We start from the raw sequence: 132,345 nt of genomic DNA on the forward strand, positions 1-132,345 counted from the left end.
AACGAAAAAGCACTTCTTCAGCCCACCCACAAAAACGTTGGTCTTGGGACCCCCACAGGGCGATAAGCCAAACTTCCGGGGGATTCGCCCCCAGACCCTACAGTTGGGTGGATATTTCACCTGTACTTGTGATCACATCTATTCTTCTCAGCGTAAGCAGAGAGTTAACGTAAATGATCACGCCAATGGCGAAAATTTTTGATCATACACAACCGAAGCGGTTTTCTCGCGGCCGAATTTTTGGTCCACCTTTCGGAGTCCCATGTTAACCTAAGCTTCATTATGTGTTGGTGCGTCGTGACGCGGTATTGGCTGACGCCGAAATCCCTATAAATCATGCGTATTTCTCGGAGAAGGGCACCTAATAAGCAAGACATTTAGGCACACTAATTCGTGCAAAGCGCGAAAAGAAATTGAAAAATGCTGGAAAAAGTTTCAAATAAATACGCTGATTTATGTTCATTGGCGAAATGATTTTGGGCCCTTTTCAAGCTCGGCCCGTCTCCAATTAAGCGGTTTGGGGTGTCCCAGCTACGTTCCCTCACAAAATGAATGAATCGAAAACCAATGATCAAATTGCGCTATTTAGCGATGAGGGAGCTCGTATCTGTTCTGTATTTGTCGCTCGCATGTCGTAAAATGAAATGTCTTGAACTTTAAGTCAAATCGAACATGTTTCCAGCACTAATGTTACCTCACAAAGTTATGAATCAGTTTAGAAATTGATGTTTTATTCATTTTATCAATGGACCAGCCTTCAACATTGCATCTTGAAATTAAAGTATAAAATTGTAATTTACCTGGCGGACCGGCAGGAATGTCGTCGCGGACCGGCACCGGTCCGCGGACCGGCGGTTGAGAACCACTGCTCTAGATCAGTGGTTCTCAACCTTTGTAACGTCGCGGACCGGTAAAATTTCAAAAAATGTCTGGCGGACCGGTGAACTTTCAAAATTGAAATGAAACCAAAATGGTGCTAGAGTGTGGCATTTAGAGGCTTTTGATCGTAATTAATTATCTTCATGAAGGCATCTACGGGATTTTATGGTAGTGAGTCTGCTGAGTCCAGGTAAAATGGCCTTGTCCAGATAAACGTGCTACCGCCGAGAGTCGTTTACAGTCTTTCGCGCCGATGGCCGCGGGTTTAACCGACCACGCCAACACGAATAATATTCTTCTATTTGACAACATTGAGAGCAGAAGCGTTTCGGAGTAAAACCAAGCACATTGTCGTGCTACCTTTCTCATTGCCCACTGCCATCAGACGCAGTCTACTCTGGAAACTATGAATACAATGCGTGCCGCAAGACAACACCTTACAGCAGCTGTACCGGCCATGCGCAACCCGGGCCCAAAATTACTTCGTTAGCTCACCCCAAAACGCTGGAATTGGGCCCCCATAGGGCGATAAAAGCCAAACTTAGTCCATACAGTTGGGTGGATGTTATCACCTGTATTTGTGAGCGCAATCATTCTACTCAGTGTAAGCAGAAAGTTTATGTAGATTAATCGCGCCAATAGCGAAAATTTCCGATCATTCATGTGAATCGGTATTCTCGCTGCCGGAATTTTGGCACAACTTTCGGAGTCCCGTGTTAGCCTGAACTTGTGTTGGTACGTCGCGGCGCGGTAATGGCTGACGCCGAAATGCCTGTTTATATAAATCATGCGTATTTCTCGGAAAAGGGAACCTATAAGCATGGCATTTAGTGACACTAAATCTCGCAAAGCGCGGAAAAAAGTTGAAGAATGTTGAAAAAAGTTTCAAATGATTACGCTATGATTTATGTTCATTTTCAAAATAATTTTGGGCCCGTTTCAAGCTCGGCCCCTCTCTAATTGGCCCCAGTTACGGTCCTGTCAGAAATGAATGAATCGAAAACGAATGATCGCGCAAACTGCGCTGTTTAGCGATGAGTCAGCTCGTATCTGTTCTGAATACTTGTCGCCTTCAACATTGCATTTTGAAATTAAGGTATAAAATTGTAATATACCTGGCGGACCGGCAGGAATGTCGTCGCGGACCGGCACCGGTCCGCGGACCGGCGGTTGAGAACCACTGCTCTAGATTACTATAGATAACTAACCTACGGGTGGATTCAGTGACGTGCGGTGAGGTTCATGACTGGTGAGGCACGCCCCCCTCAAACATACAAGCACACACCCAAACACGTACGCACGTAACAATGGCAGCGGGCATAGATAGCATTTCTGTGCACACCAATAGCCGTCGCAATTCCATATTTTACAATACATGTAGGACTGGTCGCTATTTTGCTAAATGGGCAAGTTTAGACGGATAGTAGTTATTATCTCTTCAAGTACCGGTACAAATTATTCGAAGCGCGTGAAAATAGCATCCTCAGTTACAAATTTGTTCAGTAAAAAAACACTATTTGCCGAATTTCGAAGGAAAATGTACTAGGCCAAGTCAAAATACACTAGATCTAGTCTAGTGTAAAAACAGTAGGAGTGGCACCACTGACCAAACAACGACAACGCAGGCTATGTAAGTGTAGCTATCATATACCACAATTGGGGGTTATAGGTATTGCAGTCGAACACAGCTTAAAGGACACAAACAACGACAATTTAGCTTATGCAAGGAGCTATCACATACCACAATTTAACGTAGCTATGGATGTAAAATATCCAATTTAACGTAGCTATGGATGTAAAATATATAACAGCTACACAAGTAAAGCAAAGTATTGGCTCCGAATTGCGTGTTGGACGTCGCTACTATATAATTCCTAGTTACAAGACTGTTAGTTGGATTCCGGCATCGATAGCGCGTTTCACTGCGCTTCGACTGTCCAATTGTTAGCGAATAGTGCATGAATCAGATTCGTTTGTGCCTCACCTGGCCATTGTTTCTCTGCGATGACATTGTCTGTAATAAAGCCGAATGTCACCTTCATTGGCGATTTTGAGGGGGTTCTGGTGCTCTGACACTGTTGATATTTGGATTTTCGGGATCAGTGTGACGATAGCCTTTGATTGATACCAATTATTACGAATTCCGGGCTATTTGTGATGAATTGCATCGTCGCAGGTGAGGCACGACCCGTCCATTTATCAACGAGGATTATAGTTTCGATACTATTTTCCACTGTGGAAGCCTTGAAACATTGATTTGCCGTACCGCAGCATACAAAACATGTAGTTCAAAGTTATAAAGTTTACTGGAAATACCACATTTCAGAAGTCATGATCATCCCTCAACATTGTCACAAAATGCAATGAAATCAGTATGGTCGAAAAAATACCAAAGTATGTTTAATGTGATGTATAACAGGCATTATATTCTTTGTGGTGGCATAAAAGGTACATATTTGAACTGTGACATATGGCAATCTGTTTTGTTAATGAGTGATACACGAATACTCGACTCGAAGCATAATAAGTGATTCCAAATCGAATCACTCAGGTACTCGATTTTGCCCAGCCCTAATCGTAACCCAGAGTATAAGATCACTAACCTACGGATAGATGGGCAACTTAGTTGTCACACTTGAATACCCACTACCCAGACACTACTGATGAGACAGGTAAAAGCAGCATAATTGGCCATGGTCATCCTATAGTTGGCCAGGCCCTCCGTGCGGTCAAATTTAACAATACTGATCTTAATGGGGTGGGCAAACTTTTGAGCTTGCGGGCCGCATTCAACATTCGAATCCATTCGCGGGCCGCACTATATAAAATTGGGATTTTAGTCCAAAATGCAATATTGGTATTTGATTATATAGTGAGGACAAGGAGATAATATATATGCTTAAAGCAAACCAGATTGCTTTGATGATATTGTACACGCGCCATAAACAGTGGCGAGATTTCATAGGCTGATCGACCTCAATAACCAATTTGCCAAAACTAGAGATGAAAGTCGGCTGTCCTGATCTAATTAGAACAGGATTGAAATTTAAATCTGTGAGCAGCGATCTGTTCATAGATTTACTAATTCCACTTTTGGTTCAGTTCCAGGACACACAATGCTGACAGCATCATAACCATGTTAGCTTCAAACATCGCTTCCACTATGTGTAGATAAAATATAAATATCCTAATTCTACGCGTACAGAAAACGAATTTACCTAAGATACACGCGAATCGTTGCATCCCTGAAATAATTGAAACTGGATTGGCCTATCCGAAATCCCAGTCGTGATCCGAAACATGTCAATGTCGCTTAGGATTCTGTGATGCTTAGCTGTTGAGCCCCAAACTGCGTGGGCCTTGAGATCGGGCTGCCGCGCCAAAAATAGAACTATTGAAGTATTTACCTTAGAACAGTGGTCCTCAAACTTTGTAAGACCCCCCCCCCCCCCCCCCATATGATGGTGAAAGACTTCGCGCCCCCTTAGCTAGCAAACCTAACGGATAGTTTAATGGCGTGGAAGGTTACGACTGTGGATTAGAAATACTTAAATATGAAATTGAGACTAAATAACGAGCAATAAGTGAAAATAGGCTTAAAATCGCGCAAAGCGCGAAAAATCTTTTCATTCGAGCACAGCTACGCACCCCCTTCAGATGCCTTCACGCCCCCCCCAGTTTGAGAACCACTGCTTTAGAATTATCATGGTGAAATGTACTAAGAATTCGATTTTTAGTACGCATTTCATCAAGTTTCTTTAGACTCTCGCGGGCCGCACAGAACGGTGTTGCGGGCCGTAGTTTGCCCGCCCCTGTCTTAATCGAAAGCTATGGTTGCCCTGATTCCGGAAATACAATTTAAATGCTGGTCTGAAAATCGGCAATTTCCCAATAATCGCTCGATATAATTTCCATTAGCATGGTCGATTGGTCATTGTGTTGCGGCGCTCCGCGATTGTTAGGAGCAATCGGCCTTGACGGCTATTTTGGAGTGGTTCCATTGTCATGTTAACATATTCGAAATCAGCGCGACACTAGCTTTCGATTGAGACCAGTCTGAACAAATATTAGCGCACGGGACGCCAGCTATGGACTACCAATTACGCTGCTTTTATCCGACTGCATATGTACACTGTGCACTGTGTAGCCTCATTCTGCCGCCCCCTTGGAACCTGCCGCCCCTGGCGCAGCGCCAGAACCGCCAAGTGGCTGCTACGCCACTGTCATCGAGGGTTTTCACGATTTTCACTTAATCACCCAGACGACAGGTGAGGCACTGCCTCATTGGACCGCACGTCACTGGGTAGATTAGTATAATCTATATATACCCAGAATGGCCAACCTTTTCGGCTAAAGGGGCACATGCAATTGACGAACGAGTGCGCGGTCCACTAGCCACGCCAAGCGGGTAAAATTTTCTAAGTTTATAAATAAACAAGGTCAATAATATTATTACTTGAGTATTGCGGGTCTATTGTATACCACCCGCTAGGCTCAGTTTGCAAGGACACGACTATTCGGCGTCTGGCCACATCGATATCGAAAGCCTCCGATAATATGAGACAATCATTTTGTGCCTACATTTCACCGTCGACGATCTTTATGCGAGCGCAAACGCGAAAAGACTTTCTCCCGTAATTGCGAATACAGTTAGACTCAATCGGGTAAATTAGGCGTTTTTTTTAATTTTCAGTAGGGGTAGGCTACCAAGCAAGAAATCGTGTGACAATTAAACTATAGATAACTAACCTACGGTAGGTTAGTTATCTATAATTAAACACGCGAAGCGTGAAGAAAAATTTCACTACTATTTTAGTTTATTGTAATGTACGACGATTTACTGAAAATGTGACTGGACCCTGGATCTGCCAATGCGTCGGAACTGATATTTTAGTCATCAACATCCCAAGTGTCGCAACCAGAATTGTAATTTTTGGTTGGCATTGCAAGTTCATAATCTGAGCAATTCATTTTCGATAATATAATAGGAAATTAGCTCGCGGGTCACGCAAAACCCTCCCTCTGGCCACATTTGGCCCACGGGTTGGCCACCCCTGATATAGACAGGCCCATTCGATAATTTCAGAGCCGGAGCCGGAGCAGTGGTAATAATGCGGCTCCGGAACTGGAGCCGGAGCTAATGTATGATAGATGAGAGCTCCGGAGCCGGAGCAGTTTAAATTTACGGCTGCTCCAAAGCCCTGATTAAACAGCGTTGCCTATTTTTATCACGATATTGAAGTCATACGGCGCGCGACCTCTACGAATTTTGAAAAGTGGCCCGCGACCCGTTTTGAGTTGGCGACCCCTGGGCTACCCGTTACTCCCGTCATTTACCCGTACCTATGTTGAATTACCATACTTTGACTTTCATAGCACTATCGGTAGGTAGAGTTTCTGCTCCTTATAAAAAAATATAACTCTGAGTGTCACAGTCTACAAATTTAGAAACGCAGGATGCTACGAACTGAATTTGTTCTTTTTCCACTATCAAATTTTCCAGGACAAGAGTATTTCAACGGCCTCGAGCAATGCTCTTCGAAGTGCGAATACAGCTAGATTTATTTCTGTAAAATTATGTGCATTTTTTCGGTAGTGGGAATAGGGACAATACAGTAAAGCGCGAATCGCAGTAAAGCGTGACTCAAATTTAAAATGGAAAAATTCTGTGTCAGAATGTTGATTAACGAAACCATCGATTTTGGTTTTAAAATAAGTTGCCGACATTTTTTTTATATTCCGAAAATTTTCTGAATATAGTTTGAAATTTTTGGAACGTGCTTCGCGGTCCTAAAAAAATGTCTCGCGATCGCCAGTTTGAGAACCACTGCTCTATAATGTAATGGGGCTAACACATTGTCGGTCAAAGTAATCATTAAAGCAGTAGCGGATCCGCGGATTATCTACGAAAAACTCCAACAAGTCGGTTTCTACTAGTTGGAATTGAGTCAAATTTGTTTTGCATCGTCTCTGAAGACAGCTCAACAATTTCATGGGGCTGACGGAAAAATTTGAAATATTTTTTTAATTTTTCATTTTAAATAAAAATTTTTAATTGGATCCGCGGAGCCTTATACTTAATAGAATTGAACCAAATTTGGTGCGTGCACAGCGTTTTTTTAGGGTAACCTGACAATTTAATGACTGAATGGTTGGAATCCAGAAAAAAAAATTTTTTTGAACAGCCCGAATGTATATAGTCTCTGTGGCTGTAGAACAGACCACAGTTATGTGATAATTTTGTTTTATTTGCGACTGAACGCGACTCTTCCAGGACATGTTCGAGTTCAGTAAAATTCCGAGGTATTCCGCATTTTCCGGGTTGGAAATAGAATGACAACCGACCAGCGATGTTAACGGTTAAGTTTTTTTCGGAGTTTATGGCCAATAATTGGGATTTCGCGGCGTAGACGCACTTTCATGTCTTGAACTTTGGGGAAAACAAGCTTATAAGTGGTATTGAAGTTGCTGCAGCAGAGAAAGGATTTTCATTGGAAGCACGTATGTCAACACTAACCTTGCGGATAACTAAGTCAACTTCTGGTATTGATGCCTGATCAATGATCATGATAGCCCCCTATAATAACTATTCAGTCTTGTTTCGGGGAGTCAGCAGAGTCTCTGGTTGGTCAGTCGATAGCAGAGTCATATCAGTAACAATGACGCAACTGACCATGCAAACACAAATAGACCATGGAAAACTGAATGTTTTCCATGAATAGACTGTTATGTATACTCAAGCATAAATAGGCAGGATTAATAAGCTGCTTCTGTTCAGCAACGGCTTTTTTAATTAGGAAGATCATTGTAAAAAGAATTTTGGATCACGAAAATATATTCACGGTATTTAATTGCCAATTTCGTGTTTATTCCAACACATACAGGTTTCATATGCCACAATGTACTTTTTAAACGTGATATGCCATTCGAACGTTCGCGCATGAGAGAACCACGGCGCTATATCCTATAATAGATACGACGCGAAAATGGTATTCTTTCTCGGGCAATCATATATTTTATATACATACCACTGTAGCGCTTCATGCTCTCGGGCGACGTCACTATATTTCCGCATCTCCGCGAGATAGCTAGTTCCCGTGTACGGGCGTATATATATTTGAAGGCGTATTTAAATATTAGCCACGGATTATCATTATGTGTGGGGCAAATGATGTGATTGCGGGCCTAGTAAGCATACCTGAATAACTAGCAACGACACTAATACGCACTCGCAGTGACGTAATCAAGTTTCGTATGTATAGCTGAGGAGAAATTCGTCTTCGTTCGAAGGTATAAGAACCCAGGTCATGGGTTTTGCAGTCGATCAAAATATATGCTGTAGTAGTAGCGTCTTTCTGGTGGTCTAAATATCCATTAGGTAACTATACTCATACCTACTGCTATGGAGGATAGAACGGAGTTCCTCCGTTCTGGAAATCTCGAAGGCAAAACCGTGATTATCACGGGAGCTAACCGGGGAATCGGCTTCGAATCTGCATTGGCTTTGGCTAAACAAGGAGCAAGACTTATTTTGGCATGTCGAGACCGTGATAGAGCAGAATTATCAAAGGAGTTGGTAAGTGCATGGAGCAAGGGACTTCAGTAAAACGTGACGGGGACGGACGGTCGTCCCATCGATCGTTACTTGTCAAATATTTACGAATACCGGAAGGTCTATATAACTCAGTGCAGGGATCAGGGTTGTAACCAAATAACGAGGTTCCGAGTCACAATAAATAACTCTCTGACAGAGGAGGTCAAAGTATAGTCAGCGATATTGGTACTCATCTAGAAGTAGAAGTAAAAGCAAAAATTTCTACTTTATTACAAATTGCTATTTCCAAGACCTGTCGAAACTACTTCACATCGAAGTAGAAAATGAAGGTGTGAGGTGTGGCATACTTCTAGCACAATATTTCTTAACCGTTGTTCCGCGGGACACTGTATAGGGGTTCCACGATCCAGTCTAGGGGCTCCGTGGTTGTCAAGCATAAGACACACTCAACTCATAAATATGATTTGTTATGATACACCCGTCTTGGCCATCATCGGTTGCAGGCAATTAAGCCCAATCAGCAGGCGATATTGTGCGTATGCAGGGGTTGGGGATCGAAATCGAAAGCCAGACATTCTGAAATGCCAATTCCATCTCCAATATATAGAAGCTCATTTAGAATTAAGCAATTGCGGGTATCACGCTGTTGCGTTTCGACCTGACAATACGATGTCACTTTCTATGGTGAAGCCTCGCATTTCTGAACTGGTATCTGAATGGGAACAGCATATAAGTAACGTCGAGTTTCTATGACTATTCATTATTATGTTTTCGTTTTGTGTGAATATTCTTTTTACACACTGTTGATTCACATTATATTTTGTGCGCCAGTAATCATTGTAATGTCTAGCTAGATAGATGTGTGTGTATTGTGGTAGTGGTAGAGATCTTCATTATTATGACTCGGCGAAAATCTGGGGTCCCACGAAGGCCTGCGTAAGTGTTCCACCGGTTAGTAAAGGTTAAATACCACTGATCTAGCAGTTACTTCCGAAATTGTACTAACGAAAAATGCCTATGACAATGAAAATTGGTGAATCCATAAATTGTAGCGAGAGAAAGAGACACCTAAAAAAGGCCAACAAAATAAATATGGGGCCTATATACTTGAATGAAGTCATATATTACATGACTCAATCAGGCTCAATAAGTCGAGTCAATCCGAAGTGACTCAAGCCAAGTCGAGTCATTTTCCATCTTCAAGAAAACGACTTGAGTCACGAGAATATTGCGACTCGAGTAATTACAACCCCGGCAGCTACTTTTCCGTATAGCGGCCTGCAGCTTATTTGTAAATAAGTTTAAGTAAATTCATGTTAATTATCTAGATTGAGCAAGAAGCGAAAAACAGTAACATAGCGGTGAAACAGCTAGACTTGGCTTCCTTCGAATCTATACGGCAATTTGCTCATGAGATATGCGAATCTGAAGATAGACTGGACATTCTCATCAATAATGCAGGTTTGTGTAATATGTCAATCGTACGTTTAGGAGTTCATAAACAATTCCATATCGTTTTCTGGATTCTAAAACGTCTTGTGACTATGGCTGAATGAGCAAAACTTACATCATTTGCGGTATTGCAGATGCAGAGTTCCTGCACGAGCTCGGTATTATGCCCAAGGCTTCTTATCATATAAGATGTGGAATTCAAGTTAAATTGCATGTTTGGTGGCATTCCTATAAATAACTTCTTATGATCGATAGTTTCGTACACTTTGTGCAATCAATTTATCTTAATCAACAGGGATTTTGGCGAATACTTACAGGACAACGGAAGATGGATATGAGTTGCACTTCGGAATAAATTATCTCGGACATTTCTTGCTCACGAATCTATTACTGGATTTACTGAAAGTAATTCTTAGAAATGGTCTCCACTAGAGCCCATTATTTGATTTTCGCATAGCATTCAAAGAACGCACGGATAATGTTATCCACATAAAACGTTTCTAACGAAGGCATTCGTATTAGCCTATATATCCCAACTCGGCATAATATGCTGATGCGAACTGACGCATAACACGCATGATCGTCCAAACGGACAATATACCATTGTAATATCGATAATAAAGCTTTTTTTTTCAACAGAAAAGTGCACCCAGTCGTATTATACATGTATCCTCCATTGGACATAAATACGGAAAAGTCAATTGGGAGGATCTAAATATGCAGAGCTGCTTCAATGGAGTCCACGCATATAGTCAAAGCAAATTAATGAATATTTTGTTTTCATTGGAGCTCCATAAGAGGCTATCAGGTAAATATAAAATTGATGACGGTTCTCTATTCTCAATTAGCAGGCCAAGTCGGCCACCAGCCTTTCCGAGCTAGTGCGCAAATTGGATATATTATGTCATGCACGTAGAGTAAGTTCTATGATCATAATTACATTACTTTCAGGGAGTGGGGTGACGTCAAATAGCTTGCATCCCGGGGCTATAAATACAGACATATACCGCGAATCTAATGGATGTTGCAAGCTGGCAGGTTGCATCGGCTTCTGGATTTCGTTGGTCGCAATGATGAGGCGGTGTATGAAACCACCAAATAAAGGCGCGGAGACTGTTGTCTATTGCGCAACTGAACCCGAATTAGAGTCAATTTCCGGACGGTACTTCAGGTATTTAATTACGAATTATACTGTGAGCAACACGTTCTGCTTAGATCTGCCGTCCTCGAGTGGTGTGCCGTCCCAAGAAGTTGTATTTCAGAAAATATACGACTTACTGGGTGGTGCAATTGTGCAGTGCATATAGCAAAGGCACGACAGGTAAGGGCGATGCCCGATGCGGAATCCGTATATTGGTGCGAGCTAAACCAACCATAAACACGAGTGGTTCTATTCGTACAAGATACACAATGTAGCGTACAATGCAACAGAAAAGGCACGATGCGATTCAAAGAACAGATAGGAAGATGTCGAAACGACTAATACGTGCGGTCCATCAATCTAACATCCACCTTTGGTATACTCAAGATGTATCATGTCCGATTCAGCGGTGTAATTGGTGGTGTTTATGATCAATGTCCATTTTACGCTTCCTCTTTCCTTATATGTGTCCTTCGCCGTGTCTTTTTATGGGGTTTATTTGAAAAATGCCACTAGAACAGCGACACATGGGACGAGAAGCCAAACGTGTTTCGGCAGGTCGGGTCGGATAAGGCATACGTTCGCCACACGTCAGCACAGCCCCATTATAATGTTGATTTTTTTTTCAGCAATTGTCGATTAAAGAGAGAAGCAAATCGGGCCAAGGATGACAATGCAGCTGCGAAATTATGGAAGCTTAGCGAAGAACTCACGGGATTGTAATATTCGCATGGCGCTTCCAATAATATCAATAATAGCGGGATCGCACACTGCAGATATTGATCCCTGCGCAACGAACACTATGTACAGTACACTTGCACACCACAGTCGCGGCGACTCACGATCATCATTCGCCAACACATCAGTGCGATACAGAATTGCGTCAATTAGATATGATATATTTGAGGTTATGCATCTATGTACGATATGGGTTTACCGTTCTCTTGAAAGTCCGTTTGTTCTATGCAAGTTTTCGTTATTATATCAGGGAAAGTAATAGGCTAGCTAAGGCTCAGCCATGCCATGCCATGAAATATGCATAACATATGTAGCTTTGCTGTTATGGTTTCGTGTCCTAACTTGCACTGTGCACAATGGAGAGTTCACTCACGTCACAAACGCTTGGTTGCTATCACGTTCGTTAGAAACGTTTGGTAATGCAAAAATACATGTTACTAAATGTGCTATATGCCATGGTAGTGACAAATATATTTCATTTAGACGGTGCTAACACTGAGGCCGCGTGGCCTATTTAAGCAAGAATAGATATTACTGCTGGTTGCGCTAATTTAGGTGTATTAAGCTGAAATCTCTCCTCATAATCAAAATTACAATATTCTTCTTTATTGTTATCTAGGATTAAGTAACATTGTGGCGGTTTTCACAAAACATTTTGGCAATTAACACGTCGTCTGTTTACTTAATCCAGCGTTTTGCACCTGGGGTACAAGAAGGTTGATTAATTGGTAAGGATGCAAAATGGAGTGGGAAGCTGCAACCTAAATTCCATGCATTTTTAACCATGGATGCCGTGACGCAGTAATTGGCTACTCTTGTCAATGCTTAGTCGGTTTGCTATGAAGTTTGCATTCAGTTATGCTGTTTCTGGGAAATAATCGTCGGAAAAATGAACATGGAATCACGATTATGCTTAGTATACGACTTCGCGTCTGTAACGGAGAATATGGTACACAACACTCCTATGGCCCACTGCAGCACAATGTTTGCAGACACAAGTTTACAACTGGCGAAGCCCGATGAATACTTTATAAACGTACATTACGGCTCCTAGTAAATGGGTGTAGTGTAGGTCTAGGCCACTAACTAAGAATAAGGACATCGATGGACCACATGCTGCCCTCCCCGACTATTTTAATCTGTGAGATGCATGACTTTCCTGTCTGCATCACATAATAAAAGAATACAATGCTAATTTACACATACGTACATAATACTTTTACCTCAGAGAGGCTGCGAAAGCTGATTCATTATTTCAAAGGGATGCGATCAGGGAAAAGGTTGAAACTATACTGGTCCTCATCTGTCACTCGGGCAACATGTGGGCTCATTTTCTTGGACTAGAGATGGGTTGTAGGTTTCCCAGACAAATGCATATTGAAGAAAATTTGCCTGAAGTCTAGTAGTAAATATCATTATAGATGCGCGGAAAATACACCAATATTAAATGGTTACGGTTGTGACTATAACTGCATGCAGGGCCGTAACAGCACTTCGTCAGGCCCCCCCCAAAACTTTGGTCTTGGGCCCCCCATAGGGTTATAGACCGAACTTCTGGGGGGCTTCGCCCCCCAGACCCCCCCTCCGGCGATACACTGTTTACCACTATTCATCTTAAACTTTGGGACTTTGTTTAGTGAATCAGTTTTTGTCGCCTAAGCGCGCGAAGCGCGGAAAATTTATGATTTCATCAGTCAGTATGATCGGGAATTGCGTATTTGTTATCAATTTTTATCTTCTCTCTGCTCACGTAATCAGATTTGCCGGTAGAGCTGAGTGAGGTGTGTTTGAAAAGGTAGGACCACTCAATAATAATTAAACAGCACCTCGTCAGGCACCCATCACGTTGTTCGCGTTTGTCACGAAATTATCTGTACTGTATTGTGAGCCGAGCGTTAGCGAGGCGCGAAAATTTTCGATAACTTATGATAAAATCGGTCAATCAGATCGGTGATTGCATATATATTATGCTATCAATTTATTGTCCTCTCTACTCACTTAATTAGATTTACCGTGTTGAGCTGAGTGAAGTGTCTTGAAAACGGGAGGGCCCGTAAATATTGATTAAACATCTTCGGGCGGGCGGACCCGTTGATATGACTTCGTTATGGTGTTACTTCGTGACTTCCAGTCTGCTATATCAAAAAATATAGAATCGCCCAAACGTAGGCTTCTAAACTAAGAGACGCACACGATTTCAAATTGGTATTTCTTCACTGGCATAAAATTTTCCCCAGCGGGATGGTAATTGTCTCGTGAGGTTCAGATTGCAAAGACAGGAACATTCGGCGCCAGTCATTCAGGAGCCTATGGACAATTAAACCTATATGTATTTTGTGTAGCCTATATAACGAAGTTTTCGGTCTGCATAAGGGCATAGACCTTTTCGGCCAAGCTTTTCTCGCTACCGACCGTTCTGGCACACTTCTTGGAGTCGCATGTTATATGGCCTAAAACTTGATTGTATGTCTCGGTGGGCCGTGGCGCGGTAATGGCCCAATATCCAATAATATAGAAAAATGGCTGCTTGAATTCGCGCGCAGCGCGAAAAAATTTTGAAAAATTTGCATCAATTTTCAGAAAATACGCTGTGATTTATGCTAATTCACGAAATAATTTTGGGCCCCCTTCGAGCTCGGGCCCCCCCCAATTGGGGGGTTTGGGGTGCGGCAGTTACGGTGCTGACTGCATGCGCTTTTATGGTCGTCGTAGAGTAGGGTTGCCATACGTCCGGAATTTCCCGGACATGTCCGGAATTTCACTGAAAAATCTGCGTCCGGGAGGAATTTCTAAAATATGCCTAAATGTCCGGAATTTTGAAGGCTTCAAGCAGTCTCAATTTTTTTTTCGTAAATCAACATAAACAGTATTATTTTCAAGCAGATTTACGCTATTCAAAATTTTTATTCGCGCTGCGCGCGAGTTAATGCAACGTATAATGATATTGGTATGGGCACCTGGCACTACTCTCGCCGAAAATGCAATCAAAATAAATATAAATAACCATCATTTACTGAAATAAGTCTGATTGTAACCACAATTATAAGATATAACGGTATATTCCTAGAGTTGGTTAAGGTCGATTGGATGCATCATCATCATCATCATCATCATTGGTTTATTAGCAATTTTATCAGTTCAATACACCACAAAAATGCGATACAATGAAAGAAAGGAAGATGTCGAAGCGACTAGTTTGTCTATGGAATCTGACACCCACCTTGGCCAAGGCGATGTAAAGAGGAGGCATGCACACTGAATGAAGGTAAAGAAGATAGTATAGAAAAAGAATGCGACAAGAAATAGGGCGGCATGTCATGGGAAGCGAGATCGATAGGTCAGTCGTGGTCCGGTAATCTTGAGGATGGACTGTATTTATTTAGTAGTAATTGCTTGTATTTCGACTTGAATGTGGACATGCTCGTCGACTGTCGGATGGCCGGCGGGATACTGTTCCATACATCAGGTCACAGACAGGGGTTCCAAATCTTGCGGTCGTTCGCCTTTATCTGATGTTGGACGTAATCGGCTTCCTAGGCCGTTAGATAAGTTTGGGCAAGCTGAATTTTTTAGTAATCCGCTTATCAAGTCTTGAGCTTTGCCACGGAACATTTTCAAATGGGAAATGAGGTCGCGACCATAAAAGGCTGGAAATCACCGGATGTGCAACCTGTTGGTGCATTTTACAATGGCCTAATATACGGAAGAATCAATGTTATTGAGAGATTTCATACATAAAATTTAACAGCCAAATGCATATAGTAAGTGCCCAACAAGTAACATCGACTACCCTATGGTGGCCCCAAGATCAGTGCTTTTTTGGACGGAAGGGGGAGGGGAGTAAAAATGTTCTTTCGGACCTGATTAAAACACTTAAACAGATAACCGCACCAACCGCAGGGCTCTCAAACTCAATCCTGACAGGCCAGACACGGCCCGCCTGTGATATCATCCGGCCCGTATAGGAATCTATTGTAGACCCTAGCAAGTATAGCAATCACCAGATCTCACATTACAGATGGCCCAATGTTCCACTCCATTCCTGTATAGTGTATACAGTCGATGGGCAATGGTTTGCTATTGTGACGTCATATTGACGGACAATGTGGCACATCTCAAAAAATCCGCTAGTGGGCGCTAGAGAGTGTCCGGAATTTGCTTCACAAAAATATGGTAGCCCTATCGTAGAGTTGTGACCCAATGATTCGTAATGTTATTTACTTCATAACGTCCCGTTACCTTAGTTATGTTTTAAGAAGAACTGCTTATTCGATATCGACTTTGAATTATTTTTTAGTATAAAGTACTGATGTAGGATTGGTTTGCCTCCCATCTATGAATGTAATTTAAAGGTGTGGTCAAAGTATAGTCGGCATTGCTACTCAAGTAGAAGCAGTGATTTTTTCTAACATATATACATACACAGACTACTTTAGGCAGAATATGAACGGTCTGAAAAGTACTCGAGAAGTACTTTCAAAAAGAAGGTGTGTCGAGCACTGGCGTAGCAGCAAGTGCTGCCGCCCCTGGCTCTCGCTTAAAATGCCGCCCCCCCCCCTTCAAGTAGACCGCAGCAAATTTCGACGTAGATTCATGTTCAAGCAATATTGTCAATAAAAAGAATTACAAATAATATGCCGCGTCTCAGCCTCACCGTATCAACGTTAACGTTAAGGCCAAAAATAATAAAGACGAGTGTATTGTGCAAATAGAAAATCAATAGCCGCCTTAAAGCAAAATCAGCGATAATATCCTCAAATTCAAGTTTTTGAAAGTAGTTTCTTTCTATAGACAGATGGATAGAGCTGATAGCCGATCATCATTCATGGCAGAACGTAAATAAGTCTTAATCAGTTTGAGCTTTGAGAAGCTCCTCACATAGCTCGCAATTGAAACACCAATGGTCAGATAAAGTTTCAGACACGAGCATAAATATGATGTCGAATCAAGTAGCTTTGCATTAACTAACTGTAAAACATCAAACGCTGTTGCACTATACGATCAAACGTGGTTTCGCTGCTCCGCAGCTCCGCACCAGCCTCTTAACCCTTTTAAAATCTCAAGTTGAACAACTTCATATGATCATATCTTAATTTGTGTTCGTCCTAGAGGCCTCATATTGGTTTGGACGAAAAGCTAGCAACCTTCTGATTTATATGATCCCTAATTCGAAGATATAAGGCAGTGGTTCTCAACCTATGGAGGGCGCGCCCCCTTGGAGGAGGGGGGGTTAAAGCATCTGAAGGGGGCGCGAAGAAGCGGTCAACTGACTTGTTTTCGCGCTCTGCGCGATTTACCTCCGATTCACGCGTGTTTCTCTATATATTAGGGTTGTCCAAAATTTGGAAAATCTTACAAATCCCCCGTTGTAATGTCTTATTCTATAGATTATTGTTAAAAAACGACACTCGGCCTAAAAGAAGCTCACAGGAAGGCCGTTAAGATTTCGTGCAAAGCGTATGAAAGTAGCTGCAAAAGAATGGGCGTGCCACCGACCATCGAACGGCGAGAAGACTAGTAATCACGAAACCACGGCTCTTGATTGGCTGATCGGCTATGCTTCAATGACCACGGCAGCAGCAGCTTGCTGATTATGTGATCAAGGAGTCTGCTACCGGCGGCGATTTTGAAAGCGCATTGTATGTAGGTTGACAGTTAATGATTTAGGATTGATTCAGGGTATGTTGAGGTACGAAATACATGATGAACAAACAACAGCTGCTTCACAAAAACGTCTAAAGCATGACCGCTAGGGTTGTCCAAAATTTGGAAAATCTTACAAATCCTCCGTTGTAATGTCTTATTTTATAGATTATTGATAAAAAACGACAATGGGCCTAAAAGAAACTCACAGGAAGGCCGTTAAGATTTCGTGCAAAGCGTTTGAAAGTAGCTGCCTAAGAATGGGCGTGCCACCGACCATAGAACGGCGTGAAGACTAGTAATCACGAAATCACGGCTCTTGATTTGCTAATCGGTTATGCTTCAATGGCCACGAGAGCAGCAGCTTGTTGATTAGGTGATCAAGAAGTCTGCTACCGGCGGCGATTGTGAAAGCGCATTGCATGTAGGTTGGCAGATAATGGTTTAGGATTGATTCAGGGTATGTTGAGGTACGAAATACATGAAGAACAAACAACAGCTGCTTCACAAAAACGTTCAAAGCATGACCGCTTTATTGTGAAGGAAACCGCCGCAGCCTATATGCCTTGTTTTTTTTTTGTTTTTTTTTTTTTTTTGCGGCTCGCCGAAAACCCAGACCATCGTAGTCCCCTCTCCACATCTGTTTTAGGGGCGTCCTCCGGTCTGGGGGTTTTGTGTTCGTCTTGTTTTTTTTTTCAACTTGCAACGGATATGTTTTTTTTTTTTTAGGCACTCGCTGGGCCCGATGGTAATCTGTTTTGGAGGTCTTTCAAGTCCTGTGGTATATCGTTTCGGTGTGCAAGTCGTTTCCTTATTGAGTTGCAAGTTTTGTTGTAAATTTCTTTTATCATATATTCCTCGTTTGTCTCATTGATGTTTTCGTGGTCTAATTTAATTCTGTGGTGTATCATGTTTTGTTTATATACGGCGAGTATTATTTTGGCTTGATTTTTATTTTCTTCAGTTTCACTCACTTTTACAACATTCTCCATTGTGAAGATTGTATGTTTTTGGTTTTTCTTGGTTGTGAGGCGCTCGAGTCTTTCTAAAATCTTTTTTGCTGTTGGGCAATCAAAGACGATGTGTTTTGATGTTTCTGTGTTGTTTCCACATTGTCTACAGTTTGTTAGCGCTTTTTGCCCTGGCTTCATGTCGAGTAGACCCGTTTCTTTTCTTTTTGCGCCAAAGAGATAGCCCTCGTTTGCTATTCTGTAGCTCGCTATTTTCTCTTTGTTTGTGATTGTCCCGTTCACGTAGATGTTATCTCGGTGTATGTTCAGCCAGTTCGCTTCGGCTTTGGGTTTTTTGTATGTTTCCTCGTACTTTTTCTTTATGTCTATATATATTTGCTTCAATGTGCTTTCCGCCCACTGTTGTTTTGTCCACTCGAGTTTTTTATCGATATTTATTAGTATTTTCCAATCTTTGGTGAGTGTGATTCTGTGTGGCATGCTGTTGGTGAAGAGAGCTTGGTTCCATCTTTTAATTGTTGGTCCCAGTTTGTATAGGTCGTGGTGGTGCCATAGTTCCACCGGCTCTTCCAGCATGGTGAGTATTTTTATCTTTTCAATTTGGCTTGCTCTGATTTTGCTTTCTATGTGGGGAACGTCCATGCCCCCAGTTTTCTTGCTTTGGATGAGTTTTAGTCTTGCCATTATTTCAATTTTTTCTGGATGCCAGAGGAAGTCATAAAAAAGTTTGTTGAGCGTTTTTACAGTGTCTCTCTTTGGCGAGAGGGTTCTTGCTTGGTAGATTATTTTAGGGGTTATGATCGTGTTTAGGATGAGTTGTTTCCCGTACCACGTGAGATATCGTTTGGAGTGTTGGAACAGTTTCTTTCTGATGGACTGTATTGTTTTACTCCACATTTCTTCACTTTGGTTTTCCCCTATGAGTTGACCCAGGATTTTTATTCTCGGCTTTATTTGGCTTTCAAAGGATTTTTCCACGATGCAATGTTTTGTTTTGTTGATGATAAGTATTTCGGTTTTATTTTCATTTAGTTCTTGTCCCGTTGCCTGCTTTAGTAAATTGAATTCTTCTAGGATATATTTTATTGATGTAAGATCTTTTGTCATTGTAGTGACATCGTCTGCGAATTGTTGGACTTTGGTTTCATGTTTTCCTAATCTGACTCCTTGGATGTTTCTGTTGTTTTTAATTCTCTCCGCTATGGGTTCTCCTGTGAGGATGTACAGATATGCGCTGAGGGGACATCCTTGCCGGATTCCCCTTTGCATTTTGATGTTTTCTGTTTGTGTCCCGTTTACGGAGATTCTGTTGAAGGAGTTGCTGTATATCGTGTTTATTAGTTTTATCGTGTTTGGCCCGAATTTCATTTTCTCCATTATGGCAAAGAGGTAGTTGTGGGATACTAGGTCAAATGCCTTTCTTTGGTCAAAGTTAGCGATGACGACGGTTGTTCTTCGGTCTTCTGCTAGTTCTTTGGCGGCCATGACGTTTCGTAGAACGTCTGTGATTTGTCGGCCTGGGACGGAGCACTTTTGTGTGTGTCCCACAACGTCTCCAATATTTTGCTTTATTCTATTGGCGATGATTTTTGCCAGTATTTTATAGTCTACATTGGAGAGTGAGATCGGTCTCCAATTTTCTAGGAGTGCCGGGTCTTCCTTTTTGTGTATCAGTGTCACTAGGGTTTGGCCCCACGATTTAGCTATTTTTGCGAAGCAAATAGCATTGCTGTAAAGCTGTAGAAGGTCTTCCTTGATGAGTGAGTAGAAGCTTTTATAAAATTCACTGGATAATCCATCAGGCCCTGGTGTACTGTGTGTTGGTTGTGCACCTATCGCCTCTTTGATTTCGTCTAGGGTTATTAGCGCATCTTGCATGTCACTTTGTTCTTGTGTGAGTTGTTTCTTCACACAGGCAATTAGTTCTTTTGTTTTTTGTGTTGGGTCGTTGTGTGCCCGTCCCCACAATTTGTGGTAGAAGTTCCACACTGTGCCCAGTATTTGTCTTTCATTTTCGGATGTTTCTCCACTTTCGTTTGCTACTCTGTTCAGAGTTTTGTGGTTTTTGTTGGTTTTCAACTCGGAGTAGAACTGGTGAGTTGGTTTCTCCTGGTGTTCCAGTGTTTCTCTGTAGTGTAATTTCATGAGAAACTCTGTTTTCTCCTTTTCGAGTTGTTTGAGCTCCTTTATTAGGAGTTTTTTTTCTTCAGGTGTTGTGTTCGGATCTTCTATTTTTTTTTCTTGTTTGTTTGTGTTTGATTTCGTGTTTTTGATTCTTCAACCCCGTATGCGATTGAGGCATCTTTTATTTTTTGTTTGAAGGCATCCCACCATTCGTCCAGGCTTTGGTATTTTGCCTTCTGTAGGTCGTGTTCGCTGTATATGTTTTCAACGTACGCTCTATATTTATCATGCTGGAAGTGTGATGTGTTGTTTTTCCAGCTTCCCGGTCCCCATTTGCGATCTTTCTTGGGTTTAATAGTGAGCACCATGTAGTAGTTGTGGTCGGCTAGATAGTTGATTTTATACTCGCATTTTGTTACGTCCATCGCAAGGTTTTTGGACAGGTATACCCTGTCTATTCGTCTAGAGTTGAGGGGTTTCGTGGAGGTGTATATTTTGGGGTGTGGTTGTCTAGATCTAAATATGTCGACGTAATTGTTTATATAGGTATAGTTTTTCCATATGACTGCTGCTTGTGTTGGTTTCGAGTTGCTTTTTCTCATGGCATCAATTTCGGCGGTGATCATGTTAAAATCTCCGGCGATAATTGTTGCTTCTTCCTCACTGTTCATCTCCTGTGTGAGTTTGTTGTAGAACGCTGTTTGCGTTGATTTGCTTGGTGGTGCGTAAAGGTTCCAGATGTTAAGTTTTGTCGAATTACCCGAAACGATGCTTATTTGATGAGCCCTGTGGGGTGTTTGAATGAAATGTCTTATGTTTGTGTTTTCTGGTATCCAATCTTCCTTGACTAAAATTAGTGTTCCCTGGTAGTAGAATTTTGTTTTATCGCACCATTCGTCAGATTTATTAAGATGGTTGCTGTATACTTTGTAATTGTTGTCGCTGGCCCAACCACGAAGTCAACCTACATACAATGCGCTTTCAGAATCGCCGCCGGTAGCAGACTCCTTGATCACCTAATCAGCAAGCTGCTGCTGTCGTGGTCATTGAAGCATAGCAGATTAGCCAATCAAGAGCCGTGGTTTCGTGATTACAAGTCTTCTCGCCGTTCTATGGTCGGTGGCACGCCCATTCTTTGGCAGCTACTTTCAAACGCTCTGCACGAAATCTTAACGGCCTTCCTGTGAGATTCTTTAAGGCCCAGTGTCGTTTTTTATCAATAATCTATAGAATAAGACATTACTACGGAGGATTTGTAAGATTTTCCCAATTTTGGACAACCCTACTATATATAGACCAAATTTCATTATTTTGAATTCTCTCATCAACAGTCATGACCTTCCGTGCCATCAAACAATCTGTTGGGGTTGCCAACATCCCGGTTGGATTTGTGATATGAAGATAAGGGGACGCAAAATTTTTCACTATCATAAAGGGGGCGTGTCTAAAAAAAGGTTGAGAACCACTGGTATAAGGCAGGTAACGCAGGTAACTCCAAAAAGTCCACCTCGTCGTCATAAGTGCTTCTAAAAGCGCTGGTGAATAAATTGTGACTTTCGCTTTGCAGCAGCGCGTGGGAATTCAAAAATCCAAACATATCATTTAAGTGGTGTATGCCGGTAAACCTAGTTTCAGCTTCAAGTTTAAATCTGTCCAAAGCTTGAAACATGCATCGTCTAACTTCTTCAACAACACTGAGGCCACTATCTTCTGATTGTTCACCAGGCATTCTCCTTTTTCTGCGAGCTCTCCGAACAATCGGCCTTGACGGCTATTTCGGAGCGGTTCCATCGCCATGTTAACATATTAATTCGTGTTTTCGGAATCATCGCGGTCGTGGGTTCGATCCCCGGGTCAGACCGAATACTCGAAAACGGGTATCCGCGGTTATCCCGCTAGGTGCTCAGCAATCACGGAAGAGAAAAAAAACGGGGATGCAGACTAGATGACCTAACTATAAAGTCCGTATCGCCTCTCCGTCGTCAAAGCATCGATCGATAGTGCAGGCGAAAAAGAATACCATATCTCACTCTCTCTCTCTCTCTCTCTTACTGTGCAGCCTCATTTTGCCGCCCCCTTGGAACCTGCCGCCCCTGGCGCAGAGCCAGAACCGCCAGGTGGCTGCTACGCCACTGGTGTCGAGGCATCACATACCTTTACGTCAGGGGTTCCAAAACGGGGATACTCGTACCCCATGGGGGCACAAGATTGAATATCACGGGGTACGAAGGTCCTTGAGTCAAAGAGCAGCTTTTAAAACAGATTTCACAGTTTTAGAATTGTAAATGATATTATGTCATTACGGTATTTGCTTTAAAACAATTATAAGGAAATACTTGTTATTTAGTAAGGAGCCTCGTCATCGTCTCATAACAATGCGTTTTTTTGTTGCTGCCAGTAAAAAATGAAAGGGGTTTCCTTTTCAAATTCACCGATATAGTATCAATTTATTAGAGTTAAGTACATGCGTAATGCCGATTATTCAATTATGATGTTGCCTTATCAACTTGACACACATGTGACATATCACATAGTCCCGCGGTTTACAAACCTACAATCAAGAACTATATGCGCTATGATTACTAAGTAAACAGAGCTCAAAACACCGCATGACTGGCAAGTACACACCGCATGACTTGTTGGCAAGTAAACACCGCATGACTTGTTGGCAAGTAAACACACCGCCTGCGGCGATAGTATAGGCCTACGCCAAGAACAATTTCATAGTCAAAACGCATACCAGCAAAGCCATGGGTAAAAGTAGGAGCGCTACGAATGGATGGGTGGATCCAGACATTAAGATGAACGGCAAGACAGTTTTAATCACAGGAGGAAACACGGGAATTGGACTAGAAAGTGCAACGGATTTGGCCAACCGTGGGGCAAGGATTATACTCGCTTGTCGAAACACGGTAAAAGCCGAAGATGCAAAGTACCGGGTTGGTACTCTTCCTGGACTGCTAGGAGTCTAGACTAGCACATTAGTGTAGCATTCCTTGGTTCTTTCGGATAAGTATGGTAATGAGTAATAATAATTATACTATAATAAGTTAGAACTTCTATGAATATATCTTCCGCAATCACATATCGTTGAGGCATCATATTGACTTTATTATAATGACGTCTTCACAATGTTAAAATCGAATTTCTATAGATATAGATACTATACATTGAAATCAGTCTTGTTAACTCCAACTAGATTGTCCAGAGTACGGGGCACACTGATGTGACCGTGAAAAAACTAGATCTCGCCTCTATGCAGTCTATCCGAAGTTTCGCAGGAAATATAGTTGAAACGGAAGAACGACTGGACGTCCTCGTTAATAACGCGGGTAAGAGTTGGATGAATGTTCATAGTTCAGGATAGCACATCTCTTTCATAAATGAACTAGAATCTATAAATTTTATCTTATCTGTACGTCATTACGATCCGTTATCTACTTCAAATAAACTTATTCCTGTTCAAAACTACAGTTCCGAATCCAAGTAGAAATCAGTAACCTTCATTTATTTCAAAACAATATAGGTACAAAATCGTTACTTTCTTTAGGTCTGCTAGTAAATTCGTATCGTGAGACAAGCGACGGATTCGAAACAACTTTCGGAGTGAATCATCTGGGTCCTTTCTTACTTACCAATCTGTTACTTGATTTATTGAAGGTAATTATCACTACAGACGAGCCTATATCCCTGGTGAGATTCATAGAACGGGAGAGCTGGGTTTAACAAGTTCCCGGGTCCGTCAAAGCCGATACATCAGACTATGGTATTTTGTGCTATAACTATGGGGCCACTAGGGAATTAATCGACGATGCGGGCAGCTAGGGCCGAATGATTTGGATGGAGAGCATCTACAGCTACAGCTACACCTACACCATATCCGAAGGTGGATTATATCTACCATACATGGGGTAAAACGCGAACCACCACATATCGAATGCAGTCACATATTTTTAATAACCGTGTATAGTATACCGAAGTGCGGAAGATGTTGATCGTCACGTGCAAAAATATCGATCACTAATAGTAGTGTTAAGTTTATGTTGAATTGAGTATAGAGTTGATGAAATTCAATTATAACACGAAATATCCAGATAAACAGGTATTCTATATAACAGATGACGTGTATCATGATTCCCATATATTCTTATTTATAATATCTTCACAGCGCAGCGCACCGAGTCGAATTGTTACTGTTTCGTCAAGCGCCCATCAAATTGCGAGTATACATTGGGATGACATCAATTTAACCAGATCCTTCAATGGAATGACCGCATATAGCCAGAGCAAGCTAATGAACATTCTCTTCACACGACAATTGAGCAAAATGCTGGAAGGTGGGCCACTGAATTTCGAGAGCGATTATTGTCCAAGATACTGGGTCATTCGAGTCCAAATATTTGATTAGAGGTGACAGCGGGACGACTCTTGCGCATCTGTTTTATTGTTCCATTCAACACCAAACTGCTACACATTCGATGCATAGCATGTACGTTAAATAACTTTCCATCTATGCGAAATATGTGCGGAATTGAAACACCATATCAGCAGAATAATAATAATGAGTTTAGACATAGGGCGACGCCTTGCCTGTGCGATTCATTTCTACATTCTCGTCATCGAAACTCACACTCCGTCCTTCTCAAATCGCCATTATATTACCAATGAGGGATGATAAGAAATTTTCATATCTATAGAATGGTGTCTTGTATCAGGGATATCTAGATATGCATGTTTTGTATAAATTGGTTTTCGCAAATTGCATTTACGTTTAATAGGGTCAGGAGTCACAGCGAATTGTTTACACCCCGGCATCGTGGAAACAGAAGTTTTCCGAGAATTCGATGACTGTTGCCAATTTGGGTTCTTCGGGTGCATAACCTATATGATCACTCAAATCTGTACTTGCAAGATGGTTACTCCGGAGAAAGGCGCCCAGACATCCATATACTGTGCGGTAGCACCAGAGCTGAAAACGGTATCTGGTGAATACTTGGAGTAAGTGTGGATTTTTACGAAGAACTAGTATAGAATATTCATGATCTGGTGGACTAAGGAGAAAATATCAACAGGAGTACTTCTACGGTATACTGAATCAAATGCATACAATTATATTCTGAAATCCATGATTATAACTACAATTACTCTCTAAAATTCACAATCCAAACACTTTTCATTTCACATTTCGTGGTCAGGGATATCTATATATAGATAACTATTCCCGTTAACGGTTCCGGTGTTCATTTTATTGGTCCAACAATGACTTCAAGTCAACCGTGATCCTAGCAATTGCGTGACAGGCGCATATTTTCGGCGACGGACATGACTTCAGTTAGAAAGCGACTGTTCATTGATTTTCTCTTCTCCATCAATTAAAAAATATCCGAAATCTACTAGTTCCCAATCACGAGAACCGGATACTAGAGCAGTGGTTCTCGACCTTTTTGTCTTTGCGGACCCCTTTTGGACCGTCAAGGACCCCCGTGGACCCCACACGGTCAATTATCATGCAATCGTCATCTGTCTACTAGTGCAAATGACATCTATAGGCTAGTAATAAACAGAAACTTTTCTTGAAAACAACATCATATTATTTATGTAGAAATTGGGCTGACTTTTATTATTTGAAAGGGAATTTTGCAACGGCATTTCTTGAAATACGTTTGATACTAACGAGTGCCGAAAATGTGAACAACGCGTAACGCTCCTAACAACACATTTGGGTTATGATCGTAACAAATATGGCACTAAAATTAACAAACAATTTTTTAATGAACATATTACGCCAAGCCTGGTCATTTCCATCTAGCAGCTCATATTGAAGTTATTACAGGAAATGGTTATGAAAATCACAGGAGATAATGGATCTTTGTAAACATTTTGAAGTCACCGTGATTGACCTTACTAATCCAACTTTTTATTTTTTTTCACAATCCCCAACAAAATATCTCTACACAGTAAAATATATGTATCGGTAGACAATTCGTAATTTAGCAATTAAAATGTGTCTGCACAGATGGATCTCTGACGGCCATTCTGTCGATGTGAGTTCTGGAGTTTTACTGGTAAGGAAGCGGAACTGCCTCGTGATTTTCCTAATAAAAAAATAAAAATTAGGTTATGTAATTTTAGAGGCTTCGCGGACCCCCTGAAAATGCTTCGCGGACCCCCTGTTGAGAACCACTGTACTAGAGCATTATATTAGAGATAAATCATATCAAATAGAATTGCTTAAAATATTAACGTGATATTCAACCACAACTATCCGGATGTTGGATTCACATGCACGTTTAACGGTGGCGGCTGTACTAAGGATGATACATAGCGACGGCGATGACACTTGCATATCAGAAGCTGACGCGTGTCGAGGCTAAAAGTGTAGCATAGTTACTAAGAATCATTCATTTATCATCGATTCAATTTATTTGCAGAAATTGCAAGGTAGCCGGAGTGACAAGAGCAGCAAGAAATGACGCAAGCGCCGAAAGATTGTGGCAAATTAGCGCCGATTACACTGGGATATAGTACGAAAATAGGCCAATTGCATACGGATAGCCTACTCGTCGCCCAAGAGAAATAACCTAGTTTGTACTACGTTTTGGGCACCAGATATAATAGGGGGGGATAAATAGAGCTTAAATTCCCGAGGTCACGAAATTATTGTTTGTTGTGACATGTCTCGCTTTTTTCGGTTATCCTCCCACTCAATACATATGCCAATCATAGGATGAGGTCATTTCAAGGTAAATGCATCTTAGACTTGGTGACCCGACGGTTCGTACCACTGCATGTAATGAATATGTGTTCTCACTGTGAGCATTTCTGACGAGCCTGGCTGTCAAACGACACGACCTCGCAATATTGGTCCTAAGGCTGTAGCCTATGTTTCACATTGTTCCAACGATGCACTGGAAACATTCAAACTATGCAAGACGATAGTGGTCTGTAACGATTTCTAAACTCGATTGTAATTTACATTTTACAACACGCGCAGTCGCGCACTGCTGGTGACCTACACTTTCGTTTGCTGCTAGAATTCATGCATTGCCGCGCGTAGCAAAATTTTGCGGTCTTGTCATGCGAGCACAGCACAAACAAATGCAGCAGAATCGATTCGAGCCGGCTTGCCCAGTTCGTGCCGATCCAAACCTTCAACATGTATTTACTCATAGCTCGCCCGTTTACATATGATTGGCTTTGGTCTGCGCTCGAGATTACCGGACCATGCCCAGAAAATACCCGGTGAAGGATGAATGAATGCAAAGAGCAAGGAAACGGGTGCAACAGAAGGATAGGTAAAATGTCAAAAACAAACCCTTCAACATCGAGCATCAGGCCGATATGGTGCTATAGGGTCATTTCGACATCCTGTTTGTTCATTACATCGCATTGTGTCTTGTGTTATTGTGTATCCCGTGTCGCATGGTACTTCGTGTATCTCCAGTGGATAAAACATTAGAACAGCCGACAACATTTCTGCCGCGATGCTATCGACATTGCTAGGCCGGTTGTGTGCGTTCGCTTCGCAGACGCTCGTAGCCGCAATTTCTCTTGAGTATCGCAATCTTGTGATATTATTGTGAAAATTATCAATGGAATGGTGCGTTCGGCAGCGACTGGAACGATGACGCTCTGCGATTCGCACAGTCTTCAGTGAGTAGGCAGTAGGCACGCGGGAGTGGCGAGTAGCGCAGAGGCCGTGGAGGTTTATTCAGGCTCCACAAGAATAGGGTGATCGAAATAAAGTAATACACTAATGATGACCAAACACTAGGGATGGTGTGAACCTGTTACCTTTTTGAAAAGTTCAGTGTGAACGCGAACGTGAACCTCATGACGTGACGTCATGTTGCTAATTCCAACCCTACATTTCAGTGAATTGATAGCCTGTATTAATGTACACGATATCTAGCGACGACTCGGGCAACATAATGCCACAGTACTGAAGTATATATTGACGTTTTAAACGCCGCCAAATGTATTAACTGGAGCAATCGAATGATATAATAATCCCATAAATCAATATCTTTCGTCGCTCTATTGCCGCCAATTTCGACGAGGACATGCAATGGGAATATAAGCTTACGCCTTAACGGTCTATTCAGCGCCTGAATATTGCTACGTTGATATTGAGCAGAGTGTAAAACGGGTTTCAATTCTTTGCTACCGATATTACCCATCAACAAGTTATACAGTAGTAGCCAACACCCCAATTGCACGGATTTGGTTTTTATGATACAATAAACAATCAAGATGAACCCGTACGCCTGCTAGATTTTTCACATCAGACGACGATATCAATTTCATTGATTGGCTGAATAAGCATCATTCGCTGACTACCTACATGTAGTGCAGTGGTTCCCAACCTTTTTTGACTCATCGCCCCCCTTTCAAGCTCAACGCCGATCATCACCCCCCAGATTTTGCGAACCGAAAAATCGGTATACAATCTGTAATCATCGGCGGGTTGACTAAAAAAAAAGTCAACTTATCGGCTCGCTGTCGAATTTTACACTTTTGCAACTAAATTTCCGTGGGTTGACTAAAAAAAAAAGCTCATTCCGACGACTTGACTCCAATATAGCCGTTTTAACGCGTCATCGCCCCCCTATCGCCCCCTTGGGGGCGATATCGCCCACGTTGGGAACCACTGATGTAGTGTATTACGTTCTTGATGTTGTGTGATTGCAGGTCATCAAGTTCACAGCAGATAGTCACTAAATATTCACAAACGGAAGCTAGATATTTCGAGCGAAATTTTGTAACAAAACAAGTAAAATTTTTGAGATTTTCGAGGTGCATGCTCGTTTAGTGTTGATTTTTCAATGCTGCCAGCGCCATGCATAGAGTGGCCCGCAGTTGAAGTGCGATAAATTTCAACGAAAGATGATACAATGAGGTGAAAATTGCCATATATGAGAAAGGTTCACAGTGCAGAACCTACCAAGGTTCGTTTGCGAACGTGAACCTTTGCATTTCTGAGTAGGGATGGTGTGAACCTATGAAAGGTTCAGGTTCGTGTGAACACGAATCTTTTTGAAAGGTTCTGTGTGAACGCGAACCTCATGACGTCATATTGCTAATTCCAACCCTATCTTTCAATAAAGTGATAGCCTATATTAATGTACACGATACCTAGCGACTATACTCGGGCCACATAATGACACAATACTGAAGTACATATTGGCGTTAAGGTTCTGTGTGAACGCGAACGTGAACCTCATGACGTCATATTGCTAATTCCAACCCTATCTTTCAATGAAGTGATAGCCTATAATAATGTACAGTTGTACACGATACCTAGCGACTATACTCGGGCCACATAATGACACAATGCTGAAGTACATATTGGCGTTTTAAACGTCGCTAAATGTATCATCTGAGGCAATCAAAGGATATAATACTCCCACATAATCAATATCTTCCGTCGCTTTGCCAACAATTTCGACGAGGACTTACCAGGGAATATAAGCTTACGCCTTAACGGTCTCGGCCAGACCGAACAATGTGTTCGGCGTATGAGTATTTGCTACATAGATATTGAGCAGAGTGTAAAACGGGTTTCTACACTTGCTACCGATACTACCCAATTAACAAGTTATACAGCAGTAGCAAACACCTCAATCGCACGGATTTGGTGTTAACGATGCATTAATGATATGAAGTCAAGATTGACCCCGTACGCCTGCTAAATATTTTACATCACAAAACGATATCAATCTCATTGATTGGTTGAATTAGCATCATTCGCTGCCTACGTATTTCGCTCGTGATGTTGTGTGATTGCGAGTCAAGCTCGCAGCAGAAAGTCACTAAATATTCACAAACGGAAAGCTGGATATTTCGAGCAAACTTTTGTAACAAAATAAGTAAAACTTTTGAGATTGTCAAGGTGCATGCTCGCAGTTGAGATGCAATAAATGTCAACCAAAGATGTTATAATCAAGTGGAAGTTGTAATATATGAAAAAAGTTCACAGTGCAGAACCTACCAAGGTTCTGTTGTGAACGCGAACCTCTAAATTTCCGAGGTTCACACACAGAACGCGAACGTGAACCTCACGTTCACACCATCCCTACCAAACACCATACAGATATACTGAACTAAACAACAGCAACTATACTGCAGGGGCGGGCAACTTCTCCAGTCGGCGGGCCGGATATAGGGAAATTGAGAACTTGGCGGGCAGGATTCCTGAATCGATACATTATTCGCCCGTTTATCCACATTTACAAGGAATAAGTCGTATTTAATGAATGTATTTCAACGACAGCAATGTAACTTCAACGCCATTTCTCGCCAATAATGACGAAGACAATGTGGATTTGAGAACAGCATTGCCATACCGGCACCACCACCACCATGTATGCTTCTCTCTGATCAATCGACACACGGTGCAATTCTTAATTAAGATTTCAAGGCGTTCGATAAGCCCGGTACCCCAAGTTTACCAAGATATCAATTCATTTGGGTCTAGTCGGTGACGAGATAGCGTGGTTGTTCAACTATGTGGCCTATTTTATCTCAATATTGAATTCATGCGGCCCGCGGCCTCCACGAAATTTGAAAGTGGCCCCCGACCCGTTTTGAGTTGGCGACCCCTGGCATAAGCGGTGTCTTACACAAGCCTAGAAGTGTGCCGTGCTACAAGTCGACGGTTACGGAATCAAAAATAAGAAATACCGGCCAGGTGTAAATGACCATTGTAGTCGACAAACACCATTATGATTACCACAAATGACATCAGGGTTGAGTACATCGTAAATGCCGATAATAATGCAATAAGTCTTCTCGCTTCGACGAATTTACGCGTAAGCTCCACCCCCGCTCGCTGCCCAAGTGCGCATATACATGTGTATTATGACATACAGTCAATAAAATTTGACGTATGTGAGGAATTAGTGGGGAATCTCGGATGACTGGGGCCGCGGGCCACATTATCATGTAAGACGGAAAACTATCCGCGGGCCGTATGTTGCTCGCCCCTGAAAAATTCATGGAAAATTCCGAATGACAGAGCGAAATGGTACTTGACCACTGACCAGTGATCACATCCAATCTCTCGCCACCTTTATATACAAATACAACATACATATTCTGGGGTTACCATACGTCCTCTTTTAAGAGGATTTGTCCTCTTTTTTGAAGGTGTTCTCTGGGAGGACGCCCAAATGTCCTCTTTTTGAAATTTCGTCCTCGTTTTTGAGAATTTCGGTGAAATATTGGGTAAAATTAGACTGAGATTCAGTAAACCAGAACTGAAGTAACGCTCCGGTGGCTATTTCGGGAGCCGAGCCGGAAAGTTGACCTTTTTTTATAGTCAACCAACGAAATATGTGAAAGAAAAACTGTATTTCGGGAGTTGAGCCGGAAAGTTGACCTTTTTTTTAGTCAACCAACCACAAAGTCGGGAAAAATTTATCCTTTTTCCGGATTTCAAACCAGAATTGTAAGTCTGGAAATTTTGAAAAAAGTGTCTTTTTTCAGATTTCCAAAATATGGTAATCCTACATATTCTGAATATTTCTCGACTGCAAGTCTTCAATGTTTTACAGGAGTGGTCATTTCCACAACACACCTACCTATCCTGGACTGATTTTTATATCAGAATGACCCCAGATACCCTGAACTAAAACTAATACGCAGCCTGTTCGATCTCCCGTGAAATAATATTAAATCGCGATATGTTAATATGCGTTAGCATCATACGTTTGTTAACAATAAAAATATTCAACTCAGAAAATATTATTTACATCTATGCATGATACAATACTTTGCTATAATTGCTATTCAAAATAATGGCGAGGTAAATCAATCCGGTCAGGTACGGGGAGCATATCCTTGATCAGATAAAATGAGGTGGTACCATGTTTCACACGATTAAATTCCTTGGAATCCAGATTAAGCGCAGGACTATATGTAACGAGGTTAGCGATCACGGCATCGATCGATCAATGCAAACATCCATAAATATTATCGGAAACGGCTACCGGAAAGTGGCTTTGATTTTCGCAGCCAGATAGGGAAGGGAAAAATACTTCGCTGTTTTATATTTTTGAACTGAAATAGTATCGCGAAATACAGATTAAAATCGCGTACAAATCCAAGTAATAGGGACTTGAACGAAAATACAAGATAATACAAACTTCCAAATCCTTATATATTGGAATATCTCACAATATCGAGCCTTTAATTCTGTTAAATTTGATGTTGACTATCATGGTGAATATCAGGTAAGCGTTTCGTGGATATTTCAGTAAAGTGGTTGCGGATGGCAGTAAAGTAAAACCACAACTTCTAAAGGCAACTAAAATTCAGTTAACTCTTTCCTTGACAACTCATACCTTTCCAGGGCTTTGAACTGGCATTACATACAATGTATTACGATAAAGGTTTCTCGCGTTGTGGATCGATTGGGATAGTTTGAGACTGACAAATCGAATTAAGATCACGGAATATAGTTCGGATATTCCACATATTTGTAGCAACTGTTTTGCATATGATCCACAACTTGATAGAAATGCCAGTATGTATTACTGGATATGCATTCCATAAATACATATCCAGTAATCACCGTGACATTACATTGCGCATATCTAGGTTTACCTAAACAAACAGACTGCCGTAATCCGCAATGATCTTTCCTATAATCCGCTTATCGAAATCCAGAATTTGCCGTTCCTGTTCACTGTCCGGTGGTTCTTCATTCAGAATCCGATGTAAACTCAGGCCAATATCACGGCACCGATGGCGATTGTCGGAGTATTCGGTGTTCGTGAGAATATTCAGTAACAACTCAAGATACTCTGTGCGCACCTACAATGTAGCAAAAATCAATTGAAAATCAACGACATATAACAGTGCCCCTATAACTAGGCTTATCATTGTAGGATTCGTCTAGTGGCAAAACTTACTAAAGTAGTTGTTTTATATTAGTTCCACCAAGAGTTTTGAGCAAAACTACCTACTTTTTACACATTGTATTTTGTGAAGTTGAAAGTAATTTTACCATGTTTGCAGCGCTGTGGAATTGTCATGAAAATTGTCCGAAATAACCCCTATATCACCGCAACTGAAGATATTTTCGGAAATTGCATGCATTTACATCGTCGTTAGTCATTTTGTGTTAGTCATGAAGATGCATCTTGCTATCACGAAAGTACGCAACCAACCTTTAAAGAATTTTACGTTTTGAAATTACTTGTTAACTTCTAAGACCTTAATTTTCTACTTCAACTTGGAGAAGTTTTGACATTTTTGGAAACCGCTTTTACTTGAAATTGAAACCGCTTTTACTTGAAATTGAGTAGAAATTTACAGCGTCATTTCTACTGATACTTGAGTACCTTCGACTAAAAACAACTAGGCCACTAGTGCTGCTAGATGGGGCGCTGAAGAATACTTCACACGACGCGATCTCGGAGCTATATGGATGTGTCAATAAGACTACACTGTACCAGCAAGATTTTGGACACCAGGAAAACAAATCTGACATTGTTTCATAACTATCCACTAATCTGGTAATATAGTCTCTCCTAATAAACCAATTCAATGTCGTTATCAACAACAAAACTTCCAAGCTATCAAAGTGTGTTGCAATGAAAAATTGATTTCTGATCTCTGCAAGATGCATGCCACAGAGGACTAGTCCCCCCCGTAACATTACCAGCACATTGAAGAAAAGCGAGTCCTACAAGGTCAAAGTTAGTGATTGCATTTACCTTACTCCCAGATGAGAGATCGGTAAGATTTCTGGCGGTGATGTCAAGCAGAACATTCATGTCATTAGTGTAGAGAAAAGTGGAGGTGCTTCGCTGTGCATATACATCTTGTAAAAACTTGATTACAGACGGAGGTGGCCTTTCCCCTTCATCATCAAATATATTATTCGTCTCCTCACTACCATTCCAATGCTCTTCTATTGCAACGGGATCATCTGTGCAAAATTCAGAATCTATTCACGATGGTACCGCTAAAATTTGCATCATTTTCACAAACCTCCCCTATTTAGAAGCATCATTATTTTTTCTCCGAGTTGAGTGCACGTCTCTCGTTCCGCTATTACTTGCAAGATGATATTCTTGGAGTGCACTGGAAAATGTTGTGACTTTAAAAAGAAAACCATTTGGGCGAGATGTGGGAAGCAAAATGAGTACATGTTCACTTCAAAAAAATCCAAGTATTAGGGATAAGAAATTGTGATGTTCTATACAAACTGAAGGGTTTTCTTATAAACGGCAGAGGTGTTTTAATTAGTATGTAATGTTGTGGGATTTGTAGTTGATGATCCAGAATTGGAAAAGTGCTTGAGTACATAGATTTAAAAAGGAGTCTGTGATGAGTACTATGCACACAATAGCATATGACAACAGTCAAAACAATACAACTGATTAGTGATTTTGCGATACAGGATAGGGATTATTATCAGTGCTACAAAGAGGGAGAGGTAATTTGGAGCTACTGTATGTATATTGCTACAGAGGCTATATTATTGCCTGGTGGTTTTCAAAACTTCAATCAGAGAAATTAATCTATGTCAGTGGTTCCCAACCTTTTTGTCTTTGTTCCCCACTTCAGATTTATTCCTAGTCTTCATTCCCCACTACCCAAACCTATCGTCGTATCTACCTTTTAACTTTTGTCATTACGGAGCAGCTATTTGCTTGTTTGAATGCGCAAGACACACAACCACACCAGTACGCAAGACAATCGCCTTGATATTTGAGAAGTAATGTCCTTCTGCTGTAGAATTTTTATAATAAAAGCTCAAGCAGTCAGGTATCTTAGTCACCTGTGCTCAGGCAAGCATACTCAACTCATACAGAAATTTAGAAGAAAACACAATGCGTACCCACTTACCCAGCATATGGAGATTGAAGGACAAAAGGACATTCACGAACATATCCACGATTTGCTCGTCTTGCGCCACCTCTTCGACTTCACCTTCTATGCATTTTATAAGGAATTGCACAAAGGATTTATCGAGCCTATCTGAAAAGAATTTCACATGGTCACAACTTGACTGAATACAAATTTTCCATGTTCATTGTAACAATAGATTTACACAGTTTACCGCATCTAAAAACACACACTCTAGTGAAAATTAAATTTTATTGAGCACCAAATTTCACAATATATCCAATCTTGTTGTACTCGCCTTCAGTCGAAGAATCAATATTAAACGGACCACATGGACATTAGACAGTCACTAAAGAGAGATTGGGATTTCAAAATGGATTTATTTACATAACAATCATACGTATTCATATTGGCATGGATAGTATTCTAATATAGAGCTATTATCCATGACTGACCAGAGTGGCCACTAGCCATACTACTATGAACACAAAAGTACAAAACATATATAGCTACCGTAATGGCTGAAGGGTATCGACTCCGCTGTAGAAAATAGCATGCTCATTACCAATGCTGAATAGCAAGTCCTCTGACTCTCTGTGTAAAAATGTACATTGGAAAATAGTAAAAGCTTGCCATGAAGGTTGATTTTTGGATTTTTGTACCTTCGACATGTGTCATCATGTCTCTTGCGAGTTCTAGCGGAAGTACTGAAAACAACAGCGTCGACACGACCGATCTTGACAAGGAGCACATCACCCCGAATATTTGCAAAATCACCAAACGTAGGGCGACTCTAGTTTCCATTTGGTGATATTCGACCAGAGTGATGATGGGCCGGTTACGGTCGTATGTTAATGCGGCGATGCTAATCTCTTTGTCTATCGTTGTCTGCGAAAGAAAGAAAGACTATGAGCGATGCTGGACTAACATTTTGCAATTACTAGTGCTGTGCACCAGTGATCAACAGATTTCAACGGTAGCCTACTTAAAGTGGCGAGGAAAGGCATGCCCAGGGGAAGCTTTTCATGCAATCCCTGCCAAGTGTTGTCAGTTTGTAGACGCAAATCACATCACTTTTGGTTATTGATTGCAGCTGATATTGGCGATCAAATTACCTACCCAGGGATATTGCGAAGTGAAAATTATTGATTTTATTATGATTTGGTCAAGTTCAAACGGCCAGAATCATAATTCCACAGGGTGTTGCTTTATTTGTCAATGCCTGTAGGAGTAAAAATCAAACTAATAGGCGAACTGAAATAACACATATTCTGACCGAATCGCCACTAAACCCTAATTTATGTTCATTCTGTGTAACCAGTGGCACTTTATTGAAAACAGGAAACCACACAGATGGCGTACGTACCAACTCTGACAATATCTCGTTTAGAATTTCCATTATTTTATCCTCGTCATCTTCAATTGCCCAATTCCTTTGCTGAGCGTCATCCTTTATTTCCCGGATATTTTCAAGTGCAAGAGATAACTTATCCGATTTCTGGTCGGTCTGGAACTACCGAAATACACAACAGGTTACCTATCACAATAAAAAAATCTATAAACACATGCACAATGACAAAGGCCGATCAATTATTCCGGTCATTGGTTCTATGTACAAATAACTTCTAAATATTGCACCTAATCCACGCACCTGAGCTTCAGGTATGGTGTCTAATATCCCATCAAACAGCGTACAGTGAGATGGAAAATTATTCTTCAAAGTGGAAATGATAGATAATAATGCATCTCTGCAACAATCACAAGATGTAGAAGACTGTTAAACAGTAAAATCTATTAAGAGTCACATACCGACATTTCTCCTCGTTCGGGTTCAGAGATGTTTTCAGTATATCGAGTAAATTAGAGCCTACATCGTCCGGAATATGAAATGGTGCGCTTTCGGCGGGAGTTTGACCGGGTACATCTTCACAGGCAAGTGACACTTTGTTGTTTTTTTCCTCTTCGGGATTCAATAGCAAATCATGAAACTGTGCTTCATATGATTGGTCAGATGAGACTTGTTGAGACTTATAAGTTGCAGATCTTTCTGGTACAGGAGGTGGACCAACACCACGAGGTCCTGTGGAATGGAATAAACATTGAGCCGTACCAAGCAGCGACCGTACAGAGTAGATGTAATGTACAAAAGGTGATTTTACAAGAAGTGTGATAAGTGATCGAAAGCCAGCATGAAAAGTAAGAACTACAAGTCTCAGTTTACAACTGTATCAAGTTTTTGACCAAACACAATTGACCAAATTTTCTTGTGCTGCTATAAACAGAAGTGGTCGAAACAGTCATTGTCAGTAAAATTGAAGTAATGCAATAAATTTATATTATCAATTACAATTGGATGCGTGTCCAACTGTCCATGTCCAGTAGGCACATGAAATCATTTATGGACCATGTTATTAGATTGTCAAGTCTTAATCAATTGCCTGTACCATACGAATTATTATACATCCATGATCAAGTGCTACTGTACAGTGTATTGAACGTTATATTGTGGTAATTGATATCACAAAGCAGTGATCACAAAAATTTCTGAATTACAATGACACGGTTTTAACTCAAAGAATTGATAGCACTCGTCAACACATATTTTTAGGCAGATAAAGTAAGAGTGGTTTGGGGGTTCTGAAGGTCACTGATTCCGAATATGACCTTAGTTTTTTCAAATTGGCTCGTGTTGTGGAAATAACCAATGGGGCTATTTTGACCAAATATCAGCCAGTAATCAGCAACCTCAAAAACCCCAGAAACGGCTTTCAGATGTTCTGCATAAATTTTTTTTCTTCATTTTGTTGACCAGTGTAATAGAAGAATGCATTTATTGTCAGAGAAAACTTGGTTCTGGCATTGGAATATGCGATGGCAGATTGGCAGCATTTTCGGGACTATTTAGCATACCCGAATGAGTTGATTCCATGTCTGCAGTTGGGGGTGGAGGAGCACGTCTCTTGCTAGATCCGGATTTGGACTTCTTGGTGGCAGTGCTTAGGGTTTCTTTGTGGGCAATTAGTTTTCTGAAGGCACACAATTGAAAAACAAGTCAAAAGATGCACATAAAAGGACTGTACTTCAAAACAGCTTGCTGCTGAGGTGGAAGGTTCCCTGCCGGAGAAGAAGCTAGAATTTCTTCTATTGCATTGTTAACGGATTGCAAAGCCACATTTGCATCATCCTGCAATTAAAATATATTCATTTGTAAGTGACAGAGAAAGTACAAAAACATTCGGCGCAATTATGTAAATGGCTGCAAAATTGACAAAAATAGGCTACCTCAGTAAGACGGGCTAACCTGGCGACATAGATAAACTGAAAACTACAAATGATTGCACATTTAGAGAGCTTCTTGAAGGTACAGAACTTCAATACGCAATTGAATAGAATACGGTATTCATATTGAAATGAACCCGAATAGTTTCGGCTGACCCTCGTCAGGGGTAATCGTCAGCAACTAGTAGAGAATTGGAAAGACTATTGTATATCAACAATTGTATCTTGAAATATGACGAGTGACTAGATACTAGAGAATTCACATGTAGGCCTATTGTTCGATATAATGGTATATATAATATAATGGTAATGTACAGATGTGGTCAATGAAGAAGCAGGCCTACTTCTACTTGTGTGAAGCACTCAAGTTTTACTACTCACACTACTTCTTCAAATGGTTATGATTCTAGACTTCCACTTCATAGTTTTAGTTTTTTTTAGGCAAAACAGGCCTTGAATACCTAGGCCTACTTTTGGCAATTGCTACTTCTAATTTCACTTGATTACGATAGGGACTTCTGATAATATGTCGCATCCTGACATTAAAAACAAGAATTACCTTTTCCTCCACCACATAATTTATGGGTATGTAGCCAACCCTTCCTTCAGCGTTAGATGCAAGCCACCAGCTTTCGTTGCTCTTCTCTAATACACATAACCCTTCTCCTTTGGAGAATGACAAAATATGGTCTGCCGTAGAATCGAAAGCATGCGTCGCCTTATACATCGTAAACTGGGCTCAATGTTATTGATAAATCAGCGCTAGATCGGAATCCCTCACGTCATACGATCCCAGCATGTGCAATCCCCGATTTTTTGGTTCACCAGATGCTGCGAAAGTACAAATACCTGTCGACTCTTCACCACAACAATAACAAACACTCGAACTATAGGGTTGCCAGTAAACTCGCCCCAAAGTAAATTCGGCCCAGGCAAATTCGGCCATTACATCAGTAAATTCGGCCCACCGAGAATATTGTATTAAAATGTATTACCAACCGTTAACATGAATTAATTACATAATTATACTATTATTAAGTGATTTGGATGTCAGGGTATGCGTAGATCGCGTAATCACGGGAGATAGCGCGGATATTCACGGGGACCGAATTTACCGACGGCCGAATTCACCGGTCAATTCACTGGTTACTCGGTCAATTCTGCCCTCGGAGAATTTTTTATGAAAATGTATTACCAACTATTAATGTGAATTAATTTCATAATTATATTATTATCAAGTGATTTGGAGAACAGGGTATGCGTATAAATACATATATGTATATATTTATGCCAATGTTTATGGGGCCGAATTTACCGACAGCCGACTTCAATCGGTATATTCGGCCCTCGGAGAACATTGTGTGAAATTGTATTACGAACTAATAATGTCATCATCATCATCATTGGTTTATTAGCAATTTTATCAGTTCAATACACCACAAAAATGCGATACAATGAAAGAAAGGAAGATGTCGAAGCGACTAGGTTGTCTATGGAATCTGACACCCACCTTGGCCTAGGCGATGTAAAGAGGAGGCATGCACACTGAATGAAGGTAAAGAAGATAGTATAGAAAAAGAATGCGACAAGAAATAGGGCGGCATGTCATGGGAAGCGAGATCGATAGGTCAGTCGTGGTCCGGTAATCTTGAGGAAGGACTGTATTTATTTAGTAGTAATTGCTTGTATTTCGACTTGAATGTGGACATGCTCGTCGACTGTCGGATGGCCGGCGGGATACTGTTCCATACATCAGGTCCGGCATATTTGATGGAGCGATGTGTATTATATTACATAATTATAATATTATCTAACCTGAACCCTAACACTAATCCTAACCCTAATTCTAACCTAACCCTAATCCTAACCTAACCTAACCCTAATCCTAACCTAACCCTAACCTAACCCTAATCCTAAACCGAATCCTAACCTAACCCTAATCCTAACCTAACCTAACGTAACCCTAACCTAATCCTAACCCTAACGCTAATCCTAACCCTAAACCTACTAATAACTAATAACTAATAATGTGTATTATATTACATAATTATAATATTATCAAGTGATTTGGAGGTTAGGGGTTAGGTTTAGGGTTAGGATTAGGGTTAGGTTAGGGTTAGGATTAGGGTTAGGTTAGGTTAGGATTAGGGTTAGGTTAGGATTAGGGTTAGGTTAAGATTAGGGTTAGGATTAGGGTTAGGTTAGGATTAGGGTTAGGTTAGGATTAGAGTTAGGTTAGGATTAGGGTTAGGATTCAGGTTAGGTAATGGTATTGTAACTGTTATTGTTACTCTGGCCCTGGCCGAATTTGCCGAGGGCCGAATTTACGGAGGGCCGAATTCACCGACGGCCAAAGTGACCGAGGGCCGAATTCGACGGGCCGAATTTACTTTGGGGCGAGTTTACTGGCAACCAACTATAGATAGTTTACATTCTATACTCGAACAATACGTACTTTTCAAAGCTTAGGACAGTGGAGTATTTATTCCTCGTCTCTATTTCCCCCCCTAGGGGTATCTTTTACTGTGACCGAGCATATTGTACGAAACTATTCACTGTTTCAAGATAACTGCAGTCTAGGTAAATAAAAACTTCTTAAAATTTAATTATGCGAAATATTTTCTAATTGCCGGCTAGTAATAAAATACAAAGCCTTCATCGGATTATACTGTAGTGTAGGATTATGATGATGATGATGATCGCATCGTCACGTGCATCCGAAATAAACAGTGAAGTCCATGTATTTGAGCTTGCTGCCATTGCGCCGATTGCAGAGAGAGAGACAGTTTTTATTGAGCAAAAAAAATACATTCAAAAACAAAATACATGTTGCAGCGATACGGTTCCTTAGGGACCATCTAGTCAGCTGCAGCGATGGAGTACAAAAATCGTCTTTTAATAGAGTCTCGCGTCAAGAATAAATTAAAAACAGGTAGAACAGTGGTAAGTTGGAACAACAACAGAGTAACAGGCAACAATAATTAAGAAGTAAACTAAAGAATGAAATGCAATGAAAACAACAAATAAATAGAAGATGGATAAATGTACAGAGTTGTCAGTTCAAATTCTAAAAAAGAAACAATTTGGCAACGTATGATTATCAAATCCAATAAACGGCAATTACAATGCAAATCTAACTAACTTCAATATGACAAGAGTAAATGAGATTTAAATTCGCGACAAAAGGCTGAAAAAGACATTTCCCTCAGGGCTAAAGGAATGTCATTCCATATTTTTGGTCCATGATATATGATTGATCTGCGGCACTTACTATTCGTCACACGAGATAAAAATAATTTTTTTGAAGTCGAAGACCGAGTACGGTGTGTATGTACGACACTAGATGGCGTGAACATATCACTAAACAAACTTGGGAGATCACCTCGATCATACTTATACATCAATTTAGCAACCTCTAGAGTGCAAAGGTCCTTTACTTTCAAGATGTTCAGGGATTTATATTTGGGGGAGAGTCGTTCCCGTTCTTTCATACCACTGATGTATTTAATTGCCAAATTTTGAAGTACTTCGATTTTCGAATAGTACGTTATGCAGCTAAGTCCCCAGAAGACTATGCCATAACTGAGTTGACTATGAAAGAGTGAGAAATATAAATTTCTAAGCACAGGTCTTGGGAGACTGTGTCTTAGACGAGAAAAAATCCCTACAACCCTGGAAAGTTTAGTAGTAATTTTATCGATATGGGATTTCCATGATAAATTATCGTCAATGTGAATTCCAAGGTACTTCACACAGGAGATGGGGTTCACATTTGTATTATTCAGATTCAAAAATGGAGAGAAGAATGTAACAGGACTAGGCTTTTGGTTAATGATTAGAATTTGTGTTTTAGACGGATTTATGAGTAGCTTATTCGCATTCATCCAGGAACTTATTCGATGCATTTGGGTGTGAACTAATTCTTGCAAGATTGGAAGAGAGGAAGCCGAGACATACAAGCATGTGTCATCCGCAAAAAGTGTCGTGTGAAAAGGAGAGCATGCGATCAAGTCGTTCAAGTATATATTGAACAGTAACGGTCCAAGGACCGATCCTTGTGGGATGCCACAGGTAACTAACGATGAAGCAGACTTGACAGAAGATAGATCATCAACATATTGCATGCGGTTTGATAGATAAGATTTTATTAGATTGTGCTGAGAGCCTCTCACCCCATATCGAAATAGTTTATCGAGTAAAAGACTGTGGTTTACTGTGTCAAAAGCTTTTTGAAGGTCCAGAAAAATACTACAGCCAATTTCATTTTTAGATATTGTTGAATAATATTGAAGAAGAAGGTTGAGTACTGCTTGGTTAGTATTGCAGTTGGTACGAAAGCCAAATTGGTTAGGGTACAGTAGAGGTTCAAAGTACTTATTTAGACGTGTATGGATGAGCTTCTCAAACACTATAGCCATGCAAGATAAGATGGATATAGGCCTATAGTTAGACATATCACTTTTGTCCCCTTTTTTATAAACTGGAACCACCCTTGCAATTTTAAGTGAGTTAGGGAAAATTCCATTTTCTACACACTGATTGAAGAAGTGGCAAATGTATGGTGCAATAGCTGGTGTTATTACTTTGAGCAGCTCAACTGGTAACTTATCGTAACCCTCTGCCTTCCCACCCTTCATATTTCTAATTATATCATGAATTTCTGGTTCATTGGCAGGCACCATGAACATGCTGTTAGCATTGCTCTGGAATGGAGGCAAGATGCATCTGTTGTGCGAATTTTTACACTTCAAAGCAAGATTTGGACCAATTGATGTAAAATATTTGTTGAAAGTGCATGCTATTGATGCAGGATCAGATATCACCAGCCCATTTTCATCGATAATTTGGGATGGTTTGGTTGATTTATGTGAGCAAGGATTGATGAGATTCTTTATCCCACGCCACATCTGTTTTTGATTTGAGCTATGTTGATTGAAATATTTGTGAAAGTATGATTTTTTTGCCTTGAATTTGATCTGGTTTAATTTATTTGCATATGTTTTATACTTGATTCGGTCTAATTCAATACCATTTGTGATCCATATACGATGAAGTTTATTCCTTTTCTTAATGGAGCGCAGAATACCTGGAGTGATCCAGGGTTTGAGATGTAACTTGCGTTGTCTACGTGTAAGGCGCTGGATAGGAATGTGTTTATTGACTAGGTCAGTGATCTGAGATAGAAAGCTCTCAAACTGAGCATCAAGATTTTCTTTGGTGAGCGGCTGTAGATCATTACCAGGAAAATAGTCGAATGATTCAACTAATAATGAAGTCTTGGACTCCATTGTAGGTAGTCTTTTATAAACATAACTACTTTTAAATGGTGGAGATTTGGTAACAACATCGGCCAAAACTGGATAATGGTCTGTGAGATCATTCCGGATAACCAAAGGATGAATAGGGCACGCAGTTAAGTTGGTGTATATGTGATCAAGTAGTGTTGCAGAGTGATGAGTTACTCGAGTCGGTAGAGTGATAAGAGGAGCCGTACCGTGAGAGTTCAAAATATTCAAATGGTCAAGAGTTCCCGTTGTTGCGGCATTTCAGATTTATTCCGTGCAGGAAAGCGCCCGCTCCGTTCCGGGCAAAGAATTCTTTGGTTCCGGGTACACTAGAGTCGGTGCGACTGAGCGTATAATAATAATGACAGTGCGTGCGGAATAAAAACAATAGGAACGACAGTACATCTACGCCGATCTACCTAAGCTTTAAAATGAACCAAGTAGGCACCCTTTACTTGTATTCATTGTATGATATTATATTCACACTGCTAAATTCAATTTATTTCTACAATTTCCACCATTTCAATGCAATACCAGTACACCACGAGACTGTAATACAATGAAAGATGAGAAGTTGTCGGAACGACTTGGAGTAGTGTCCGAGATCAGACACAGTATAGATCTAATTACTCTATATAGCATACCGTAGACTCGATGAGATGATATTATATTTTCATATTAACAAGTCACACACAACACAATGTACAATGCGATAAGACACAATGCATTGTAATGATATAACAGATATAGGAGGATGCCGAACGACCAGTTGCGGTCTCTTGAACTGGCATCCACCCCAGCCTACTGTGCCTGATGTCACAGTTTCTTTTTGGATATTAGTCTCTACTCCGCCGCTCCTTCTTGCTCTTTCCATCCTTGGTGAGTGCGTTCTTCCATCCGGTCTTTGATTTAAATTGAATGTTTGAATTTTTGTGACATCAAATAATTTATTTTTTCATCTTACTTCATATTCCTTATACATCACAATTTTTTCATCGAATTTTATGTGACACTGCATTCAATCAATCTTTCTGTGACCAAAAATATTAATTGAACTTTTGTGACGAATAATTTCTCTCCCTCTACTTACCCTAGTGGTTATGTTTTAGACTACTTCATTCTTATCTATCTCTTCAGACTTCTGGAGTATTTTCATACTGTTAATTTTGTATTTAAAGTAATCTTTACATGCCTTAAAATTGGTACTTCCATTTGTGATTGAGTAGAAATTAAAAGGCTAACTTCTGCTTGTACTTGAGTATAATCAAATATATTTCAACCACCTCTGAAGGACGCTATGTGAAAAATTCGGCTCCAGTTCCGATTCGGAATGTCATGTCATACAAAAGAATAGAGTTGGACTGATCGAAATTAGTCACACTACTGGAGTAGAAATTGTGCAATAATGTATGTAGATTTGATGGCCGGTGGACTTAATGATAAGCAAGTGCTATAGTGTTTTATTTCATGCACAGCATACGAATAAATAAGGACAATATATGCAATATTTTAACAGTCATTTCAACATTGGTATATTATTTTTGTTATGTTTCCTATCATTTATTGATTCCCTACTTGTCTCTCTGTAAAAATCAGGACCAGTGAGCTTTAATTGGGGTATTGCCGTTAGTATTTCTATGCTGGTTATAAATAGGTTTTAGTGTAGTCTTCTATTCAAGTTTGATACTACACTAAATTAATATAAAATTAATAATATATTTACAATGGTCTAAATGTGTAACTTATCGGTGGATAAAACCATGGCCCATCAATGTTTCACATTCAATAGAAACCCATTTGCCTCCAGCTTTATATTGGTTGGTAATGAGTATTTTTTCAGTTCCAATACTTTATAGAAATCACGCTATAAATACCAGTTGTAGGTCAATAAAATTTGGTAGTCTGTAACTTAATTTGATTGGAAACTCAGTGCCAGGAAGCCAGTAGTTTCGATAATCTAATAACTGTGATGTAATGCTCACTGACATAACCTTCCTTTGAATTTGCAGTTTATCGAACTTTTGCACTAATATCAAGTCATTGGATGTTGGAATAATGACATCGCAAGTTCAACATCTACGCCAGGCTTTTCTGTCCGGTAAAACGAAGCCAATATCGTGGAGGAGGAATCAATTGAAAGCATTAATACGTTTGCTCGATGACAACACAGAAAAATTATGCAATGCTTTGTGGGAAGATTTGCATAAAAATCGAGTCGAAGCCGAAATGATGGAAGTAGCCCAAGTCAGAAATGAAGCTGTCTTAATGTTGGATCGCCTGGAAGAATTAACTGGCGACAAAAAGTCCAAAAAAGGTATAGCTTCAATCTTGAACAATGTAAAAGTCATAAAAGAAGCTTATGGTGTCGTTTTGATAATGAGTCCTTGGAATTATCCATTGTCTTTGGTTCTGCAACCTCTAGTCGGCGCAATAGCTGCTGGAAATTGTGTGATGCTGAAACCTTCGGAAATTTCTGCGTCGACTGGAAGATTAATTGAGGAACTTATTCCTCAGTATCTCGATAATGATTGCTATACTGTGGTTGTCTGTGACGCGAAAGGATCCAGTGATTTATTAGCTAACAATCGCTTTGATATGATCATGTTCACTGGGGGAACGAATATCGCCAAAATTGTAATGCAGGCGGCAGCGAAACATTTAACTCCAGTTACGTTGGAGTTGGGAGGGAAAAATCCATGCTACGTTGATGCCAGCTGTGATTTAGAATCTACTGCAAATTGCTTGACTTGGGGTAAATGGACCAACGCCGGACAGATATGCATCTCGCCAGATTTTGTCCTTTGCGCTGAAAACATGAAAGCCTCTTTGATTTCAGCGCTGAAGAAATGTATCATCAAGTATTATGGTGAGGACCAACAAAAGTCGTCAAGTTATGGTAGAATTATCAATGAGAGACATGTAAAACGTTTAAAATCATTGCTCGACGGTGTTGACATTGTGTATGGTGGCGTGGTTGATGAAGAAGAACGATATTTTTCCCCGACTATTGTAACAAATGTAAGACATGGTGCAAGGATTCTTGAGGAAGAAATATTCGGACCGATTTTACCCATTATCACCGTGAAGAATGTGGATGAAGCCATTGAATTTATGAATACTGGCGAAAAGTCTCTCCAGCTCTCAATATTTGCCAAAAATCGATCGGTGATTGAGAAAATTATCAACGAGACCTCCAGTGGTGGTGTAACTGTGAACGAATTGTTGATGCAGAACAACGAAATTGATCTTCCATTCGGTGGCGTGGGGCAGAGTGGAATGGGCTGTGTACACGGTGACTATTCATACCACTGCTTTTCCCATGAGAGAGGTTACTTTGAAAGCAAAACTCCGGAATTTGCCTTGAAGAATCGGTACCCTCCTTGCTCTGCCAAGAAATTGAGCATGCTGAAGCCGCTACTTTACAAAAGACAGAAAATGTTTAACATATCTACCGAGGGAAAAAGAATTATATTTGCTGCGTTATTTGGACTGCTCATTGCATATTTTACGTATTTCTCGAAATAGAGTATACTTTATGTAATCTGTGTTGTATAGAATCTGTATTCACGCTGTTAATAACAAATCACCATCATACTTGTGTTGTGATCGTATATACCTGTGGAATGTGGTATGCATGTGTAATGTCTTGGACATATTCTACTCACCTTCTCTACTGACTAGCATACACAATATCATTTTTATTGTTCATTTCTTTGAAATCTTGAATTTTGGAATTTGTGTCTACTAGCGTTTTGTGTTTTTGTATCCAATCAATTATTATTTCCAGTGATTTGAAAACCGTTTGCTGTGTCTGTTAACAGGTTTGATACATCTTTATCAGGTCCCAATCATAAATTGATAATGATGTCAACACCGCATATGCTATGGACCCTATCATATAGCTAGCTACAGTACGCCTTCATGAACTCGAGCCTGGAATGCTGGGTTGAAAATATATCTTTCACAATCGTTAGTTAGAATATCGCTTAGTCATGTGCGGGCCTCCATTGAGCAGGCCAATTCTCAAATCTGTCGATAATCATAATAGACTTTGTACTGTAGTAACAAGATTATATGTCCAAATGAAAAGGCAATCATGTGACCAATTATGACGGTATATGTTCAGATCGCGTAATTTATCTCTGAATTTTGCAATCTACTTGATGGTTTATTACTGGGCCGGCGGCTTTCATTCACAATACAGTGATCCCATATCCTGTTATATGCATTCATTCAACTGTTGGCCTATTATACTGGTACTGATATCAAAGCAAACTTACTGCGGAGAATGGTTGTGCTTCCTGTTTCGTCACCACCTGCATTAAAAATATGATTGTAGACGTGAAGTTGCCTTATTGCATTTATGGCTGTCTTATCAGATCAATACACCATCTCGAATGTATTGTATGGGTTTATATCGTGAAATGGCCGACCCTAATATTGCATTTTGAATATCTATTCTACACTATTTACAGTCGGCAGATATGTTTTCCGCTGAGTTGGAAAGGCTTAGAAATTCGTATAACAGTCACAAAACAAAATCGATATCATGGAGAAGAGATCAGGTCCGCGCAATGATGCGCATGATCAACGAAAACAGAGACGCCATCGGTGACGCCCTGAAGAAAGATCTTAACAAAAGCCAAATGGACATGGAGCTTATGGAGCTCATGTGCGTGCATAACGATATCATCGATACGCTGGACAATTTGGAGGAGAGGATGAAACCGGACAAGTGCCGAAAAAGCTTGTTATCCGTCATGAACACGGTGGAGGTTCGCAAGGAGCCTTTCGGTGTGGTTCTAGTGATTGGTGCGTGGAATTTTCCTTTTATGCTCACGCTGCAGCCCTTGGTCGGTGCGATAGCGGCTGGGAATTGCGCCGTGATCAAGCCGTCGGAATTGGCGCCGGAAAGCGGCGCGCTTATCAAGCAGCTCGTAGAGAAATATTTGGATCCGGATTGCTTTTCCGTGATTATTGCCGGGCCAAAAGAATCCAGCGATCTCATAAACAACCATCGTTTCGATTTGATATTCTACACGGGCGGTTCGTTTGTTGGGAAACTGATCATGCAGGCGGCTGCCAAGCATCTGACGCCAGTTATTTTGGAATTGGGTGGCAAAAATCCTTGTTACGTCGACAAAAGCTGCGATTTGGATTGCACGGCGAAGCGTATCGCGTGGGGAAAGTGGAGCAATGCCGGTCAAGCGTGTGTAGCGCCGGATTTTATTCTTTGTGAGCAAGCTATTAGGGAGCCGTTGATAGAAAAAATCAAGGAAAAGGTACGCGAAATGTACGGCGATGATCCGAAAAATTCGGAAAGTTACGGCCGCATCGTCAATGAACGTCACGTTAAAAGATTGCGGGCCCTGCTGGAAGGTGTGGAAATTGTGTACGGCGGAGATATTGACGAAAGTGACCGATATTTTGCCCCTACCATCGTTACCAACGTGAAAGAAGACGCTGCCATTAAAAACGAGGAGATCTTCGGACCAATATTGCCAATATATATCGTGAAAGATATCGACGAAGCGATAAGTATTATGAACGATGGCGAAAAGTCCCTTCAACTATCGGTTTTTGCCAGAGATCGTAAAGTTATTGACAAGGTAACGGCGAAGACATCAAGCGGCGGAATTACCGTTAACGATCTTCTGATTCAACACGGTGAGCTGGATCTGCCGTTCGGCGGTGTCGGAGACAGCGGAATCGGTAATTACCATGGAAAGTATACCTTCGACACTTTTTCACAAAAAAGAAGCGTCTACGAATCTTTTACCCCAGAATTGATGAACGTGGTGCGTTACCCACCTTACTCGCAGCGGCAGTTATCTGTTCTTAGGCCATTGGTCTTTAAAAGCGGTCCGATTCCCAAGCCCATTTGGTTCTTTTTGAAATTAGCTGTCATCGCAAGTGCCGGCGTCTTGATGGCGTATTTGTATAAGATTGTAACGGAATCTAAAAAATTCTCTTAATTTATCCTGGGCTATGTATAAAATATATGTGTGTTGACTGCCATTCCTTCCATGTACACTTACAGTTATCTGAGATACATTTTGTGAATCTTGGATGTTGCGGATGTAACTGAATTAATTTGAAGTTTTGCTTACAAGCTGTGGAAATTTTTTGATGATTTATTTATACATTTGTTGTCTAATTGTGTCTGTCATATTGGGCTTAACTTTGATTAACCAACCGTTGTTCCTATTATTTGTTTATATATTGCATCAAAAATGTTGATGTCCTTTTTCTGCTATTGGTAAATTGTTGTATAATGAATTTATGCAGTCTTTATAATTTACCATACTGTAAATGATTTTCCTGACTTCAATGTCTTAAAGTGATGGCTGCAGCTTCTACTGGTACACAAAGTTTGAACGACGGTATTCTTGCCTTATTGAGGCCAGCAGTCGAAAAAGTGGATGGTCAAGTGCATAGAGTTAGGGAAAGTCAGGTAATGATATGAATTTAATTTGATAATTTTGTACCAACCGGTCCATCGTAGGTAGCAAGTCAGCGCATCAGCGTTGCTTCTTGGTTTCGTCTTCTTGATGATGTGATACACAATTTTTGACGATAGTTTCATGCAAAGATGATTATCATTAATTAGTCAAACTGACCAGTCTTTTAATGCTATATATACTCATTGACTTAACGGCTTCCACTTTACTACATGTAATGGCATAACTTGCTGGTTATGACCCAGCGAAGTTGGTGGCATTACAGCTTGTATTGATGACCTTACCATGCAGGTTATACCCCAATTGATCCCGCTGTGTGCTACCACAGTTTCAGTGAAGTTTATTGGAATGTTTCAGATATCCTAATGGAATTCATATCTTCGACAACACTGCGATGCCTTTTTGTATCTCTGAAAGTAATTCTACCATTCTAAATTGGATTTATCTGTTGCTTCAGTCTGAATTGCGACAGCAAATTGAAGCGGTAACCGAGGAACTTCAAAAGATCGGAGAAGAGCACCACGTCGATTTTGATCTCGATCCTTATATCCAACGTCTGATCAACACCAAACGGAGAGTCGTCCTCATCAGTAATATTGTTCAGAATATTCAAGAACGTCTAACAAAAATACACAAGTAATTATGTATATATTTTTGAAAGTTGCTGTCGTATATTGAAAAAATGAATGGTTGGAGTAAAGGGGTTGTCATTGTGTACCTTTTTCAAAACCGTTTTATCTTCTTCCTCTAGTCTGCTCTGACATTGCCATTTTGAGCCTACTTGTTTTAATTCCACTACAGCGGTAATGGTGAATACTTGATCACATATCACTGCATCTGTCTGCATTCAATCTGGGGGCCACCTCGGTGTCTCGCGTAGCCTGATGTCAGCACTGGATTTATAAGCTTGGGTGGTAATGCAAGTCACTTGCTAGTAGTTCGGACACCCCTGCTATAAACCAGCAGTAGGAAACCTGTGACAGGCTGTGGCCCCTTGAGACTAGGGGTAATGTCTGGTGGGGCCCGATCTTGGAGCATTTCTCAAATGGTGAGCTGCACGATACAGACATCAAACCCAAGTTTGTCAGTAATGTACCTCTACTATTTTGGAGTAGTAAGGCAGGTTTAGTCTACTTTTTATACTATTTTACTTCTACATAACTGTTATTAGTCTTCTAGGCAAAACAAATTTCCGCTTAGACAAAAATACAATAATAAATTAACTTTTGCAAACCATTGCATGATTCTATGTGATTTAGGAGTGCAGAAAAAGAAGCTGCCCGTCATAAAGCTCACACCGAAGCGCGACGTGCATTACTTGAAGTGAACATTGAAACTCCTTCTACATCGGAAGCTGCGACCGTAGCTGAAGTTACCGAATAACCATGCCGAAAAAGACAAAACGCAAGCCCGTCCAGGCGATGGAAGTGACTGATGGCGTTGATGTTTCGCTGTTACATAGAATGATACCGTGCCGTGAAAAACAGATACAAGACATTTATGCTTTGATGGGCGAACCGTGGCAACATACTGTGCCCTCGATTTATATATATGGGCATTCCTCGTGCGGGAAGTCGCTGGTTTTGGAAAATCTTATGACCTGTCTGGAGGTAATGATTTTGTTGATAATTCTGTACCAAATTTCGGATTGTAATAAAATAGTATTTACGATGGGAAATTGTTTGATTATTATTATCAATTATATTATAGAACTACCCATCATAATGCTATTATTAAAAACCAATAATTTCTATTCTACCATTTGGAATGGAGCCAAATTTGCATCGTTTTTTTAGAGGACTTGACAATTATATGGGCTTGTCATTCAAATTTTTAAACAAATTCAATTTTTTTTAATCAATTGAAATTTTTTTAATCCAGTAGCCTCGCTTCTGCAGGTTGACATTGAGCCGAATTATGTGTGTAGCGATTTTTTTAGCCAACCTAGCAATTTCATCGAACAGTCAGTAAAATTTGATAAAAAAAGTTATATTTTTGAACTGCCCCAGAACCCTACTACTACATTGTCATCAGTAACACCCTAGCGATTATTATGAATATCCCCGAAAATCCAGAGGTGCTCAATAACAGAGTTACTTCTACCATTTTTGAGCACCGAAGTATATCTTATCTAATTGCACTGCTCACTGGAGTGTTGATTTTTTTCAACCACTTCTTTTTCAATAACTTTCGGGGCCGAACTACTTTTTGTTTGCATGTTCGATTTTGTCAAGTAGAAAATAGTGTTCGATAGATTTGCAACACTCTTATGACTGCGATTGTCACAACTACCGGGCGGTTTAGCTCCTGACGTAACAGAATGTACTTTTGAAAATCGCAGTTATTTGTATCACCATACAAAGGTGATTCACGATTTTTTTTGCAAAAAATGGACAGCTTCACAGTGCTTAGTCAAGTATATGACAATCCGTATGTCAATGTGATCGAACTGCTCATTATTCTGATCTTTCCCATATGACATTTTCCCTAATCGTTTCAGTACCCATATGTCAACGTCAACTGCGTGGAGAGCTACTTGGTGACAATAATATTCCAAGAAATACTCCGTGGGATCCTCGATTCCTGCAGCAAATCGTCGCACGTCGAGTTTAATCTGCCAAAGAAGTGCGACAATATGAATGATTTTGTGCGGCATCTGAAAGAGATGATGGATGTGCTGTGTGTGGAAGAAACTGTGTATATTGTAAGTTGTCACGAAAATCCTTTTTCTGCTTACCCATTGAACCTATCTGCCATTCCAGATTTTGAGTAAAGCTGACCGACTACGTGAAAAAGACCCGTGTTTACTGGCTGGCCTACTAAATTTGCAAGAACAGGTGGGTATCGTTCATAACCAACCTTCAACTTTGTCGCACAGAATAGAAAAGTTTGAATCCATCACAATCATTCTCGCACTACTTGATCTGATGTCTACAAGATGGGGCTGAATCATGAAATCCAGTGTCAAAATACCGTAATTTTCCGAATATAGTGCGCCCCCATGTATAATACGCACCCTTAAAATGACGTGTATATTCTGGGAAAAAGCCTGTGCCCATGTATAGTACGCACCCTGCATTCGCGGTACATGAGTACATGAATAGTTGCGGTTTAGTATTCGATGTTGTTCTGTTTTGCGATGTCACTGTCGAACAATCATGACATAATGATCGCTAATCATATTACAATTAACGGCACTGTCTCTAAACAAGAGTAGATAGTAGCCAAAGCCTTTGAGGTCGGCGACGCGATAGCTCAGGCTAGCGACACACGACATCTTGCGCACGTGGCCTATTACAATTACAGATGCAATTGCTTAGGCCAACGGTTATGTCGGGCGCACCAGTCCTGTTGGAGATGCGACTGATTAGTGCGGTGGTTCTCAACCGGTGTGCCGCGGCACACTAGTGTGCCATTTACGTCTCGCAAGTGTGCCGCGAGAGACTTTTTCGGAATTCTGAAATTATGCGCAAAATAATTCTAGTCAATAGCAAACGATCAATAATAATCTAAATCGAGCTTGGTGTGAGGTTTACACATTTGAAAAATCATAGTTGACCTTATGCCCGCAATCAACAGCCCTTCGAATTCGCTTCGCCGGGCAGATCGCGTGCCCTGAAGGCTGAATTCAGTTTTGCACAATACGCTGATTGATCGCGCTCAGAGAAGAGCAGACATGGCGGCGACTGTATGAGAATTAGGGTTGTTCAAAATTTGGAAAATGTTTGGAATTCTGCGTGTCCATCGCTTATTCTTTAGATTATTGTTAAAAAACAATAATGGGCTTGAAAGAAGCTCCCAGGAAAGCCGCTAACATTTGTCTAAATGCGTTTAAAAGTCGTTGTTGAAGAGTGGGCGGGCAACCGACAGCAGAGGCGGGCAATCACGAAACCACGGTTCTTGATTGGGTAATCGGCTAAGCTTCACTGATTACTGCAACAGCTGACTCGGATTCGGGAGCTTCGCTTTACTAAATTGAAAGTCTGTTTTGCTGAGGTAGAGTCTGTTAGTAGCGGTTGTGGTTCTGTACAAGCGCGTTGTGTGTTGATGAGTCATTAGTAGTACTGTAACACGTGTTCTTTGAATGCTTCACAGTCGATAGCAGTAGTTTATGCTTTGGAGCAACAATAGTGCAGTCATGGCAGAGGCAAAACGGCGAAAGATTGCACACATGCCGCAGCGAAGAACAAGATCCAAATCTGAGCAGTACTTGGTCGGATATACTTGCGATTACATCTGTGGCTCGAGATTACCTACTATACGAGAAGTAATGAGTTACTTGCTGCATCTGAAAGAGCATTGTCCTCAGTCAACCCCTACTCATGAACTATGTACTGTGGTGGTGGATGATGTAATGACAGTGTGGAAAATGGCGAGAATTGCGACAATGCAGAAATCACATGTGGTGCGATCACTTCAAAACCTGCACGAAAGATGGCGTGATCTGAAGAAGAATCCGAAACAGGAAAGTGATCCCAAGGGTAAGAGGAGAAAATTCACTGATGAGTTGGCCAAGCTGTGGGATATTGGAAGTAGAGATGCCATAACAACAATAAAAAATGACATTTATCTATCACATGAAAGAAAGCTTGAAGACATTGCATTTTATGAAGATCAACGGCAATTTCGCCAGTCAATAATGTTGGGAAGAGACAAAATTCTGGCTAAAGACCTCAAAAAGAAAACAGCAGCCATTGCAGATCAAACTGTTGAAAACGTTTCACACGACTCAAGTTGTGACTATGTTGTTTTAGCATCATCGTCATCTTCAAAAGAGGGTGACAGTTTGAGTTCAAGTTCTGACTATGATGCTGATGTTGGACTTGGCACCTCGACCCAATCCATTAAACTGATGGCACCTAAAAATATTATGAAAAATACGCATGTTTCCCAAGCTCTGGATCGATTGCAAGTAACTGACAACGATGCAACGATGCTGATGGGAGCATTTATTAAGGCTTGTGGAGGAGATATAGCCATGTTCTCCCTGTCAAGATCTTCAACGAAGAGAGCCAGGGAAACAAATCGCCTGGAAATATCTCAGGACATTTTGGAAAAATTTGCCGAAAATAGACCACAGCATGTTGCCATTCATTGGGATGGAAAGCTCACAGAGGATAGATTAGGAAGTCGATATGAAGCATTGTCAATTGTTCTATCTTGTCAACCTCAATACTCGGAAGGAAAACTACTTGGAATTCAGAAGATACAAAATGCGGCAGGTCAGACACAAGCTGAAACTACTTTCGACATAATTAAAAAGTGGGATATACAAGATGCTGTAACAGCTTTGGTTTTTGACACCGCAGCAAGCAACAGCGGCTGGAAGAAGGGTGCAGCGAAGATCCTTGAGGACCTTCTAGGAAAGAAGGTTTTTTACCATGCGTGTCGGCACCATGTGTATGAGCTAGTAGTCAAAGACGTCTGGAAATGTTTATTTGGAAAAGCAACAACCGGACCAGAGAACACATGGTTTGCCCACCTTAAGAAGAGCTGGAGCAGTCTTGACAGAAAACAGCAATTCAAGACTCTGACTATTCCTATATGCTTTAAAGAACGAGCAGCAATGACAGTTGAGAACTCCAAGCTACTACTCGCCAGAAAAGATTTCTTCGCACGGGATGACTACAAACAATGTGTGACTAATGCTCTTGCTCTTCTCGGTGCAGATGGAGATATACATCATCACAAACCTGGTGCAACACACCATGCAAGGTGGATGGGCACAATTCTGTATGCTCAGAAGATGTTCATGTGGGCTGATCAGTTACATTACAAATCTGAAGAAGTGGAACTGCTGCATCGCTTCAATTTATTTTTAGTTCTCTTCTATATCCCTGCCTGGGTTGCTTCCAGCATCGGTCGTGATGCAGCCGGTAATGACTTGAGATTCATCCAGGACATGTTGAGTTACAAGGAACATGATGAACAAGTTTCCAAAGCTGCTTCACAAAAGCTTTTAAAGCATGACTGGTATATCGTGGAGGAAACCGCTGTATATGCCTTGTTTTCGCCGAGTGAAAGCAATGAAACCCGAGAAAATATGGCAAAGACGCTCTAACTTCAAGTTTCAGGAGAGGCCCGCCCTCGTTGAATGCAACTGTACACATCAACAAGGACACTACTTTGTCTGATTTTATTGGGCCACAGTCGTGGTACATATATGATGTTTTTGAATGCTCTGGGGCGTGGCTAGCTCAACCGGTTGATGTTTGGCACTTATCAGATTCCTACACCAGAATGAGCTCCTACATCAGTTCTGTCAAAGTCGTTAATGATGCCGCAGAACGAGGTGTAAAGCTAAGCACAGACTATGCTGCAATCTTGACTGACAATGAACAACAAAGAGACAGTCTGCTTCAAGCTGTGGAACAGCATAGGAAGACAGTTGGAGACAGCAGGAAGTCAACTTTAATCAAAAGCCTGTAATCTGCAACTTGTGCCTGACAATGCAACACTGATCTGCAACGTACTTTTTTAATGTCTTTTGTAAATAGTGCTTTTCGCCTTCATTCAATTGTGAATAAAAAGTGTAATATGCGTTTGTTTATGGGTGAGACGTCGACCAGTCATAACAAGTACTACTGAGATGTTGACTCCTAGTGGTAAATTTTTGAGTTTCACTCACTGTCAGTAACTTTTGGAAAGGTAGCAATATGCATGCATCTAGTTTATTCGTATCTCAACAAGCGAGAGCACCTGTGCAATACATAGCACTTTCTGCAGGTAGATATTAACTTAGGCGGTTGCGATGTTGTACTATGGACTCTTGATGACAACATTAACAAAGGCAATATATCATGGCTGTAATGCCACCAACAGAATCGACTGCACAACAGCACGCAAAAATCGTTACCAACAGTGTTCACAAAGTCGGTCTTTCAGCCAATCATTAGCTTATTATTACCGGCTTCAACCAATCAGGATTAATGGCTTCTCTTTGCCCGCCCACTTCATCGATTCCCCGCCCACTCGCCGACGGCTACTTTCAAACGCATTTAGACAAATGTTAGCGGCTTTCCTGCGAGCTTCTTTCAAGCCCATTATTGTTTTTTAACAATAATCTACAGAATAAGCGATGGACACGCAGAATTCCAAACATTTTCCAAATTTTGAACAACCCTAATGAGAATGCGGTTTTCTAATCCTCCTTGTCTCCCCAATCACCATCGAGAAATGAACTCCTTTGGAATTGACGTTCGAGTTTACAAATCCGAATTTCAAACATGGCAATCCATATTGTGATCATTAGTTATCGTGCCGGCACTTTCGTTAAAATGTAGGTTTGTAGCACAACGTTGTGTTACTGTCGGCGAATATGAGAATTGAAAAGTATGGTTGATCAAATTATATCAGTTAACAAAGTCTCTTCGCCGCTATATCAGTTAACAAAGTCTCTTCGCCGCTGAGGTCATATACTTGGTTTGTTGGAAGTATAATTGAACTGCGGGCTGCTGCCGTTAGAACTATGGTGGTATGGCTATCCTCACGCGTGCTACACGATCGGCGTGAAAATGCATTGTATAATAGCCTACATACACTTCTACGCCTCCGTCCGTATTCGTTAACGGCGATCGTGCTTGACCTCTCCGATCAATGCGACAGTGGTGAGATTTATCGCCAAACAAATCTAATGGAATCGTATCTAAGGGAAGCCCGACGTTTTTGTAAAGTATATCAAAATGATCCCTTAGTTTCGTCAGAATAACCGCTGTTAGTTGTAATCACGAGGGAACGATATTCTGGCCCGAGGAAAATGACGACTTTCTATCACCGCTTAGCAAGCTATGTGAGGGACGCTTTACGTATCAAAGTTTACTTTTAGAATTATTAAAATGAAGAAGTTTATTTTAAAAAGGGAAGTACTAAAACATTTTGGATTGACTGCAGAGGTGGTCACATTAGTCGGCGTTGCAACTGTAGTTTGAAGGTGCCGTAAGCCAAAAAAGTTCGGAATCACGGTGAGAGGGTGATGGTGTGCCGCGAACTATTTTCCATTTCCGAAGGGTGCCGCGAGGTCAAAAAGGTTGAGAACCACTGGATTAGTGATTGCCCAAGCGATTATATCTTGCGTACATGGCATCTTGTGTATGAGATTGTTACGGCCTGTCGTTGACGTGATGAATCAACAAGGATTGCCGCGCACGCCGCAATCAATCAGTGACCTAATTTCGCTCGCGTGCAAACGGCGAATCAACTCAGCAAGAGATCGCGTGCTTTGCAGACGACACTCGTTAATTAGAAACACGCTTTTCGTTAATTGGCAACATGACTCTCTATTTGGCAGCGCGTTACACTCGATAATACGAGTTACGGGGCTCAATGGCTAGAGGTAATCCGCGATTTAAACAAACATGAAGAAAGGCGTGATTTCAAGTTCTTGATCGAGGGATTTTTTTTTCAAGGCTTGCTGTACCCGTGTATAATACGCACTCCCTATTTTAGGGCAAAAAATGGGTAAAATTTTGCGCATTGGAAAATTACGGTAGCATTCTGTCCATATTAACTTCGACGTTATTTTGCATTATGACCTTGAGCATATGTTTACGAATAAAAACAGAGTGATGTAGTAACAAAAGTATCATTGTTAGCAGTTAACCCGTGTTAAAAATGTATTGACATGTCACAAAATATAAGCTGATAATATATATAATTAAACAAAATATAAAATTATTAAGGTTGAGTATCTTCTTCATCTCTGTTAAATTTTTGTGGAGTCCATTATTCAGTTCTTGTTATGTTTGTCTTCCTGCCGCCTATTTTAAGCTGTTTAAAAGTAGGCTATCATTTATTATTACTATCAATAGAAAAGAACAGTGATTTGATGATTTCACTGTATGAAAAGTATTCAATCATCTTGCTCAGACCTCGCAAAACATATGCGTCATCTTGGAGGCTCAAGTCACGTGGGACAAGTTTTATGGAAGCGTTTCCGGCAAAGCGCCTTGCGTCGTGCATTTTCCGAGTTACACGAAAGGTGCATACACTGCAGACAGTTTTGTTGTTTTAAACTTATCTCACACTTACTGTTTGCAGATGAACTGAAAACCATCCTATGCTTCCTTCGGCCTTCGGATGCGAGCAATGATTTTTACGAACAATACATCGGCATATTACTCTCAGTCTTTTTCATAGCCTGTAGGGACTTGAGAGAGTTACAACATTTGGTAAAGACATTGACTTGAATTATGATGTTTTATTTGAACTTTTCGCCCTCAATTTTTAGGCCAGATTGAATTTTCCGATATATTACGCTCCTGTGAAGAATGGAATCGCGTTGGAATCCAATCATCATAAGCTGTGGAAGAACATTGAGCCTCATCTTAGGGACGCACTACGCACCGTACATTTGGGTGAAGTTTCAAGGTATACTCAAGATATATAGATTTTTCCTCATGAAAAGTACGCCCTCTGCGATCAAGCTTGAGAAAGCCTGTACTGCAGTGACAGATTTGTTGAAGCATTTCTGCTGAAGGATCCATGCTTTTTTATTCAAGAGATTGCTCACAGTAGAACGAAGTGGCCTAAAATAGCTTACGATAATGTTTAATTTTTCTCTAGGATCGTAATAGAATTTCCTCATTCTGAACTAACCTTATTGAAAGCAGGCGCGCTCAAAGTAGTGAGCTTTGGTACTAAAGTAAAAGTAGAAGTACATTTCAACTTCATTACATGTAGAAGTAGCTATTTCCAAAATCCACCAATAATACTTCAAGTGGGAGTAGAAAATGAAAGGTTTTCCAAGAACTCGAGGAAGTAGTTTCAAAAGGTGGATTTTGTGGAGGTGTCGCATACTTGCAGCACTTAATCGGAGGTGGCTACTTATTAAAATTGCAATATGTATCGTCGTGACTAGCCTGAAATTGCCAGTAACGCAACTGCAAATGGATGTAATCTTTGCAAATATATTCAGGTACCGTGGTTCTTGTGACATTTCACTCATAAAACTGACACAAACTAATCCCCTAACTACATTTTACTTTCCAAAATATAAATTATAACATGCTAGTAGTGTTGCCAGAAATGTTCACGTAGAATTGGAAGTAGTCTCGAAACAAAACCACTTCAGTAAGTAGTGTAAGTTGGCAAACCTACTTGAGTACCACAAAAAAGTAGGAGTACTTGATTACTAAGTCGCACTTGGACGAGCCGCATCACTCAAGTTTCCTTACAGTTGATGGTTTCAGGGATTTTGAATTCATTAAGTATCATCTAGCATTCCCGCATCATCACGAATTCCAATCTACTTACGGGCTTTCAGCGACGAATGGACCCAGCTTCACTACAAGCATTGTGACGTGGACGAGGAAACCGGCGTGATCGCGCCGTTCGTCGGCAAAGAGAGAAGGAGCGCACTGGGCAACGTAGAGCTGCCTCTGTATTCTAAGTTTCTCCTGATAGCTGCCTACCTCGCGTCGTACAACCCTGTCAAAACTGACTTGCGGTTTTTCGTCAAGGTATGGAATCTGTAGTGCAGGGCTTGGCAAAATTGAGTATCTGGATATTTTGATTCCAACTCCAGTGCAAAGCGTTGAGTCGAGTATTCGGCGAAGGTGGTCAAAGTAGTCACAGTTCATACTCAAGTAGAAATGACAAAATTTTCTACTCAAATATAAGAGAAAATACCTATTTCTAAGTTATCCAGGCCTAGTTTTCACTTGAACTAAGAGTAACAGTCTTCAATTCACAGCCACTTGGACAAGCAGTGTAAGTACTCAAAACCTGCCTGAGTGCTTTGAAAAAGTAGAAGTATTTTGTTACTGACCACTTCTGGTATTTTAGTGCCACCTGTTATGGCTAAGCCTAGGGTTACCATATTTTGGGATCTGGAAAGGAGCAAACATTTTACAAATTTACAAGTTACAGATTACCGGACCAGAAAAGTGCAGACTGTAGAATTTTTACCGGGAAACCATGATGTGTTGACCAATAATAAAAAAGGTCGTTTTTCCAATCCTACTCCCGAAAGGCCCGCCGGAACATCCGCGTTGCAGATTTTGCGTCAGTTATGGCGATTTTTAGTTCTACCTGTCCATTACCCTGACTGCCAAAGCTGTAAAGGAGGACATATTCTGAAAAAGGACATTTAGGCGTCCTCGGAGGATATTTTCGATTTCCTGAGAATGGAGAACTAATCCACCTAAAGGAGGACAAATTGTAACCCTAGTTATGGCGTAAAACAGTAATGTGCTACGTCCAGTAGCCTTCGTAGCTCCGTACCATATGTTCCGTATGCTACGATACCGCCAATCAAGGTTTCAAGGCTTCAGCAGTGAAAATTAGTATCTAAAGTATAATTCTCGTTGATAAATTAACTTTCAGTGACGAGAAGCGTATAATTTCAGTACTCGAAAAAATGGTATTTTATTACTCGACTCGAATCATTAAAATTAATGCTCGATTCAGATTCGAGTACTCGAATCATTGTGCCCAGCCCTAGTCCCGAGTTTTCAATCAAGTGGCGTTATCTGTTGCATCATAATTCGAAAACGTGCTATTGCCTGTCAGTTGTCAATTTGTTGAATTAAACGTCAGCCTTCTGATAACGATAGTTAATAGTTAGAATTATCATCATCGATAAATTAGTCCGGTACAGCTAAGAAACGGATTAGGCCTATAGAATATTGTTATCGCTCGGCAATAGTGGATGACTAATTTGTCGATTGTTTAGTGAAGCTTATACCTAGGAGACAATCGGCGGCGGTCATCGGAAATATCTACGCGTAGGAACTAGATATCTATAGTTTGTTAAATCATGAGATTAAAACTAACTTTATGTCGCTGCGACCAACCGGTTTCCTTAATCCTGGGTTGATAAATCCTGACGAACGCGCTAATCGACTTAATTAATTGCTAATCCAACTTGATTATCTCCGCCCTTAGATATATGCCTGACCTTAACCAAGGTTTCCTGGCTCCAACGATGGAAATGCAATATTGAAACTGTATTTCTCGTTGTAAGAATGTTAGTCTTGCCGTGAAGACGTATATTTGCGTTATAATGAAATTTACAATTGATTCTCCACTGGTTGTGTCCGGCCCTAGATATCTGTTGTAGCCCCGCTTTACCTTCCTTCACACGCTGTCGCGTCCTACAAAAGAGCGCTGGAAAACACAAAAAGACCCTCAAGAGCCTGAAGAAAAACGAGAGGCTGAGCGCGCATCTCAAAGGGCCCAAAGCCTTCCCGCTCGACAGGTTGATGGCGATTTTCTATTCTATCGTCGACGACAGAGTGCCGCCCTCTGTCAGCCTGTTTTCGCAGGTATTGCGCGCCGCCGTGATCACGTGACCCGATTCTTGTTTTGATTACCGTGCTTCGCGATTTGCAGATTTCCACTCTCGTGTCGTTGCAATTGCTGGCGCGCGTCGGCCACGAGGACCAGATCGATTGCCCAAAGTACAAATGCACCGCTTCCCTTGATTTTATACAGTCGATATCTAGGTGAGAACTGTGGATTCCCCTGCAGTTTGCGCGGTGATTGCGATCAAGACCTTTCTGGCCACGCTTAGGTTAGGCCTGTGAATGTCGTAGCTAACCATTAGCCAATTTAGGCCTGATCAAAGTTTGCCAAAGTGGCCATCGTCGCTACTCAATCAGTTTTAATAATATTTTCATCATTTCAAAAACATCACAAGACTGTGATGCAATGAAAAGATGGGAAGGTGTCGAAGTAGAAGTACTCAAGTAGAAGTAGAAGTAACGTAGACTACTGAAATAGAAGTAGAGATTACTGAACAAGGAGTAAAATAAGTAAGTATTGTAAACCTTCTTTTGCCTAATAACCAAAAGCTGGGAAGGAGGGGCTTGTCGAGTAGACAAAAACGCCGAAATGTTTAATTACTTCGTTACTGACCACCTCTGGGCCTAAATGATGTCTAACGAAGTCGCTGGAAGAGGCAATTAATAATGAGCAAGTTATTATAGATTCCCCCGACAAAGCTAGAAATACATCAATGGCGAGATTGCTTGATCCAATGAAATTGGACATTTGGACAAGCATAGGTGTTGTAAAATTAGTATTTGTATATACCATTTTCTGTCTCACTATTTGCTAATGAGATTAACCCACAATTGACCTGCTCGCGACTTGTCGTCCCTCAATTTATCGCCATATATATTAACTTAGTCGAAAAGAACCGAAGAAATAATTTACTCGCATACTCTGAATTTCAAATCGTTCTCTTTTCAGGACTGTGGAATTCGAAGTGATGCGTTACCTGTTCGATTTCATTTGATTACGGCGCCAACTGCGATTCTGTTTGCGTTTCTATAATTGTGTTCGAATGATTGCATTGCATTGTTACAAATAAATGTGTTTTTCCATTAAATTGTACGCTATGGCTCCACTTCTCTCGGTAGACATTCTGGTAGGTACCTGCAGCCTAACACCACGTAAGCGTCGTGACGTTAGCGAACGCCAATCATTCGCGGATGAACTAGTTTCGTCCGTCATCGTCTCTTGTTCACCTGCGCAAATGTCGGTGTCGCATTGAAGTTTTGATCTGCTAAATGCGTTGCGTCCGAGGGGTTGCGAAAACAAATCGTTCGTCAAGTATTATTTCCCGTGCTGCAGTTGCATAAGCTTAGCCTTCGAACAATTGCGATTTAGCATGCTGTAATAGAGAACCCCATATTTTCGGCGCCATCCTAAATGCAATCAGGTCGATCATATCCGATGAATGCTGCTGATAATGACGACATGCGGACATGCACGTGCAGTTTACGTAGAGATTTCTCGGGAATTATATTTTTCGATGTAAATAATTGCCTCGTGTGTTGGGGATTGGGTGTCTTAAATTAATCTTCTCACTGTTTCCATGGTATTCGTAGTATTTTCGCAGCGGTGTGCTTACGTGAACACTTCTAAGATGGCTTTACACAAGAGAGAGAATGATGAATACTTCAGGCACGAGCTGAAATTATATCCCAGGCTTGGGTTCAGAAAGATTTTTGATGAATTGGTAGTAGCCTAGCGAATTAAGAAAAGTAACTTATTTTCCTATCTCCAGTTCAGCTGCTGTCTGCTACTTCGTAGTAACCCTTTCGGTATCATAGAAGATGAAGCCCGAATTAGTTTCGGGCTTTTACATTTTCGCGTTTGAGGTCATGGTACAAGTATTTTATCGGCCTTGTCTCGCGAGTTTGCCTCCGTTTTTTTATGCTTGTAAATATCAAGGCAGTCTGGCGACTGGTTTGCAAGAAACGGATGATGTTACGCTCACTGTTTCGATTGGAGGAAATCCCGAGTTTTATGTCGCACAGCAAGTTTATGAAGGTAGTATTATCTGCAATGTTTTAATATAGTGAGCTTCCCGCACCACATCTTGATCATACATTTCAGTAACGATCACCAGTAATCAGGCGTTCAATGGTATTCTCGTCACTGGACTGTATTCGTCAAAGAATGTACAGCACAAGGTTCATCCTCTCGCATTCGGCATGTCCAACCCTGGTGGGTATCATGTTGTCGTTTAAAATGTCGGTTGTCGAGTCTCAGTAGTGTGGTCCTCATGTTTCGTGATCTCGGGAATCCTGTTAAGAAGAAGAATATACGCTATTGACCCGCACCTCTTCTGTAACAGATATTTTACTACTAATTTTTATCATTTGTGTGTAGGCTACGGTTTTCCCGGCGGGGGTCAATTGCAAAGCATTGAAGAGCGAAATATATTACGAGGAAGTTCAAGTTCTGTACCAAGAATGTATTAATTCAAGTCTGTATTATGTGTAGGCCTATTGTCCTCAATGGAATTCGGAAGCACAGATAAGCTCGATTACGCGTAGGAACTTTCATTGACACAGGCCTGAAGTAGGCCTATTATACGCGATTGCCGATAGTTGGAGGATTACGCCATTATAGTTATCACAAATACGTATGTATTGATTTGGTTCCATTGCTTGGTCTTGTTATAATACGCACGAAGATGTACTGCGACTTTATTTGCGATTGCTAATTCTAAATCGTCGCAATCTAACCTCGACGACGACGAATGCTGTAAAAGTTGAACACAGTTCGCAGTTTGATCGCTATTCAACTCTTATCGAGGATTTGAATTTTTCCTGTAATTGATGCAGCCGGTAGACAACCAAGTACTATGAAAATCTCGGAAGAGGAAATATAAATATTATTGAACATATAAATCGCGATCCTAATGTCATATCGATCCTACTGTGACGTCACATAATTCGTAATCATGCATTTCGCAGCATCCACAATCCACATTATTGGACTTTAGTCCTGTGGCCGTGGGTATTGTAAAATGCCCACGGCCAGTGTTTATCACAAATGTTATCCAATACCTGAGGTGGTCAGTAACGAACTACTTCTACTTGTACTACTTGCTCAAGACGCTGTGTGACTACTCCCACTTAGACTTACCAGTTTGACACTTTGGATGTTGTAAAGAAGAAAGTAGTTTCAGGATATGTTTGCATCCGTTTTATGAATGAAAGAATCAGAAATTGTGCGAAATAACCCCAGCATCACCGTAACGAAATATATTTTCAGAAATTGCTCCCATTTGCAGTGTCAACTGTCAATTAATCATTTTGCATTAGTTGCAAATACGCTTCCTACAATCTCAAAATTAGTCACCTCCAATTTACTGCAAATAGCAGACGTGGTCAGTAAAGAAGTACTTATAATTTTCAAAGTACTGAAGTAGATTTTGCATACTTGACCTAATTCACAAGTGGTTATGAATATAGACTACTTCTACTTCACAGTTCTTCTGTTTATTGGGAAAACTAGGTCTATAATACTTTTGTACTCATTGAAATCGCTACTTAGTACTTGAACGGGAATAGAAATATGTGTTGTTACTTCTTCAGTACCAACGAAGATTACTTCGACCACATCTGGTCAATAGAATGCGATACTTCAAGCTAATCTACTTGTAAAACTACTTCATCAGACCTTCCCTTTCTACTTCCACTTGGGGTAGCTTTGACAGGTCTCAGAAATCTCTACTTCTACTTGTAATTGGGCAGAAATCACTGTGTTACTTCTACATGATTACCAACACCGACTACTGTTGAAACTCAATTGTTATTTGGAATTGTATCCTTAGCCATATTCCTCTGGGGGTATAATAACATCAATTGTGTCAATGAATCTCATTTCCTTCACCTTGTGGATGATGGATATTGTTATTTGGTAACCATGTTAATGACCACCAATTGCAAAAATTTGGGCCAATTTAAGTTCATGTTATTACTTAGGTAACATTGCCACGCTTGGTTAGGTATATTTCATTTTGAATACTCCACCGAACTCAGATATCTTTACAGTGTACGATCTATTTTTCAGGAATCACACAAGATGAATTGACCACTTCAGATTATGTTTGCGGCATGTTGTATTCTGACATCGCGCCTCAGGCAGTACCTTCTACACAAATTACGTTCGAATGGACCGCTCCTGCAGCCAAAACCGGATGCATCCGTTTCCTGTAAGGCCGACGCCACAGAAGAACTAAGAACGATTGTCTTAGTCCTCCATTCTAATTTTAGCCTCACAGGATCCGCCGGGATGCAAATTATTTTTCAAGACGTCATGGCATTTCAGATCTGCGAAGAGGGTCAGATTGCAGATCAATTGAGGCCTGACCTAGGTAATGTGAAATGCAAGAACTCAGTATGTCTATCCTGCTTCCTAATTTTTTTGCTGTGAACCGTTTTACCTCATATTCTTATTTTAAAACTCCAGCTGATGTTCACACAAATGGTATGATTTTGCGGGATGACTTTGATTCAGAGGAAACGGTTGAAATTTGGTATGAAACTATAAAATTATCGTCTAACTGCTTCTAACAATGGTATTTTCTAGGTCATCAAGCTCTGTTGGCGTTTCATTTTTTAATGATTGTGGAGAAATAAGCCATGGTAACTCGGCAGTGTTTTGTGGAAACTCATCTAAAAGGGAATTGATTAGCCTCGATTTGAATCTGACTGCATCAACAGTGCTCCAGTTTACCACAGGTAACACAACTGAAAAGATAAAAATAGTTTGTTGACTTCAGTGTAATTTTTGGCAGGTGCAGGAACTTGCAGTTCTCAGAATCTAACAATGGGAGTGTCTTATGAGCTAAATGGCACATGGGTCATCATGAAATGGATAACGTACGCATGAATTGCTTCAATTTTTAAATGATAAAACAGTCTGTGATCCGTTTATATCATACGACCTGTGAAGTATCTAGCAGCAAAGAAATAGTATTCTCAATTAAAATTTTCATCAAATTGTCCTGGCAAATATTTTCAATTTTGATTGACATATGTAAATTTGAGAGGTTTCATATCATCGTAAATTGGATTTGTTATTAGTGGATCATATGTAATAGTGAATTCATTTAGGTAACTCATATTAAGTATGGTGTAATTACAGTGTCAATCAGCATAGAGATGTTCACCTTGTTCACATCCCTCAAGAAGCCAAACTGGTGAATACATCATTAAAGTTTTTTCAAAATATGAGTGATGGAGAAAATGGGTGCTTTGGATTGGACAATGTTCTTATGGTGGAAAACAAAAAAAATCCTACTTATCTGTACGAAAACTTGGATCCGATAGACGAAGGCAAATGGCTCTTCATGCCAGGTGCTAATATAAAGGTATTTATTGTGCCTTGATTTGTCTCTGCATTTTGTAATGAAAATTAATTTTGACGAATCTACCCTTTCAGCCTGATTGCATGTCTCAAGAAAATGCTATGGTTTTTAGCTCTTCCTTGAACGATTCGGGAGCAAATTTTGCTGTGACCCGTGACTTGGATTTATCAGAAGGTTCTGTTTCAAACCGTCATTCACCTGAGCTTAAAGCAAAGTAATATTCCATGACCATAAAATCTATGCCGATTGTTTATATCCGTTTTACACATAGGAATGGTGAAACTGCAAATGCGGCTTGTGGCCACACACATGCCAATGAAAGTATTTATGTCTTCAATGGTAATGGCAAAAGGAAGCTTTGCACTGAATTAACCGGAATTACTGAAAATGTAGTGGCTCTCAAATTTCATCTGAGTATGGGATCGGGCGACTGTCTTTACTCAAGAAATTCAGCCGCTAAAATAAAGTTGACTGGACAAATCGGTTCTAATAAGAAGACTTTGTCTACATTTCATCCTGAAGGATTCAAGGTAAAATTAGACTATCAACTATTAAGTTTGTTTATTAGTATACACTGAAAGTTATTGAAATTATAATAGCATCATCATTTGTAGTTGAAACCTTGTTTGTAGTGTTCCGGTCTTACTCAACTACGAATAGAAACATTCATTTTCACTGCCCCAGTTCTAAAGTTACTTTAGAATTGTCACAATAAGTATAGCATTACTACCCAGAATATTGAAGTGTTGGAATAGCTCAAGTAACAAGGAGTGACTTGACTTGGTTTTGACGTACAAGAAATATGAAGTTACTTCTGAGTGTCAGTATCAGTGTCAAATTTGATGGTCCTTACGAATATCTTTTCATACTCATAAATAGGCATTTTGTACGTTTATTCGAAGTTTTATTATCCAGATGCAGAACGGTCTGTGCCTAGCTGAGTAATATTAGCAAACTGTTCACAGAAAGTAAAGCACGTGATAATTCCACTTCCACACATTTTGCGACGGAACGGCGCTTCGCTATGCTTGGAGCAAACAGGGAATCACCAGGAAAACACTAATGTCTGGGCGGTAGACTCGTTTCAACTGGTCGAAAGACCTAGTCAACTGGAATATTACATGCAGTTCACGCTCAACACGCTTTGCTCTTCCGCATTCACAGAGACGGAGTAAAATTTTCATTCTGCTTCAAATGGATTAGATATACTTACATCGCAAAATCACTTGCAGGGTGAAAGTTCAATTTTCGAATGATTACGGACGAAGATGGCATTTGCTACAGAGGGAATGCCTTCCGGAAACTTGCCAAGGTCGGCACTGGACACACCATTCTAAATTCCATTCTCTTTACCAGCAAGGGTATTATTACTGTGTTCTCGAAATTATGCTATTTCCAAATGTATATCAAATTTTAGATGGTCACGTGTCAATTTACCGTTGCCAATATCCGCACTTTCCGAGCATGTAAGATTCAGATGGATACAGGAAGGAGAACCTGACATTGATTCCGTGTGGGCGATAGACAATATATACATCGGTTCCAACACACTATGTCCAAATATGTGTAATGGACATGGTGCATGTGCCAGCACAGGCTGCAAGTTAGTGACAATGTCACAAATATATAGATTTGGATATGGATTGTGTATCATTTTTTTCCTCAGATGTGATTCAGGATGGCAAGGAGATTCATGCGCGATATCGCTACAAAATCTCCCAGCATCGCTTTCGATTGATTTTAAATCTTCAGAAAACCTTGAATATGCATTTGAGGAGGTGATATTTTCTTCAAATATCTGTTTTTTCGTTTGATATCATTCAGACCTATTTCCAGCTATATGGCGGACATGTAGGGTATGAATGTGGCGTCATTGGAAATGACAAAGCATTAGTTTTTAACGGAGAAGGCCGCCGGTATATGATCACAGTACCCCACAATGGATCCCAGATAAGGTATATGAATACGCTAATTCTGTCAATTAATTTCAAATTTAGCACGAAAAAATCCTATATTTTTGCAGATACGTACAATTTTCGATACTGATGGGCAGACATTCATTGACTGGAAGCTGCAGGCCACCTAATAAAGCAGGCGACGGGGTGCTGGTACAGTACACCCTCAACAACGGCATGACTTGGCATCTTCTTAGTTTAATCCCTTTCAATTCTGAAAGACGAGTAACGTAAGTTCACTCTGTGGTGACACAATGCAGTACTGATAAGTGAATTTCATTCAGGATATTTTCAATACCAATCCCTTCTGCCGCATCTCATCCCGGATTGCAAATACGATGGCTTCAGCCAAATGACCACCTTAAAGGGGAGTCAGTGTGGGCGGTAGATGATATCTTACTGTCTAATGAATTATACAAGTCAATCTACAGCACTCCAGATGATTATCAAAAAATTTACACTGCGTCCGTCAGCTTTCACACAGGGATGTTGACGAACTATTGCAACCGCAGTAATGTTCTTCTGTAAGTAGTTTGCAGTTGAAAGTGTCAGACAAAAATTTGCTTGGAATGTTCATTTTAGATTTTCCTCTGATCGATTCCGTCAAACGTTGAGGTACGCTGAAACTCAGACCATGGAGACTGCAGAGGGTGTCGTTTTGGAAGCCGATGTAAACTTACAATGTGGTGATGATGGGGAGTATGATCCATACCATGAAGTACGCCTCGAATATTCAAAAGATGATGGAGCTACTTGGCATTTAGTACAGAATGTAGGGTTCCTGTTGTGTGTTATATTTTAAAAGCTCTGTATCATGTACTATATACCTTCAGGAGAAGCTGCCAGGGTCTATTGATGAAGGCAACTTCCATGCTGCTTCAATTTACCATGTCAGTGAATTTAAAGGGTGGATGACTACAGTTGTTCCATTACCAAAGGCCACTTGGTATGCTTTACATTTATTACAACCTTACACTCTAGTTGCAATGATTATTTTAGGTCTTCAAATCTGAGATTACGAGTGGTCCATAACAGACAATCGACTGGAGTGTGGGCACTAGATAATGTATACATGGGACCAGCTTGTGATATGCACTGCCGGGGAAGAGGGAGATGTAGAAATGGACAATGCCTGTGAGATTAGAAAACAGATGAGAGTACAATGTATTGGTGTGTAACGATGATAACTTTAGGTGTAATGACGATTCGTTTGGATCCTCTTGTATGTCTCGAACCCCACTGCCTACTGGGATTAGTGCAAAGTCTGAAGAGATTCCTGCACTTGAATCAAAGGGATGGAATATTGTTGGTGCATCATCGCAGCTTTCTGACCAAGCAACTTGCGGGGTTATGCCGGCTCGAAAATTTCTCAATTTTCATAAGGTATTTGTTAACTGGCTGTCAAATTTCTTGTGAATGTTGCCGATTAATGATAATCAAAGGTGGAGACTTAGCGATGTTACAATCTGCTAATTATTCAAATTTTTGTTTATTCCTTTTCATTGTCTTTTTGCCAATACCTTCATTAAAATTCTGTTGACGTACCTTGTAGTACTTTATATTCGAAATTGTGCTTACAATTTTAGCCTGGTGTAAGAAAGTTCGAAACTCCTGACTTGGATACACGGTATGGAGGAGCGATTCAATTTTACATTCAACTGAATGGAAATTCGTGTGAGGCCCCTGTTGAAAGATCGAGCGGTAATGTTAATGATGAATTCAAATTTATTTACCTTTCATGATTGCTAATTTTTCTAGGAATCTTGCTACAATACTCTAACAACGGAGGAGTCACTTGGATTCTTTTGAACGAGTTGTATTACCTCGATTATACCACTCCGAGTTACATTCATAGAGATCTACCACTGGAAGCATGCACTATTCAAACAAGGTTTCAATGGTGGCAGCCCAGGAATAGGGTAATTTTGCAGGATTGGATATGATGAATATGATGAATGTGTAGTTACACCTGTTATTTCAGGGGAGTGGAATTGATGCATGGTCGATAGCTGATGTTATTGTGGGAGACGCAGTAGCAGCCACAGTAGAACAATCTGTTGGGGGAACACTTAAAAAAGGTGGACAGAGACGGGATGCTGATGAATATCCACCGACCACAGTACGTTACATAGCTCTCATGCACTGCAGTCTAATGTATATAATTAATTAGCTTCTAGATGCAGGGACCAATAACAGATGTCTGTAGCTGGGCTAAGGTTTTGCCTAAGTCCTGTTGGGATTTCAGTAGTCAAAAGCATCTGAATAGTGATGCTGAGAGCTATTGCAAGAAAATCTTTAACTCTATTTCCATATATCCCTGAGCAATAGATTCAACAGAATTGATGACCGGACCATATGTCATTAATAAATGTAGATCTTACTGTGCTAATATAGTTGATTCGAAAAGTATCTTATGTGGTGGTGGGTACAAAAATATTGTTTGTGACAAAATCATACAACATCTTCTTTGGTAGCCCAATTCTTTTCTCAACTCATGCAAAGTCATTTTTGTTGAATCATCGTAAGATATTGCCAATAACTCTCGTTAAATTCTCAAAAACAATGTATCTCAACTGTAGAATTTTACATCACATTGACATTTTGTGATGTCCAGGTGAAATTCATGGTGCTTTCGAATTCTGGTAATCCAGTGGAATTTTGCGAGCCGCGCTTCAACTCTATTGTATTCAACGCAGTCGGTGGAGATAGATTCACGATCACAGATGATTTTTCACTCTTGCCTGGGGACGCAATTGAATTTGAGGTAAAATCATAGTTTACTCAAGTTACCTCAAATATTTGCTGCTCTAGATGTTTATGTAGGCCTGCATATATGTATAACACACTAGCAGTAAATAGTATATAAATGTAATATTCTGAATTCCGCGTTTCTTGACAATAATCTGCAAGTAGTGTTAGTTTCAGAAGCTTTGTGTCTTTATATTTCTAAATATAAATGTATAAAATGGATTTTGTTATAATAAAGAGGACATAAATGATACCTCTTCTCTGATATGACTTATTTCTATTGTAAGCTAAGATGGATGTTTGATCAATGTTGACATCTTCTTATCCTTTTCATAGTTCCTCCTGCATTCTTTTGTTTAGGTTTGATTAGTGATCAAATGAATACAGGATTCCAAACATACCTGTCTCTGCATTACAATCAAGATAAATGCTTGCATAAATAAGTGAAAACATTAAATATTTTGCAGATTAATATCGGATGCTCCCCCGATTTTTCATGGGAGAGTCCGGTCCGACTGGAATACAGCCACAACGAAGGTTATTCTTGGGACCTGGTACAATTAGCATGCTATCCTGAAGGAAGACCTATTTGGCACTTTTCCAAGATCAGAAGTCCAAGCGATCCCATGTCGGCGTATGACTGCACCGGTGCAGCTTGTGAATTGAAGGAACCCAGTGTATACTACAAAGGTTTATACTCGACGTGGAAAAGAATCATAATTCCAGTAACGGACAGAGTGGCATCAAAGTATATTTTCACATAATTTCTCAATTCGAGCCACGCTTTAATCATGTCGCCCATCCTTGCCTGTAGACGGGTTAGATTCAGATGGTGGCAGTATGTGCCTTTCAATTCGACATCTGCACCCGCAACTTGGGCGATTCGATCGGTGCGCATCGGAAAGAGCTGTCCGTCACACTGCAGTGGACATGGTATTTGCGTAGAAGGTCTTGACGATGAAGCTGTATGTCAATGTAACAGTGGATATGGTGGTGGTGAGCAAAGTACAAAACTTTGTATATTCTTGCATAGCAGGCAATATCATTTTGAAAATGCTATTGCTAATGCTTGAACTTTACACAGTTGTGTCACCAGATTCTTTGGAAGTCGTTTCTCGATTTATTTGGTAAAAGAGTCTGCAGCTACTATGTCACATTTATATTGTTACTTGTCCGGCTTCGACAATCATTTGATATATCCAACATCGACACTTGAGAATAAAATATTTCCGATCCCGAGCTCAAATGCTTTTGATGCCTGAGACTGGTAGATAGGATCAAATGAGTTTGATTCGCCCTATATTTCGTCTCGGATATTGGAACTATGAAAATGTCCATTATATGCATTTGAAATCCGTATGGTGATCATCTACTATCACAATGCGTGCTACAAAGATAGCTTGATTCATTTATAATGAGAACAAATCGTGTTGAAACTATTTCAGTGATTTGTCCTGAATCAGACATTACGTTGACCTATTACTATCCTACAAGTAAGCTGTCGTGTTTCTCAATCTATTTCTTTCCCGTACCTCCCTTTTCCATCTCAGATTGTTGCAACAATTTGTGTATCTCATGGTAGGCTAAATGGTTGAGGTTATCTGTGGGACAAAAAATGTTGGCAGCACAATTGAAGTCAATTATGTCACTGCTTAGTGCTTACCACCATTCTTTCGCAATATCAACTGCTTCATCTGTTTCAAATTTGCCGAATGAAATGATATTTGTCATTCTCAGAATCTTGCAATATCAATTTGGAACCGATTGCCGGCTTTTGGGAACATTTCTCGGAAGCGCCGAATCCTCTGTGGTGGAAAACAGTTGCCGGGGTTGTAAATGGTCGCGGCTGTGGGAATGCTCACGACAACAGCTCTTTATTCTTTGGCGGCGATGGATGGAGGATACTTGAAACAGTCAGTCTCAACACACGTTCAATTCGGTACGGGTTACTGTCTGATATGAATTTTGAAAAATTATTTTACTTAGCACTTGTTATATAGAATGATACAGTTCTATTTGCAAATGGGCGGCAAGTCATCGGAAGATACCTGCTTGGTTCCTGACGATAGAGACGAATCAATACTATTGCAATATTCCAATGACAATGGGATATCATGGAACTTGGTGAAGGTACGTGCTATTGAATATAATATTGTAAACCTGTCCAAATGTACATAGACTGATAGACTCTATCAAGTTTTTGTGATTCCTTCCTATCTTTTCATTGCATGGAGCTCTTGTTGTGTATTATAATAAATGGTGACTGTGATGCCAGCCGAGAGATTTTAATTGTCCGATTCTTTCAGGAACTGACATTTGACGCGTACAAAGACGGAGGTGTCCGTGTTATTGTTAATATTCCTTTCCTTGCGAAAACAGAGTCTACAAGCTTTAGATGGTGGCAACCACTACAAGAATCAGGTATACTGTATTCTAAGCCTGGACCGTTAGAATCGTCTTGGAATAATCAAGATGACCATTAGTTACTATCGATATTTTAACACATCTCTTTGTGATTTTCTGTAGTTTGAATTGTCACTGACACAACTATTAGTGGTCGATTACCATTTTGTTATGTTTAACCTTTACCCAGACCCCATAATCCGCTAATTTCATGACACTCTAAAACTTATTTCAGATCAGCCAAGATCTCAATGGTCGATTGACGATGTGTTTATTGGAGGACCTGACATCTTACGAGATGGATTTGCAGATAATTTTGACAGTCAGGTTTTGTCGGAAAACTATTGGTACAGTGTGCACTGGGCAAGCATCGGTCAGTTTAAGAAAGAAAATCAAAGTTCTGATCCACACAGACACGCGTTGGTGGTCACGTCTGCCGAAGGTAGCAAAAAATTCCACTGAAAAATCAAGATTTATCAACAAACTGCTGTTTCTCATCAGGCGTAGCCGAAACTTGGGATTTTAAACTGGGCTCAGGCAGTTTCATACAATTCGATCTGATTTTGGGTTGCGGTAGAAAAAATCCGGAGGGGAGCTTTTTAAAGGTCGAGTACTCTGACGACCTTGGCTTAACATGGCAACCTGTTATACCAGAATGCCCGCCAGGTATTTCCATCCACTGGTAATGTCGTTTCCCCAGCACCTGCAACTTATATATATTGTTATTTTCAAGCTTCTTCCGGATGTGATCATGATTATGGCTCATATTTTTATGCTGCAATACACCAAGACTGGACACGTCGCACTATCGCACTGCCTCCAAAATTTTCAAAGTATGGTATATCTAACAATATCCATGCAATTTCAGAGGGTGTATGTATATTCAAATCGTATAATGGTACTAAATGTATGTACTAAACAATTTAAAGAATATTGTCAAATGTGACCTCCTTATTTGGTCATCTTTCTAGCTCTATCTTTGCAAAGATATGCAACATATTCTTCAAAGAACTGAGAAGCATACAATTATATCAATAGTTTGCCGCACGTCCGATTCCGATGGACTCTTCACGACTGCATTAACGGCACCGAAGCTTGGGCTATTGATAATGTCTACATTGGGAATGGATGCCCATGGATGTGTAATGGCTATGGAAGATGTTGGCCAGATGAGGATGGTGTGGATTCATGCTGGTAAGAAATATTGCTCGAAAGTTATTGTAGCTTTTATTAAACATTGAATTCCATTAAGGTGTGATAAAGACTTCGATAACACACTGGATTGCCACAGGGCTGTAAAACTGTCTTCAGAAATGGAAGTAACATTCGATCAGCCATGGCATGGAGGTACAAAAATGAAATCTATATTACCCAAGTGAACGCCTATGTGTTTCTACTTTTTCTTAGAAAATTTTGCGATGGTAATTGGGGGAGAAAGTGTTCTCTTTAATGGAAATCTGGTAAATGGAGATAATTTAGAGATGAGGCTAGCAGGAATGCGTATTCTCCAAACTGTTGCTTTGAATACCCTGGACATGAAATATTTGCAATTTTACCTCTCTGTTCAAGGTAACGTTCACTCATATTTCATAGCTCTCATAAGTCTAGTGAATTTATTCTATTTTGTGAAAAGGTGAAACTGAATCAGCGTTGGTAATACAAGCTACTAGAAACGGAGGAATTACATGGTCCACATTGCGTCTTGTGTATTTATCTGATCTTTACGACTCCAAGACATTGATTCACGTCGAATTATCCCAGTATGCTAGATATGAAACTGTGTCATTTCGGCTGTGGCAGACACAACTAAAAACCAGTAAGTTCGTTTTAATAAGCATAATTACGTGATTAAATGAGTTGATGTCTGGTTTACAGCAACTCCTAATTTTCAAGAAGACAGTGATGTGTGGAGCGTTGACAATATGTTAATCGGCGGTAAATGGTCTAGTTGCAATGAATATCTTCTAGAGGATAATTTCACATCGGTTTCTTCAACATGGTTGCATAATGACCACGTGTCGAGAAATTACTTCTGTGAATCTTCGGGCACCTCCGTTATTGTGACTCCGACGCTTGGCGAGCATTCGGTCACCACGAAAGACCTTTGTGTCTCTGAAAATTATGTCATTCAATTCAAGGTGAGTGTCAAAATCCTTGCCAGCTCAAATGTAATGTTGGAATTTGCCTGCCACAATAATCGATTCACTTCAAATGAACGTAAACCTATTAGCGTTTGATAGATACATTGATGCATTAGTTGCATTTTACATTATACACTGATATTTAGATCTTGAAAATATTGGTATTGACTACCTATCTAGCAGAGGTAGTCAAAGTAGTCAAGAAAGCTACTCAAGTAGAAGTAGAAGTAACGACGAAAAAATCTACTCAAGTATGAGTAGAAGTACTTCTTCCATAAGCCACTTAAAACTACTTGAAGTAGAAGTCGAATTGACTGACTTTGGATCTGCTCAAGTAAGTAAGTAGTTTTGAAAAGTCTTAATTCGTTCGCATGGATTGTCATCATCATTTACTCAATAATCAGATATTTTATAACAAGAATATATTTTCAGATGGCATTTCTGGTCATGTCCAATTTGCATCATCCATATCGTTTGTAATCATGCAAATTGTGTACTCTATTATCTACTTCAGTTATGCCAGTTCAAAAAAAAGTTAAAGATACAAAATTTTAATGTTGATCAAAATTCTTTTCATACAGCCTAATTTATTAGATTTCAAGCTTTTCGACTGACCATAACCAGGACTCCGGAAGTAAACGACACTAATCTCAATTCAAAATACAGAATTATGGTCACGCAATGATGAATAATGAATAGTGAAAGATTTGTTAATGGTATAAGACTGCGATAATGACATCCGATTTTCCCAAATATCACAAGGAAATAAGACATGACTATTGAATGTAATATCCTCATTATAATCATTGACAAGTTCTCTCCTAGAGGTCGCATGTTTAGTTAGGTAATATAGAAAACAGTGGATTCAAAGGAAAACTATTACCCAATATAAATTTCTTTCTGTCTTCCATGTCGGAGTATCAAACGTTATAATATGAAGAGAAATTGATTCATTCAGAAACATACAATATAAAATGTAACGCTAAAATCTGCATCCATAATAGCATCCTTTATTTTTGCCTATTTTAAAGATTGCTGTAGGATGTGGTGAGGACGGGTCTGATCAATACCCTGTTAGACTAGAATACTCGAGTGACCACGGAATATCTTGGCAACTGATAAACGAGGATTGCCTCGGACACGACCCTATTCCTAGGGGCTGTACCGTCGAGCTGCATTCCTCGTCAGTCTATTATCCTGGTACGACACAAGGTTGGAGACGGGTTGTAATTCCGCTGAGAAATATTGCATGCGGGTAAGTTCGACCTTTGATGTTATGTAGAAAAGATTTACAATTAGACTTCATAAAAGTGATGAATTGATTTAATGCCCACCGAATTTAAAAAATTGATGTGAAATATAGTTATACTCATCATTTCTTAGGCGGTTACCATATCCATGTATGTTATGGTAGTTTTGATAATGCACATATTCATTTCAGATAGCAGTGTTTCAATAATGACCCTTTCTGTGTAATTTATACACCTATACACAGGGTTGCCATACCGTCCTTATTTCTAAGATTTGTCCTTATTTTGAAGGGCCACGTCTTAGAAAACTCAACTGTCCTTATTTCTAAGAAAAGTCCTTATTTTCGACTTGCGTCCTTATTTTGTCTTATTTTCAAAAACTACAGAACTTCGATCATTTCCATATGGTATCTGTGTTGCATAACATTCTAAAATTATGCTTTTGCGTCGAGATTTTATGACATCATGACCGAAAGGAACTCCCGTGGCGTACGCACCACTTGATTTGACTTGGAAGTGGTGCAATAGCTTAGCTAGGGCAGTGAGTGGTGTAGCAGTTTCGGCTGTACTAACCTATCGCAGCAGACGTCATTTTCGCAGTAAACAGCAGTACCAGGTTTCTGCTGTTTAGTCTAAAGCAGAATAAGCTGTAGGTAAGGCAGCATTTATTGCGTACTGAAAAAAGGTAAAGCTATAGATCATTGATAAATTTATCTAAATTATATTGTACATATAGTGTTAGCTACTAATAAGGCTAAATCTGGTAGTTGAAATGAGCAGGCGTAAAAACGTTTTTCGTGACGATTATGAGAGAGAAATTTAAAGTATCAAACGACGCTTGAAGGGCTAGTGCTTCGCACATTGCAATATCTGCAATTGCGACATTATCCTGGAGCTGGATACCATAGGAAATACCGGCATTTCAAGTCATATTGATACCCCAAAACACAAGAAGTGTGTCATAATTAATTCGAGCCAGTCGATGAATAATTTTTTCACAAGTCCATCAGCAACGTGACCAACGTTTTTATTTTTGAGGGGGGGGGCTGACGAAGTGCTGTTTCGGCCCTGAGTAAAGGTAAACCTAGACCTGAGCTGTCGCGAGGTCCATGAAGCACTTTAGAGTGACAAGGAGTTGCTGGAGCAGGTTGTTTCTGGAATGTGATATGCCACGGCTCGTATAAATACGACGTATAAGTCCAAAAACGTTTTTAATGCTAATCTCATTTTTCGACAGTCCTTATTTTTGGTTCCATGTCGATGGCAACCCTGCCTATACATTTACAGGAATGTCAGATTTCGCTGGAACCAAGGCTACTTCAACGATGTAACGGAACTCTCAAAATCTGTGCGATGGGCGTTGGATGATGTATACATCGGCCCAAGTTGCGAACAAGCATGCAATGGCCATGGAATATGCGCCAACGCCGGAGAAACTTGTGTTTGCGATTCAGGCTATACGGGACCTACTTGCTGTGATATTGCGAGTCCCAACCCAACCTTTTTGCTTGAGAGTTTTGAAAACGATGGTAACAACTGACTTATCGGTGCAATGTATCAAAATGCTATCATATAAAATTCTCGCGTAGATGGACAGGGTATTGAAAGAGCTATGAATCAGTTCTCAATATTGGCTGGTGGAAATTTGTATAAGGATACATTTTCTTGTGGCAACAATACGGGCTTTCAATGCGTGTACAAAGCGGATGGTCCCGGTGAGAGAATATTGGCAACGAGGGATTTGGATTTAAGAAATGCAGAGTAGGTTGCTTACGTGTTCAAGAATAGTAATAGTGATCAACCCCTCTATCTCTAGCTGATAACGGTATCTGAAATTAAAAATATAACAATTAATGCTCTGTATAGGAATATGAATGATGTTACAGCATAAACTAAGAGAAATGTATCATTGATGCAGTTGATTTGATTTTCTCAGTGATGACACGCATGCCTCACTCAAAACCCCAATATTGTACCAATTAATGGACCATTTTAGAAAAGCCTTGAAATAATATTTACAGTTATTTGTTACTTTACTGATTCAAGCATTTCAATTTTTCAGGTCACTACAGTTTTATGTAACGTTCAAAGATGTGGAATGGAGTCCTATTGACACTTTATCAGGTGAGATGACTTTTATTTCCCTTTAGTGCCTTGTGACCTAGTTAACTTTATCAATCTTCAGATACTGCTTCTCATATGGTTGATCACCTCCACGTACAGTACTCGACGGATGGCGGAATTGTTTGGAAACTTCTGGAATCATTGCAGATTATTGAAAATATTGACCACGAGGTATAACATTTACAATACGCCATCTGTGGCAACTAATGTCTGGTACATATCTGTCAAGTGGTGTCTGTGAAGATGTGGTAAAATCACAAGTGTGTCAAGCACAGTATTACATTTGTGATCACATCAAAGCTACAAAATTGAGCTGTTTGCTGTCTTCTTGGTGTTCACGGTGGTATCATTCAATCCTAGTTCAAGAATACTTGACTCCAAATCAAATTTTATCCCATCCCTAATCCTTACTTCCAATTATTCCAGATGCAATACATAGCTTTGGAGCTTCCAGAAGAAGCCCGTGCAAACGCCACAAGAATCCGATGGTGGCATCCCAAAATTCATGCCGCCAGATCTCATTGGTTTTCAATAGACCAAATATTTGTGGGTGGCCCGTCTGCTGCTATTGATGATTCGTTTGAAGAGTAAGTCCAACCTATTAATTTTTTTAATGTGGGCAGTTAATCATTATCTGCAGATCATAATCTTTTAAAAATAAATTCCATGCAGTCGTGAAGGGTGACGTAATACCTATTGAGTTATTTTAGTCTCCAGCAACACAGTCACATATACATTTTTCACAATGATTCTTGCTAGCTCGAGTGTGGAGGCATTTCTTTTCAAACCCCAAAAATACTGTTATGGTATAAGTTGAAACTGAGTGATCTGATAAGCACACAAGAATATGATCATAAGACTGTACCGTACTCTATTACTTGTACAATGCACAATGCAAGATAGATATTTTCCTGGCATTACCATGCAACAACATTCAAAATTACAATATCCACAGCCGTAACTAAGACAAAATGACTAAATGTTTTTCAAAGAGATGCAATTACGGATGATTTTGGTGAAATTGGCCTCACTTTTAACAGTAATGCAAATCCATCCATAAACTAGTCTGGTCTCTACTTTACAAAATTCTCTACTATAAGTGGAACCAACGTACTTGATATTCCAAGTTTGTTTCTGACCACTCCTGCCATTTCACATATCTACACTATTCTAGTGTCGACTACTCCACCTGGGTAGATCTGTCGGGGTCACAAATACAGCCCAACGCTGGGTCAGATTGCTGCAACGATACTAAAGGCTTCTGCGAATTCCTGGAGGTTGGCGGGGGCAGCTATGATCAGCGACATTGCGATCAAAACTACGCGGCAACGAACGGACTACGAGTCACGCGAGGCAGTTACATCAGTTTTGATTTAAAAATGAATTGCAAACAGAAAGAAGATAATTGCGAAGGTATGTAAGCAAAATGCAATGAGAAAATTAATCACATGATGTATCTTAACTAGAAAACAACCAATATTAGGGTTTTGAATTGATGCCGCTATCGCCAATATAACATCTTTTTGCTATACGTCCATATTTACTACCGAGTTCAAAATGTGACATATTTCAACTGCAACTTATACTGAGGAGCAGTAATCTGCATCTCATACAAACGTTATACATTTACAAGATAACTCCAGTTCAGTAAGAAACTACTTCTTCTAATTCAATAGGCGTAATTTTAGTTCAGCATTTTCAATAAAAGCAAAGTCTTATGGACCTCATATATCAACCCAACATTACTGAAGATCCTCTCATTGAACAGGCTGACACTATTTACCGGAGTTGGCCAATGTCAATGTTTCAGGCTCTTATATTCACCTTGTTTCAAAGGTATTGAACTGCAATATTCGACTGACATGGGGAAGTCGTGGAATGCAGTGGTGCCTCCCTGTTATCCAGGCACATCGTCATGTACCCAGTTATATCCTGGTAGCATTTTCTTTTCCGATGTGTATTCTTCCACCGGAAATAGCAGGATAGTAGTTCCTTTACCAAGTAATTGCTTTGTGTTATATTCACACTCAACGCTGCGGCTAATGAATCGCCATTCGTAACAGGTCACACGTGGTCTCCATCTACCAGATTCCGTTGGTTGCAAGCAAGCGAGCACCCAGAGGCCTGGTTTTTAGACCATGTCTATATTGGCAATGAGTGTCCGGGAGCTTGTTACGGCCGTGGCAAATGCCGTCAAAGAACTTGCGTGTATGTGTGCTTTTTTGTTCAGCAGAGGTGGTCAAAGTAATGATCAATGGTACTCAAGTAGAAGTAGCAGTAAAGTCGTAAATCTCTATGTACAATTAGAAGTAGCGATTTTCAAGTTATTATTGTAGGCCTGTTTTGTCTAAAAGCTGAATACTAGGAAGTAGATTAGTCTGATATCAAAACAACTTGTGTTAGTAGACAAGACCTAGTACTTCGTTCTGAGGTTCATTTGCCTACTCGGTGTTATGCGGAGATATTTACAGGTGCGACCAAGGTTGGAGTGGCACACGATGTGAGAATATGGTTAGCAAACTGCCGGAGGAAATCAAGGAAGTGTTTGCGAACGATACTTGGGGCAGGATGTCCCAGAAATTTGCGAAGATCATCGGCGGAGAAATCGACGATGTTTGCGGTCGTGTGGGATTCGGGCATTCCTTGAGATTTTCGAAGGTGCGTATACATAAAGGCTATGAAAAGAATGATTCAAGTACTCAAACCCGAGTCAAGTCTCAATTTTAATGCTTAATATGGAGTAGTAAGACTCGGTTCTTTCGACTACCGAAACAGTGCAATGTGCTTCCATTTTGACGAAGAACTAGTTATCGGAGAGAATTACCGTTTTGACACTATCTTCTCACCATCAAAACCTTGAAGTTTTGCTTGTCTTTATCATAGCATCCAAAACATATAGCATAAGTGTACGCATGTTAGCGAAGAGGTGACATTTTTGAGTAGTGAAGAATCCAGTGCATTATCACATAGTTATGGTTTACAAATAAGAAAATAAATTGCTCAGTGTAGCTGGCAATATTTTCTTTACTACCATATGAAAGGTTCATGTTGGAACTTTGTGATTTGCTCCAATATTCGGAATCGATGCGCTATTGAATTTATGCTTGTATTTTTCGAATAATTTCTCTGAATTTCGCTCTCTTTTACCAGTCTTGCAGTAGACTTCTGGAAACGGTACCGATGGACACCTCCAGAGCCGATTTCGTTCAATTTTCGTTCCGTTTCGGGTGTGCCGGCAGTCCACCGTCTCAAAGAAACGAGGGCGTTTTACTGGATTTCACTACTAACGGAGGCGCAGTGTGGCATAATCTCGGGGAGATGTACTTCAATGAACATGCAACCAAGCCAAGGTACGAGCATCATCTTATCTTGGATATGTTGGTTACAGGACTGCAGAGCCCCACAGGTTTTTTGCGACTACACTCCCAACCAATATTCCCTCTAATTTTTCACGAGTCTGTGCAACCTACCAACTCTCTACACGGTCCCTTGGACAAGAGTGCGTAACATAGGGTTACCATGGCTGGACCCACGACTTCCGGTAATGTGTGGTGTTGACTAAAAAACGGTCATCACTTTGGCTCGACTCACGAATTACCCACTTTTTTTACGATAATATCTGGTGTTAACTAGAAAAAAGGTCATCACTTGTACTCGACTCCCGATTTCCCCGAATTTTACGAAACTCCGACATTCGCTGCATCGGACTCGAGTTTTTTATCGCATTTTAATACATTTTCTATGAAAAGAGATGCTGATAATTTTTTTTCGGACCACAGGTGGATTTTTTTTGTCCGCGGCAGAGATTTTTCTAGGTAACATTGCTCCCAACTCACCTCAAACATTCGCTACTGAAAAGCTGCATCATCATATTTAATTCAGGGAATCATTAATATACAGGAACCGACTCATGACAAGCATCCTCATAGAAATCTCTGTGAAATAGAGATGGTGCCAACAAATGCCTACATAGAACTAGTCGGTTGGGAACAATTTGCTTCACCTGCAAGAGGTCTTTTCCGAGGAGAAGTCTTTGCCCTGTTTGCTTTCTGCAATATCCAAATGTACCAAAGTATTTAAAAAAAAAGCATTTGAACACAAGTCTGCCAAGAGATGATGTGAGATGTCTGGGGTGCAAAGCCCCTCCAGTAGTCATAAAGATTGATATGGAGCTTGCTCATTGATATTTTTGAGATGCTGTCGATAGTGTATTCTGGCTATCGAATGAGTGGTGGCCGTACTCAGTACCATTCGTCACATTCCGGCTGTACATAGCAAAATCTTCGAACACACTTGGAATAAAGGTATCAAGTCCTTCATGAATAATAACTAATGTGTAGATTACTAAATAAAGAAGAATGGAATGATTGTTAATAAAAATACTGTTCAGAATAATAATTTGTCATGGACTCAATAAAAATCTCCTCATTGATGTTGACCAATGCCTATTTATTATTTCGTGAAGCACCTCATTAGTGTGTATTTTCTGTCGAAAACTAGACAGTCCAATTTTCTTTTCCAGCTTTATCAACATTGCCTTGCCAAGTAATGCGAAAACAGTTGGAACGCAGTTCCGTTGGTGGCAGCCAGAGCATTCGAGGGTGAAGGGTGAACAAGATTGGGCCATTGATGACTTGCATATCGGAGGCAGAAGAGAAGAGTAAGTCCTTGAGTGTTTAGGCAAAAGTTCTTTGTTCCAAGCGAAAAATTAACATGGATGTGTGAAACACCATTGACGCAATGGCGTGTCATTTGTGCTCTTGTGAATTTCAGTGCGATACTAAGTGACGACTTCAACGTGAAATCTAACGTTGGTCCAAGCGGATTACTATGTGAGTTATGCATTCTTTATTTTTGTTCTACTGATATAGAAATTTGAGAATTTTTTCAACAGTGGACCGAGGTCATAATCATATGTGGCAGTTCTATGACAATACGGAGCAAGGAAGTTTTTGCGGCCGTGATGATGTCATACTGGCAGGAAAAACTCCTGGAATCGACACGTCAATTGTCACCAAAGATTTTGTACCTATCGTTGGATTTATGATACAATATACAGTAAGAGATGAAACTTCAATTTTTTTGAAATACAGATTTTATTATTATGGGCATTATGTTATAGATAGTTGTTCTCTGCGAGAATGTTGAGAAAAATCACCAGCCCGTGCATTTGCAATACTCGTCGGACTTTGGTGACACTTGGCATTACCTGGTCGACCAATGTACAACATCCGATCATGAATGTTTGGATAAGGAATTATCTCAACCGTCCGCCCATTTTATCAGTTCTAATTGGCGCCGAAAAACTATATGGATTCCGGAATCTCTTCATAACAAGTATGTAAATTTTGATGTTCTTTCTGATATTATGGTGATGATCTTTTGTGTTCAGACCTGTGAGATTCAGATTCCATCAGATTTCGTCTGACGTGGTTTGGGCTCTGGATAGAGTTTTCGTAGGTCCGGCTTGCCCGGACGCCTGTTCGGGCCATGGGGACTGCGTTGGGATTGTGCGTGATGATTTATTCAACCCGGGGAAATCAACGAAGACTCAAAATTGTCTGTGTGATTTTGGGTATGCTCAACCAAACTGCTATCTCGATACGGAAGGAAACAAGGTAGTGTACTAAAGCATGTGTTGATAGGGTAAATGACATTTAAAATAAAATATAAGTGCGTAAGATATTTATACATCTTCATATCCCCAGTTATTCAAGCACCATTCATAAATTAAAAATTTTTGAATGCGTACTAGAACGTTGTAGACCAGTGGTCGGGAACCTGTGGCTCGCGAGCCATATATGGCTCTTTTGGGTATAAGATATGGCTCTTTGACATATTTTCAATTTTGTACTCAATTTTATCGATATTGCAGCAACTTGTTAGTAAATATTCTTAACGGCTAGAATAATTATACTCGTGGCACCATAAACATGTATTTGAGAGGTCAAGACATTGGCGTATCCAGGGTTAAGGGGTTGGACCCCTTTACAAAATCCTCAAATTTAAGTTGTTGTAGCGACAACGAAACGACTAATATCCCTCGCGAATTCGATGTACCTAGCATCGCGCGTTGCGTAATCTTAGATGGCACCGCACGTTGGTTGATCAAAGAGAATAGCATGACGTGGGGACGCCTATATGACGATCTAGTTTTCAAATGCACATTGTCTTTCTGATCTACGCCGAGAAATGAACTGCCTTGGAAGTGACATTCCAATTACAAATCCAAATCACAAACAACGCTTTGCCCCCCGCGTTCGTCATTGATAAGTAGCTTTCTAGTACTGCCGTTAGGCGTGTAGTGCAACGTTTATGTTACCGCCGAATTGAGAAGTCGATCAATATTCAGATTTTTGGAATCAGTGCTACAGTTAGATTAGATTAATATCAATTATTATAAATTCTCAGCTATTTACGATGAATTGTGCTACCACAGGATGATTAGTAGCCTACCAGTTTTTACAGAGAAAATATGGCGCCCACGATTAATCCTATGTAGGGAGTTGGAATTTGTACTAACATGACGTCACAAATTTTCAATTGTGACGTGACAATTGATTGACATGTATGGCTCTTTTGGAGTTTAAATGAAAAATATTGGGCTAACATGGCTCTTCAGACGAAAAAAGCTCCCGACCACTGTTGTAGACAAAGGTAAATATGGGCAAGAGTCGCTATAGTAACTTTCAAATTTAAGATTCTTCACTGTGAAATTACGTTATCATGGATATGTTTTAGGCTACATCCACTTCAACATTCGGTTTTACCAAGTAGAAAGTAGTTTTGTGATAACTGTTTGATGACAATGTAAAATTAAAGTCTTTCGTGGCATTCAGCAATTCCTCAAAGACGACTTCAATTCCGGCGGCGCGATCGGAAACTGGAACCTAATCGAGTCGAGAAAAATGGACACCCACTGTGGCATTGTGTTCGATGGGCTTTCAATGAGTTTTAGCGGCGTCGGCCCGCGGCAAATGGAGACTGAGGACATGGACCTGCAAGACGCTACGTGAATTGAACGGAATCAAAAAATTCAGTTCTTCCTTGTAAATTCCAATGCGTTTGCAGATTCGTTCAATATTACGCTGTCATCGGGAGGAATACAAGTGGTTGTCTGCCTGCTACAAACCGAAGAGAAGGAATATTGATGCAATACTCTACTGATGCAGGTACTATTTATTCTCCGCTCCATTGCTTGCATCATTAATGCTGTAATTACGCGTATTTAAGGAATATCATGGCATATACTCCGAGAACTAGACTACAGCTCGTACTTGACTCCAACGGAAGACTATGTTAACTTGCCTCTCGAAGCGAGGACTAACGCGACCAGATTGCGGTGGTGGCAACCTTTTGATATCAGTGCAACCACTGGTTAGCACTTGTTTTTGGCCTTCATTAGGTTTCAGTTTTATATCTGATTGAAACCATATTGCAGGATTGGTGGGAATGGGCGAAGACCGTGCCAGCTGGGCTTTGGATAATATTCTAATCGGCGGAAATGAAGTGAATGACTTCTCGCTTACTGAGGACTTTGAAACTGTTGCCGGTAAGAGCCATCAAAGGCAGCTCAAGGAATGAGTCACATGCATCACTGCCGTCACAGGCCTGCTCAATGAAAGAAAATACGACTTTTATCCGAACGGAAGAGTGGGGATCGGTTTGTGTCCGAGTGATAATACGAATCACATGGCGTGGACAGGGGCGACTCCGTCGTATCCAAAACAGAGTCTTACCACGAGACAACTTATAGTTGTCCCTGGTCACATGATGCAGTTCAAGGTAATCCATTTGTATTTGAAAATGCAACACTGCTTAGGACTGTCCATTATCACCCTACTCGGGGCTTAGTCACAATGAATCTACTCATAGTTGTCATGTGACTGTATACCAAAGTATGTATGTATAATTTAGCCTTTTTCCGTTCCTGTGATAGCCTCGCCCCATGGGTACCGTTACTGGAAATGAAAAATTGTAGGATGTGAAAGTCCTCAGCAATGCAGCAATCTATGCCGTGGAATGAACTGTTATTATGTCAAGGGGCTAATTGGATTCAGATACGCGCTAGCTGGAAGCACTGCAATTTTCACTGTTTGGTTACTGAATCACTCGTCTGTGTAGTATTCGTTATATTACCTACCAACATTCTTGTAGTAATAAAAGCCATCAGTATTGCATGTACTTTCAATGTCGATTTAGGAGAAAATTTGACTAGGCGATGCATGTACAAGTTGACAAGTTCTTTACTGCGACAAATTTTCACTAGATATCTTACCATCCTTCTGCCTTTAGTGATGCTGTTTTTCTCATGTCATACTGCTGCGCGTACAAGAATAATTTTGAGAGATGTCAGTTCATTTAGCACTTTCATATGTCACGGCACTCTTTATAGATTAAAGTCGGATGTTCTGAGGTTCCAAGTTGCTCTGCAGACTTTCCTGTGAAGTTACAATATCGTGAAGATCCAAGGTTTGTGTATGAGACAATGTTGCCTTTGATTTTTATTTAATCTCTGACTGTTTCATTCACTTTCTTACACGTCATTAGGTTGGGTGATGAATGGGATTTGGTAAAACCAGAGTGTTATCCAAACAGTGTACCGTCTTCCTATTGCGTACCATACATTTACCATGACTCATCTACATACAAGCTGGAATATCAGAATGTATGGAAACGAGTTACCATCCCGTTGGACTATGTATCATCTGAGTGAGAACATGTTACAGCGCTTTTCAGGGCAAAAAGTGGTCTAAAAATACATTTTATGCCCACAGCCTTACACAATTTCGTTGGATTCAAGATGACGACGCTCCCGAGTTGCATTCCTGGGCGATCGATGAGATATACATCGGTGAATCGTGTCCTAATTACTGTTCGGGTCATGGAAGGTGTAGCACAAGCCTGGAGTGTATCTGCGATCCAGGTTTCACAGGCGAGTTAAGGAGTAATGTTTATAACTTTGATTTCTGGATACATCGACCTGTAGAGAAGACCTCGATGACCCGCCATTGAAAAGTTGGAAAGTTATCATGTTTCCTTGGACATAGTGAGAGGTGGTCAAGTTAGTCAGCATTGCTACTCAAGTAGAAATAGAAGTGCTGCTATGAATTTCTTTTCAAGTACAAACTGAAAAAAGGAATTTCACGAAGTAAATTTGATCGAGACATTAAATACTTTTAGCAGTTAGTCGGAGCTGGCTACTTTCGAAAGTTCAAGATACGCCTTCATAACCATCGCAAATTATGGGCATTTTTCGAAAATCACATTCAGTTACTGCGATTGATGATGCTAACTAATTGCAACACTACTTTCTACTTTTCAAAATCCAAAATGTAAAAAGTAGGTAGTATTGCCTACAAAACTATTGCAGTAGAAGTAAAAGTAGTCTTTGGACATAGCCACTTAGTGCAAATAGGCATAATTTGTTTATGACCTCCTCTGGATATAATATATGATTATAATTTATCACTGTCCGATACAGAACATGCTTCATTTCATTGATGCAAGTATGCCATTTGACAAAAACTGTTGCTGAGCCCAATGAGGGTGATGTCATAACTCCGGATGACGCCAGCTACTCAATTTTCATGTAGGTGAAGACTGCGGCACACCGTGGGTCCGGTATTTGGTTCCGGTTTTCCGGGACTCCTTCGAATCTGAGAGGCTGGAAAGTCGCTTGTGGAGCAAACTGTCCGGCGGGAACATCACTACCGATGGATGCGGGCCGTTCCGTTCCTACGGATTCGCGAAGAACGCTTACTTTTTCGACTGCGGAGAAAGACAGCTCGTATCCAGAGAGTTGGATCTCACCAAAGCATGGTATGGGATTGTACTATCACATACAATAGCGGCTGATAACGAAGTATATATTCTGCTTGCACCCAAGTATGTTGGATTTATACTTGCACAGGTGGCACAACTGCCTTCGATTTTAAGGTTTCTGTCTATTCAAATATTTCGACTTGATTTTATTGTTTCGTCCATTTACTGCAAATGAGGTCATTAATGAGAGTCAAATATTTCAAGTAAAAGTAAAAATGGTTTTCAAGATACGTGTGAACTACTTGTATCAAAGTTAGAAGCACGTGGTCTCAAACGTGGCGTGGCCATAAATTCTGCAATTGGCAGACACTTGTTGGATAATCCCGCATGTGCGAAAAAATATCGAGACGTCAGATTTCGCATAGTCGGAAAGGGTCGTTCACACTTTCATTTGTGTGCCTTGGAGTCGACTTTTATCAAAATACACCAGCCAAGGCTGTGTCAGCAAAAAGAGTTCGTGTATCATCTAAAAATAGTACATTGAACGCTCTCATATTCGACATTTCATGCTGGTGACGTCATATTTTGTGCTACGATTGTTGATATACGCTGTTCTTTTCAATTCTCAACTAGTTGCTGACGGTTACCCCTGACCAGCGTCAGCCGAAAATATTCGGGTTGATTTCGATATGAATATACTATTCAAGCTTAATTACTAAATAGTTTGAAAAAGCTCATAGCCAGTGACAGCTTTCAGAATTGCAGGATGCATCTCCGTTCCTAACACAGAATGAATAATGGCATCACAATAGGTTGTATTTTCAAAATTATGTTCTGTCACCATAGTACAGAAGCTGCGTCACCCGGTTTGTAAGACTGATCGAAATAGATCAAATCCGTTGTGCACTTGACGAAACTACTTGAGTTTCGAACAGTCCTACTGCAAAGACGAAGTTGGCCTACTTCGTTATTGGTCAGTGGTCACATGACTCACATCAGTTTGCAATAATCTTCGACGTAGCGACCATGATAACACAATATTGTAATTGCGTATTTTTAGAGGCTATGAAACTGATGAAATAATAAGATAAATTGACAATATTAGGCAATTGTGAAGTAGGCTATAATGTTAAGTTCAGTTTAATAATAATTTTATCGTTTCAAATCACCACAAATTGCTATAAGATAAAAAAGACACGAAAGAGTCGAAATGACCTGCAGCAGTATTTCAGTCAGACAGCCTCCTTATAACATGCAAATACGAGGCACTGGAATTGAATAAAAATTAACACAAGATAATACAAAGTACAGCCAATGAAAATGAAATGACATGTAGTGGTAGGAGAAGTCTATATGCCTGATCGTGGTCCGGTAATCTTCATAAAACGGCATTTTCTTTCTCAGCTTAACCTGATTAATAAGCAGCTAACCGAGCAGGCATTCATGCAATCATTGAAATATTTCATTTCTCAGGAACATTCAATACGTCTTGCAATTCGGTTCACAAGCACCAAATCCAGATTGCAGAATCTATCAGGACAGCTCAACCGACGAGCTCACGATGGCCACGATCGTCCTCCAATACACCACCAACAACGGCATCACGTGGCACACTCTGCGAGAGCATTGGCCGGGACAGTACAGCATACCGCGTCGTGTCACTCAGCCCTTACCCACCTCGGTAGGCATCGGTTGCGAATAAATATATGTGTGTATACTTACCTTGTGTGTTGGTTCAGGCGAAACAGCGCACGACAATATTCAGGTGGTGGCAGCCTACCCACCACGGCTTCGGGTATGATCAATGGGCCTTGGACAATGTGGATATCAGTATGTGAGTATGGTTACGATTTTCTATCGTAATAGCATGATTGATAGATAAGCAGAACTGGTCAAAGCAGTCTGATTTGCTACTCAAGTAGAAGTAGAAGTAAATTTCTACGCAATTACAAGTAAAAGTATCCATCTCAAAGACGTGTCAAAACTTCTGCAAGTTGAAGTGGAAAATAAAAGGTATGAAGGGTAGTGAAGTAAGTTGTTTCAAAAAGTAGATTTGGTCCAATGGACGCAGGCTTATACTAGCAGTGCAAAATTGCAAGTTGTGTATTCGCGACTAATGCGAAATGACTGATGACATAACAAATAGGAAGGATCTTCGAAAATATATTCAATTACTGTGATACAATTTCGCGCTGTTCTCATGACAATATCACTCATAACAGCAAAGCAATCAGATCACAAAACTGCTTCCTAATTGTAAATGTAAGTTGTTCTCCCTACGAACTGGAGGTAATCTAAAAACAACAACGCTTGAGTAAGTCGTGTAAGTAGGTATAGAAGTACTTCGTTACCGACCATCTCTGTTTATAACTCTGTCTTTATGTTTGCAGGACAAGACGCGCGCGCCACAATCACTTCTTGGATTACCAGAGGCTGCTGGCGCAACATCGCACGCAAAGCAGCAACGCGCCGCAAAATGACTTTGCCGTTCTTAAATCGGCGGATAGAACGCGTTTCGGTAGCAGGAGCTACCGTGGTCGAGGCGACGCGGGGCGTAAATGATAGCGCGCGACAGACGATCAGGCTAAACGGTTTTAACCGATAACGTGACGGCGTTATTTCATTGTGACGTCGCCGCGCTGCTTTTACGCCACAAAGTTTTGATTCTTTTTTTCTTTTCTGTTGACGTCTTTTCTCTGTAACGAACAGTCATTACTGAATCCCTTCAGCAAAAGAAGTTATCTTCGCGCAATCATAGGACATTGTGACTTCAAATTATCAGGGAAATGGCGATGATATAGGCCTCGCTATACGAGTGATTAGTTTTCTACCATAGAATACGAAGGAACAAACATTTTTTGCCACTTGCTTTACTCACAGAAATCAGATGGCAAAGGTAGCTACGATTAAATTGAATGTGATATTTTTGTTACCGTAATAAATGTACAATTGTACTTCTATTCAGACTGAAAAGGTGGTTTCATCTAGCCTCGAGATTAGCAATGATATAAGCGCGATATGAATCTATATTTATTTTCCGAAATATATCCAAAACTATCGACCCTCATACTTCATACCTATATGCTTGATGCTTTGCATGAGTTACAAAATTTCTCGAGATGAACGCAGTTTAAGCCGACAGCTAGTGCTGCAATAATTTATATGGCACGCAATCATAGACCGTTTTTTTCGTTTGAGTGAGTGGGAAAGCAATTACATCGTAATGGTGTAGACTTTAGGCCAGAGGTTCTTAAAGTATAGGTCTCGAAGGCTATAAATTTGAATCGCGACCCTCCAAAGCGATTGCTAAATATCTTGCAACAACAAAATTTATTCGTGCTTCGCTCGATATCTTGTGCTTGGTTTGTGCCTATACAAGGTCACTGTGATAAGTAGGCCTACTATAGCCAATAAGCGAGACACGCAGAAAAGTCGTTACTACAGTGGCGTGATAATGAAAATGTGCCGACCTTTGTACTACACAAATTGATTTGATGTCATGATAAGATTTGTCTGACATCAGTTTCTCTGGAAATGTCTAACTTACGCGGGTAATACTCGGGCAGGTTAGAGGGAAGGAAATGGCGCGCCCCTAACTGCCGCACCCGATATTTTTTAGTACGCATGATTTACAGAAATGAATCAACTTTATTCGCAATTGTGAAAGAGCAGAGCACCGGAGACCGTTGGGCTGCTTTAGTCTAGGGGTGTACTATAAAACGATGTTTCGAGGCCGCCTTTTCCGCCCGCGCCGGGACACATGAAGACATTAAGTGTTGGCCTAGATGTGCGGCCAAAATGCGGTGCTAAAAACGCAGGATAAATGCGATAAAACTTTTGCCCAAAATAACCGTTGCTGGTTGGCCTAAACCTTCAATATTGATATGCCCGGTCTTCGAAATGGTCGGCATCGAATACTCTCGTCCTTGCAATCTGAGCCTTGCAGTACACATGTTACCCCCAGAAGAAAATAATGCACCCCGATTTAAAATCGCATGCGTAACACATGATTCATAGAACTGCATGCGTACAACTGGTTGTCTGCACCTTCTGATTTCATACACGCCCGTAAATACGTGGCATACTGACATTAAAAATGCATTCATGTCGATGCGTGAGGCTTCGGTCGCGAGATGAAATATAAACCAGATTTGGGTCGCGGTCTAAAACAAACTCCTGATGCTTTAGGCTTATGTTACTCTAACTCCGAGGCAAAAATCGTTAACGACAGATCAATCAACAATTCAAATATACGCCCACGCATCGTGTTTTCGATTATTTTAGCTTGCACTTTGTGGAACGAAAAGAAAAACGGGCTTCTTGAGAATTCTCTTCCATTCTTGGAACCCAACGATAACAGCCACCACGTTTATGAATAGATCCAAGTCGTAAACTACTCGAATTATGCATTGAGGTGTGTCTTCCGGCAGTAAAGTACCCGCTACTAAGACCGTCACTAAATCCGAAATAACGGCCAACGCCGAAAGTTTGAAAGTTCGTTTGATGACGTTGTAAAGTTTATCGGGATTTTCTACAGAACTTAATCGCTTCAGTATGGCGCCCGGTAGCTTTCTGACAGTGTTTCCAACACCGGTCACTCTAAAAACTGTTGTGTGAATCGCTTTAGCGGATTGCTCAACCTGTCCATATTTACGGTGGTTATTTAGTTCTCTACTGTCGTCTTCGACAAATGCGGATTGCTGTTCTTGTATTTCAAATCGCATTTTTGGCGCGACAGCGAGTTCACAGTCTGATGTATATCCACAATCTGGGTCTCTCTCTTTTCCTTTGCCCGTGACAGGAAAGTCGTCTTCAGAAGAAAATGACGCTGCGATTTCTAGATCAGGTACAAGAACTGGACCAATTTCTGGATTTGTCGATCTTCTACAAACTTTTTCAGCCCTTTTTGTGAGTCGCTGTTCTTTGTAATGCACTATCAGCGGATAAGAAAATAAAAATAGCACAGTGATCTGAGCAAGCACCAACGAAATTCCGTAAGCGTAGTATCTGCCGTTTTTGACGACGTGTCCCCCATTCGCGATACACCCACCGGGATAGGCTTCGTATTCGTTCGGATAGACTGCTAATGGAATCATAATGAAAGCCATGGAAAGCAGTTGCACCAAACTGTATTTACTGGCAACGCGAATCTTCTTCCCCAGCGTGTTTGACAAAGCAGAATGCTGATAGAAAGATCGCTGTCTAGTCCAGTAAAACATGTAAATCGATACCACTGATAGGATAAAAAACGCTTTCCCTACATCTATGGCAATTTCGCAGGTTTCGTTCGTTGGGTTAATCATTACCACTAGCAGAGCCAGTGTTGAGAAATACCTTGTGAACGGTATTAAGACAGCAGCAATCAAAGACTTGTAAACTCTTCGGTTATGTTCATCTACTTTATGTCGAACTAAAACAGATCTTGCATGAGATATGAAGGCGTAGGCGATCCAAGCGTTACAGAAAACAATGCAACAGTTCGTTACTAAAGTCGCTATCCAGTATGCCTGAACTGCGGCGATCACACTGGATGTCGGCGAAGTACTTGTAAAGTTTTGATTTCGTTCTGAAGTCCTTGGAAAACCTGGATCCTGATCAGGCATTTCGTGCGTGTCTGATTGGCTGGTGGTGTCGTCAACAGCAAACAGATTGACCCATACTCTGCGCTAAGCCTACTCTTTGTGTTTAACACTATCATAGTTATATTAGTTATTTTGACGCAGGAATGTGCCTGACATCGATTATACGCTATACCTAATTATCCCATCATATATGAATGGATATTACGATGAGTATGCTCCATCCTTTGGGATAATAAAACAAATATATATTTCGTTCGGGTGACTCAATTTATACATATGACTTAAAAAAGCTGCAATATGCTCTCACGAGTTTCGGCCTAATAATTTAACTGGGACGCTTGCATGGTAAAACGAGAGTTGTAAACACTTCGACCAACTGGTACTATATTTATCCACGCCAAATGAATTACAAAGCTACTGGAACTCTAGCTCTGTAGCTGCACCATCACATCGGACTTCCTTTGCGACGCTCATTCCAGATGAGAGAATACAGGCGGCCGTTTTTACATCGCGTTCCTGTTATGATATTCAGTTTACGATGTGGAGTTAATAAAACGTATTAATGACAGAATAGTAAATGTCATTGGCGACGAAATAATCCATAGATGATAGCTTGTGTTTGTCGTAAAACAGATGCCCAACCCGCGGATCCCTTAAACACACTATACGAGAATAAACAATATCAACGCCAAGAACGCGGTATTTGCGCGTTCATTCCTAGAAATCTACAAACTACATTTATGCCTACTCACAGTAAGGTATGACTAACAGACGAATAGGCTCTTTCGCGAATCGTGCAATATATAGTTTCGCATTCCATCCATTATCCAAGTCAAATATTTTTGTTTGTTTTTATAAATATATCTGTTACAGTCGGTGTAGCCTACATCACTCCTCTTTTACGCCTTTCAATTTTGACAGCATATCATCACGCACTTATAATCTTTTCGGAATGCAGATTTGAACGATTACATAAAATGGATATTGCGTAAATTGTGCCCAGATCAAGAAGCAGGTTTATTTGAATCTTCACAAGTAACGCCGCGCTATATAAGAATTAAACAGACGGATAAAGGCAGAAGGGTACTTCATATCGAGCTGTTGGGCACCACTTGCAACCTCGATCCTCGCAAGAAAACTTGGTAGCGTGCGGCTCCGGGTGACAATCGATTTTGGTGTTGCAGTTGGCGCATGTGGTACAAATGGTAGCTGCGACGTATGACATGACTCATAAGCATTGAAAATACTCGATCAGTAGTCGACAACACTCACCATGAGTTCCTCCGTACAGACACCAAGGCCTGCCGGGAATTTGCGACACACACCAGATACACTGACGAGATTCACATTCCGCTTGCGTGGCTCCCGGCTCTGGGTGACAGTCGTATGGCATACTGCATGAGGTGCAATTCAAACAATTTTCTCGATGTTGTACTGGTGCTGTGAGTAAAATTGAAATGAATATTGAGGAGTCTAGGGCGGGGCAGAGGCGTATCCATGGCAATATTTTGGGAGGGGCGGCTGAAAGTTGAGGATGGTGGAAATTTTCCAACATTGACATGGTTTCACTGATCCATTGATGTATAATGAACACAAATGAGGTCACAATACATGAGTCTAGAATTTATGGACGCAATAAGGCAATACGGGAGTAAGCTAATTAACGTAGGAGCCACCAGATATTTATTAATATGACGAGTTTATTGATCAAATAGCCTAAGCATAACTAACGCGCTTAGAGTTGCACTGGAATTGATTTGTCACGAACTTTTCGACAAGCCAATATTCTATACCCGTTTAATGACATAAATATTTTACATCGCTGATTTTGAATACAAAATGCTAGTATATGTTCAAGTCGCGCCATAATACTTTTGTGAAGTTCCGTGATTAGGCTACTGTTAGTTTTCCCATGCAGTCAAAGTTTTGCCCTAGCTAGGCACATCTTCACGGGACATAGGCTATATTGGGGCCAACGTACTACACGCGTATCGTATACAATCTATATGTAGGCTACGTAAAAATCAGGATCATTTGAGCTGGCGAGGTTCGGTTAAGATACGCAATATATATTAACTATTACAATTTGAAACATATTACCGCCCGATTGCAACAAAAAGCTCGGTGCATATTAAAAAAGACGTATTATTTAAGCTAACCTGTTTTTAAACCACCGAACGAACACTTCGGTGTTAATGCTGGACACCACTGACATCCCTTTCCGTTACATTGTGACTCAGTCGGATTTAAGAGTCCAGGTAAGCAGTTGACCGATTTGCTACATCCGTCACAACTTTTGCATGAGGTGCGGTAACTATCAACTGAAATAAAATAGTGTGGGCGTAGAGTTGGGGTAGAGGACATCTTTTCAGGGTATCAATGCATTAAATGTACTGGTATTGACACCGCCATAGATGCACCAAGGATCGCTTTTTGGTGTGTCAGGACACCAAAGGCATCCTCTCGATACGCAGCCTTCTGAATCTGCTCCTGGCTCTGGGTGACAATCAACCCTTTCCATACAGCTACTACATGAAGGGCATGATGCACGTAGAGACACTGAAAAATATAATTATAGATATATTGCTCCGTCATAATTCTAAAAACCGCACCGGCATCGTTCATCTTTCTAATATGCTGCGGGTATTCTCACCAAGGGCCAATACATCTTGTTCCATTTCATGGAAACAATACGGTTTTCCTGGCATGGTTGCTTTACACCAACGGCATCCTTTGCACCTGCACTTTGCCTCAGTAGCTCCTGGTTCTGGGTGACAGTCAACGCGATCACTCTCTGCAACAGATGACGCGCATTGACCCTTCGTCAGGTTGCAGTGCGATAGAAGTGTCAGCGCGACTAATCTGTGCCTATGGTAGTGTAGAGACTGGTTGAATCAGTATTTCATTGCCATAAAAGTCTAGATCTGGCTTACCAGAATTTTCCATGAACCATTACCATGCTCTGTGTTTTCTTTCGCTAATAAATTGTATCTTACTGGCATATTAACGTACGTATTAACAGGAAACATGCACTTGTCGTAAATCAGTGCATATTTCCTGATACATATTTTGCCTGCGTATAGTCATCCATTTCTTTCATCATTCGGCCACGTCACTTTATTAGGATACGTCCACTCAATATTATATACATTACACAATATACATATATAATTCAATCTATTCATGCACGAAGTGTAACCAATCGATGTTGAAAGTCGACTTACTCGCAACTCCGTGCGCAATTAGTCCAACATTTTTGAATAGGGAAATATCATACGCACTGGCCACGTATCATAGGCAGCACCGTAACTGCCGCACCCTAAACCCCCCAATTGGGGGGGGGGGCGAGCTCGAAGGGGGCCCAAAATTATTTCGTGGAATAGCATAAATCCTAGAGTATTTTTTGAAAAGTTATGCAACTTTTTCAAATTTTTTTCGCGCTGAGCGCGAATTCAAGTAGCCTTGTATCTTTATTATTGGGCATTGGGCCATTACCGCGCCACGACCCACCCCCAAGACATACAATCAAGATTTGGGCCATATAACATGCGACTCCAAGAAGTGTGCCAGAACGATCGACAGCGAGAAAACCTTGGCCGAAAGGGTCTATGCCCTTATGCTGACCAAAGACTTCGTTATATATACAAAATACATATAGGTTTAATTGTCCATAGGCGCCTAAATGACTGGCGCCGAATGTTCCTGTCTTTGCAATCTGAACCTCACAAGACAAATACTATCCCGCTGGGAAAAATTTTATGCCAGTGAAGAAATACCAATTTGAAATCGTGTGCGACTCTTAGTTTAGAAGCCTACGTTTGGGCGATTCTATATTTTTTGATCTAGCAGACTGGAAGTCACGAAATAACATCATGTAACGAAGTCATATCAACGGGTCCGCCCGCCCGAAGATGTTTAATTATTATTTACGGGCCCTCCCGTTTTCAAGACACTTCACTCAGCTCTACCGGTAAATCTAATCACGTGACTAGAGAGGACAATAAATTGATAGCATAATATATATGCAATCGCCGATCTGATTGACCGATTTTATCATAAATTATCGAAAATTTTCGCGCATGGCGTTGGCTCACAATACAGTACAGATGATTTCGTGACAAACGCGAACAACGCGATGGAGGGGTCGTTTCATCACTCTATGGGAGCCTAAGACCCACGTTTTTGGGGGCCTGACGAGGTGCTGTTTCGTTCCTACCAACGGGTATATACGCCCGAAGATGTTTAATTATTATTAAGTGGTCCTACCTTTTCAAACACACCTCACTCAGCTCTACCGGCAAATCTGATTACGTGAGTAGAGAGAAGATAAAAATTGATAACAATATATATGCAATTCCCGATCATACTAACCGATTCAGTCATGAATTCTAGAATCGCGCGCTTAGGCGACGAAAGCTGATTCACTAAACAAACTCCCAACGCATATCATACATAGCGGTAAACAGGGTATCGCCGGAGGGTGGTCTGGGGGGCGGAGCCCCCCAGAAGTTCGGTCAATAACCCTATGGGGGGCCCACGACCAAAGTTTTTTTTGGGGGGGCTGGCGAAATGCTGTTACGGCCCTGATCATAGGCTTACCATATGTCCTCTCACGAAAAGTGAATGGTCCACAAAGGCAGCTCAAATAAGATGCCCAGATGACCGCTTTTTTGCACTTCGAGTATTTTATACTTTCAACACGATTTTAGCCGAGAAATTGCATTTATTTCCAAAAAGTACTGCGTAGCCATGAAACAGGTTGCATTGCTGGTTTATAAAAGGTTTTCCATCAAATTGCGCTGTCATCACTATCTTTTTGATTGCTATTACAAACATAGTTCGAAGTTCTTTGTAATACATTGGCCATTTTAAATGCTAGGATCTGGCGCAAGTTCGAAATTAACAGACCGCAACGAAGGTACCGCTGGTTGGCAAGTTGGTGGTTTTACGTGCGCCGTGCGTGCATGTTGACTGTTGAGGTAATAATTTCAAACTTGGGGTCTGATAAGTTCAAACCTGCATGTGAGAAATTGCGACAGAGTCACGTATATGTAGGGTTGCCATATTTTTGTGCAGCAAATTCCGGACACTCGTTAGCGCACACTAGCGGATTTTAAAATGAGGTCTAACACATTGTTCGTCAATATGACGTCACACTAGCAAAGCATTGCCCATCGACTGTATACACTATACAGGAATGAAGTAGAGCATAGGTCATGAATTGGGCCATCTGTGCTGTGAGCTCTGGCGATTGCTACTTGCTAGGGTTTGCAATAGATTCCTCCACGGGCCGGATGAAATCATCTGGCGGGCCGTGTCTGGCCTGTCAGGATTGTGTTTGACAGCCCTGCTATACAGTTAGATCGGTGCGGCTATCTGTTTATGTGTTTTAATTAGGTCGGAAACAACAATCCCACCTCCACCCCCCTTCCGCCCAAAAAGCACTGATCTTGGGCCCACCATAGGGTAGTCGATGTAACTTGTTGGGCACTTACCATTAGGGATGGTGTGAACCTCTGAAAGGTTCGGGTTCGTGTGAACGCGAACCTTTTTGAAAGGTTCTGTGTGAACACGAACGTGAACCTCGTGACGTCATATTGCTAATTCCAACCCTATCTTTCAATGAAGCGATAGCCTATATTAATGTACACGATACCTAGCGAAGACTCGGGCCACATAATGTCGCATTGCTGTAGTAGGCTACATATTGGCGTTTTAAACGTCGCTAAATGTATCAACCGCGGTTGTCAAAGGATATAATAATCTCATAAAATCAATACATTCCGTCGCTTTGCCAACAATTTCGACGAGGACTTACCATGAAATATAAGCTTACGCCTCAATGGTCTTAGCCAGACCGGACAATGTGTTCGGAGTCTGAGTATTGCTACATTGATGTTGAGCAGAGTGTAAGACGGGTTTCTATACTCGCTACTGATACCATAAACAACAAGTTATATAGCAGTAGCCAGCACCTTAATCGAACGAATTTGGTTTTAATGATACAGTAAAGATATGAAGTCAAGATTGACCCCGTACGCCCGCTCGATATTTTACATCAGAAAACGATATCAATGTCATTGATTGGTTGAATAAGCATCATTCGCTGACTACGTATATCGCTCGTGATGTTGTGTGATTGCGGATCAAGCTCACAGCGGAGAATCACTAAATATTCAAAACGGAAAGCTGAATATTTCGAGAAATTTTTGGTAACAAAAAACAAGTAAAACTTTCAAGGTTGTCATGGTGCATGCTCGTTTAGTGTTGATTTTTTATGCTGCAAGCGCCATGCATAGAGTGACCCGCAGTTGAAATGCAATAAACTTGAACCAAAGATCTTATAATGAAGTGCCAATTACAATTTACCAAAAAGGTTCACAGTGCAGAACCTACCAAGGTTCTGTTGTGAACGCGAACCTCTAAATTTCCGAGGTTCACACACAGAACACGAACGTGAACCTCACGTTCACACCATCCCTACTTACCATATGCATTTGGTTGTTAAATTTTATGTATGAATTCTGTCAATAATATTGATTCTTCGATATATTAGGCTACTATAGAATATACCAGCAGGTTGCACATCCGGTGATTTCCAACCTTTTATGCTTCCGATCTCATTTCGCACTTGAAAATGTTCCGTGGCAAAGCTCGAAACTTGATAAGCTGATTACTAAAAACAATCAGCCTGCCTAGGGAACTGATTACGTCCAACATCATCGCGATCTCCAGACAAAGGCGGACGACCCCAAGATTTGGAACCATTGTTTGTGATTGAAGCATCCAATCGGCCTTAACCAACTCTAGGAATATACCGTTAGCTCATAATTGCGATTACAATCAGACTTATTTCAGTAAATGATGGTTATTTATATTTATTTTGATTGCATTTTTGACGAGGGTGGTGCCTGGAGCCCAATATCATTATACGTTGCAATAACTCGCGCGCGGCGCGACGAACAATTTTGAATAGCATAAATCTGCTTGAAAATAATATTGTTTATGTTTACGAAAAACGTTTGAGCCTGCTTGAAGCCTTCAAAATTCCGGACATTTAGGCATATTTTAGAAATTTCTCCCGGACGCAGATTTTTCAGTGAAATTCCGGACATCTCCGGGAAATTCCGGACGTATGGCAACCCAAAGTCACTCAACTATGACTCAACTATAGTTGAGTGACTTTGTGGCAACCCTACGTATATGTAGCAACGCTTATGAATAAAACTTTTGCAACTACCTTGGAAGCAAAATATCATCAAGCTCACTTCTACTTTCGTTTTACCTTCCGGCAAAAATATCCTATTTTTAGGTGCTGGAAATATGGCATAGGGCCTACGTAACATATCAGAAAGACTATTCCTATGTCCTGCCAGAGCTCGTATAACTCCATATAGCTGTGTCAACTAGTTTCCTTTATATTCGTTAAATCCGAATCGATTTCGTAAATTAGAATAATCTACTACAATCACAGTATATTTGTGAAAGGTATAATCAATCATTTCATCGGAGCATTCTAGGACATCAACGGAGATCTACCATTCTACAGTCTAGGGTAGTATGTATCAACCTTTATATCCCACTATACAGCACAACATTTCGCGGACTCGAGTAAAATGAAATGAGCCTGTATCAAAGGAGCTATTGGAACACAAACGTACGACGTCACAATGTTAATCCCAAGCAACTCTCGTGCACCACTGTTCATTTCGATTATGGATAACTAACCTATCTATATTTCGATCGACTAATCTTACGTTTCGAGCATCAGACTTGGACAACTAGATAATTCTAGCTGTCTAATTTCACTAAATTTGAGAGAAATCCCAGTAATCTAATTCTAATCTAATTTGTGAATTGTTCTTAGGCTCTAATTCTAATTCTAATCAAATTTGTGAATTGTTCCTATTATAGAATGTAAACATGGAATGGCAACGACCGATTTTGCAGCTTCGTTCCGCATCGCTGAGGCTGTAATTCAGAATTGTTTTGCGTAAACGACTGTAGGATTTCTGGCAATCCAAAAGTTATCTTCCAGAGCGCAGGATTTACTGAATCTGGTCTTGATCGTAGGTTAGTTATCTATACTTACACCGTACAAAAATAGTAGTTATGTGCGACGAATAATAGCTATTCTGGTATAGTAGCTTGTTTGTTAGTTTCATTGAACAATTGTGACGCTTATCGCCTAATCATGTTATTTGCGCCATGATAATGAATGTTGTAATGTGCATTGATCGTTATTCGCGTTCTTCCCAATTCGCTGATCAGATCGCTGGCTGTAAAATATGACCTCGCGGGCCGCGAATTGATGACCCCTGATATAGGGCAAAACGAGCAAAGCTTGGTATACAGACGTTAATCATTCTCGTGGTCGTGAGACTCCACTGTGATTTGATATATGAACTGATCTTTTTGCAGTATTTATTTCCCATTCACAATTTCATTCAATTTCCAAGTTTTTCCGAATTCAGTAATTCTAATTCTAATTTTATTCTAATTTTGAAAAAGCTGTGAAGCTCTAAATCTAATTCTAATATAATTTGGAAAAAGTTGTGTAGCTCCAATTCTATTTCTAATCTGATTCGAAAAAGCTGAATTTTTTTTTGTTTTCCAAGTCTGAGACCTATCGATCTCGCTTCGCATGACATGCCGCCCTATTTCTTGTCGCATTCTTTTTTCTATACTATCTTCTTTACTTTCATTCAGTGTGCATGCCTCCTCTTTACATCGCCTAGGCCAAGGTGGGTGTCAGATTCCATAGACTACTCCTTGTCGCTTCGACATCTTCCTGTCTTTTCATTGTATCGCATTTTTGTGGTGTATTGAACTGATAAAATTGCTAATAAACCAATGATGATGATGAAGATGCACGCTTATAGGCGAGTCAGCAAATATGGAATTGTTTGGGATTTTGGTTCGATTTGAGTTGATGGCCATTTTGCCTCTCGGTCCTGGCCCCGTCCGATACCGAAGCATATGTCGCTTGGTGCATTTCGTAAGATGTCACTGGTAACGATGTCATTTTCACGAAATCTCTTATCGTTAAAATATCAACAACTGGTTTGGGAAATTGTGATATATTTATGGATAGGGTTACCATAGGTTTTTTTTGGTCAACACAAGATTTCCAGTAAATATTTCAAAATCAGCTGTTCTCAGTTTCGGTCAACTAACTTTTAGGATTTGGTAAAAGTGTCCTTCTTTCCCGATTCCAAAATACGGTAACCCTTATTTATGGATTATATTACCGACAATGTGGGGAAAAGTCTAGCTGTTGTTGCTCCATGCAACTCAGTCTGCCGAGGACTCCTCTCAATGACTTTGCGAGGTGAAAATAATTTTCAATCCAAGAACCATACCGAGCCTTCCATGCCGTGTACTCGAATGAACCACTGTATTGTAATTTCAAATGTTAGTTTTCGTCGGCAGGAAATCATGGCTAAAACATAATGGACCATGTTTTAAACATGTTTGTCTTAAATGGATTTTTGTTTTAAATGCAACTCTACTTCTGTCGTGTGCAACTACGATGGTACTTCATCTTTCTTTTCTCTCAAAAATCTCCTTGGACACATATGTTTTGAAAGCGCTTCTGGTCTATACTCTAGGTATAAACCAGGTTGATGCAATGCGTCGTTCGCAATCTACCGGTTGAGCGCAAAGGTTATATCTCCAGATCCAATTAAATATCTGATCCGAAATTATCCGATGGATGTTCCGTAATTACTGTTATAACATTGGACGTGTGCTTAAGGCTGGCTATGCAGTTTCCATATCCGCTCTATGACTTGGATGATTCAATTCAATAAAAGCAACCATGGCTTGGGTAATCACAAAAAATGGCATATATAGTTACTTGTGTCTTGTAAAAAGATCATTATAATTAGACAGATCGAAATCCCCCATGATCTTGGTTCCTATAAAGGTCCTGTTGTGAACATTAGTGGTGTTCAAAAATGACTTTTTTTTCTTGAATTGTACTGGCTATACTTGATCATATTGTTAGGTTACCTAATTAAAGCCTGTATACCAAATTTGGTTTGAATCCAACCAGTAGCTGCATTGCTACAGAAGAAGAAATTTTCTTATTAATTGTGTAAAAATAAATAAAAAATATTTCAAATTTTTCTGTTTACCCCGTGAATTTGTAAGTTTGTCTATAGAAACGATGTTTACCAAATTTCGACCAGTGGAAGCGGAGATATTGGCGTCGAAAATTTGGATTTGAATAAAATGGTATTTACGGTTGGCACACTTATAATGAATAATTAAAGAATTGGCCACCGTAATTACTATTTTATTCAAATACAAGTTTTTCGAAGGCAATAACTCCGCAGTCCGCACCCACTGGCTGGAATTGAGTAAAATTTGGTGAGCATCGTTTCTATAGACAACCTAACAATTTCATGGAGTGAACAGAGAATGTTGAAATTTTTTGTATTTCTTTTTATATATTAAATAAAATAAAAAACTTTCATCTCCTGTAGCAGTCCGGCTAAAAGTTGGAATTAAACCAAATTTGGTGTGCAGGCTTTAATTAGGTAACCTAACAATTTTATCAAGTAGCCAGTACAATTTGGGAAAAAAAGTGATTTTTGGACACCCTTAGTGAACATGACGGAAATAGTCAAAGTTCAAATTTAAAATTATTGAAATAATCAGAGGTGGTCAAAGTAGTCAAGAAAGCTCCTAAAGTAGAAGTACAAGTAGCGGCGAAAAAATCTACTCAAGTACGAGTAGAAGTTCTTTCTGCATAAGCAACCTAAAACTACTTGAAGTAGAAGTAGAATTGACTGACTTTAAATCTACTCAAGTAAGTAAGTAGTCGTGAAAACGATCGTAATTCGTTCGCATGGATTGTCAAAAGCTGCAAATTGAGCTATGCGAAAGACGCAGAGCTTGATCTATATTTATTTAGACCAGCAGGTATCCAATTTTCGACAGCATAAGCATTCGTCCGCATCATGGGATGAAAATGCTAGTATTGATATGGGAATGCGATACTAATCCTCTGTTTACTCGAACAGCCCGTTTTAAAAAATACTATGGTGTGGCGCCCTCCCCATATTATAAGGCCCGTAGTTTAGTCGAAGAGCAATACGGAGAAGTTGTATCGGATACGATGTGAGCACTTAGCGCGATCAGTAAACGTTGATAAAAATATGGTGGATCATATAAATGTCATATTGTTATTGTATAGCTTTATTTCCGGAAATTAAAGGCATTACTACACTTGCTTCTATACTTCAACATGTATGTTCGCCAGACAAAAGAAGTGAAACTAATTAGAACTCAAAGTATGATACTGGAAATTGAAAGAGAAATATAAATACTACTTCTAAAAGCGGAAAATGTATTTCATGTCTTTAGTCCAGAAAAGTTTCAAAAAGGTGATATGCTAAAACAGGTCTAAAGCCAAAAAAAAAAGTCAGTGTCCACTTTTCCAGATTAGGACCAGGGATATATATATACCTGATTAGGACACGCCATGGACTGCTAGATTACGATATGATAAGTGAAGGCTAGATTGTGAAACATCAGTTTCAAACGTTATGATGGGCCATGTATATATAAACTGTGATGAAATATTTCATGTGGGTGACAATGCGGTGTGAACGGAACCACGCAACCCACTACCTAAATTAAATTCATCGATACTTTCGTGAAATCATACTGGTCACTGCATATATACTGTGTGTGAAGCGCGACGAAAATTCAGGGCTTTACTCTCAACTTCTATGAAAATTATATGTCGATACGCAGTGAAACAGCCACGAAATTCCCCAGGCTATATTTCTGATTGGAGGATTAAACTTCTTCTACTTGACAAACTGAAAATGGCGAAAAGTAACTAAGTAGATCACAAAATATTACGAAGTAGAAGTAGCGGAAAATTAGATCTACTCGAGTAAGTGACCAAGTAGCGGAAAACTACTTGAGTACTTTAAAAAAGTAGAAGTACTTCGTTACTGACCATCTCTGGAAATGATATATATGTATCTATGTATGTATAATTGGCAAATATATGTAATGTATGTAATTTGTTAGTTTAGCACCGGTAGCGATGGTACTTCAATGTATCTTCACCTCACACAGGGATATTTAGATATTCCTGACCTCACATCACAATACTGCCATATTGCCCGACTTCGCGATATCAGCTTGTATGCCTGTAAACTATTCTGCTCATTGTGCTCGAAGAGATATTACGAAATGTCGGACTTTTCGATGTTTTATTGTTATCTCCAATTTTCAAAACTTTTATGGTGCTTTAATATTTAAATCCCATGAAAACTAGAACATCGCACCTTTATTCGTACATTTAATTCAACTCTCAGCCTCACCATTCAATAACAAGGGATTCGGAAAGTGTCTGCCCGGTGATTCCGGATGCCTCTACCGCCTAAACGAAGCAATAGATACATTGAAAGTGCTGACCAAATCAAACTTAATAGTGACTTACATTGTTGCTATAAGAGAACGTTACTGGTTGACCATTAATCTTCACAGACGAAGGACTCCCATTCACTCCAAAGATTTTCAAACTTCCAAGCTGCAGTGAGCTAGTATCAAAATTTGAGCCCGCGGTTCTGCTGGTCGTTAGTACTCCCTGTTGAATGGTCAAGAGATTGTATCGGGTACTGTATAGCCTATATGCAATGCAGTTGATCCTATCCATTCGCATTTTTATATCTCAGATGTTCAATTTGCATGATTATTTCGCCTTCCCCTGCTAATTAAGTCAAGTCATGTAAAATATATTCATTATTCATGTATGTCTAATGTTACCAGAGCCTGTAGACGATCGAGGTGAATTCATATGAATTGTCATTAATATCACGTCACAAATTGGATTTGAAAGTCATCAAAATCCAACAAAAAGATCAATGTGAGCTTAACCGAAATATGACAATATTTGTTTGTAATCAAAGCTACGTTTACGCTTGTGTGTATTCGTATTAGTTGTGTGTATTAGTTGTGTGTTAGTGTTCGTTGACCAGGTTTGTTCAAAATAAAAAAAAATTCTCCAAATTGTACTGGTCCTAATTGAGCCAAATTTGCTCTGCATCATTTTTGTAGACAACTTAACAATTTCATAGGGTAACTGGTAATATAAATAAAAATATAATAAATTTAAAATTTTCCAACTACAACAGCTCCGCTTCTACAGTTTGGAATTGAGCCAAATTTGTATCGCATCGTACTGTATCGTATAGCCTGTAAAATTTGAAGGAAAAGATTTTATTTTTGAACCGTCAAGCATTTGGTAAGGCTAGGTTTGATCACCAACTCAGTCAGCCTATTCTCAAAGATATCTTGGGCAGATAAAGTTGATGATGGCTTACATTTTGAACAGAGAAGTCAAGCAATACGTATTCCTGATTTTGTATAGAGTCTTTCACATCCAAGCCATCCCAATAGAAGCTACCGGCTGCACTACCAGTGTCGTCCAGGGCGATTATCAAGCCAAACGGAAGTTTCGTTGACTGTACCGTGTTTACGGCATGTTTCTGAAGGATAAAGTCCGTGATATATGCTACTGATCAGCATTGTAAGTGAGATTTACTTGAGTGGGTATAACATATCCGCCTCTTATATGAATAGGAATATGACCCACAGGTGCTGCCAGGTTTGCATAATCTCCTCGTACGCCAACCTCCTCGCCAAATTCAAAGTCGAACCTATAACAATCGAACGAAATTTCTCCCATCCGCACGGAAAAATTACAGCAAATAATTTGATTACCATCTTGCGTCTGGCATGTACGCATCAACACTGGTCACTCCTTCGTAGACAACCGGTGAAAAGAGAACTGCGTCACCCCACAGAAACTGCTCGTCTATATCATGGGTGGTGAAGTCAGATGTGAATTCGAACGACAGAGGTCTCACCACTCCAGTTCCTGGGCATTACAAATATGTAAAATTGAATTACAAGAGTACACAATAGGAAGAATTAGGTTATATGCAAGTATAGAGAAAGAGAACTGCAACGTAAGAAAAAATTCCCACAGCTAGTATATGCAACGCAAAGTAATAGATACATTGCCATATTATGTATTGTATGCCATCACCTTTAGTGTGCGCATGATAAAAAAGAGTGTACAGGTATGGCAGCATGGTGTATCTGATTTCCAACACTTCTTTGGCATTTGCAGCAAACAGGTCTCCAAAAGCTGCAGGATCTTGCTCTGAATATCCGAGTCCGTTATGATTTCTCGCGTACGGATAAAACGATCCCAACTCCATCCATCGCGCGCACAAGTCCTGGTTTACGTTTCCGTTGAATCCACAAATATCGGCGCCAACCTGTGTATGTTTCGGTGTAAACAATTATGAGGTTCTACAGAACATGCATGTAAGTTTTGGAATTCGGTGTCTTATAGTCAAAATGCATTAAATATTGATGCACGGCGCTCCCGACATCATAGACATACACATACTAACTAAACTAGTTCTTAACAAATACTATATATTAAGAATAGCCTACTATTTATTTAAAGCTATTAGGCAGTACTTCGAATTACAATGCGTACGAAATACTTATACTTTTTAGAAGTACTCAAGTAGATTTTGAATGCTTGCAGTACTTACCCAAGAGCTTATGCTTTTATACTGATACTTTTAGACCACTGCCACGTTTACTTATTTTTCACATCTTGAACTATGAAAAATAGTAAGTCGTTTTGATATAAGTTTGCATCACTTTCATGTGTGATATCGTCATATCAACCTCATGCAATAGCAATCACATTAATTGCTGAATATATTTTTCGAATATTGTAGCTATTTGTAGCGTCATTTGTCATTTTGCGTTAGTCGCGAAGACCTATCCTGCAATTACGAAAGTTGCGGCCACTGATTATAACTGTCACGGCAATTTCCCAAACAAAAGACCTACGTAGGGAATTCCGAACATGTTGAATTCCAGCATGCCAATGATAGAGTTCTTCAAATCAGTCCAATCGGAATTGTTGTCGCCAGTCCAGTGAGCTGAATACTTTCCTGAGCCAGGGAATGTGCTTCGTGAGACAACAAAAGGCCGTTTACCGGTAGATTGGTAGGCAGCGCTAAGAGAAAAATAAATGTCAAGAATCATATCATAACACGAAGTAGAAAGAAATGTATGCAACAATAATCGGCGGTTCTATAGGCTATATTAAACCAAATGCGAGAATTTCCATCAGAAAACTTACTCGTAAGTAGCCACCGATTCAAAGTAGCCGTACAAGTTGTGCGTATCATAATGTGTCCCAGCATCGTGTAGCATATCTGGGCACAAAGTCTTATCAGCAAGTACATCGCCCCAGATAACTGAAAGTACGGCAATGATTAGAAGTGAAATAGAGGGGAGTGATGTGTACGATTTTCCTTACGTGGGTGGTATGGTGGATAATTGAGGTTGTTGTCGCTGCATCCAGTGGTGCTACCCGTGACAAAGTTAGCTGGTTCGTTCATGTCCTATAAATTGGCGAATGATCAATAAATACATAATAATAATCAGCGATTCTATTATTATTATTTTAATATTTACAGAATTAGTTTCTGTATCATTATTTATATTTAGCGATGGGTCCAAGCCGAGGAAGACCGTAATCAAGCTTTCTGGTTTGAGCATTTGTCATTACAGCCTGTCTCGTAAAAATCGTCACTATTATAGTGCAATATCAATAAAATGGCCTGCCATTACAGGAAAATGTATTGGCTAACGTATTACATTGGGCTAATGCAGTTGGCGTTTGCAATTAAGAATAACCGCCAAATACTTACAATCCATATTCCGTCAAACGGTAGAGTGTCATGGAAGATTTCACATTCGTTTCCCCACCAAACATTTGCTGAACTTTTTGAGTAATCTGGAAATACGCTGTCTCCGGGGGGCCAAACCTACGAAACAGATGCGAGTGATTGTTATTATGAAGAAAATTCTGCCAGAAGTTATGCACATTTACCCATATATCAAGCGAAAGTAGGTGATTAAATAGTATATTCATATTGAAATGAACCCGAATATTTTCGGCTTTCGATCAAAGGCCATTAATTCTGCCATCGGCAAACATCTGTTGGATAATCCGATTTGTGCGAATAATTAACGAGACGACCGATTTCGAATCGTAGGGCGAGGCCGTTCACAATTCCATTTGTGTGCCTTGGAATCAACTTTTATCTAAATACACCAACCAAAACTCTGTCAACAAAAGGAGTTCGTGTACCACCTAAAAATAGTACATTGAACGCTCTCTCATTCGAAATTTTATGCTGGTGACGTCATATTTTGTGATACGATTGTTGATATACAATGTTCTTTCCAATTCTCTGCTAGTTGCTGACGATTACCCCCGACGAGTGTCAGCCGAAAATATTCGGGTTCATTTCAATATGAATATACTATTTAATTGTATATTGAAGTTCTGTACCTCCAAGAAGCTCTTCGAAAGTAGGTGAATATTTCAAAAGAAAAATGTGTCAGAAGTGGGATTCGAACCCACGCCTCCATTCGGAGACCAGAATCCTCAGCCTCGTATACGAGTAAGAGCTACGCCCTTGAGTCTGGCGCCTTAGACCACTCGGCCATCCTGACGACGAGATACAGCGTTCTAGCGAGCCAACACGATTACAAATTCTCTCAAATTCTGAATGGTTTGCTTTCTCGTCGTGACTTCGTCACAGCATTGTGTTCACTTCACAAACAGCTAGGATTGCATTCGTTTCTCCCGGAAATATATATAATTAGGCTGTATATATGTTTCAATTTTACCCATTTCAGGCGATGGGCTAATATGGTGGACAGTGTGAATTCACGACTCACAATAAAGGTTTATTCAGAAAGTATAGAAAGAATGTTTTTAAAAAGTTAGTCCAAGAAATCGTAAAACCGCATTGTTTAAAACCTCGAAAGTTAATTTTCAGCTCGTTGGCTCTACTTTTATGGAACATTTAATAATAAAAAAGATTATGGACAGGACTCAAGTTCGATATATTTATAAACAACCTACTTTTCCCAAAGCATCAGTACCGTCACTGTTCTTCACGTATGCATCTGCGGCTACTCCCCTTTCATAAGGAGGATAGGCACCAGGCGGGTCGTCGGCCGTCAGACACGGATCCTAGAAAGAAGATATAATTTGATGGAGAAACAGACTTTCTCGTCAGCAACAGGAAAAAATATTGCAATAGTAGGCCTACATACTATACATATATAATATATACTATAGGCATCAATGATAGCCTGTGAATAAAATCTGGACGAGCGGTTGTATTCACTGCCAATTGGAAGACAGGTAGCAGCCTATAGAATCTCTCAAAATTGCAAGGAAAATGGATTAAATAAGCAAAAGTTACCAGAATAATAACGTAGTGTTTCCCTCCCGCTTGGAGTTCTTTCACATAATTCGGAAGCCCATTATAATTAGTCTGGCTGATGGTAAAGTCCCTTTGTTCGTCCATATAATCGATATCTCCGTATTGCACATCCTTCGCACATTATCGCATCCGTTATTTTCAATAAATCTACTCGAATTACATTGAAAAGTTCTTACCAGTGGTATTCCGTACGCATCCATTCGGGCTACTGTCTCTTTTACCTTGTCTAAACTATTGTATCCGTATCGGCATAATTGGAATCCGAGCGACCAATACGGCGGTAAGAATGGCAAACCGATTGCCTGGTTGTACTGTTCGATGACGGTGTTGGGCTCCGGACCCAGAAACATGTAGAAGTCGAGAACGCCTCCGATCGTTCTATAGATGAGTCCAGGAGCTGGACTAAATGTTATATCTGCGAATATATAGATATAATTCATTCTTTTTAGTCACCGCTAATCGCAATGCAAGTTTTGCGTTTCGTTAAAAATTCGCAATTATGATGCTTTAATGCTGTATCATTTCACATAACAAAACCTGGTGGTGGCAAGAATTGATTGGTATATTCATAGCCTACATCAATTTTTCATTATTTGAAAATGATGTAGCCACAACATGAGACAACAGCAAACATGGAAGGTTATGCCTGTTGATGAGAGAATTCAAAAATATGAAATTCGGTCTGTATATAGAGAAACACGATTGAATTGGAGGTCATTTTTTTTCAGTTGACTGCTTCTTCGCGCCCCCTTCAGATTCTTTCACGCCCCCCAAGGAAGGCGTGCCCCACAGGTTGAAAACCACTTGTTTAAAGCATGTTTTCTTCAGCCACGACGTCACGAAGTTTAAATTGGGTTGCCACAGTGGATTAACATTGATATGGCTCCTTAAGAATTTCAATTGAAAGTAAAGGGTCAATAAGGATCCTTTGACGATAGAGGTTTCCGGCCCTTGTCATAAACGATTCAAAAATATGTTTGACCAGGACTATATCGTCATGCAGCATTTTTACGGTCGGCCGTCATCATCACCAGAACATCCATTCCCTTCCAGTGATACAAAAATATAACTGTTGAACCATCGGCGATTTCGAGGGTCCCAACCATTCCATATCATATACGTCGACTATATCTAGTTTAAGTCGTCCGAAGGCTCCTACTACATATGTTTACGAAAGTATTTACATAATTTTGACATACTTATACAACTTTTGAAAAAAAGTAAATGGCATTTGTCTAAAACACCATTTGCTATAAATACAACCCTAATTGTATCAGCACCAAGGTATGTCACGTGACCATTCACTTTCTCGTATCACGTTTTTATTATCGAAGTCTTCCAAGTATATGGGTATTTTGGAATACTTCGTTATAGAACTAACAAACGTATCCAATAAATATCTTTCTCTCTGAGGCAATATACTGCAGTCGTCGTACGCAATTAGCGAAAATAGTGTGTATTCACATCACACCCGTAATGTACGGGTGTGAATATACACCCGTGGTAGACCAAACAATGCCGAACGTATCTCAGACTTACACCACGGTATAAATTAAACACAACATTTTGATTCAAATGATGCGTGCACTTATTAACGTAGGATGGTATGCACTTACCATTTTCGCTTCGGCTGATCTTCGCGACCGTTACAGTACACAAGTATACCTACCTTGCGCAGCAGCATTGTAAAACAACACTCCATGAGAATTGGCGTCTTGCTCGATACCAATGTAGAACGGATGAACGCCATACAAATTGCCGACTCCAGCTGGCGGTTGATCACGAGCATACATTCCCCATGCGCTCCAATCGAAACTGTGCTGTAGATAAAAGTGCACAATCGCTGCATATTTATAACACTGCCCACTTTTGCTCTTGGCCGTTGGCCGTTGTAACACACCGCTCATGCAGGTGGTCCTTAATCGTATAAGCCAGGGTAGCATTTTGAGGTTGCCAGAAGGGCTATTTGGAAAATGATGATATTGATGAAAAGTTTAGTTTGGTCGTGTCACAATGTGAGATGCCTGAGACGGTCATATATAGTTGATGGGTGGAAAATAAGTGTATATTTCAGATTTACACCATAATGTGGAATCAGGCTACCGTAATTTTCAGGTATGAATATTGTGCTTTCAAACCCCTTACAATGGGTATAGTTGTTGTTTGTGGTATTCATGGTGTTTGTGGATTACTATGGTCAGGTCATTTACACCATGCCAATTTTCTTCATATATTTATTCCGTACCTGCCGACTTGTAGCACGGCCCACTTCTAGGTTTTTCATAAGACACCGCTTACACGGATGAGATGACGAGGAGGAGCGTAGATAAACCCCCGACACTTAGGTAAAAATTCTATAGTTGGTCTCGGTCGGACTCGAACCCGTAGCCCATTGGTGTTGCAGCTGTGGATTATCTCCCCACCGTCTTCCAATGAGTGAAATGTGTTTTACACACCAGTTCATATATCGATACGTCCCAAGGGGTGTAGTGTGTTCTGTTTACGTATATATACCACCTTTTTGGATTTATTGGGGTGTTACACGACAACATATGCCCACTATTCACTCCTGAGATATATCTTCATATGAATTGTTGTATTTGACTCATTCACACCCGTTTGGAGGGGTGGGAAAGTACAATTTGGTACCTGAAAGTGGCGTTACACCCAACCCCATGAGGGAAATCCGATGAATCCACCAATTTTTCGATCCATGGATTTACAGTGTAGCGATAACGAACACATGTCTGATGGGATGATCCATTCAATTTTGTCGTCATTTCTGATATAAGGATATGGGAACTGTATAGGAATAAGTTTTGCAATAGGAATACTCCTCCCGTTGGTGTTACGGCGGAAGACAGGATACGCTACTCGCCGCTACGAAGTTGGGATATTGATTCGATAAAAGTGATCGTGCAAGTGAGAGATTATAGTAGAAGTAGCGTCGTAAATTACTACCCAATCACAAGTAGTAGAAGTAGCGAGTTCCAAGACATGTCAAAACTACTGCAGGTGGGAGTAGAAAATGAAAGGTATGGAAAGTACTCAATTAAGTAGTTTCAAAAAGTAGATTAGGTGTAAGGGTCGCATATTTTAGAAGGTGGTAATCAATGAATAATAAAAGCGACGCAAAGTTATCCCAAAATTATTTTCTACTTTTTTAAAACTCCAGATTGTAAAAAGTAAGTTGTTTTGCCTATAGATTAGTCAAGTAGAAGTGGAAGTAGTGTAAAAACATAACCACATTAGTAAGTATAGAGAAAGTGCGCAAAGCCTGCTTTAGTACTCCGAAAAAGTAGAAGTAGGCTATACTTCGTTACTGACCATCTCTGATTCTATGTCACATATGACAAGATTGGTACCACGTTAGAATTGGGCTACCAATAATTCGTAGTAACTGCAAACGTATTGGATGGTATTGAATGCATGAATTACCTTCAGTTTACTATGTTCAGTTTCACCGAATCCATAGACGGTAAGATCTGGTGGAACGTAAGTGGAAATCTGGAGAAATTGGTCGCTAAACGTCAGTCCACCGAGTGAGGTGTCCCATAATATGGCTCCAGACGATTTTCGGATAATCTGTAACAGACAGATGTCAACATAATATCAACACACGTAATCAGAGATATTTGGTTCACCTGAAAAGAAAACGTGGGTTCGTTGTCGAAAACGATGTCGTACAGTGGATTGCTGGCCATGCCCCCGTTGCCTGCGTCGTTAATAGGAAATGGGACTTCAAAGCGATCCACGTTGTCCGCATCGATGAACTTCCAATGAACCCTGAATTAATATAATAAAAATCCCATTCGTTGTATGATTGCTCGGTTTCAGCTCGCACCTGTAGTCTGTATCGAAGTCAACTGTCAGGATTAAATTTTCCGCATCGTTTCCAAACAAACTGCCGGCTGAAACTCGTACCAGGGATATCATATAGCCAGTGGTAGTTTCAGTTGGTTGGCCGACCATTTTGTATCCGTAACTATCCTATAAGGAGAGTTTATCAATGTTTAAAAAACTATAGAACGAATTTTTCAGCTGACATGCGCAGCAAAGCTCATCATATTTGGATCAGCGCATTTGTAACTATTTGTTGTTCCATAGCTCTCACGCCAATCCATCACAAGATCCCAAAACACGCAGCAAAACGCTGACTTCCATTCCCTCCCGTCAGCTATTTATTGCCCAAAGCATCCTGTCCGTGAAGTCAGTTACTATTTCACAACGATTTTGATTGACAAGTGATTTTAGTACTTTTGTCCGACGGTATATCCGTTCATTATTATTTATGAGTGTAAACATGTATACTTTTTATATGAAAATAAAGAACTCTGCAAAACTAGCCAAAGTTGTTTTGTCTGTAATGGATTATGATTTCGATGGAGCATGCCGATATGATTTAAATGCGACATTTCAACGAAATTGGGTCATTGCCGAATATGAACTTGGATTTTACCGAATAAAATTATGAATTTGATTGTGATGTCGAGTCTAGATCAAGATTTCGATGTGGAAATATTGAATTTGCTCAGACTAAATTGAAGTAGGCTAATGAACTGCATGATATGTGTCATTGTCGTTGTAGTATAGCTTATCTATGTCCAGCGTCCTCGATTGTGTCTTGTGCGTTTTTCAAATTTCAAGAAGATGAAGGTTTACCGGGAAGTAGCACATCGGGGCACTCGCCGACTCCACTGATGCGAAAAGACATCCTCTACTCTCACATTCGGCGGGACTGAAACCGCCTTCTGGTATGCAGTTGACTCTTTCGTTGTCGGGAATGCCAGGTGGCAAGTCGGTGGTATTAAAAAAGCACCACGGAACTCCGTTAGTGTTACTCTCGCACCATATACAGCCAGCTTCCTGAAAATCGAACCGATAACCATGCTTTCCTAGAAAACTAGATTATTGTTGGCATTGTATTTACTTCACAACCGAGTTCACTAGCGCCTCCACCGGGCCAGCAGTCAATGCGTGCAGATTCCTCGATGGTTGTTTGACATCCAACATCGGGCGGGTTTGTTGTACCATCGGCTAAGAAAAAATTCCACGGATAAAGCAGTAGTCTCATTTAATCTTTTGTCACTAACAATGGATACACCAAGGATCACCAGTATTCGAGGGGCACCAGAGACAGCCCCTCGCTGCACATCCAGCTTCTGAAGAACCTGGTTCCGGAAAGCAATCTACCTTCTTCGAACAAGAGCAAGTGGAGCATCCTATAGAAAGAAATGCAAAATGGCAACTATTTTAGGTAATAAATTGGAACCATGCACTCACCATCACCTCCAGCAGCAGCAGTCGTCGTCTTCGTCGTTTGTGTTACTCCTACACAATTTTGATGCGTTAACGTGCATAATTATATACTTTGTGAAATAACCAACTCAAGTTTGTATAGCCTAAATATTAGGGTTACCATACGTCCTCTTTTAAGAACCACTGGATTACATTATTCTGTCCCAGCCCCAATACAGGTTACCAGCTACGCACACAATACTACCAGCTACCTTGTGAGGGACGGGCACGGTTAAACTATTCTCAAAGTAAAGAAATAGAAATGTCAGTTCTATCCCCCTCGGGGCAGATTTGAAGTATATGGATATCTATATCTATAACATCCTACTTGTTGCTTGTTGGTGGTGCATTTTATGGTAGACACTATGCGCTGTACTGTACTCCACTGTAGGGTCAGAAGTGCCGCACCCCAAAACCCCTAATTGATGGGGAAAGCTCGAAGGGGGACCAAAATTATTGTGTAAATAAACATCAATTATAGAGTATTTTGGTGAAACTATTAAAACTTGCTAATTTTCTTCGCATTTCTCGCGATTCCGTGTCGCTACATCTCTTGATTTTGTTATGAATTCAATACCCCAACCCCACCAAAGAAAATCGAATTTATAGAAATATGAAATTCGGGCCGGCCATTATCATTACGACACTCCGAGACATATGAAATATTCCGGTCGACTCCCGACATGAGACCCCACATTCGCTGAGAGAAAAGTTAGGCCGAAAATGACCGCCGCATGTTGGCCAAGACCTTGATATATGTATGTTTAATTTCCAATTGCCAAATGTTCAAATATGCGCCTAAATGGCAACCTGGCAAAATGATTATGCAAGAAATGTCAACCTGTGCGTCTCACCATAGGACCCGACTTTTATTTTTGCATGGGGTGGCGGCAGGCGCGTAGCCAGGGGGGTGTCGGAAGTCGGAACCCCTCCTTTTGAAACGCAAAAGCCCGTCCTTTTGAAATGACCATTTTGACGCTAATATTCAGTTGCAATTCAAGAAATCATATCATCAATGTTACGCGGGCCGCGACCAATTAGCGAGAATCGTCTGTGCACGCATATCGCATCGCACAATGTAACGCGACGCGATCTCCCGCTGAGGTGATTGATGAATTAGGTCATTGATTATCGCGCGGTCGGCATTCGTCGCAGGACTTAGCAGTAACACGGCGCGACAATTCTGGAACACGAAAGGCAGACAAGAATAATGATTAGCCTACAAACGCGCGCGGCTAATCAGTATTCCTCACCGCCAACACAATGGATTTATTTAGTATTGAATAGCTCGCATCGCGACAATTCGTTGCTGATTCAAACATGGATTTTGACTGCATTGCTGCATTTCACAATTTACGTTCGCATAGCATAATTGGATAGGCGCTGGAATAAATGACAGCTAGCAGACACACACAATAAAACACTGTTCAGCTTTGCGCTCCGAGAATATTTATCACAAAAATGGTTCACAAAATATTTGAAACGCGGCTTTCGGCCCTCACCGATGCAAATAATGCACCTTACTTTGTAGAAGGTAAGCGTTTATCTGGTCGTCAAATCGCGATAGGAGATGGTGTTTCTCAGAGCGAGCGATGGAATCTACGTTTCCAGAGTCGTTGGTTTGCTGAAATCAGCATCAGTACGCTATGCGAAATACATAGTAGTGATCAATTTTATCGAACTGTGCAATCGGCCAGCAAGGTTACGCTGATAACGAAATTGCAGACATGCCGCAAACCGCAACAATTACAATTACAGGGTGCGCTAGTCATACCTAAATACCCAGATTCGGCAATGGCAACGAGCACAATTTGTTCAAATGCGGACATAAGTTTTAATAAAAGAGATACATAAACATGAACAATATTACACTCGGAGATTGTTACTGTTTGGCGAAAGTGTTTCTGCTAGCGGTAGCAGGCCTGCATGCGGACGCGCTAAATCAAACCACCGACGATAGTGCACATGAGATATCGATGACCCATTTCGCATACAAATGATTCGAGATCGATAATACTTTAGATCAGTGGTTCTCAACCGCCGGTCCGCGACGACCTTGCTGCCGGTCCGCCAGGTATATTACACTTTTATACCTTAATTTAAAGATGAAATATGTTGAAAACTTTTCCATTGATAAAATAAATAAACCATCAAATTTCAAACTGATTCAAAACTTAGTGAGGTGACATTAGGGCTGGAAACATGTTCGATTTGACTTCAAGTTCAAGACGTGCATTTGACGACGTGCGGTCGACAAATACGAGCTGATTCGCTGAACCGTGCAGTTTGCGCGATCATTCGTTTTCGATTCATTCATTTTGTGCAGGATCGTAACTGAGCAACTTCAAACCCCTAAATCATTTCGCCAATGAACATAAAATTATAGATTTTTTTTTAAACATTTTTCAATTTTTTTTCGAAATATTGCACTTATTGGGTGACCTTTATAAAGACCACACATGATTTATAGAAATAGGCATTTCGTCGACAGCCGTTACCGCGCTACGATGCAACAACACATAATGAAGTTTAGGCTAACATGGTACCCCGAAAGTTGTGCCAATAAATTCGGCAACGAGACGACCTGGGACGAAAAGGACTTCCCTTTGTTGACCGAAAACTTCTATATAGATATAGGCTTGTCCATAGGGGCCTGAAGTGCTGGCGCCAAATTTTGCTGTCCTGGCAATCCGTGCCATCCCACAGAAAAAAATTATTTGCCTGTGAGAAATACCAATTTGGAATTGAGCCCGACTTTTAGTTTAGTACGTTTGGGCGATTTCAATATATATTCAATTCAGTATTTCTTTCACAACTATACATTCATAGCAGTAAAGAATTTATTGACTCGAATACTTTTCGTGTGCCTCTTATCACTATATTACAGACAGTAGGTCACGAAATAATGACATTCAACGAAGTAATTACTCCAACCGGGCCGCCTGAATATGTTCAATTATTTAAGTACGTGCCCTACACCTTCCAATACGACATCCCGCTCACTTTTACCGGTAAACCTGATAATTCTGAGACGAGGCGATACAAATTTATTGCAGTATATGCAATTACCAATATTATGGACCGATTCAGTCATGAATTAGGGAAAAATTTCGCGCTTGGCGCGATTTACATAATCTCTATGCCTACACTGAGTAGGCCTATAGAATGAATGGGCTCACAAGTACTGGTAAAAACATCCTTCCCAATGTGGGGTCGGGCATATACCCTTGTGGGGGCCCAAGACCAACGCCTTTAGGGAGTGGGCTGACGAAATGCCTTTTCTGCCCTGATGTTGTGGATGGCCGGTAGAGTTATTGTCAGGTATTTTTGTGCGGCGCATTGTATTCATAGTATAGGCTAGCCTATAAGTCTGGTGGTAGTGGGCAATGAGCAAGGTAGCACAACAAGGTTCTTGATTCGACTCCAAAACGCTTCTTCTCAGGATATTGTCGAAGAGAAGTAATTATTCGAGTTGGCGTGGTCGGTTAAACCGACGCCCTTCGGCGCGAAAGACTGTAAACGACTCTCGGCGGTAGCACGTTATCTTAGCAAGGCCATTTTACCTAGAATCAGCAGACTTACTGCCGTAAAATCACATGGATGCCATCATGAACATAACTAATTTCGATCAAAACTCTCTAAATCTGAATCTGTAGCGCCATATTCTTGCAGAAAACGGTTTCATACTTTATATTTTCGGTTGATATGAATTTGTGGAAGTCCGCCGGTCCGCCAAATATTTTTTTAAATTTTACCGGTCCGCGAGGTGAAAAAGGTTGAGAACCACTGCTTTAGATAACTAACCTACGATAAGTTAGTTATCTATAATAATACGAATTAGTGATTCGGCATTTCAAAAGAACGGGATTTCTAGTTATAAATGAGAAACTCCCTGGCTACACACTTAAGGTTTTAATGCCGACAATGCGCTGGTTAATATCATCCCGGGGCCTACGGCCTACGTATGCCCCGATCAGTCAGTCGAATTTGATCGTAGAATGGTGCGCTTTTAATTATCCACGTGTTATTGCGGCAATATGGACGCATGCGGCGACCTTATCAATAGGAATACATATCTCAAAGGTTTGAAATTCGATCCGCGGTATGGTTGCGCTCGTAGAGTCCGTCCAGCAATGAAGTTTATTTGAACATAGAAGGTTCCCGTTCAAACTAATCGAACAAATTCAGAATTTCCGCCACCGAGAATCTCGTGTTGCATCAATATTTGACAACGTAATTCAATGCCGTGCACTGCACAATACGCAGTATTAATAACAAATCCAACACTGACAAGTGACACCGAGGGAATACGAGTGTATAAAGCAGACAAGAATTAGTAGCCTACAGATGATAGCAAACGAGAACGCGCGCATTAAATCAGTAATTCTTCCAAGTCTGACATCGCGACAATTGTTTGCTCATTAAAACTACATTTGAGCTGCATTGTTGCATTTCCCGATAAAAGTTGGCAAAGCCTTGTTAGAGTAATAAATATGCGCAGTTTGCGCACTTTGCGCAGGAATGACTTCGAATTCGCAGGCATACCCAAACACACTGTCCTATTTCGCGCTCCAAGCCTCCAATTAAAGAGACTATCACTGAACTAACTCAAGAATTATTTTGTTAGCGAATATGGGCGCAAATACAATTTAATTAGGAGGAGAACGTGAATTCGCTCGTCTGGTCGAGAGAGGAGATGGTGTTTCTTCGAGCAAACGTGTCGAAATCGACGTCGTGAACGCGAATTTGCGTCGATTGTCTGATTACTAATCACGGATTACAATTTATTGGGGCGTTTCAAGCACTAGTTCGTCTGATTACCAGTGAACCCGTCCCTCGGTGAACCCGTCCCGTGAACCCGTCCCTCGGTGAACCCGTCCCTCGGTGAACCCGGCCCTCGATGAACTCGGCCCTTGGTGAATTCTGCCCTCGGGAAATTTTGTATTCACCGGCAACCCTAATATCCCACCTCCGGCAACCCTAATATCCTACCCCAACCCTAATGTACCCCCACCGGCAACCCTAATATCCTAACCCTAATCCTAATATCCCACCTTCGGCAACCCTAATATCCTAACCCTAACGTCCCCACACCGGCAACCCTAATATCCTAACCCTAATCCTAATATCCCACCTCCGGCAACCCTAATATCCTAACCCTAACCCTAATATCCTACCCCAACCTAATATCCCCCCTCACCCAACCCTAATATCCCACCTCCACCAACCCTAATATCCCCCTCCCCCGACCCTAGTATCCTACCCGAACCCAATGTCCCACTCACCGAACCCTAATGTCTTCCCCCCCTACCCTACCCTACCCAACCCTAACACCCCACCTCAACCTACAGTTGCAATAACGAGCAGACCACGCGTGGTTGATATGTGAGCACTAACAATCGTTGGGATATATTTTTCATCTGAACAAGTCACACACAATATACAATGCGATAAGACCCAATGCGATGTCATGAACAGATACGAGGATGTCGAACGTCGCACGTCCGCCCCTCGCCAAGTCAATTCAACAATGAGCCGACCACGCAATCGTGATCACGTGATCTGATCACTCCGTGACTGCGTGATCTACGCATGCCCCGACCTCCTTACAAGATCGACAAATCAGTTGATAATAATATTATTAGTTTATTAATTCATATTAATACTTGTTAATACACTTAATTTCAAAATTTCCCGAGGGCGGAATTCACCGAGGGCCGAGCTCATCGAGGGCCGGGTTCACCGAGGGACGGGTTCACCGAGGGACGGGTTCACGGGACGGGTTCACCGAGGGACGGGTTCACTGGCAACCGTTCGTCTTCGCCGACGAAGCTGCGCTCGCGCGCGTATCGGTTAATGATAAGTAGTTGGCATTTACGCGCTATTTACGGTAATTGACAGCGCCGATGATTTGAAATCGCGGCGGGCGTTTAATCCTATTGTATGGGGTGGCCGCCACCCCATAACTCGGCGCCTATGCGTCTCACGAAAGGTTTTTTTTCTTTTAGTCATAATTCGGCGATTCCAGTATTTTCTGACTATATAGCAGGCGGGACGTCACGACATATGAACATTCAACAGAGCAATTATTAGGGAAAGTTTTTTGTTGCACTAAAATCGTGAGAAAGTTGCATTTAATTTACCAAAAGTTGCGGTAAAAAGTTACATTTATAATTTTGGAATTATTAGGGTATGAGATACTCGAAAGGTTCCGTTGTATAACACAGATTTAGGATTTGTGGGAATCTGCTTGTTTCGTTTCTTTGTCGCTATTCAATCGATTATGCACCCACTTTTATGTTATTTAGGTGTGAAGGAAAGGAAAGGACGTAGTTTATTTTTGTCCTTGATGTTTTTTTGCGGCATATACACCGACTCATGATACACATACACACGATCTGCGCATATGTATACCATGAGTGCATATGCCGCTGGACAAGGAAGTGCAGATATAGCCTTTACGGCTTTCTAAGTCATGCACCACCCCTCCATGCTATCCCAGTAATGCATCAGCGCCAAGCAGGGAAGCCATGGATACCAGTGTACTAATTAATTCTAAGGTGTGACCCGGTCGGGAATCGAGCCCACGACCTACCGATCACGATGCCGGACGCTTAACCATTACGCTATCTTGACGGCAAGCAGCATTCGCTGTCAGCTCCTGCTGGGCTGTCAAATTTGGTGCTTTTCCATTTCACGGACGTCTTGGCGAGACCGCCAAAAATTAATTTCTTTGCAGATACGCAACATGAAAATGACGCAATGCGGAAGTAATTTTCCGCAAAAAGCCAAAATGCGAAGCGGCCACTCATAAAACAAGTCAAATACCATACCCCAAACCCTCTAGGTCCGCAAAATTGACCATAAAGCCATTGCCGCAAAATCAAGTGTTCGTGAATTTAACAAAATTAATTGCCTGAAAAGATGTCCCAGTGAAAATATAATTCTCGGCGGTCTCGCCTGGGCGTCCATGAAATGGGTAAGAACCTCAAAATTAAACGACAGTGAGTCAATCAAACGATCTGTGTAGATATAGTTCAGGCACTGTCGTGCGGAGCTAGGGTTGCTGAACTTCCAGCTTACAAAGCATTGCGTCACGTCAAAGATAACATTAAGATGCAGCTAATCGATCACATAGCTGTTTGTTTAACAAATCAAAGAATTTTATATCGTGTTTCGTAAATCAATCCTTTACATTTTGCGCAATACTTGATAAAAGCTCATTGGAAAAATTTAAATAGTTGCAAAACGTTGCAATATAAAACTCCTCCAAACAGCTTAAAACGCCATACTACATAAATTCTAAGTATTTAGGAGGCTCCCGGAAGTTTTTAAAAAAAGTTGCAAAAGTTGTAAAAACTTGCCCTAATAATCAATAATTAAGAACGACGGGCCCCCGTATAGATGTATTTAACGATCGTATCTCATTAACATTAGGATTACCCTACGTCCTCCTGTCGCCCAAATGTCATCCTTTTTGACAATTTGTCCTTATCTTTTTAGCTTAAAAGACCACGAATAGATCGAAATGTGAGCCGAATTGCCCAGAGACGGGTATATTCAGGGAGTCGAGTTTAAAAATGACATTTTTTTAGTCAACAGTCAACTCACCTAACATAAACTAGAAACGGGTATTTCGGGACCAGCATTTTTTAGTCAACCCAATAAAATTTGCTGCATGAATTTCAAAATCACCCGCTATTGTAACTTTTGCAGCCTGGGAAATGTGTCCTCCTTTCCGGATCCCAAAATAGGGTAACCCTACGTAGCACGCCCTAAGTTTTCGAAGGCACCATTTCGTTTAGCTCTACTGGTTAATTTGATCACGTGGGCTGAAAAACAATTCAAAAGATATGCAATTGCTGCTATTATTGAAAAAACCTCAATCATGAATTTGAAAACTTCTTCGTGCATGACACGCCGTGCTGCCCTACAAATTTCTGGAAGTCTATAGTAGCCGTAGCACGGGGAAGGGGCTTCGCCCCTCAGAAGTTTGGATGATCAGTCTATTAGGGGCCCGAGACCAACGTTTTGGCGGGGCCTGTCGAAGTGCTGTCGAAGTGTCGAAGTGCAGGGCCGATCAGCACTTCGACAGGCCTACAATTACATTTTCAATGCGGTATTTATGCATGTATAAAACCAAGTTACCGTTTCCGGGCGTAGTCCAGGTCTCAGAGTCGTCTTCACCTGGAAATAATACCACGTAGAACATTGAATAAAGTTACGTAAAATACGCTATTCTTCTCATTTGTAAGCAAAATGATAAAAATAAACAAAAATGCTACTTGTACTCGTAATTGAAGATAAATTTAACTTTAGCCACGTCTGAATATATGTAGTGACGTAACTTACCATAAAAACACCAAGGCTCGCCTGGAATCTGGCTCTCACACCACAAGCAACCTCTATCCAGGCAACTCACAGCATTTGAACCAGGTTCTGGGTAGCAGTCGACTTTATTGTTGCAAAAGCAGTCCACGCATCCTGATATCATAATGTATCAATTATATGGCGGTAATTCATTGACAGGCATCGACAGGCATCACACACATTGGCAGTAGTTCCAAGCCACATGTACCTGATGATGGCGTTGACTCGTAAAAACACCAAGGGTATCCCTGTGGGTTATTGAAGTCACTCGTTTCGCACCAGTAGCATCCCCTACTATTGCAAGTGGCTTCTGAAGCTCCGGGTTCCGGATGGCAGTCAATTCGCTCACTTTCCGAAATTTGGACTGGACATTGTGCTGCAGAGTATGCGGAAATACACCTCGTGCACACAGCTAATGCCAGATATACGATAAGTCGTTTCATTGGAAAAATCTTGCGCCAATCGAGAGAGTACCGGAATGTTGCGCGTGATCTTCCTATTTATACCCACAATAGCATCATCGCGTGATATAGTTCACAAATAGGCTTACGCCTGTTCCTTCTCACGGATGTTTTGCTGGTACGATTATATTATATACGAAGATATGGTGAGAAAATGCATCAGTTATTCTTATCATAATACAACAAATATCTGTCTTTTATTATCTGGAGATAACATTGGCCCAATGAGGATACATGACAATGATGCATTCGTATCTGCAATTTCAACTATGTGACAGTATTATTTCTAAACTCGTTGGACAATACATTGTCGAGTGCCGATGTCGTTATGGTGTAATATAGGCATGAAATGATGCAATACCCGGGATAGCGGTATCTCGCGACATATTCCATAAAGTCAAATCAGAGGTGTATTTACAATTTATATTCCATTCCTCCTACATCTCGAAATACCCGCAGACACATCCGTCAGAAGCCGCGTAACTGTCTGCAATCCACGTGGGTGTGGCATTTTTGTTGCCTCAAACTCTCAATGAAACGGCATTTCCGAGTTGAGGAAAACGAATAACATGACGGGTAGCTAACTAGCTATACGATATGCTGCATTACTATGTCAACATACTCAATAGGCCTAAGTATTATTTCGTCCAGTGGTTCTTCACCCTTTGATCGCGTCAATGTTCTGCTTGCAAATATATAAAATCAACTATTATTCCGAAACACCATTCACCACCGGAGTATACATTTTGTCGTTCATAATAGACGAAGGCTATCTTCTCGACAAGGTTGGTATTTATATTGTAACACCTATTGTAACACCTTCCAACGTAATAAAAATTCATAATTGTAATCATTCGTAATCATGAATTATTATTTGTTAAACTAGGGGAGAGCCAACAACACTGAAATGTGATGAAAACGGCGCACTGGAACCAGCAATAGTCCAGTGGTTTACATCCTGTGGGATGGTACGCACTTGTGCGGATGAAATAAATGCAGTGTGGCTGAGTCCGGATGAAAATATTGCATATTTGTTACTTTTTCTGACGTGGAATAATTCAAATAGGCTACAGTGGATCCCTAACCTTAATTGTCGTTGCGATTGCGACGCATTTGTAAGAACTTGTTTGACTTACGACACACCACTAATCGTGGCTTTTACAATAACTTTATCTCGCACCAGGCCGTATTGAATTATATTGCGCACTATTATTATTATTACGTAATCTAAAGTATAATTCAAAAGAGGGTGTAGACTGTAGAGTCAGGCATAGCTGGCCAACCAATTTACAACGCTGAAAATGCCAATAAATAGAGAGAGAGATATATGGTATTCTTTTTCGCCTTCACCATCGAGATGCTTTGACGATGGAGATGCGACACGGCCTTTATATTAGGGTTGCCACACGTCCGGAATTTCCCGGACATGTCCGGAATTTCACTGTTCAAAGTAGCGTCCGGGAGGAATTTCTAAAATATGCCAAATGTCCGGAATTTTGAAGACTTGACGTAAATCAGCATAAAACAATATTTTTTGGGGAATATTTATGCTGATGCATGATATTTTTCTTCGCGCTGCGCGCGATTTACCATAACATTTATTGATTTTAATATGGAGACTACCACCCTCACAAAAACTGCAAATAAATATAAATAAATACAATCGTCATTTACTGGAATAAGCCTACCGGTAATTGTAATCGCAATTATAGGAGAACGGTATATTCGTAGAGATCGTTAAGGCCGCTTAAATACTTTATTCAAAGATAGTCGTTCCAAACGGGGCGGGGGGGGTCGTTTGCCTTTTATTCTGGGGTATACGGATATGTTGAACGCAATCAGCTTCCAAAATAGCCCGTGAGTAAGTCTGGGCAAAGGTGCTGACTTCTTTTAGTAATCAGCTCGTTAAATTTTGATCTGGGTCACGGAACATTTTCAAATTGGAGAAGGAGATGCGACCATAAAAGGTTGGAAACCACTGGATGTTCTTTTTTTATAAAGCTCCGTGGTGCGCACCGGCAAGTGACATCGATTACCCTATAGTGTGGGCTCAAAATCGTCGTTTATTTGGCCAGGAGGGGGCTGAAAACATGTGCTTTCGGTCCCGGTTACATAACACACAGCCACATACTCCTGAACCGGATCGTGACCACCTCTGGTTTATGAGCAAAGCTTGGTTAGTGTGACGTCATAACTCATTTTGAAATCCACTAATGGGCGCTAAAAAGTGTCCGGAATTTGGGTTGCTGAAATATGGTAACCCTACTTTATATAGCAAGGTCATCTAGTCTGCACTCCCGTTTTTTTTCTCCGCCATGCTATCCGTGATTGCTGAGCGCCTAGCAGGATAGCAGCGGATACCAGTTTTCGAGTCTTTGGTCTGACCCGGCCGGGGATCGAACCCACGACCCACGATCGAGAAGCCGGACACACAACCATTACATTATCTCGCTCGATTTTGATGCTTTACTTGATTCGGACATGTCTTGCAAGATACCAGGGTTGTAATGACTCGAGTCGCGTTTTTTTGGTGACTCGACTCGAGTCAATTTGTGTAGACTATTGACTCGACTTGTACACGACTGTGTACATGTCTCGGACCGAGTCATCACTCTGGATTGGATCTACCAAGTCAGGCATTTTAATGTAATTTCGAAGAACAGTAGCCTAAAGTTATCACACTATTATTATTTGGTCTATCAGTACTGGTGCTTGAAAATGCTACCAGAAACTGTTAAAAGTGAGGTATATTATGAATGCGAAGCATTTGATATCACCGATCAGAGTTGTAAAAAGTGGGTTTCACATGACATTAACTCGGAACTGAACAGTCAAAACAATGACTTGAACTCGGACTCGAGTCAAAACACGACTCGTACTCGACACTTTATTCCGTGACTTGGACTCGGACTTGACTCGGTGGTGAATTGAAAATGACTCGACTTGACTCGAGTCAAAACTATATATTGACTTCATCATCATCATTGGTTTATTAGCAATTTTATCAGTTCAATACACCACAAAAAATGCGATACAATGAAAAGAAAGGAAGGTGTCGAAGCGACTAGGAGTTGTCTATGGAATCGGACACCCACCTTGGCCTAGGCGATGTATCATCATCATCATTGGTTTATTAGCAATTTTATCAGTTCAATACACCACAAAAAAATGCGATACAATGAAAAGAAAGGAAGATGTCGAAGCGACTAGGACTTGTGACTGGGAGCCTTGTGACTTGGTTACAACCCTGGAAGAGACACGTGCAATCGCTAATAGGACCTCAACTATCAAAGGTATGTGGCCTGTTCCGCCGACTTAGTCACCCCCTGCCAATCAGGCTTCTATTCCAGTGTGCAACTGTGCATGGCTCTTGTTTATATGCTATAGGCCAAGGTGGGTTTCTCATCAGTGTGAACACAAGTGATCAGTGTGGACACAAGCAAATCTCACGGCACACTGCGATTGGTTTTCGTCGCACTTTGACCACTTTCCATTTGATCAAAAGCAATTTCACGGTAAATTTTGACCGGCTTGCCGAACGCGAAAATCGATATCAATCGAAATCTACCGCGGGGCTCATTGCGATAATACAAATTATATTCTTCTCGTGGTACTGGAACCCCCAAAATCAGCATCGAATGTTGCATTGTAACGGAGTTTGGTATTGTGACGCAAGAATGCCATCTGGGAGCAGGTGAGGAGCAGCGCAAACCGCAAGCGTAGGGGCCATTGGTACGCAACCGATTGAGAATTCACAACCTCACTCTCGTGCGGACTTGATCCAGAGCTACGCCGTATTATACCAGACGGCGTTGCTGCGACTCTCGCTCTCTTTCTCGATGTTCTGCTTCAGCGACGTGTCCAAAAGGCAGAGGAATTTATCAGAAGATGTAGTTGCCAGGTGGAGTATAAACTACAGAAGAAAATAGATAATATAACATGTAATGATCATTTACATTTACATGAATAGGATAAATTTTGTATTTTTCTTCAATTTTTGAACCGTTGTACAGCATAATGTAGTAATTTGCGATTTAGAGTAATTATATTGTCGTAGATTTAGTAAATTGTCCCATATACACCCTGGCAAGAGGTTTAGACATATGTGGTATTTTTGTCGTGAACTCTCCTCCTTCGACGCTATTTGGCGATGTTGTCGCTAATGTCAGTTCGTTCGTTTATTTAGAATTTTCGTCTAATCAAAACACCGCAAGATTGCAATAGAATGAAAAGAGGAGAAGGTCCGAAGGTTTGCAGCAGGCCTTGTTGTCGATTAGCGTTAATTGCTGCTTATTACCGGAATAATTAGCGAGTGATGAGCGCCATAATATTATTATGTAATATTTCTCCGTATTCGTAGTTTGTAGACGTATCACGAAGTGAGTTTCCTTAATGCGATAGATAGACTCCCCATTGTAGGGTTAGGGTTTCTTTCTCCAAAAGCAGACATAGGTTTGTATTAATGTGGAATTGTGTATGGTAGTATACGAATAGAATTTCTGGGCAGAGATTAGGAGTTCGAATGCATAGTTGTGATCTTGTGATTTTGTTCATAGTTCGACGCAGAATCGTTAGTCAGATGACGTTTATTTTTCTGTTGGTATATGAATGGTTGACTTTGATATACTGGGTGACAGTTTTTTCTCCCAAAGCACAAGGTTACCCATATATGGAATCGGTGCCCTGTGCTCACACAATTCTTCTTATTTTTTGTATTTTTTATGAAATTACTTCAACTTGGAGAATCATCCCTTACTACCTGTTATATTAGGCAAAACGTACCGAGATAATTGTGGCCATGCACAGTACACAATAATGTAGGCCTATATTGTATTGATCGAACAAAATTCCATGAATATTTTCAAGATTGGTTCTTATCAGTAA

At 40.6% G+C, this 132,345-nt stretch overlaps 7 protein-coding genes, 1 long non-coding RNA gene and 1 other non-coding gene across 12 annotated transcripts; 5 read left to right on the top strand and 4 right to left on the bottom strand.

Annotated features, from left to right (window-relative positions):
• Positions 1-7,808: 7,808 nt before the first annotated feature.
• LOC145454244 (uncharacterized) lies at positions 7,809-28,125 on the top strand. Its single transcript, XM_080332243.1, has 13 exons — positions 7,809-8,455; positions 9,763-9,895; positions 10,182-10,291; positions 10,526-10,694; positions 10,838-11,057; positions 11,657-11,746; positions 18,138-18,156; positions 23,206-23,442; positions 23,703-23,835; positions 24,054-24,163; positions 24,672-24,840; positions 25,282-25,501; positions 26,935-28,125. Exons 1-13 carry the CDS (start codon positions 8,282-8,284, stop codon positions 27,026-27,028), a joined length of 1,878 nt encoding a protein of 625 aa, XP_080188369.1. The 5' UTR covers positions 7,809-8,281; the 3' UTR covers positions 27,029-28,125.
• Positions 28,126-30,746: 2,621 nt separating this feature from the next.
• LOC145454018 (NCK-interacting protein with SH3 domain-like) lies at positions 30,747-41,233 on the bottom strand. Of its 3 annotated transcripts, XM_080331992.1 has the most exons (14): positions 41,097-41,233; positions 39,423-39,472; positions 39,201-39,359; positions 38,443-38,546; positions 38,273-38,388; positions 37,172-37,442; positions 37,014-37,110; positions 36,729-36,875; positions 36,025-36,250; positions 35,876-35,956; positions 35,363-35,494; positions 34,502-34,594; positions 34,225-34,439; positions 30,747-33,319 (listed from the first exon to the last, which is right to left on the bottom strand). In XM_080331992.1, exons 2-14 carry the CDS (start codon positions 39,438-39,440, stop codon positions 33,110-33,112), a joined length of 1,869 nt encoding a protein of 622 aa, XP_080188118.1. In that variant the 5' UTR covers positions 39,441-39,472; positions 41,097-41,233; the 3' UTR covers positions 30,747-33,109. The 3 variants fall into 3 exon arrangements, with proteins under 3 accessions (XP_080188118.1, XP_080188119.1, XP_080188117.1); XM_080331993.1 differs by lacking the exon at positions 41,097-41,233 and having other exon boundaries at positions 36,729-36,869; positions 39,423-39,528; XM_080331991.1 differs by lacking the exon at positions 41,097-41,233 and having other exon boundaries at positions 39,423-39,528.
• A 709-nt stretch (positions 41,234-41,942) lies between these two features.
• Positions 41,943-43,690, top strand: LOC145454026 (uncharacterized). Its single transcript, XR_013920015.1, has 2 exons — positions 41,943-42,712; positions 43,317-43,690. It is a non-coding gene; the product is annotated as an uncharacterized LOC145454026 (long non-coding RNA).
• Positions 43,691-44,183: 493 nt separating this feature from the next.
• Positions 44,184-50,214, top strand: LOC145454021 (aldehyde dehydrogenase family 3 member A2-like). 2 transcript variants are annotated; one of them, XM_080331996.1, is made up of 2 exons: positions 44,184-44,805; positions 45,936-48,401. In XM_080331996.1, exon 2 carries the CDS (start codon positions 45,982-45,984, stop codon positions 47,449-47,451), a length of 1,470 nt encoding a protein of 489 aa, XP_080188122.1. In that variant the 5' UTR covers positions 44,184-44,805; positions 45,936-45,981; the 3' UTR covers positions 47,452-48,401. The 2 variants fall into 2 exon arrangements, with proteins under 2 accessions (XP_080188122.1, XP_080188121.1); XM_080331995.1 differs by having other exon boundaries at positions 44,189-44,366; positions 45,936-50,214.
• A 668-nt stretch (positions 50,215-50,882) lies between these two features.
• LOC145454022 (origin recognition complex subunit 5-like) lies at positions 50,883-63,717 on the top strand. The gene is made up of 11 exons (XM_080331997.1): positions 50,883-51,023; positions 51,647-51,997; positions 52,888-53,091; positions 53,150-53,224; positions 59,253-59,364; positions 59,424-59,554; positions 59,614-59,753; positions 60,649-60,844; positions 62,489-62,650; positions 62,718-62,830; positions 63,579-63,717. The coding sequence occupies exons 2-11, from the start codon at positions 51,773-51,775 to the stop codon at positions 63,622-63,624; spliced, it is 1,404 nt and encodes a 467-aa protein (XP_080188123.1). The 5' UTR covers positions 50,883-51,023; positions 51,647-51,772; the 3' UTR covers positions 63,625-63,717.
• A 151-nt stretch (positions 63,718-63,868) lies between these two features.
• LOC145454016 (reelin-like) lies at positions 63,869-93,144 on the top strand. The gene is made up of 66 exons (XM_080331989.1): positions 63,869-64,664; positions 64,731-64,841; positions 66,699-66,840; positions 66,902-67,002; positions 67,098-67,164; positions 67,218-67,369; positions 67,426-67,510; positions 67,776-68,001; positions 68,073-68,212; positions 68,270-68,528; positions 68,964-69,169; positions 69,231-69,359; positions 69,416-69,601; positions 69,665-69,776; positions 69,835-69,953; positions 70,022-70,183; positions 70,238-70,477; positions 70,536-70,725; positions 70,787-70,899; positions 70,953-71,087; positions 71,147-71,336; positions 71,540-71,654; positions 71,712-71,872; positions 71,935-72,072; positions 72,568-72,717; positions 73,169-73,449; positions 73,516-73,697; positions 74,439-74,640; positions 74,702-74,831; positions 75,008-75,122; positions 75,340-75,546; positions 75,606-75,770; positions 75,838-75,937; positions 76,143-76,298; positions 76,357-76,451; positions 76,512-76,673; positions 76,738-76,920; positions 76,980-77,242; positions 78,277-78,500; positions 79,783-80,024; positions 80,085-80,256; positions 80,558-80,619; positions 80,681-80,790; positions 81,046-81,206; positions 81,794-82,032; positions 82,456-82,620; positions 82,683-82,827; positions 83,091-83,277; positions 83,770-83,969; positions 85,142-85,279; positions 85,393-85,451; positions 85,514-85,677; positions 85,742-85,956; positions 86,012-86,237; positions 87,459-87,631; positions 87,691-87,791; positions 87,853-87,996; positions 88,061-88,171; positions 88,229-88,404; positions 89,015-89,091; positions 89,170-89,331; positions 89,397-89,554; positions 90,216-90,441; positions 91,858-92,065; positions 92,124-92,218; positions 92,775-93,144. Exons 1-66 carry the CDS (start codon positions 64,448-64,450, stop codon positions 92,944-92,946), a joined length of 10,599 nt encoding a protein of 3,532 aa, XP_080188115.1. The 5' UTR covers positions 63,869-64,447; the 3' UTR covers positions 92,947-93,144.
• A 3,811-nt stretch (positions 93,145-96,955) lies between these two features.
• On the bottom strand, positions 96,956-99,030 carry LOC145454023 (uncharacterized). Its single transcript, XM_080331998.1, has 6 exons — positions 98,900-99,030; positions 98,620-98,834; positions 98,361-98,525; positions 98,126-98,287; positions 97,239-97,406; positions 96,956-97,175 (listed from the first exon to the last, which is right to left on the bottom strand). Exons 1-6 carry the CDS (start codon positions 98,923-98,925, stop codon positions 97,024-97,026), a joined length of 888 nt encoding a protein of 295 aa, XP_080188124.1. The 5' UTR covers positions 98,926-99,030; the 3' UTR covers positions 96,956-97,023.
• A 9,188-nt stretch (positions 99,031-108,218) lies between these two features.
• LOC145453732 (lysosomal alpha-glucosidase-like) lies at positions 108,219-127,482 on the bottom strand. Its single transcript, XM_080331714.1, has 24 exons — positions 127,209-127,482; positions 126,983-127,114; positions 126,779-126,817; positions 118,616-118,663; positions 118,426-118,554; positions 118,263-118,369; positions 117,995-118,198; positions 117,177-117,322; positions 116,977-117,118; positions 116,771-116,917; positions 115,002-115,152; positions 113,509-113,747; positions 113,312-113,443; positions 112,966-113,076; positions 111,740-111,856; positions 111,346-111,430; positions 111,166-111,283; positions 110,871-111,039; positions 110,044-110,278; positions 109,716-109,872; positions 109,537-109,651; positions 109,316-109,480; positions 108,433-108,579; positions 108,219-108,372 (listed from the first exon to the last, which is right to left on the bottom strand). Exons 1-24 carry the CDS (start codon positions 127,441-127,443, stop codon positions 108,310-108,312), a joined length of 3,333 nt encoding a protein of 1,110 aa, XP_080187840.1. The 5' UTR covers positions 127,444-127,482; the 3' UTR covers positions 108,219-108,309.
• Trnal-caa (transfer RNA leucine (anticodon CAA)) lies at positions 112,434-112,550 on the bottom strand. Its single transcript has 2 exons — positions 112,513-112,550; positions 112,434-112,479 (listed from the first exon to the last, which is right to left on the bottom strand). It is a non-coding gene; the product is annotated as a tRNA-Leu (tRNA).
• Positions 127,483-132,345: the final 4,863 nt, after the last annotated feature.

The sequence above is a fragment of the Botryllus schlosseri genome, chromosome 13 (assembly GCF_051294905.1).
Source record: "Botryllus schlosseri isolate E-star chromosome 13, Bs_hap1, whole genome shotgun sequence".
In the NCBI taxonomy this organism is placed as follows: Eukaryota; Metazoa; Chordata; class Ascidiacea; order Stolidobranchia; family Styelidae; genus Botryllus; species Botryllus schlosseri.

Excerpts from the sequence above, each read along its gene's own strand:
- LOC145454018 (XM_080331992.1), bottom strand. Across the intron at positions 38,389-38,442 it reads CAGCAGCAAGCTGTTTTGAA|AAAACTAATTGCCCACAAAG; the intron begins GTACAGTCCTTT and ends GTGTGCCTTCAG. Across the intron at positions 37,111-37,171 it reads CCGAACGAGGAGAAATGTCG|AGATGCATTATTATCTATCA; the intron begins GTATGTGACTCT and ends TGATTGTTGCAG.
- LOC145454021 (XM_080331995.1), top strand. The coding sequence starts at position 48,411 with ATGTTTTCCGCTGAGTTGGAAAGGCTTAGAAATTCGTATAACAGTCAC.
- LOC145453732 (XM_080331714.1), bottom strand. The coding sequence starts at position 127,443 with ATGAAACGACTTATCGTATATCTGGCATTAGCTGTGTGCACGAGGTGT. Across the intron at positions 117,323-117,994 it reads CCCCGATGTGCTACTTCCCG|GATAGTTACGGATACAAAAT; the intron begins GTAAACCTTCAT and ends CTCTCCTTATAG. Across the intron at positions 113,748-115,001 it reads TTACAATGCTGCTGCGCAAG|ATATAACATTTAGTCCAGCT; the intron begins GTAGGTATACTT and ends ATATATTCGCAG.
- LOC145454022 (XM_080331997.1), top strand. The coding sequence starts at position 51,773 with ATGCCGAAAAAGACAAAACGCAAGCCCGTCCAGGCGATGGAAGTGACT. Across the intron at positions 59,754-60,648 it reads CATTTGGGTGAAGTTTCAAG|CGACGAATGGACCCAGCTTC; the intron begins GTATACTCAAGA and ends ACGGGCTTTCAG. Across the intron at positions 62,831-63,578 it reads TTTATACAGTCGATATCTAG|GACTGTGGAATTCGAAGTGA; the intron begins GTGAGAACTGTG and ends TTCTCTTTTCAG.
- LOC145454023 (XM_080331998.1), bottom strand. The coding sequence starts at position 98,925 with ATGGTAATGGTTCATGGAAAATTCTG. Across the intron at positions 98,835-98,899 it reads ATGGTTCATGGAAAATTCTG|GCACAGATTAGTCGCGCTGA; the intron begins GTAAGCCAGATC and ends ACACTACCATAG. Across the intron at positions 97,176-97,238 it reads TCTGTACGGAGGAACTCATG|CTACCATTTGTACCACATGC; the intron begins GTGAGTGTTGTC and ends CATACGTCGCAG.
- LOC145454016 (XM_080331989.1), top strand. The coding sequence starts at position 64,448 with ATGAAGCCCGAATTAGTTTCGGGCTTTTACATTTTCGCGTTTGAGGTC. Across the intron at positions 64,665-64,730 it reads CGCACAGCAAGTTTATGAAG|TAACGATCACCAGTAATCAG; the intron begins GTAGTATTATCT and ends CATACATTTCAG. Across the intron at positions 82,033-82,455 it reads GAAAGAAGATAATTGCGAAG|GTATTGAACTGCAATATTCG; the intron begins GTATGTAAGCAA and ends CTTGTTTCAAAG.
- LOC145454244 (XM_080332243.1), top strand. The coding sequence starts at position 8,282 with ATGGAGGATAGAACGGAGTTCCTCCGTTCTGGAAATCTCGAAGGCAAA. Across the intron at positions 8,456-9,762 it reads CAGAATTATCAAAGGAGTTG|ATTGAGCAAGAAGCGAAAAA; the intron begins GTAAGTGCATGG and ends TTAATTATCTAG. Across the intron at positions 10,292-10,525 it reads TATTACTGGATTTACTGAAA|AAAAGTGCACCCAGTCGTAT; the intron begins GTAATTCTTAGA and ends TTTTTTCAACAG.